The sequence below is a fragment of the Dipodomys spectabilis genome, unplaced genomic scaffold, assembly GCF_019054845.1.
Source record: "Dipodomys spectabilis isolate Male_0828 unplaced genomic scaffold, ASM1905484v1 ptg000197l, whole genome shotgun sequence".
Lineage (NCBI taxonomy): Eukaryota > Metazoa > Chordata > Mammalia > Rodentia > Heteromyidae > Dipodomys > Dipodomys spectabilis.
Genome location: NW_024870874.1, coordinates 16,765,005 through 16,895,637, shown reverse-complemented (window position 1 = coordinate 16,895,637; position 130,633 = coordinate 16,765,005). Strand labels below are relative to the sequence as shown.

Genomic DNA, 130,633 nt, shown 5'->3' with positions numbered 1-130,633 from the left:
AGACAGAAACCAACAAAATGGTAATACATTGACTGCAGGAATATATAAAAAAAAGCATAATATGTCATGACCAGGTTGAATTTATTCCAAGAAAAAAGATTACATCATTTGAACAATCAATCGATGTAATTCAATATATTCACAGGAATAAAAGAGAACAAAGTAAGGTGGGGGATTTTGTAGGCGTACTCAACATAAAAAGTCTTCCCTTCAGCTAACTAGTGCAATATGGGTTGATATTATATGAGAGGTTTGACTGTCCCTGCTGATTCTCCTCACACCTAATCACTAGCTCTGTTTTGAAAGAATATTGCATTAGCAACACCTCAGGCCCACAGGCATGGGCAGGTGAGAACTGGTGTTCAGAGGATAGCATCCACCTTGCGGCCTCACCTTTTTTATAAGGGTTTACGCTGCTGTGGGAATGTTACTGGATTCTGAATTCATCTGTTCTGTTTTCCCAATGAACAATGTTCAGAAATTCACCCCAGACATGTGCATATTCAGATATTTGCCTTTTTCTGGTGTTTCTCATCTCCAAAAAAAAAAAAAAAGGTACTGAAAGGAGCTGTCTTCCCTCAGCCCAGAGGACCAAGGAAAACCTCTTGATTATAGACAGAATGTGCATTTAACAACTACTTTGAACCCTGAGAGTTTGATCTCAGCTTTGGTCATCAGGACTCAGTTTCCATCTAGCCATCCTCATCACTTATCTGTGCTCTTAGCTGAAGTGAATCTCCTTCCTTCTACCTTCAGAGTAGCATCGGCCAAGCTACAGTCACCCAAGTACCAGCAACAGCACCTCCATCCAGCAGAGAATGCAACACCACAATTCTCAAGCCATATTTGGGCCCAAGGAGCCCAAAGGGACTATGATACAGCTGCTCTACCAACGATAACCCGAGTCTGGAGGTGGGCTGGTTTCTGTGGGCCAGAGCAGGTAGGTGTCAGATGTAGTGGTCACCTAAAACTGCCCCTACATGGAAACTACAAAGATACCAGAAAACTATGAGGGACACCTCTATGCTTTTACTGGGGGCCATGGTCAGGCCTTTTAGCTGTTCATCCTGTGTCTGTTCCTGGTACCAGAGTGGCTCCATGTAGTGTTCCATGCTTTTTGTCGTTTCTAAACTATGGAGACCTGTCCCATCACCTGCTATGGGTAAGAACCAAATGGTCATAAAAGCATCATCTAAATTGAGACTCTTTTGCCGGGCGCCAGTGGGTCACGCCTGTAATCCTAGCTACTTAGGAGTCTGAGATCTGAGGATCTCGGTTCAAAGCCAGCCTGGGCAGGAAAGTCCGTGAGACACTGATCTCCAATAAAACCACTAGAAAACTGGAAGTGGCTCTGTGGCTCAAGCAGTAGAGTGCTTGCCTTGAGCTGAAGAACACAGGGACAGCACCCAATCCCAGAGTTCACGCCCCATGACTGACAAAAAAGAAAAGAAAAGAAATCAATAAATTGAGACTCTTTTGAGAGTGAAAAGTGGGGGCTATACATTACATTGTAATAAAAATGCATAAACTGTGAATGTCCCAGAAAAAAACAAGAATATACTCACCCAAACAATTATTTCTCTAGCCCCAGGAGCTCTCTCCCTCAGAACTAACTGGAAAGCCAGTTATCACACTGCTCTTTTGCAAGCATCAGACAACCTTTTCACTTTAAAGGCTTTATTTCTAGATATGAGAGGTAGAGTGACAGTGAGAGCTGAAATAACCAATAAGGGAAAGAAAACAAAATGTTACGAGTTCCTGATTCCCTGGTCCAAACAGCCAAATTCACTGCAAGATGGCATCTGAAGTTTCATGGGTTTCAATTTAGATTTTTTTCCTCCTCATATTTATATGGAAATAACCAGTCATTTTTTATAATATACAATACATATGTATTGTAGGGAAAATACAAAAACCAATACTACAAAATAAAATATCACATGACCGTCAACCAAGAAATTGCTATTGCTGAATGATGGTTGCAAAGATTACTGAACCAAGAACCTCAACATCTGCTCCTTCATAAAAGCGGTGATAAAATTTGTAAAAAATAAATAAATAAATAAAATAAAATGATCAGACACAACTTTCTCAGAACTCTGGAAATTAACCAAAAGATCAATTATTGAAGAAAAGCTTAAGGAATCTCAGTAAACCCATGAGTTTTGTGATTGCTTGCCCTGTTCCCATGCCCCTCTTTCCAGTCCACAGTAGCCTTGAGAACAAAGAGTCTGCAATGACAATGAAAACCAGCAGCCTGGCAGCCACAGAGAGGGCAGTACCCCCTTAACCCCTGCCCAGCTTTGAAGGAGTTGGTGGATCTTAAAAGGCTCATTCATAAAGAATTGTCATTATTTTACCTATCTGGTGTTTCCCTGGAGACCCTACTTGCAAGACTTGTTTTATTTGATTAGAGTTCATCAGGGCAAACAACCCCATTTTTCCTTGGGATGTTTGTCAAAACAATTAGAGCTAATTGTTTAACTTCATGGCTGCTTGAGTCTGTGAATAATGGTTGTGATAAATAATAGACTAACCAAAGAAGCTTAAAAGAAAAATTTGGGAGTGCAACGTCCAAAGGGGTTTCAAAAAGATCTGTGGATTCTTGGGATTCTGGAAGGCTCTGAGTATGCTTAATTGTATGTTTCTGCTCAGGACAAGGCATATGATCAGGAAAGCCCTAAGGCTTCTCTTGTACTGACACAGAAGAAATGTTAAGACATAAAATGACAACTGTGAGACATTGTTGAAATAAAGGAAAGAAGATCTAAATAAATGGAAATCCATTGTGTTTCTTCTTTTTCTTTTTTTTTAACCTTGCACATAGAGATATATTGATGAACACGAGAAACTTTTTTTGCTGATAGTTCATAATGTCACCTTAGAATTGAATCTTATAATCTCTATATTCTGCTGAAAATGATTATGTTGCTTTTTATTTCACATTTGTAAAATGATGTAATTGCATTTCTTGATAAGCAAAACTCCTCTATAAAATTTATATGAAGTTAGCACTTATTAAAGATTATGAAGTTACCCAAGCACTGGTAGCTTACACCTATGGTTCTAGCTACTCAGAGGCTGAGATCTGAGGATAGTGGTTGTAAGCTGGCTTGGGCAGGAAAGTCTGTAAGACTCATATTTCCAATTAATCAGTAAAAAAAAAAATGTGTAAGTGGAGTTGTAGCTCCAGTAATGGAGTGCCAGTCTTGAGTGAAAAGAGAAGAGACAGTGCCTAGACTCTGAGTCACAACCCCAGGGCTAGCACAGAAAATACGAAGTTAAATATATTAAAACTAAATCTTTTTCTTAGAACTAAAAGATTTCTGCTGTTACTTATCAAGAAAAGAAAAGAATAAATGATACAGAATCCATTCTGTTTCTTACTTGGAAGATTTTGTTGTTGATGATGATGATGTTAAGATGGCAAAACTCCCCTATTAGAGTCAATGTAAACGCTAGGAAAGTCCTAAATGCATTTTCTTTGCATAAATTGTCAAGTTGGTCCTAAATTCAAATGGAAATGCAAACGGTTACAGAGGAGCCCAGGAATCTTGATAACATTGGAGGACTCATATCTCCACCTTCCAATTTCAGGACTTTTGAAAGCCACAGTATCCAGGAAGGATAAACACATGATTATAATAGGTTTGAAAATTTAGAAAGAAACCCATACATTTAAGGTCAATTGAATGTGTTGTGTGTTTTGTGTGTGTGTGTGTGTGTGTGTGTGTGTGTGTGTGTGTGTACTGGTCTTGAACTCAGGGCCTGGGTGCTGTCCCGAGCTTTTTTTTTTTTTTTTGGCTCAAAGCTGGTTTTTTTTTTTTTTTTTTGCTCAAAGCTCTACTGTTTGAGCCATAGCTTGACATCCTGCTTTTTGGTGGGTAACTGCAGATAAGGGTCTCACAGATTTTCCTAGCTAGGCTGGCTTTGAATCGAGATCCTCAGATCTCAGATCCCTAGTAGCTAGGATACAGGTGTGAGCCACCAGCACCCAGCAGATCAATTGATTTTTGACAAGGTGCCCAAAACACCCAATAGCTTGGATTCTCCTTATAACAAATGTTCCTGGGACAACTAGATATCTTCACTTAAAATAATGAAGTTATACTCCATGTTATACTAACATACAAAAATCAACTCAAGTGTTTTCTTCACACATAATCGAAAATTGGAAAAATATAGAAAAGGGCCCTTCAAAAATTTGTGAAGATTTCCATATTTTTTAAAAAAATCTCAAACTGAACCAAAGACCTAACTTAACTGTAATAACTAAAACTATAAAACTTTTAGAAGAAAAGTATCAGCAAATCCTCTTCATAAATTTAAGTCTAAAATGGTTTCTTAGATGTGACACCAAAGACACAAGAAAAAATAGATAAATTGGATTTTATTAAAATTTAAAACATGTTGTACTTCAAAAGATAGTCATGAGAATGAGAAAAAAGAGAAAATATTTGCAAATTGTCTTATCTAGTAAATTTTGTATCTACAACTATATAAAATAGTCTAGCTATAAAAAAGAATAATCTAGTTTTGAAATTGACAAAGGGCTTGAATAATTTAACTGTTTTCAAAGAAGACATAAAAATAGCCAATTAGTGCATGAAAAGTTGCTTAACATCATTACCCATAAGAAAAAAGAATAGCATGGGGGGGGGTGGGGGCGGCTGGGAAGGGATGGGAAGGGGAAACAAAGGAGGAGGCTACAATGCTTGATAAGAAATGTACTCATTATCTTGCCCATGTAATTGTAACCCCTCTGTACAGTATTTTCACAATAAGAAAAAAGAAAAAAGAATAGCAAAATCACAAAAAGATGTCCTTGCATACGTAATAAGGTGGGTTTCTATAAAATGAATGAATTAATTACATTTTAAAAAAACAAAAAAGCTGGATGCTAGTGGCTCAATGCTGTAATCTTAGCTACTCAGAAAGCAGACATCTGAAAATCACAGTTTGAAGCAGTGAGGGCAGGAAAAAGTCCATGCGATTTTTATCTTCAATTAACCACCAGAAAAGCAGAAGTGGAGCTGTGGCCCGAAGTGATAGAATGCTAGGCTTGAGCAAAAAAGCTCAGGGACAGTGTACAGACCCTGAGTTCAAGTCCTATGACCAACAAAAAGAAAAAGAAAAACCAAGATGTAAGATGTCGCTTCATACATTGTAATGTGGGGTTTTATAAAATAATTAATTAAATTAAAAACAAAAACAAAAACAGAAATCAGCAAGTGCTAGCTTTGGAAAGCAGTTTAGCATTTCCTCAGAAGTTAGTCTGGTCAAGAATGGTAGTCCATGTCTGTAATCCCAGTTACTCAGAAGGATCAGGGTTTAAGGCCAGCTCTCGCCAAAATCAAGACCTTATCTGGAAAAATAACTAAAGCAGCAAAGAGCATGGTTCAAGTGGTACATCTCCTGCCTAGCAAGCATAAAGCCCTGAGTTTAAACCCTAGCACCACCAAAAAAAAAATACTACTCTATGACAATTTTGTTCTTAAGCATATACCCAGGATAAATGAAAATGTATAGTTATACAAAATCCTATGTGGATGTGCATGGCAGCCTTATTCACAATAGTCAAAGGGTCAAAATATTCCAAGTATTCATCAGCTGATGAAAAGCTAAACAAAATGTGCTACTCTGTACAATGGGGTATTATGCAGTTAGGGAAATGATTAAAATAGTGATAGAATAGTTTGGAAGCATTACACTATTAGTGAAAGAAGCCAGACACAAAAGACCATATATCATATGGTTCCATATACTAAAATATCTATAATAAGCAACTAAAACATAGAAAGAGTAGATTGTTACTTACCAGGCCTGGGAAAGGAGGGAGATGAAGGGTGACTACTAATGAATTTTGAAACTGCTTTTTGGGATGATAAAAAATGTTTAGGAATTATATAGTAGCAATGACAACCTTGCCAATATATGAACTCCTCTGAATTGTTTACCCTATAAGTGTATGATTTCATATGATATACATTTTATATTATATGAATCATCATAATAAAAAGAATGTTATGTCAGACTCACATCAATATATTTTAGTCCTTCTGTACATTTATATGTAATACTTTATATATTATTAAATGTACTCTTTAAAACAAATTCTCGGGGCTGGGAAGGTGGCTCAATGGTAGAGCACTTGCCTTGCAATTCCTCAGCACCACATAAGCAAAAAGAAAAAAGATGGAAGTGTGCTGTGGCTGAAGTGGTAGAGCGCTAGCCTTGAGCTGAAGAGCTGACGGACAGGGCCCAGGCCCAGAGGTCAGGCCCCACGACCGCACCCAAAAAACAAAAAAAACAAAAAAACAAATTCTCCAGCTGGGAAGGTGGCTCAGTGGTCGAGCGCTTGCCTTGTATGCATGAGGCCCTGGGTTCGATTCCTCACCACCACATAAGCAAAAAGAAAAAAGCTGGAAGTGTGCTGGTAGAGCACTAGCCTTGGGCTGAAGAGCTGAGGGACAGCGCCCAGGCCCAGAGTTCAGGCCCACGACTGGACCCAAAAACAAAAAAAATTCTCAGTGGTTTTCTTATTTCTTTAAGTTTTTATTTTGTCTAATACTCAACCCATATTCAAATTTCCCTGTTGGCTAAAAATATGTTATTTATAATTTGTACAAATTGATGTCTGATCCAGGACTAACCATTTCACCTTCTTTGATGTTCCTTTTAGTCTTTTGAGCATAGCATTGTCCTTTTCCCATGACTTCTATTAGTGGTGGTGGGGCTCAAATGTGTGTGTGTGCGTGCATGTGTGTGTGTGTGCGCGTGCGTGTGTGTGTGTGTGTGTGTGTGTGTGTGTGTGTGTGTGTGTGTGTGTAGCAGTACAATAGCTGGAATTTAGAGCCTTGAATTCTTCCTTGCCCTTTGTGCTCATGGCTGGTGCTCTACCACTTGAACCACACCTTGAGAGTTGGACTTTTTGAGGAAGCCAGATCACTTATTTTACAGAATCTCCCACCTTCTCCATTTGTCTAGTTGCTTCTTCAAGGAGCCCTCCAGCTTTTTCCTTCATGTCCTTTTTTTAAAATAAAAGTTATATTTAAACTACTAAGGGGAGCATACTATAAATTGCATATTCCACCGAGGACCATCAGATCTTATTGACACAATACTTTATTGACTATTTCCTTGCTCTAAAATCAGTCCTATTCGAAAGAAAAGATAAATGCTTGCTTGCTTTCATTTAATTACCAGTTAGCCAGGTTTTATTTCACTTACACATCAACTAAATGTATCCAAAACCCTCTTGCCTCTCTAACTTAACTCCTAAACGTTTTTTAAGATTCAAAGCAGAACTGAGACCAAGCACTCCACAAACAAAATAACAAACAACCCCCAGGCCTACCAAACACATTCGTGGAGGCCCATAGGGCCCACAGAAATTGTCCAAGCACATGTGTCAAACTTGAGACCTCTTCCCTCTTCCACCTTCCATTCCCACTGCCTAAGCCCTTGACAGAGTGACCCCTCTTCAGCAGACTGGTCTCAGTTCTAACCACGCCCTCTAGAAATAGTTCCCACACTCCCCAATCTTTGAAAGCGGTTGCTAACGCGAGTGAAAGTATTACCAAGAAACCGTGAATGAACATTTTACCAAGGAAACGACGGTATGGGAAATGAGAGCAGAATCAGGAACTGAGACCAGAGTTCTAAAGAGGAGGGAGGGCCTTGGGGTATCTTGCCCACGTGCATTACAAGTGGCCCAGAGCCCTTCCTCTAGGGGCAAGTGGTAAGCCCTAAGCAAGATGGGTTTGACCTGTCCCAGAAGAGCTGGGGCTGACTTGTCACACACTCAGTCCTCTATCCAGGCCAAGTGTGTGTATGGACGGAGCAGGGAAGGGGGCAGGCAGGGGAGGGGGGGCAGAGCAGGCGGGGGTGGGGGTTGGGGGGGAAGGGCCTAAGGGATCAGGGCGTTATTGGCAGGCTTAGCTGAGCTGGGAGAATGAGCACCTCTGCAACCCCTGGAGTGTATAACTGACTGATGTATAAACCAGAACACCAATGCATTCATATACAAAGAGAAGGCGTCTTGCCAAATGGACCAGATGTTCATGTTTGCTGGTCAGCGCATTCTCTCCTGTTGGAAAATCTAGTTGGGGGAGCCAAATTATAATCAGGAGTTGTTTGTGAGCATGAAATCAGAACAAAGGGAGGGAGTTGGCTGAGCTCAGTGGCACCCATAGGGATATAGGGTGGACAGCATATTTGTGTCTAATGGTCAAAAGGCAATGCCTTCCCTTGACAGGACTGGAGACATAATGACAAATGTTTGTTCCTTGGCTCCACTGTCAGCACTCCCTGAAGACCCTTTCTGCTCTCCTATTCCTGCTTCAGCTGTTAAGGCCATTGATTAGGTTATAGCTTTCTTTCACATTCTGTCATGCCTTGATTCGATTTCCAGGCACTGGTGTGTCCTGTTTCTTAGGAAGACATTTGCAGACATTTATTCACACGTGTTGTGTGTGTGGATCTCACTGGTTTAACAAAGAGATGCTACTTGGAATACTTTGCCCTTATATCTTATGTAGTGATACACTAGACAGGAGAAAAACAAGTTAAAAATTATTAGGGCCAGAAAGGGAGAGAATTACCATATTTTGATTTCCCAACTGCCCTCATGAGCACAGTCATAGAAATTCCTTGTTGGCAAATATTTATTGTCTGCTTTATGATAGGTACCACATCAAGGGAAGTAAGGCATGAACTCTGGTGGGGTATTAAGTCGCTAGTGAGATAACGAAGGAGACAGCAACGAATCGTAATACAAGCCTCTTCTTTTAGGCCTAGGTTAGAGCCATTTGAAAACATCACCTCCCAAAGTCTAGGTTGAGGGTAAGGGATAGTCAAGGAAGGCTCCCAGGAAGAGGCAATTCCTCTTTATTCTAAAGGACAAGAAGACATCCAGCTGAAGTGTTGAAGGATGGAAGAGAAGATACGAGGGACAAGATGGCATGTTGGATGAGTTCTAGCTCAAAATGGCTAGAGCCCTCAATATGGAAAGAGACTGACTGGTGGAAAAGTGGCCAGAGAGCAGCATCTCAAAGACCTCGTCATGGGCAATCACTGAGGGGGTGCTAAAGCCTGGAGAGGTACAGTTTCAATGTGGCACCCCAAAGGCCAGGTGTTGGAAACTTACTGTTCAAGTTTGTATGCTAATGATACATGGAAAAGAGGCCTGCAGGAGTTAGTTAGGATTGGAGGAGATCATGAGGGTGTGGCCCAACAACAGCAAAATTAGTGGCTTGATAAGAAACAGAGCGTTGGTGTGTTTGCATTGTCTCTGTATAGGTGATGCCCTCTGCAAGCACGTCCTCCAGGGGCTGAGCCCAAGCTGGCATTACCCTCTTAGATCTCCCAGCCTTTAGCACTCTATTCTTTACAACTAACTGGTCTCAGGTATTTTTTAATAGCAACAGAAAACATACTAAGACAAAACTCTTTCATCCATGTGAAGTTTCTATATGGCATAGGTAAGGGTCCAGCTTCAATCTTTTGCATATGAGTATTCAGTTTTTCCAGTAGCATTTTTAATTTAAATTTTTATTGTTATTATAAAGGCGATATACAAAGCGGTTACCAGTTACATAAGTCAGGTAAAGAGTGTATTTCTTTTTGGACAATGGCATCCCTTCTCTCACTCTCTCCCAGCTTTTCCCTCCTGTCCCCACCCCCAAGTTGTACAGTATCCAGGAAACACCATTGCTGTATTTGTTCACTCTTTGTCTGTCCATTTCTGTGCCCTTCCTCACCCTCCCAAAGACAGATAAACAAACAAGACAAAGAGAAACGAAAACAAAAACTGCAACAAATTTAAAAAGCCTCTTCTTTCCTGGAGCTCATTTCAATAAATATTATTTTATATGATCAGATGCACATAGGCATTGAGCCTTTGTGTTCTTCTCCTAAGAATACCCTCCTTTGGTCCCATGTGTGTGAAAGAGTCCTGTATGATTTATCATGTTTCCATGTGCTTTAGGTATAGCATCTACATATGAGGGAAAACATGTGCCACCCTTTAGTCTCTCTGAGCTTGGCTTACCTCACTTAACATGATTTGTTCTAGGTACATCCATTTCCCTGCAACCAGTAGCACTTTTTGAAGTTTTTTTTCCTCTAGTCCAGCTTGCTTGCTTGCTTGCTTCCTTTCTTCCTTTCTTCCTTCCTTCCTTCCTTTCTTTCTGTCATAGAGCTTGAACTCTGGACCTGGGTGCTGTCCCTCAGGCTAGCACTCTACCGCTTGAGCCACAGTGCCACTTCTGGTTTTCTGGTGGTGTATTGGAGATAAGAGTTTCACGAACTTTCCTGCCTGGCTGGCTTTGAACCATGATCCTCAGATCTCAGCCTCCTGAATAGCTAGGATTACAGGCGTGAGCCACCGGCACCCTGCTCTAGTACAGCTTTCTTTTGGTTAGTATTTACATTAAAAACATTTTCTGTTAATTTACCTGTAATCAATATGTACCTACACTTTTAATGAGTATTTCTTAAACATAATATAGGCATAATTTTCTTTATCCGGTCTGGTGAACATTATCTTTTATACCATGAGTTGACAAGCTTTTTCGGTAAAGTGCCAGATAGTAAATATTTTTGATTTAGCAAGTCATCTAGCCTCTGTTGTAAGTCCTCAACTATGTCACTGTTGTAAGAAAGAAGACATCGGCAGGACATAAATCAATGGATATATTCCAATAAAACTTCTCTTACAACAGACAGCAGGCTAGATTTGAACCTACCTCTGGTTTAGACCATTTGTCATTGCTTTCTCAAGTTGGTTGGATTTAAACTTCTTGCTATTTGTTTTTACTTGCTTCAGTGGACTTCTTTTTCTCTCTTGCCACGTTTTTACATATTTTTATTAATTTATTTTATCTCCACTTTTGCCTAATTAGTCATGCCTTTTTGAAAACTGGTTGCTTGAAGGTTTAGAATGTGCCTGTTAAAGTTATTAGAGTTCACATTTAAATAACGTATCACCTCATGTTTAGTTTAAGGTTCTCTCAACAGCCACAGTCCCTCCCAATCTGTGAACGATGGGGTCATATGTTTCAATGCTAAGTGTTATAAATCCTGTAACACTTCGTCACTTTGCACTTTTCTTTCAAATTAAATCTTTAGTGAATTTTTGTTTAAGGAGAATAAAAAATTGGACAAGAAGATGTGTTTCATATTTACCCTCATTTTATCATTTCCATTTCTCTCTACTTGTTTGTGTATTCCAAAAATTTTCACTGCCAAAGAACTTTAACATTTTGTGCAATACAAGTCTATTGGCAATGATTTTCTCAATTTTGTCTGGAAACGATCTGTTTTCTCTCTGTCTCTGTCTCTCTTTGTCTGTCTGTCTCTCTGTCCCTCTGTCTCTCTCTGTGTCTCTTTGACTCTTGCCAGTACTAGCATTTGAACCCAGGGTCTTGAGCTGACTAGGGAGCTCTACAGTTGAGGCCATGTCTCTAGCCTTTGTTTTTCTTTTAGATACTTGTGCTGAGCCCTGGTGGTTCACACCTGTAATCCCAGCCACTCGGGAAGCTAGGATGTGAGCATCACAGTTCCAAGCCAGCCCAAGGAAGACAAATCTAAGAAATTCTTATCTCTAATTAACTACCAAAAAGCCAAGAGTAAAGCTGTGGCTCTAATGGTAGAGTGCCAGCCTTGAATGAAAGACTAAGGGACAGCAGTGTCCAAGCTTGAGTTCAAGCCCCAGCACAAAAAAATTTTTAATACAAAATACAAAGATTTTGACCTGCTATTCTAAAGTGGAACTGCTCCTCTACATCCTTCTGCCATAATGGACTGAATAGCCTGAAACTATGAACCAAAATAAATCCCCTCAACCCAAAAAAGACATTTACCCTAATTATGGCAACCAAGATTGACTTATATTTTATTTCTGCACTTAAAAGATGTCCCTCCATAGTCTTCTGCTTTGTTTAGTTACTCATAGAAGTGTGCTGTGATTTTATCTTTGTTCTTCTGTATATAGTATTTCTTTATTTTCCCTCTGGGTGTCTTTGAGATTTTCTCTGTGTCTCTGGCTTTCAGCAATGTGTCTGTACTGGGTATATTTGATTTTGATCTTGATCTTGGTTTTGTTTGATCTTGGTTTTTCATTCATGCTTGTTGAGTTTTAGATCCATAGCTTGCCTTCCATTACTTCTGGAAAATTCTTCCCTGCTATTTCTTTTTTCTTCTGCCTGATTATCTTCTCAGGTCTTATCATCATTTAATGGTCCATTCTCATCTTCCTTTCCTGACTTCCTACTCTTTGTGTTTCATTTTAGATCATTTCTATTGTCCCATTTTCAGGTCATTCATTCTTACATCAGATGTGTCTGAATTGCTAGTGCCATTAAAAGAATCTTTCATTTTTGATACTATATTCTTTCATTGCTTGTATTTCCTTTTCTTAATTTGTATCTATTTTCCAAAATTCTCCATGTGTTCATAGACATACAGTCTACCTTTTCCTAAAAGCTGCCACCGCTGCTGCCCCTCCTCCTCCTCCTCCTCCTCCTCCTCCTCCTCCTCCTCCTTCTTCTTCCTCTTCGTATTGGGGTTTAAATTTAGGGCTAGACAAGAGCCATCACTTGAGCCAAATCTCCAGTGCTTTTTTGCTTTATTTTTCTGAATAGAAATCTTGAGCTTTATTCTCTGGACTAGCCTCAAAGTTCAGGCCTCTAAGCTCTGCCTTTAGCACAGCTGGGGTTATAGGAGTATCCCACCATGGCTGGCTCCATTAGAACTTTTAATCTATTACTCAGTTATTTTAAAATCCGTGTCTGCTGGCTCCTTATTGCTGAGTCTGGTTCCGTTAATTGCTTTATATTCTGACCATAAGCTCCTTTCTTGGTTTCCTTTCCTTTTGAGGGGTCCTAATTCAAAATTGGATACTAGGCACTCTATATATAATTGAAACTGAGGTCAATTGTGTTTACACTTGGAAATGGCCAGGCTTTTGCTTCTGTTAGGCTATTATTGTGGGAGTTAAATTAACCAACCAGTAGTTGAGCCGCTTTGAATCAGAATCTTGCCATCATTACTTTCAGGGCACCAGGCAGGGCCACAGCCTTGTGCTTGATGTGGGAAGGGCTACTGGAGGGATTCTCAGTATGCCCAGGTTCCCCACAGTTCTGCAGTATGTGCACAACTGCATCATCCATCATGGTTTTCTCCTTTTCTCCAAAGAGCTACCCCCCCCCCTTTATAATAGATGAGCCCTGCCTGCAGGAGAGGACACCAAACATCTTTTCTACCAGAACCAGGCATTCCATGTGTGCCACTGTGATGGTTTAAATGTGTCCCCAAATTTCATGTGTTGGAAACTTAATCCTCAGATACATATGTTGATGAAAACTGGAGATGGGGAGATAGGCTCTTTGGTAGGTAAAGGACTTCCAAAGCCTCTGTCCTCATGAGTGACCTAATCCATTCATGGATTCGTGAGCTAATGGATGAATGGGTTGGTTATCTTGAAGAGTGGTTTTGTTGTAAAATTGAGCTCTCTCTGGCAAGCATATTGTGTCTTGTGATGCCTTCCACCTGGTCAGAATGCAGCAAGAGGGCTCTCACCGGCTGCCAAACAGATGCCAGTGCCATGCTCTAAATAAACCTTTAGTCTTTGTCAGTGACTAGGTCTGAGGTATTTTGTTTTGCTACTGAAAATGGGCTAAGGCACTTGCCTTAGATGGCTTCTGAGCCATCAACCCCCTCAGAATAGCAAACTGTCAATTATATACATTTCTTTGTTTCACCAAGAAGAAGCTGAATCTATGAGGTGGCTGTTACTCCCTTGTGAGGGATTGAAGGGACGCTGGAGGTCATTAGCCCAGTTTGAGCTCTTCAACTAAAGTCTAAGTCAGAGGCAAACAAGCAGCAGATGAGTTCTTCCTTTGGATGCTTCCTACCACCAGGAGAATGATATCAAAACCTTCACTACCAAACCAGGTACCTCATCAAAGGGTACAGATTCACTGCTTCAGCCGCAGTTCCATTTCTTAAAGTCCAGGAAAGCGTCCCAGGACTGGACTGGATTGGGCAACATTGCTTCCTTCAACATCTGGAATTGTATGTCATTTAGGAAGTGAGGGTAAATGAAGCCAAGGAAGAGAGCCCAGGACTCTATCCAAGAAGTAACATCATAAGACAGGTTTGGTGGGGGGAAAGGGGGAGAGGAGGACTAGGCAGGGACTAGGCTTTAATCAGGAAACCAGGCTGGACACCCCAGGGTGAAGAGATGGAGAGCTAATTGGATGGAGTCTGTGAGGCCGAATGAGCAGAGGGATTCAGGATGGAGGAGCATTCAGTGGGGGTTGAAGATGGGAGTCTGCTTGGCACCAAAATGCCATCTAATTCTGAGGAGGTGAGTCTGGAGAGTGTACAGGCACAGAAGCATCTAAAATACAAACTAGCCTTTCATCAGGCACATTGACCTACCTGGGACTCCTTGTCCCCTCACCCCCGCCATTCTGCAGAAACTAAAAGCTTTTTGGAACTCATACAGGGTTAAAAAGAAGACATCAAACAAATGGAAGTTCACAAGAGCACTTCTAACTTCAGGAAAAATAAGATTAATCAGTGGAAGTAGGAACTTTTAAAGAAAAGAATCAGAACTTCTTCTCTTACAAACAAAGCTTGAACCTCTTAGCAATCACGACTGATTGCAAGGATCTTACTCAAGTGCCTGGAGAGTCTTTTACTGCCAAGAACCGCAGCACTTCACATAGAGGAATTACTCAGAATTCAGCTCTGCTCTAAATCAGCTCAGACAAAAGCCATAGACAGGCTGAAGTCTGCATTGGGATTTTTGTTTCTTAGAGGGAGAGTATGATTTTTAAAGTGTAGAATAAATCCATAGTTACTAAAGAAAATCTGTGAGCTGCATAAAAGGTACAAAAAATACAACAAATATCTATATTCTATAATCCAAAGATGATTTACATTAAAACATTTTTCTACTTTTTCCCCATAGACACTGTATTTTTTTCTTCATACAAGTCAGGATTATATTAAATAAGTTATTCCATGCTCCTTTTCATTTATGATAGCAAGAATAGCTCTTGCTCTGTTGCATTCATTATACCTTGACACATACTTTCTAATGGTTCCATCAGATTACCCTTTATTGATATAGATCATATATATTTTTTGGTCATGGGGCTTGAATGCTGGGTCTGGGAACTGTCCCTCAGTTCTTCAGCTCAAGGCTAGCACTCTACCACTTGAGCCACTGCGCCACTTCCGGTTTTCTGAGTGGTTTATTGGGGATAAGAGTCTCACGGACTTTCCTGCCTGGGCTGGCTTTGAACCCCGATCCTTAGATCTCAGCCTCCTGAGTAGCTAGGATTACAGGCATGAGCCACCGGCGCCTGGCCTCATTTTTTTAACTTGGTGACCAGTTAAACTGTTTCAGGTTTTCATTATTTTCAGAAAGACTCTAGTAAACATTTGTGGGCGTAATCTTTGTACAGCACTGTGATTATTTCCCTAGAAGAAATTCTTACACTATTAAGATTTAAAGACTCCTCAATATCCACTCTTCGATGACCCTTCAAATGATCACATGCTTTTATTTCACATCTGTAGTGTGTGAGGGACTTTATTTCATGAGTCATTAGTCAACATAGAATTATTAAGAGAGAAAAATAACCCTTGTCCATCTATTAGTTGAAAAATAGGGCTTAGCTATTCTGTTTTGTGGTTCATTACTATAAAATACATGATTATTGAGTGTTTTCCTTCTATGGATGATCATTTTGTATAATTTACCTATGCTTCATATCGAAAAAGCACATACCTTTAATTTTTATCTAGTTTTGGCACAGCTAGATTCAGAAAGGATTATGATGCCAAAAGCCTTTTGGTTTACATTTTTAAACTTTCCAAAATTCTACTGAGGCATGATGAAAAGGTTTATTATATGCTTATGCATCCTTTATGGGTAGCTCTCCAGGAACAGTCTTTCAGAGTATGGCCCTTAGACACTCCTGTATCAGACTTCAAGTGGAGGGTGTGTGGTTAAATTGTTTTACTCCAGGTACAGTCAGCATCAGATTCAAGAACCCATGTTTCCATAATCTCTCCAGATGTTTTACATATGGCCCCCATTTGTGTGTGTGTGTGTGTGTGTGTGTGTCTGTGTGTGTGTGTGTGTGTGTGTGTCTGTGTGTGTGTGTTGGTCTAAGGGCATGAACTTTGGAACTGGTCCTGAGTACTTTTGCTCAAAGCTAGCTTTCTACCACTTGAGCCACAGTTCCACTTTCAGCTTTTAGGTGGTTGGATCTCAACCTCCTGAGTAGCTAGGGTTACAGGTGTGAGCTACCCAGCTATACAGTCCAAATTTCACAACCACAGTGACTGCTGAGGTCAATTGACCTGATGTTTCCACATTCTCTGGAACAAAAGAACAACTATTAAAGAAGTAAACTAAATCATTAAAGAATGGAAGTTGCATAGGCTATTGTATTTTACACTTTCTGTTCTTTGGTTGTTTGACCATCTGTAACGTGATGAATGCAGTTACCCATTGACTCAATCCTCCAAGTTAAAAAAATTAGTCATCCTTGATGCTTTCCTGTTCCTTGTCCCTTCATCTCTTCTCATGTATGTAACTATTAGTTTACCTACGTATATCTTAAGATCTTTATTTCTTCTCCAAATCTCCTCATAGTTTAGTCTCTTACCTCTCTCCTTTCTCTTATTTATTCACAATCTCCATGATCATCTATCCACAAGCTATAGCAGATAAGCATACATTCCAAACAGTAATGTGTTCGAAGCTTCTGCTTGCTATGCTAAGAACAGCACTGGGTGGGTTGCTGAAGGCCTAGGGAGTGAGAGACCATGTTATTGAATAGGTCATCTGTACAGACCCTGAAGTAACTCAGATGGATGCTATTAGTCAAGAGAGGCAGTGCATATGAACAACCCAGGGTAACCTTTCTCCATTCCTGGAAAAACAACTTAGAGCAAAGGACAAAGGGTTACTGTGTTGTTCCTTCCCTGTAAAAGGATATAATTTTGATGGATTTGGTGGGACATTTAGGAGCCAAGTCAAACTGTGTGTGTAATTGTTTTGTAAAGGTGCTAGGATTTAATTTTCAGATCTGGAATGAGAACAGGTGGTGGCTGGTGGCAGGAGTCACAATGGTTTCCATGACAACGGGATTGGGTTATAGTCATCTTTCCATCCTCCACAAATCCACTGCAGCTTTTCTCATAAGGTGCTTATTAAATACTTGTTAAATGAATGATGAACCACTGAACGGTGTGTGTGCTTGGCAATTAAGGCTGCCGTGGTTTAGCTAGACTAAAAGCTTTTAAAGCAACAATAATTACTGTATTTACACATGCTAGTTTGCATAATTTGCATAATAACTTAACCTGAAAATAAGAAACTATATATTCTCATTGCTGCTGATCAACCGTGGCCCATATGGTATCCTCTATTGTGAAAAAGGTAGCTCTGGTGTTTGGCTAGAATGGCCTTAAATGGAGATTGAGGGAAGGGAAGGGTTACCTATGCAGTATTTGTGCTATTACCTTGGTTATTTGTCCTCCCAGCCCTTCCCCCTTTCCTGAGTTCTGCGCAGGCGCAAGACCCCCCACTCCCACCCCCGCCGTCCTCTCCTCTTCCCGCGCGGAGGCTGGAGCCAGCCGCCCAGGCCCAGAGCACAAAAGGCAAAGCTAGCGGGCGTCCCGCATTGCCCTTGGTAACCATTGACCGGCGTCTCGTTCTCCTCGAACCCTGCGCTAAGACAGTAAACGAGCTCCCCATTGGCTGGCTAGAGAGAACTGGCCAATCGGAAAAGAGATCATAAGGAGGCGGTTGAGCTAGATTGTGGTGGTTAGGAAGCTAGGGTTAGAGGCAACTCGTGAGGCTAGAAACCCGAGCGTGGTCGGTTGGAGCAAATATGTCTGTCCGGAGGCACATTGGGAATCCTGAGGTGAGGGCCAGGTCCGGACCCGAGAGGTGGAGGGGGAGCGGGCGCACCGGAACAGGCGCCACGTGGGCAGGGACGAGCCGCCAGCAACTTCCGCCACCCGGAAGGCGGGAAGTGGCCGGCGTGGGGAGGGGTCCGAGGCAGGGCCCGGGTCGGGCCCGGCCGGGGCTCCGGGCAGCTCCGCGTCCCGCCTCCGCCGGTGGCCGGCCGGCTTTCCTCAGGGAAGGACCCGAAGCCGGTTTTGTCGCTGGGAGGAGCTTCACAGTGGAGCAGTGACAGTTGAGAAACAACAACAAAAAGGAACCTCTGAACACCAATGGAAAGGAAAAAGGGAGCTGTCAGTTTTGAGGGTGGGGAGATCCAGAAGAGAACAACAAGCAGACCAAGTGAATTGGAAAGGGGGTAAAATGGGACGCTAGAGTTAGTGGCTTTCCATGGGACCTCTGAACAGATCTCCTCACCCATAGCCCCCTGCAAAGCCCTCCGCCCTGTGGGAAGTTCAGCCTAGTGAGGGAGACCTCCAAGTAGGTTTGAATACAGTAGTGCTAGGGAAACCTAGGACCCTACCCAGAGCGTGAGAGAAGGCTCCTGGACATGGCAAGGCCGTGCATTAGTCAGGTGCACAAGCATCTCAGGTAGAAGAGCTGGAGCTAAGATGTGCGAACGCTGCAGACTTCCCAACTGAGAAAGAAGAGTTGCGAGAGAACTTAGCTTTTTGTACCAAACATCAGCTGTACCTGCCCCATTTCCTGTTGGATGCTTTGTTGAGAAAGTTGTAAGACTGAGGGTTGCCTGGGCAGGAAAGCACCATGATCGATTAGCCAGGCCTAAACACTCCATCATCTCACTTTTAAGTCCAGTTCATAGACATACAGGATCGAATGATAGGCACCTGATGCTGGGATGGCAGAGGGAAGCAATAAGAAGATGTCAGTCAAAGGGGACAAAGTTTCCGTTACGACTAAATGTTTTTGGAGAGGATCCAGTGCTTAGGGCTAGCATTCTACCCTCTGAGCCACATATCCAACACTTTTTTGTTTTAGTTATTTTTCAAGTCATGTCTCACATTTGGACTACTATCCCACAACAGGGCTTGGACTACAATCCTACAACCTAAACCTTCCAAGCAGGTGGGATTGCAGGCATCATCCACTGTGCTTAGTGCTTGGACAACTAAAATTCTTAGATCTATTGTACAACAGGATGGTTCCAGTTAATATTTTGTATATTCCAGAACATCCGAGTACATTTCAAATTCTTCATCATAAAAAGTGGGTTGATAGAATCTTAATTAGTTTTAATCATTCCACATTTTGTATGTGTATTACATTGTGTCTTATAAATACAATTTTGGATTGTTAAGTAAAATGATGTTAAAGATTTATGAGAGTTGGATAGATAGGTGTAAAGTGACTAAATCTTAAAAATAACCCGTGCCAAAGAGAGCCAGAGATGTGGCTTGGTGGTAGAGCACTACCCTAGCATGAGTCCCTGAGTTCAACCCTCCCCCAAATATTCAGGAAGGTTATTTATTTATTTATTTATTTTTGGGTCCAGTGATGGGGCCTGAACTCTGGGCCTGGGCACTGTCCCTAGCTCTTCAGCTTAAGGCTAGCACTCTATCACTTGAGCCACAGCGCCACTTCTGGCTTTTTTCTTTTTGCTTATATGGTGCTGAGGAATCGAACTCAGGGCCTTATGCATGCAAGGCAAGTGCTCTATCACTGAGCCACCTTCCCAGCCCCAGGACGGTTTCATTTTGGTACTAGGAACTCAAGACCTCACACTTGCTAGACACTTGGTTAGCCACTTTAGTTGAGCCATATTCCCAGCCCCTATCCTCTTTTTGATGACTTACTGACTTTTCCCAGCTAGTATCAAACTCCAGATCCTCCTGCCTTCCAAATAGTTGGGATTACATGTGTGTGCCACCATGCTCTGCTAGAGTTCAAGACAATTTTGAAGAGTTTAAGTGAAGGAGAGAACAGTTCTAGATTTGCATTTTAGGTATAATTGGAGCCAGATTGTGGTGGATGGATTTGGGAAAGCTGGGGTTAGAGATTGGGAGATTAGTTAGGTGATTACTTTGACACCAAGATCATGGAACCAGGAACAGACTTGAGAAGAAATATTTGGGGTGTGAAGCAAGACCATTATTAGCTTTGAGATATGACTGTGATGGATTATGTTTCCTATTTGGACTATTTAATGAGATTGAGAATATGTGCAAAAGAGGATAAAGAACTGCCAGAAATATAGGACAAGAAATGATATCCTTGTGTGTTTGGTTATACATTGTGTTCTAGACAGAGAGATGCTTGGTTTAGTCTATGTTTAAGTGGAGCATAATTTCTTGGGAAAGAGCACATAAGAAGTATATTTAAAAATATATGCTTAAAATGCTAGTCATACCTAAAATGTTATAATTCCAACTTCACATTATTTTTTGCCTCTGAGTTTGGCCCAGTGTGCAATTTTTGGTTGTAAATCATCAGCATCTTGGAACCGTCGCTCTGTGGTTTTGTAGTAGCCAGTGTTGTTATGGAGAAAGAAGTCCAAAGCCCTTCTGTTGGATTGTGACTGGTAGAATCAAGGAAGCTTATAGAATATTTTTATTTCCATTGTTAGCATATTTCACAAAGGTATTCCTTGGTGTAATCAGTGGATACCAGAAACTGGATCTTTAGTCTGTAAAATTTTCTGGAGTTACTTAGTTGTTGATTTTCCTCCTCCCATTTTCTCCATCCACTGTTTTTTGTTTGTTTTTGGTTGTAATAGGGTTTGAACTTAGGACGTTGCCCTTACTAGGCAAGTGCCAATCTCCCATTTAAGCTACACCCCCAGTTCTTTAAGTTCCTTATTTATACATCTATATAACTTGTTCTCTTATTTTCTTCAATATTACCTTTTATTTTTCATTGTCTTTTTGCTGTCTTTGGCTTTGTTTTCTAATCCATTTATTGTTTCAATTTTCTGCCATCATAATTGTAATTTTTAAGAGCTGTTTTTGTTCATATCTTTTTTTAAAAACTTTATTTTAAGGTAAGTATAGATTTGCAAGAGGTGGCAAAAATAATACAGAGGTCCTGTGTGTCCAGCCAGTTTTTCCCAGTGATTATATTTTTATCTAAAGTACAATATGACAACTAGAAAATTGAAGTTTGTACAAAGTGTGCATAATTCTAGGCCATTTTATCACTGATATAGGTCATATGATCAAAGGTTTGCATATTTGTAGATCTGCACACATAGTACCTACTCCACTATAACATATATCTCCTTCCTTAGGCTAGCCTTCCTAGTCACACCTAGTCACACTTTCTTCCCTCTTACCAGCCTGACCTCTGGCAACCACAAATGTGTTCTCCATCTCTCTAATTTTGTCACTTAAAAAATGTTGCATAAATTGAATCATCCATTATATGACTTTTTTTTTTTTTTTGTCGGTTGTGGGGCTTGAACTCTGGGCTTGGGTGCTGTCCCTGTGCTCTTCAGCTCAAGGTGAGCACTCTACCTCTTGAGCCACAGCACCACTTCCAGTTTTCTAGTTGTTTATTGGCAGAGTCTCACAGTTTCCTGCATGGGCTGGCTTTGAACCGTGATCCTCAGATCTCAGCCTCCTGAGTAGCTAGGATTACAGGCGTGAGCCACAGGCACCTGGCGACTTTTTTTTTTAACTCACCCTGGGGCTTGAACTTTGGGCCTGAACACTGTCTGTGAGCTTTTGTGCTCAAGTGTAGCGTTCCACCACTTGAACTACAACTCCCCTTTTGGCTTTTTGGGTAGTTTTTAGTGGAGATAAGTGTCTCATGGACTTTCCTGCCTGTGTTGGATTCAAACCATGAACCTCAGATCTCAGTATCCTGAGTAGCTAGGATTAAAGGCGTGAGCCATCAGTGCCCAGTTTGAGAATGGCTTTTTTCCTAATCAGAATAATATCCTTGAGACACAGCCAAGTTGTTGAGAGTAGTGCTAATCCATTGATTCTTACTGCTGATTGGTATTCTGTTGTGTGGATGTACTAGTTTATTTGTGCATTCCCTGTTACAGGACACTTTGGTTGCTTTCAGTTTGAGATATTACAAATATAGATTAAAAACACTTAGGTACAGCTTTTCATGTGGGCTTTGGTTTTATTTCTATGGGATTGACACTGTGAGTGCAGAGGATTTCCATCTACCTTTACTGTAGACTTTATGAATAGTTCAGACTTTTTTTCCATAGCACTATTTGTAATTTTTCCAGTTACCTTAAAAAAACTTTATATATTGCATGGAGAAATATGTGCATGTGTCTATGCATGGGTAGAGAGAGAAAAAATTATATAACAGTTTTGTCTTACATAAATGTTAAATGTAACAATGTTATGTATCTGTGTTTGGCTTGCTTGTTTACACTTGTTTACACTTGCTTGTATGTCTTAAGAGATTTTTCCATGTCAGAGAGATAAAGCTCAGCTAAATTATATTCTTTTGACTATTACCTGAGTCCTTGGTATGGTTATATTACAGTTGTGTTCTTTGCTTGTGTGTCTATGTGCCAGTCCTGGGGCATTTTTGCTCAAGTCTAGCACTCAAGTTAGTACACTCAGGCTAGCACAGAGCTCTGCTTCTGGCTTATTGGTGGTTAATTGGAGATAAGAGGCTCACAGACTTTCCTGCTTGAGCTGGCTTTGAACTATGATTCTCAGATCAGTCTGCTGAATAGCTAGGATTATAGGTGTGAGCCACCAGCGACTAGGTACATGTTATTTTTTTATTTTCTAGCTATATTAGACTTCAGCTGTACAAATGAATTGATATGATTGAGTTATTCATAATTTGTAGTTCAAGGCAGTTTTGGTTCTTATGGATTTTAGCCTCAGTCTTGTCTCTGCACCATAGTTATCACCCCATATTTAATGTAGATATTTCTAAGTAAGTGATATATATATATATATATATATATATATATATATATATATATATAGTTGGTCGTGGGGCTTGAACTCTGGGCTTGGGCACTGTCCCTCAGCTCTTCAGTTCAAGGCAAGTGCTCTTAGATATTACCTTGTGTGTTGAAACATTTTAGAAAAATACTATCATGCTGTATGTCATTACCATTAGCTTTTAACATTCAAATGACGCATGAGATCCATCCACAGCAGTAGATATGTCTAGTTGAAACTTTTAAACTGTAGTAATGCAGCATATGAGTACTCCATAATTTATCTGTCTCTTTGTGGTGGTTATATAGCTTTTTTTATGTGTGTGTGTGCCAGTCTTGGTGTTTGAACTCAGGGCCTATATGCTGTCCTTGAGCTTTTTTTGCTAAAGGTTAGTGCTGTACCACATGATCCACTCCTGAATATTACATATGTGAACCAATGGTACCTGGTTCTAGCTTGTGTTTTTTTTGTTTTGTTTTGTTGTTTTTGTTTTTTGTTTTGCCAGTCCTGGGGCTTGAACCCAGGGCCTGGACACTGTCCTTGAGCTGCTTTTGCTCAAGTCTAGCACTCTACCACTTAAGCCACAGTGCTACTTCTGGCTTTTTGTGTTTATGTGGTACTGAGGAATTGAACCGAGGGCTTCATGCATGCTAGGCAAGCAGTCTACCACAAAGTCACATTCCCAGCCTCTAGCTTGTTTTTGACTGTTTGCTATTATAAACACTAATGCAGTGAACATACTTTTTTCAAGAGTTTTGAAAGCGCTTTGTGTATTTGATATACTAGGTCTTTGTTGGATCTGTGGTTTGCAAAAATTCCTTCTTGTCTGTAGCTTGTCTTTCCATCCTATTAACACAGTCTTTATAGAGGAAAATATCTAATTCTTTTCTTTTCTTTTTGAATTTTATTGGTAACAGCTTTATTGATACATAATTCATGTACCATAAATTCACCCATTTAAAGCATACAATTAAATGGTTTCAGAATTGTCATAGAGTTGTATGTCATTATTACAATTTTAGCATGTTGTCATTACCCCCAGAAAGAAACCCTACAACCTCCAGTCTTGGCAGCCATGAATCTATTCTCTGACTCTAGATTTAATTTTTTTGGGTACATTTCATAAAGGAGTCATGCAATATATGTGTGTGTGTGGGGGGGGGTATTTTGTGCCTTCTTTAAGTTTAGATAATGTGTTAAAGGCTCATCTGAGTTTTTGTTTATTTGGTTTTTGTTGTTTGCTGGTGTTGGAGCTTAAACTCCAGGCCTCTGAATTTCACTCTGCCTTTCTGCTCATGACTGTTACCCTACCATTTGTGCCATGTCTCCTCTTCTAGCTTTTTGCTGGTTACTTGGGAATAACCAGGTTGGCTTCAAACTGCCATTCTAAATCTCAGCCTCCTGAGTAGCTAGGATTACAGGCTCATCTGTTTTTATCATGTATCAGTACTTTACTCCTCTTATTGTGGAGTAATACTCCAACATCAACATATGAATATGTGTCTTTTATTTATCCATTCTTCTATTGGACATTTGGGTTATCTCTATATTGAGGCTATTATGAATAATGCTACTAAGAATATTCATAAGCAGGTTTTTTTTCCCTAATGGTGCCAAGACCCAGGAATGAAACAATGAATGATAGTTATTGAAAATGTTTTTTTCAGCTTCCACCAAATGTTTGTTTTTCTTTTTGTTGTGCTGGAGATGATATATTAGTTAGCTTAGACTATCTTAACAAAATACCACAAACTGGGAGGCCTAAGCAACAAAAAATGTATTTTTTATAACGCTGGAGGCTGAAAGTCCAGAAGCTGCTGCTTCCGTTTTAGGTGGGGAACTCTAGTGAGGCATGAAGGGAGAGACAGTGCAGGGTGTCTCTTCTTAATAAGGACATTAATCCTATTTGATAGGGATAAGGCTCTCAGACTTGTAATCCTTAGTTGTTGATTTGTGAAGGTTTTTGTTTTGTTTTTGTTTTGACAATACTGGTGTTTGAACTCAGGGCCTGGGGCTTGCTATGTAGACACTCTGCCACTCAAGCCACACTCCTTTATTGATGTAATTATTTTTCAAATAAGGTGTTGCATTTGCCCAGGGCTCACTTCTGACTGAGATTCTTCCATTTATGTACCCTACTTGGCTTATTGATTGAGATAGAAGTCTCACTTTTTGTCCATGCTCGCCTTGAACCACGATCTTCACTCTCCACTTCTCAAGATAATATACACTTTTAGTGAAGTCGTATTGAGGTTTTGAGAGGGGCAAAATTTGATGTGTTTGTTCAGTCACCTGTAATTATTGTTTTACTTGTTTGTTTTCTGGCAAACTGAGAAGAACATACCAGAAACCTCATCTGTATTGCCCATTCCTGATACATAGTATTTATTGAATGATCAAGTGGATATGTGTCTAAAGCTAGCTGGGAGGAGTAGTCAAGGTTAAATGTTGAATATTTGAAAATCAGAAGCCTATAAATGAAAATAAGCCCATGTATGCCCAAGAGAACCTATTGGTTGAGAAGGTGGAATTCTGGGGGGAACATAGTCATCAAGGGGCTGCCAGAGAAATGAGCCATGTATCTAAAGGATTCTAACAAACAGACATCACTGAAGCCAGGCAAGTGGAATCCTAAGACAATGAAGAAAGATGAAATAAGTGAGGGACTGACAAGTGTCTATTATATTCTGTGAATAGGGGATCTTCAGTGTTTTGGGAAGCTGTGACAGGAACTTTCGTAGTATGGTGGGGGGACAGTAATCCTTGCACTGGATTCATGAGTAAGGTATAGATGTGCAGTGTAGATTTTTTTTCTGTTATTGTTGATGTTGTTCCTAAAGAAAAAAGGTAGGATGGTGTTCCAATTCCATACTGATTTGTAATAAGTCACTACCACAGTTAGTGGCTTAAAACAACAGAAATCTTCATTTGATTATTATCTCTCATGGTTCTAAACTCAGCTCAGTAAGATTCTCACATGGAATCTATCCATCTGTGGCTGGGGCTAACTGCCTCCTACAAATGGCCTTTTCCGTGTGACTTGGCCTTTCTCATATGCCATGCCTGAGTTCTAGCAGCAACTATCCCAAGAAAAGCAGGTAAAGGCCATACTGCCTTTAACCACCTAGCCTTAGAAGTCCTACAGGGTCACTTGTGCCACAGTCCAGGCCCACCTGATTCTGGAGAGGTACACCATCGTACCCTTGTTGGGAGGAATGAAATGCCACAGATGGGACATTTTCTTGTGGCCATCTTGAAAAATATGGCTCTGCATGTAAAATGCGTATTTGCCATTAATGAAACAGGGCTGAATTAAAACTCATTGAAGAAAAGAAAAGGGCCCCTTTAAAATACTTACTATTAAATATAAGATTCCTTAAAACTGACATCCATTCCCTTTATTTATAGACTTTCTCTTTGGCAGTAAAGGAGATAAAAAGAGGGATTCTGAACCAAATATATAGTAAATTAAATATCTTTTGACTGTGTGTTATCATCACATATTGCAGTAGAAATACAATCTTGTGAATCTTATTTTGAAAGAGGTGGGAAGTCAGAAAAACCATTCATTTTGAATGATCTGTGATTTCAGACAATCTCTCTCTCTCTCTCTCTCTCTCTCTCTCTTTCTTTTTTTTGTGATCTTCCTTCAAAAAAAAAAAATCCCATCCTGGACTTCCCCATCTTTCTCCTTCTCTACCATCCATGCACTCTATCAATATACAAATTAGTGATGTGTCCAATGCTATCGTGATTGTGACCCCCAGCTCAGTATTTTTAGTCCTTGCTACTGCTAAAGTGTAGTCTAGGCCCCTCAGACCATATTCAGGCTTCTCCAGTTGAAGCCCTCTCTCCATTTAGTCTTACTGTACAAGCTTCCAGGTATACAAGTGGTTCTTAAGGTTTCAGGGATTTGGGCTGGGAAGATGGCTCAGTGGTAGAGTGCTTCCCTTGCATGCCTTGAGGCCCTGGGTTCGATTCCTTAGCACCACATTAGCAAAAAGAAAAAAGCCGGAAGTGGCGCTGTGGCTCAAGTGGTAGAGCGCTAGCCTTGAGCTGAAGAGCTGAGGGACAGTGCCCAGGCCCAGAGTTCAGGCCCCACAACTGGACCCCCCCCCCCCAAAAAAAAAAAGGTTTCAAGGATTTGAAAATGTGGTGAAAGCCAAGAGCCCATTGCAGAGAAAAATGTATATCTAAATTTACTTGTAGTTCTATGGGTCTCAAGAACCTCCTGAAATCCATCAGTGAAGCCCATATGAAGAACTGGGGGTGCAATATACAATGTTTATGGGTTATGTTGATGTTGATGTCTGTGCTGCCCCAGTGGCACCAGCATGAGCTGTACAGTTTGCTTGGGTCTTCTTTTTGTCTTCTTTCTTCTTCTGCCTTCGCAGAGTTGCTTAGGCTGGCCTTAGACTCACAGTCCTCCTAATGCTTCAGAGTAGCTGGGTTTACAGGCATGAGCCTGGCTTCAGATCTTTCTTTGGCAGTAGTATGGTTGAATCTGGGACAAGACTTCATAACAGTTATACAGATGTACAGGGCACAGCTCTGTCCCAAGAACAGGGAGTGAGAAGTTCTAATGGTACAAGGAGTGGTAAAATGCAGACAGGGAAGAGATATTTATCTAGTTAGGGACTTCAGAGGAGGTTTCCCAAAAGATAAGTTTGTGTTGAGCTTGGAAGTCAGTACAAGTTGAATAGTTGGACTAGGAAGGGTATATAGGGAGGATATTATCTCTGGGGCCTCCCTAGAGGATATAGTCTTCTAAGGGCTATTGACATTTCTGGTTCTCACAGAGCCTGTAATAATGCACAAATGAGAATTTTCTCAACTTCCTTATTATGAGTACCTTCTTGATTTTTAAGTATTTATCCAAATTCCCCCCTCCCTAAAAAAAAATCTGGGCTCTGGGGAATGTCCGGCACATGGGCCATATAAGGCCCATAAAATCATTTGGTACATGATAGGATAAAAACATCTGCTTCTAGTTGGCTTTACATGCCCTTCTACAGTCCGTCTGCTTATATTAACAATTTTGTATAGTCCTTGAATATTATTATAAATACCCAAATGGCCCTTGGCAGAATAAAAGTTTCCCTGCCCCTCCAAGAATCTCAATATCTCTCTTGTCCCCTCTAATTCCTTCCCCTCTCTTCTCTTCCCCTCCCCTCGCTTCCCCTTCCTTCTTTTCTCCTATCTTCCCGCTCTCCAAACAAAACAGACAATAGAGAGTCCCTCAGCAACTGCCTGAAAGGAAAACCGCAATGAGGGTCAGCCTTCTTACAATCCTGTTCTTTTCTTCCTTCCTCCCTTCTCTTGCACACAACCTGCTGTTTTTTTGCTTCTGTCCTTGTCCATTTCCTCTAACTGCTTCCATCCTGGCCATCAACAATGCCCTGCTTTGCTAAATCCAAATACACTTTCCTGTTCTCTTACTTGACCTGCATTCCTGTTTGCCTGTCCATTCTTGACCTCTTGTTCTCAGACATGACAGCATTGTTCCCTGTTGACTGCTGCCTTCTTCCTGCAGTTTTTCTCAGATTTTCTGACCCACTTTTTTGAGGCTTCTTCTGAGTCTCTACCCAGGTGCCTCTTCTTCACCTGATCTACAGTGTTGAGGCTTTTCATCTCCGTCTACATTGTATCCTGGAGTATTGTGGTCATTCCCATAGCATTATCTCTCTTTGTCCCCCCCAGGCCAGCTCTTTCTTGAGTTCCAGGTCCGTATAGCCAGCTGGACACTTGCATTTTAGATAAACCACCCAACCTGTTTTGTACTTGATGTGCCCTGAATTATATGTATCACTTTTTCCTCATATGCTTTCTCTTTCAGTTTTTTTTTGGGGGGGCATGGTGCCACTTTTACAGTCATCTGTGGATAATTATATTGATTTCACACTTTACATTGGTTTCTGCAAACTGTCTTTTCTGCTTCCTCTCTCCTGCCACTTAGTACTTCAGATCCTCTTCATGCCACAGCCTTTTATCTGGCTTTATTTCCTCCTTTCTTGAATGTGATCATATTGCTGCCAGAGTAATCTTCCTAAAACAGAAATATAATGTCATCATTCATGCCTAAACCTTTAATGGGGGTTTCTCAACTTCAGCATTATTCACATTCAGGCTGTTTCTTTGTTGAAGGGGTCTGTCCTGCATCCCATGTCTCTAGCTACAAGATGCTAGTAGCAACCTCCACCCTACAGTTGTGATAACCCCAAATGTCTACAGACTTTGACAAATGTCTTATAGGCTTAAAGTTGGCAATATTGTATCATGCTTGAGATCCACTCATCAATAGGACAAAATGGAAGTGGTCTGAGCATGGCCACAAGGCCCTTTGTGACCTGTCTGCCTCTCCAGCATCATTCATGCCTACCTTGCCCCACACCAGCGCTATCCATATACCAGTTACTGCCAGATTCCTTGAAGTTGTCTATGCTTTCTCTAGTCTCCAGGCTTTTTCTATATTTTTCTCTCTGCCGGACTCTGTATCGCCCAATCATGTCTCTTGACTTTCAAAAATCTCAATGGCCTTCAGAACTGAGCTCATCAGACACCTTTAGAAAACAGTTCTTGCTACTCAGTGTGCATTTGGTACCAGTCTTCAGTTCCCACCACAGCCCTACTTCCTTGTCCATGTTTATCTTGCAGTCTGCCATCTGATTTTTAACTCTTCTCCCACAGGAACCAACTCCTAGTAGGTCCTCAGTAATAAACATCAACTGAGTGGTGGTTGGTGTTCAATACATCTTCATTGAACAAATGAATAATCTTCCTTGAAACAGCTCCTTTTCCCAGTCCCTTTACTCTCCACCATTCCCCTCTGTTTATGTCATTGAAAGCAAGCCAGCCAGTCATTAGGTCAAGAGGCAATCACCTCAACAGCAAGAATTTAAGAAGGAAGTGTAGTCCTTCCATAAAACCCATGGTGCTCTGCTGGCGGTGGAACACAAACAGCTTTCCATTGTGGTTGGTCCCAGAAAGTCTGGAGTAAGAAATTGAACTGAAATGGGAACAAGCCAGAGAAACACTACATTTTTCTCCCGCACCATATGGATTTCTCATTAGTCCATGTAAGGGAAAAGCGGGGGCGGGAGGGCTCAGGCGCGCAGCTGTCCACACCCTCTCCCCTCATCATTCTGCCGCCACCACACCTGGTCCCCAGAGACACCCTCACTTCTTAGCTATTTTGGCTTAGGTAAGGACAAATCCCCTTGGTTCAGCAGAGACTAGCCTGGAATTTTTCAAAAGAGGCTTTGCTAGGGAACTGGCGGGAAAACCAAAACAAAAGCTTGAAAACAGGAAATAGGGTATAGAAATGATAAAAAATACAGTGTGCCAAAAAAAGAAAATCTGTCAGCTTCAGATAACTGAATCTAGTATCACTTTTCTTTGATTCAGTTTACTGTTCGTTTCATTTTACCTTGCTATTGTCTTACCCTACAATCTGCCTTTGCAGTTTTTGTATATTTTTCTTCTCTCACTTCAGAATCATCTCCAACCTCTGGAGAAGGATTAAGATTAATTTTGTAGTCATTTTCTCTTACAGACAGCAGGTTAGTGATCAGAATGGGAAGTGCCATTTCCATCTTTTTTCAAACATAAAACACAATTGAAGAACCAGTGCTAAGTGGTCATAAGAAACGTTTTATCTTCCTGGTGTGAAGTGAAATTTTCAGGCAACAAATTAAAATTCAGTGTTTTAATAACAGCATAAAGAACTGACCTTTCTACGTAGGTTCCCCCCCCCCCCCTGTTTTACCTTTTAGATATTAAGGTAGCAGATGGTGGGATTAGGGCAAAGCCCAATAGTAGAACATTTGCCTAGCATGTGTGAGGCCCTCAATTTGATCTCCACCGCTGCCCCCTCCAAAAACAAAAACGTAGCAGATGGTTTATGTTCTTATGTAGTAGGTAAAAAAAAAAAAATACAAACTTCATCCTGGACAAAATTCTTTTTTTAAAAAAATAGCAGATGTTAATTGTGAGGTTTGACTTTGTGTTTTTTTCTTCTTTCCATCCTTGGCAAAATTAAAAGTTGATAACTCTGTAGGTGTAAAACATAGAAGAATTCTAGGCTATTTTTATACTTTATAGATCATTTGAAGAGGTATTTTGATATGTAATTTTTTTTTGCAGTCCTCCCAAGAGGGCAATTACTATTTTCCAAGGCAAGTGTTGTACTTTTTGGTTAAGTTTGGAGCTATCGCCTAAGGAACCAAATAATTGTAGTATAATTCCAATTTTTTCATTTGTAGACTAATTAGCAATAAATATACTTAGCATATAGTAGGTCCATGTTGAATACAAATCTAAGAAAGTCATTATTTCTCCCTTTTAAGAAAATTCTCCACCAGGAACAAAGATCTAGAAGTAGAAACAGGATAGACAGGGAGCCCAGGGAGAAAATGTACCTGATTCTACAGAAGAAATATTTTGTCCAAGTTGAGAAAAAGTATTCTAGGCAGGCATCTGGAAAAACTGGACATATTATAGAGGGACATTCTGTGCCACTTCAACATGGGAACGTGTGCAGAAGATAAAATTGGAAAGGGAGTACCCAGTTTTCATCTTGTATTCCATAGCTACCAGTACTTAACATATATGATTTTTATATTTGTAAGTCAGAAAAAAAAGCAAGAAAGCTATATGTTACAATGCCTTTGTGCTTATAGCCTTTCCTCCCTTAATGGATTTTACATTCACCATAAGAATTTACTGTCTTGTGATTGGATTCAGAGACTCAACTTGCCTTAAGCTGGAGATGAGCCTCAGCTGCCACAAGAGCAGATGCCACAGCAGTGACATCTGTAGAGCTCAATGTGAGAGCCTGCCAGGCTCAACATCTGTAGCATCTGGGCCTGCCTGCCATGTTTTTAGGAGAGCTATAGATAAAATCTGGAAGTGTCCTGAGGAGATGGTCTAGAAGCTCATTAAGATCATGATTAAAAAGAGAGATAGGACAACATCCTTTTTTGTTTTAATAAATTTCTTTATGTTGGGTTGCAGTGGTAGACTGGAAAAACTGGAGGGAGATCAATTTTAAATTCGTAGTGAGAGATCATTTTTTAAAGAATTTTTTTTCCTTATCACATATTGCTCTGAGATTTTGATTTTTAAAAAAAGTATTTTGACAGAAACTAGGTAACTGTCTTCCTGTAAGGAAGTGCCATTGTGAAGAGTCATGATCTAAAGGACAGCTGGCTCTCTAGCACTCATCTTTTCAGTTTGTGATAATTTAGCATTTGTTGCCTTTTTTTTAAAGTATCTGATACTCACCTGACTGCCACCCTTACCTTATATTAACCTGTTTAATTTTGAATTTTCTCATTTTGTAGTATCTGACCAAAAGGATACCACAGAATCCAAAATATCAGCATGTCAAATCAAGACTGGACACTGGTGAGTAAAGTTAGAAGATTTAAAAAATTGTCCAAAAGCTTATTACTGACGAGGAGTAGACTATCAAGCTTGATACAAAACACAGATAGCGTTTTCTTATTATCTTGCCCAGTCTCTCAGGGCTCAAATTCATCTTCAGACGTCATTTTTCATGCCAGGGGCTGGTGACTCATGCCTATAATCCTAGCTACTCTGAAGGCTGAGATCTGAGGATCGCAGTTCAAAGCCAGCCTAAGTAGGAAAGTCCGTAAGACTCATCTCCAATTACCTACCAGAAAACCAGAAGTGGTACTGTGGTTTAAAGTGGTAGCGTGCTAGCCTTGAACAAAAGAGCTCAAGGACAGCATCTAGACCCCTAGTTCAAGCCCCATGACTGACAAAAAAAAAAAAAAAGTTTTCAGATTATCAGTAAAAAAAATTTGTATTCACATAATTTAGATTATTCCTAAATAATCAAAATATAGAAATAATAGAAATTAAAGAAATGAAATCCCAAGAATTGAAACCATTACTCTCTAAGTGAAGGGCTGATTCTAAAGAAATATCAGGTCATTTATTTTGGATACCTCAAATATATTCCTTCAGAGTGACTGTAGTAGATTACACAAGGGCCTGTTTGTTCAGTTCACTGTGGATTGTGGCTTTTACAATTAAAGATCTTCAGTTCAAGTGGATGCAGACTGACTTGACTGAGTAACTACAGTGCCAGACAAAATTTAATTAGTGCTTCAGTCAGGTGAAAGCCAGTTCCCATGCTATTCACATCTCTCAGTGTGGCCATAAGGACGCTGTCCAGATCCTAGTAGATTTGCAGTCTCGTGAAGTTTGGATTGTTTGTTTTGTTTTTTTTTTTTTTTTAGTCTTTTAAAGGCTTCTGTGCAAAATCAATCTGGCTAAGATGGTTTTGCTGGTGTATTGAGGGACTCTCTGTTTTACAGTACTGAACTTTCCACCAGTGCTTCAAGACAGAGGAAAGGAAAGGAGAGTGTTGCCTTTGTTTTAATCATAATATTTATTTTCTCTTTCTGTTTTTCCAGTCTCCTTCAAAGGCATTGTTTTCCATCAATAACATAGACAAATTGAATGTATCACTTTTGCAGATAGTATTTCTTGATATCTTCCTTTAAAACCTTTTCCTGCCATACAGATATTTATCCTTGCAAATATCCTGTTTGATGGGCAGATGAAAATATTATCAGTGTTTTAGAGGAAGAGGAAATTGTAGCCAGGAGATTTTGTGATTTAGTTGAGTTCAATAAAGGAGATAAAACTAGGATTGCTTTCAGGGTGAGGAATTAATCCTGAAGAGCAGGTGCAGCTCAGTGTACTGTCTCTTAGTCTGTTCTGCCCTGTCTTTCCCCTCATCTTTCTTTATTCTGCCACAACTATCAGCAACTCCATCTGCACCCAGATCCCTCTTAATTGCGACCTTTGAAAGATGTGATTCTGGGAAGTACACAGCTCAACTTAAAGTTCCAAAGTCTATATATGATTTTTAAAGGGAACCATAAAAGTGAATTTCATTTGCAACCTTTACACCTCCTTGCAGTGACACATTTTAAGTCTTTAAATGCTTGGGATATATATCTTCATGGTGGAGTACTTGCCTAGTATGTGTGGGGCCTGGGTTTGATACCTAACATTACAAAAATAATGAAAGGAATTCTAGGTAGTCTTTGCCTGGTTTCCCACAATGGCAACCTCTTATAAAACTATACTGCCCCAGTCAAAATTGTGATATTGACATTGATACATAGTTCATAGTATAGAACACTTTGGTAACCACAAGGATTCCTTATGCTGTCTTTTGCTAGTCATGTCTGTTTTCTTTCTCTAACCTCCAGAATCTTTTATGTTCTCACTTCTATCACTGTCATTTCACAAATTGTATGTATAAGGAATCATACAGTGTATATCCTTTGAGATTGGTTTGTGTGTTTGTTTTGCTTCTGCAGGTGGAACCTACAGCATATCACTAGTTTGTTTCTTTGTATTACTGGCTAGTGTTCCCTGTATTAGGGAATTCCAGATCTTTCAACTGTTACCCATTTACCTGTTGAATGATATTATCTTATTTCCACTTTGGGCTATTACAAATAGAAGCGATATAAAAATTCATGTAAATATCTTTGTGTGCACATGAATCTTTCATTTCTCTGGAGCACAGTCCCTGGATCAAATGGCAGTTTGGTTATATAGTTGTTGTTGTTTTAAAGAAACTGCCCAATTATTTTCCACAGTGGCTGTACTATTTTACATTGCCATCAGCAATGGATGGCATCTACCATTTCTTTGCATCCTTTGTGAATTTGGGGTTATCATCTTTTTTGTTGTTGTTGTTGTTGTTATTTTTAGCCATTCAGATAGAGATATAGTGATAGATCACTGAAGTTTTAAACTTCCCTCATGGCAGCTCATGAACATCTTCATATGTGATTTGTTTTCTGTTCTGCCTTCTTTGGAGAAATGACTATTCATGTATTTGCCTATTGTAATTGAATTGTTTACCTTTTTACTGTTGAATTTTGACAGTTTCTTATATTTATTTGCTATTAGCTAATTACTGAGATATGTAGTGTGCAAGTATTTCAATAAATACTTGAATAAAAGAGATAAGTCATCTTCTCTAAGAGGATCTTTTCAAGAACCAAAGTTTTCATTTTTATCAGTACTTCCTTTTAGGGATCATGATTCTATTTTTAATTTTAAAAACTAATTCCCTACCCTATGTCTCAATGATATTTTTCTGTAATAACTTTTTTCTTTCTTTTTTCCCTTTAACTCAGGGCTTCATGTTTTCTTTTTTTTTTTTTTGGGTCTGGTCGTGGGGTCTGAACTCTGGACCTGGGTGCTGTTCCTCAGCTCTTCAGCTCAAGGCTAGCACTCTACCACTTGAGCCACAGCGCCACTTCTGGCTTTTTTCTTTTTGCTTATGTGGTGCTGAGGAGTCGAACCCAGGGCCTCAGGCATGCAAGGCAAGCGCTCTACCACTGAGCCACCTTCCCAGCCCCAGAGCTTCATGTTTTCTATGCTACCACCTGACCCATTTCTCCTTTGTGGTCTGGTTTTTGAGGTAGGATCTTTCTTTTTGTCCTGGCTGGCCTGTGCTGAAATCCTCCTATTTATGCTTCCTGCTGTATCTGGGATGACAAGTGCATATTACCACGCCTGGCCTTTTTTCTGTTGAGAGGAGATCTTGTAAACTTTTTTTCCTGGATTGTCTTGGAACCATGGTCTTCTTTATTTCAGTCTCCCACATAGGTGGGATAGTGGAAATGTACCACTGTACCTAGCTAGGGGTTGAGATAGAATCGCAGGAACTTTTTGCCTATGCAAATAACAATAATAATAGTAATAATAATTCTTCTCACTTTTTCTTTACAAAAGTACTTTAGCTATTCTAATTCATTTTCTTTACCTAATAACAGAATATTCTTACTTAGATTTACAGATCTTGCTATGATTTTGATAGGAGTCATTTATCATTCTGGGAAGAATTGACATCTTTACTATGCTAAGAACTATTCATCTGTTTTCTGTCTCTGTGGACCTGCCTATCGTGGGCAATCATATAAGTGGACTCATACAATAGATAGCCTTTGTACCTACTCCTTTTACTTAATGTACTGCTTCCAGTGTTCATCTACATTGTAGCTTGCATCTGTTATTCATTCCTTTTTATTGCCAAATAATATTCTGTTTTCAAAATCTTCCATATTTTGTTTGTGTACTCATGAGTTGACGGACATTTGGATTGTTTACACTTTCTGACCATAGTACTTCTGAGAGCATCAGTATATACAAGTCTTCCATGTGAACATGTGTTTTTAGTTGCCTTGGGTATATACTGAGGAGCTGAGTTGCTGGTCATATGGTATTCCATGTTTAATTTTTTGAGAAGCTGCCAAACCATTTTCCAAAATAGCCACACTACTTTACATTCCCATCAGCAGTGTGGGAGAGCTCTCTTCCCCCACATCCTTGCTAATGGTGGCTGTTGTCTGTCATTTTGATCCTAGTCACCATTGTGGGTGTGAAATAGTGTCTTATTATGATTTTGATCAGCATGTTCCTAATGACTATTGATGTCAAGCACCTTTTAATGTGCTTCCCAGCATTAATCTCTGTGGAGAAATGTCCATTCAGATCTTTTGCTTATTCTTAACTTGGGCTATTTTTATTGTAAGCATTTTGTATTTTATTGTGGATACTAGACCCTTATCAGAAATATGATTTGTGAGCATTTTCTCCCATTTTGTGGGTTGTTCAAGGTTTTTGTTGTACTTAACTGGAGCAGTAAAGTACATCTATCTATCTTCCCCAGAAGTGAAAGTCTCCCCTAACAAATTTTGTAATAGCTTTTGGAAGGGTGAAGCGTATCTTGCTGCTTTAAAGCCCAAAAGTATTTTAAAGTCAGCGTGCAAGAGAAATCTCATTCTAGTGTTTGCTTTTTTGTGTATGTTTCAAATTTAGAGCAAGATCTTCTTGTCATATTGCGTTCCCACACAATTTTGTGACTTACTTGGTGTAAAGCACCTTTGGTTGATACGCTAAGATAACAGAGCACATCAGCCTTTAGGGACCAACAGGGCCTGGGGCAACCTGGACCGAGTGCTTTTTCTAGATGTTATCATTGCCATGTGTACCACAGGGGGAAAAGTTTGAGGGATCGTGGTTAAGAAAACCCACAAGAGACCTCAGAATCCAAGTGCTACAGAGAGGTTCTCTCTCCTGCAGGTTTCAAAGCTATGTGGTCAGAGCAGTAGAAATGGATGCAGAAATCTGTGTGCGGTTCCCATTTCTTTTCTTTTTTGGGGGGGTCCGGTCGTGGGGCCTGAACTCTGGGCCTGGGCGCTGTCCCTCAACTCTTCAGCTCAAGGCTAGTGTCTACCATTTGAGTCACAGCACCACTTCCGGCTTTTTTCTTATGTGGTGCTGAGGAATCGAACCCAGGGCCTCATGCATGCAAGGCAAGTGCTCTACCACTGAGCCACCTTCCCAGCCCCCTTTCGTTCCCATTTCTAAGCTAAATACATTAATCTTTTCCTACCAAACCAACCTTTCTCTGAGCTATTCAGAGTTAAACACAAAAATTCATGAATTCCATGATAGTGCATCTGCATCCAACTCACCTTCTACTGAATTCTACAAAGACTGATACCCTGCTGCTACATAAAGATTATTGTTTGTTTCCATACTTCTGATTCTACTTCTCATGCTGTAACTAATGCTGTGACTAAATTCCAGCATTACTTTAAATTACTTTGAACTTGTAGCATTTCTTTTGTTCTATATTCCTGAACACACCTTACAAACATCTACAGTTGCCAGACTGTGCCAGGAGTGCATTATGCTTCTGGTATTATGCTGGCATTCAGTCAGCCACCACTACTGGTTCTTGTATATTCTCCAGGTTTTCCAGCACTCTCTGGGGTTCTAGGCTGGCACTCTACCGCATTATCGTGTGTGTGTGTGTGTGTGTGTGTGTGTGTGTGTGTGTGTGTGTGTGTGTGTGTGTGTGTCCATACTGGAGCTCTCAGGACCTCATTGTTCTTGCTTTTTTGTTGTTGTTGTTGGGTTTTTTTTTCCCCTCAAAACTGGTGTATGCCATTTGAGCCATACCTCCACTTACGGCTTTTTTCCCCCCTGTTTAATCAGAGATAAGACTCTTACACATTTGTATACCTGTATATCCTCAGATCTCAGCCTCCTGAGTAGTAGGCATGATCCAACAGTACCCATCTTCACATGATCTTCTAATCTTTTTTCTTTTTGGTGGTACTAGGATTTGAACTTAGGTACTCATGCTTACTAGGCTGGCACTTGAGCCACAACCCAGCCCTCTGTGGGTTTCTGTTCTTCCACACTGAGCTTCACTGCAGGATGGTTAAAACCAAACCACAAGCCACTTCCTTATTAGTCCCTTCTATTCTTGTTGGCCATATTACACTCTCACTTGGTCTGTAGTAAGTCCAGTTTTACATTTCTTTAACTTCTCAAATTCTTCCCAATGACTTGTACTTAGTCTTTTCTAGCCTATTGTAATTTTTGTAGAAATCGACTTCCTTTTGTTATCTCTGTACAAACTAATCATTTCCATTTTTCTTCCTTTATCTTCTCCTGAGTATTTTCTAATAGCTCAACTTATTTGCTTTTATTTGGTATTTATTTCTGTCTCTTACGTCAAAGGAAGAAATATATGGAAAAGGCTTTGACAAACCAGAAAGCACTGCACACACGTATAACTTATTAAGGTTAACAAAGGACCACTATGTCTCTTCTCACTCTTTCTGCTGCTTCTGAGCCAAAGAACTTTGCTGTAGAGGAGGGAAATATTGAAGAAAAAATAAAGCCATGAAGTTGTCTCTTAGCAACTGAGTTCGTGCCTTATAAATCTTACACAGTCTAGATTGCTGTTCTCAGACTCACTTGCTTTTCTTACAGATTCAGTGCAAATAATGTTATTAGAGAAACACTGGGAAAAAAAAATCTAATGAATGAGTTACTCAGTGAATCGATTGTACTCTACCTTTGCACAGGACTATTGATGTAGTTGTGTTGTTTCTTTCTCTTGATTCTAATTGTAAGACTTTTGTTCCACAGCTTTCATTGTAACTTAAGTGGTAAACAAGCTAGAAGATAAATATCACTTTATACATGTCTAGATTGCCTGAGTCAATACGGGTGGTATGGGTATACCATTATATAATGTTATGTAATTAACATATGTGCAAGCAGTGCACATTTTGAAGAAACTCAGGTGTGGAAAATCTCAAGCCAAGTTTGGGCGTGATGACTTATATTATAAAATAACTTGCTATGAGGAGTTTTCAAATGGTAGATCCGGATGGTAGATTTCACTCAGCAAATTGTTTTGCAGGGTCTCCTCTACCAGACAATGGGAGAGATAAAGATTGTGTGTGCGTGCGTGTGTGTGTGTGTGTGTGTGTGTGTGTGAGTGTGTGTGTGTGTGTGTACGCACACATGTGTATGGACACAGATAAATAATCTTGGGCTTTCCGTCAAATGAGGTAGATAAGGCAGCCCAGTCAAGGCCCGTGATGAATGCCTTGTGAGTGGCAAGCAGAATGCTGGAGGAGTTAAGAAAAGAAAAAGGTCACTTCCAGCAGGAAGAGCTTAACAAAGTGATGTGTTAGAGAACCTGAGACTCACAGACTGTTTGTCAGGTTTAATAATTAAGGCCAGAGTGAAGAGGCATTTAGGTTGTTGCCATCTTCAGTACTTGGGCAAGAAATTAAAACTAGGCATCAAGCAATGAGGCGCTGTTGACTTGTTTTTCTTATCTAGAAAACTTGGGCAGTACTATACAATTTAGGATTTAAAAAAATTAGTTATCTGCTATGTTAAGAGCTTCTTTTATATAAAAGACATGTTTATAAATTGTGAAGTTGATATATTTCCAGTCTTTGCAAAAGGTGTTCAGAAACTATTTCCTGATAGGATTAGGTACAGTAAGATAAGACATTTTGTATAAAATAAAGTAAAATTCTACTTTTCATACTTCCTAAAATCATTTTTAGGGATTGCAGGCATCCAACCATCTTATTTCTCCAGTGGAAGCAATGTGGGAATTGTCTGTTCTCTTTTCTCCCCCATATTTGGAGAGAATGAATGTCTACAATGAAAAGAGTTCCTTATTAATTAGCCTCCTTAGATTTGTGGGTTCTTTTGTCAAATATTTGCATAACTTTGCAAGAGATTTTGTTTTTCTGCCTTCTTCTTTAGTAGGAAAAACAAATGATGAGCAGGACAGCTTACATCAGAGCATTGTGACAGTCACAGTTAATTTTAGACACTTTTTAAAAAGTCAAACTGCTATTGATTGGTAATGCAGTATTTTAACAATAAAGATGACATGAAGAGGGTTTGCTGTTGTTTTCCATCCTTAGGGAATTTATAACATCAAATGGTCCTCATCCATTGTGATGAAGGATGTAGCAATTCCTACAAATTTACCTTATAATCCTGCTTTTAAAGCAAGGGCTGCGGGTGTAGCTTAGGATGGAGTGCTTGCCTAAAATATATAAGGCCTAGGGATTACTCTCCAGCAATGCAAATAATAATAATAGTAGTAGTAATAAAGACAGCAAGATAATAACTGGAAAAGCCAGGTGTTTTGTGAACCATATGAGAAACAAGGAGGCTGGGAAGTCACTGGACAGATTGGTAAGCCTAGTTGATTAAAGTTTTCTGACTGGACTTCCTGAAGCATCCCTCACCCAATCAGATAAGTGCCACGTCCTCAACTGGGAGAACTCAAGAACATAGACCTATTCTGTCATATATGCTAAAAATAAGATAAGGAGAAGCTGGACAGCATGCTGACAGCATTCTGACTTGCCATCTTCTACCCTTATTGTGTCAAACAGGCAAGTCTAGGCCTAGCTGCAGTGTTGCATAGGAGAAGAGGGATGTCCCGTAGTTCTGGTCACTTCTCAGGTCAGCTGTGAGCTAAGAACCTAGAAAAAAGATCACATTTGGTTCTAATCCTATTCTTTGGTGGCTGGGGCCTTCTTTTGACATACTTATTGTCCCTCGAGAAAGCCTCAGGCCTAAGCTGCCCCGACTGACTGAATGTCTCTGGGAGCTTCTGAAGGACACAGCTGGGTCTAGGATTGCCCGATTATCCTCCTTTCCAGTCCTCGTACAGGCTGTGTATGGCTAAAGATGAACAAAACAAAACAAGAACTAGATTTTTATTCCCTAATGAATTCATGGTAAAAAAAAATTAATAATAAGGTGTTTTCTTTTAAAAAAATGTATATTGTGTTTTAGAGCAAGGATTTTCTTCCTCTGCTTCTCACCCAAACACAAAGAGTTGTCAAAAGTAGTCCTTCTAGGTATCAATTAATGCCATTAATTGGAAGCATTTATTTGGTCTAAAATTGGGTCAGTCTATCTAAATCCTCTCAAGACTTAAAAAGTTAGGAGCATGATTTTAGAAATGAGGAATTATTTTGAATGTTTTTCTTTTGCCATATTTTCAGGTGCCAGATACAGCTTGGTATATTGAATTGAATCAAATCATAGCATGCACAATTTTTTAAAAAAAATAATAGCTTCTGGCTTGAGAGCTAGAATTGAATTCATTCAGAAACCAGAATGATCCTGGAGCAGTTATAAAGTATGAAAGCTCTCCAAACCACTTTGGCTAGAACCTCTTATTGTAGAACCAGACCATAAAACATAAGGGCGGGGTCCTCCACACAGTGGTGGGAATCTGCTGTTATTTCTTAGCAAATCAAGTTCATGGTGAATAGAACATCCAGACTGTGTGGTCTGGTTGAGGCTGCAACATCAGCATGAATAGCAGAACATCAATTTCAGGGAGAGGAGGTGACCATGGTGACAAAATGGAGGGGAAAGGGTTGCTTGGGTAGCCTCAAGGGCACTTTTTGCACAGCCAAAGAACATTGCCTCTTTCTTGCTCCTTCTTTTTTTCACACACACACACACACACATACACACACACACATTATGGGGAGATATAGGAAGGAGGAAAAGCCTTGATTCCTAAAAGAAAAAAGATTCAAAGATAGATATAAAATATCATCAGTGTTTCTTGAGACTGATAAATGTTTGGCAGGATGTACCCCACCTTAAACATATTCAACCAAAACATTTCCCCTTTGCTTTCACATATTTGAATGATGTTGTGTCATCCAAAAGACAGCTTATTGTGTGTGTGGCCCATTTGTCTCCTGTCCAAAGTCCCAAAGGAATAGGACAGGCAAGCTGGGGGAGAGGAGGTACTTGCTCTTCACTTGATTTTCACAGCTGTACTCATTGTCTTTCATTTAAAGCTTTCCTAAAATTCTTATTTTCTTTTTAGGTAACAGTATGACAAAATACATTGAGAAGCTAGAAGAGATCAAAAAAAGTGAGTAACCCCATTGATGGCTTGGGGAAATGGAACGCTGTAGTTGTCTCTAAGCTGGTCATCCACTAAGCACTATGCTCTGCAGCTGACGTGTGGCGAGCTGTGGGAGTCAGGTGAGCCTGGCAGGTCTGGAAGGATGTGGGAGACACTGGGAACCCTCTTGGCCAGCTCCTAAGCCTAGCCTATGGTCTGAGCTCTGCCCAACTTACATCCCATAGGGAGTACAAATGTGGGAATGTGAAATGAACTCTGAAGCAATCAGTACCCTGGCTGTTAGTTTCACTGTGCTACAGTTTTCATGGCCTTTTGAGAGTACTTAGTCTTCTCTCTCTTCTTTTGGTCTGCCTGAGCCAGGGTAATAATATCTCTCTTCATAGTAACATTCTTATGAGTATAACTTAGACAGTATTCATGAAAGACTAAGAGGTCTGAAAAAGAAAGAGTTTGTTCTTCCTCTTCTACATTATCCATTCATTGCAGCCTGTTTTCCTTTCACTAAAAGTCATATTTCATGCACATCCTTTTCAAAAGCTAATCTAAAAAATAACTAATATTTTGTGGAGTTATCTTGCTAGTCACTGAATGCATTGCCCTTGTACAAAAATCATATTTTTCTTCAATGTGTCCAAAACTGATGGATAATGTACACAGCAAGGCCAGAATTAAAGTAGTCAAATCATCTCTGATTCTAAGACTGGTTTGCTCATATCTTAAGTAGAGAACCCAATGCTAGAGGACCAGCTAGCTAATGGTAGTAAAGAGGTGTTTGGATCCCAGTTTGGAACTTGCCTGTGATAGTAGATCCTTCTTGGAAGAAAAAATCTGAAATCTAGAATCCTCCAGAATTTTCCTTCTAAACACACTAGACCTTTTTATTTAAAATGATAATGTTCCTTTTGAATTGCTGCAGTATGGGAAAACCTGAGACAGTAGATATGGACTCAAGATCAGCTTTCTGCTTAATACCTTTACTTGTCTTATTGAGCTAGAAGAGCTGGCTGGCATTATTAGATACTTTTTAAAATTTATGCCAACAGGATCCTTCTCAGACATTTCACATTATTATAGAAGTATAGATGAAACATGTCAAATCTCCAAATTATGAAAAGAACCTTATGTACTCACCTCCACTTCATGGCTGCCATCCTTAAGTTATCTAAGGCAGGCCTTAGGAACAGCCAGCCGGTTCCTATTTGGGTTTGTGGTCTCTTTGACTCCCTTCCACTTGTAGCTGAATGTGAACCCACATGTCTTCAGCAGAAATTTGTCCCGTCAAAATGCCTTGTTCCGCCCAGATTGACAAAAGCTTTGCTTAAATCATTTATTTAAAAGTCCAGTGTGATTTCTTGAAAACCTAAACCTACATGGAGATCATCTCCCAAAAGAAATAATCTTGGAACAGAGCCCTTGAAAAAAAATGCTTCCTTCCTTCTAAAGAAGTTCTGGGCTTCCGTTCCTTTCACTTTGATCACACACGTTGGGCTCATTCGGACAGAATTCTGTTAGGTCTGTTTGGGAGCTATCTTCTTCTCTTCCTCTGTTTTTAGTTTTGTGTGTTCTCTTGGGTCAGAAGGGAGGAGAACATTGCCTTGTTTTCTGACACCCTAGACCCATCCCTGTGCTTGCCTTACCTCAGTTGCCACGTCCATCTGAAATTGCAAACCTATTCTGTTACTTCCTTTGATTGGCCTTCTACTTCAAGTCCAACTTCCTTTTCTTTGCTAATAACGCATTTTAACAGCACCCTGAAAACGCAGAAATCCTTTGTAATCTGAACATTCTTTCAACTATGCCTAGGGAAAATAGATGCTCTGTGTCTATTGACTGTTTTACAAAGCCTATTCTTGGGGCCTAGTGGTTAAATGATACTGTTGGACTCAGTGTGAAACATCCTAGATAGTCAAGTCTCTGTCCTTCCAGTAACTCGAGAGAGGCCAACTCAGACCCTGCACTTACTAGAGAAGCAAACCTTGATAGTGTCTCTGAGCTGGGATTATCTGTCTCTAACACAGAGTTTGAGAGAAGCCCCGCTGCAGAAGCTCCATTCTTAAAGCTCTGTTCGCTCTTGGGAGGACAGACTGACAGAACCTTCCACGGCATCCTTTATATAAATTTATATATAATTTAAAACTTAACTTTAAGACGTCTAGTTTGATCTTTTATCTCTGCAAAATAATGTCAGAAAGTCCTACTGATGGCTGTCCTTCCAAACCAGAACCAGGTATGTACGCTCATTATGCAAGGGGCTGCCAGTATTGGTGCTAAGGACCACAGGATTACCAACCACAGGAGATAGCAAAGTCTGGGGTTTGCTTAGTGTAATCTGTGTTTATTCGGAGGGGATTTGAAAGTGTACATTTTATGCTTAGAAGTATTTCAAACTATGTAACCATACAGAAAGAATATTAATGGATAAATGTCAAACTACAAACTACTTGAAAGCTATTGACAGTTTCTCCCAATTGATTTATTGCTGTTTTGATTCTAATAAGTGAATTCACACAAGTTGGTGGCATTTGAGGAAAAAGTCTGGGTATTTACTGGTACTTTTTGAGAGTCTGTTCAGCTTTTTGGATCTGTACCCTGGCAGACTTGGGCAGTTTTATTGTCCCTGGGTTTGTTACCTTGTTGTATTCGAAAGAGACTGCTCTAAGAATATTCTAGGAGTAATCATCTCTTTTCCAAATTTCTCTATGACATTTTAGGACAGAAGGCTATTATTTAAGGTAGTATCATTTCCTGATTAATAAATATTAAGGTATTTGGTAAACCAACCTTATATTACCTATCTTCCATCCAGTGTGGGCTGGTTTTTGGCAAATTCATGGTACTCATTAGTGATACCAGGTAAATGATCTTACATATATGTCATCCTTTCCTTGGTTGCTAGGAATCTTGGTTTATGAGATATATAGGAAAGGCCATAGCAGTTATCCAGCCAAGCTTTAGTACTTCTTTAATAGTGAAGCTGTATTTAAAGAGCTAGAGATACCCAAATAAAAAACCTAGCAGAAGGAGGGATTTTCAGAGTACAGTGCTGAAAACTCTTCACTATTACTAGTTGTCTTCAAAGAAGTTTAAGGAAGCTAACTTCTAACCTGCGTCTATAAGTAGATACTAGATACAGTGAGATCAGCTCAATTTTTACAGTTTAATATGATAGAAAGAATTATCAACACAAGTATAAAAAATGTCCCCATTTGGGTTATATCTCAAAAGTATAAGTGTAGTACTGATTAAATATTGATTGGCTGGTTTTTAGTTTATTTTAATTGTGGCAAATACACAACACATAAATTTACCATTTAAATCATTTATTGGTTTTAAATATATTCTCATTGTTGTCAACAAAGATCTAGAATTTTCTCAGCTTGCCAAACTGAGTAGTTTAATTTGAGAGAGAGAAACAGATTGACTGACTGACAATAATATGAGATTGTCAGGACCAATCACATCCTGTGCCCTGCACATATATACAAGTGTTGTTCTATGTGTCCAGCAGAGCTGGCAGCCACAGGAAAATTACTGCTGTCTTTTGAAGCCAGTCAGAATAGTAGGGTATAAATGCCTAGCCAGCTGTTTGGCCCAGGGCAACTCAGCTTCTCTGGGTCTCTGTCCTTATTTGTAGGTGTTTATTCCCTGCTTTGTTCTCAAAAGGGATTGGATGCGGTTTACAAAAACTCATAGCTACAGTAGGAGCTCAGTAAAAAGAAAATTCTTTCTGACTTATGAACAGAAAAAAGCAGGAAAATGAAAAAATGATACTATAACCTTTCCACCTCATTTTAACGTGATATGTGTGTATATCATATATATATATATTATCAGCTTGTTAGAGAATTGAAAGATAGGGGCTGGGAAGGTGGCTCAGTGGTAGAGAGCTTGCCTTGCATGCTCGAGGCCCTGGGTTCGATTCCTCAGCACCACATAAGAAAAAAGCCAGAAGTGGCGCTGTGGCTCAAGTGGTAGAGTGCTAGCCTTGAGCTGAAGAGCTGAGGGACAGAGTTCAGGCCCAGAGTTCAGGCCCCACGACCGGACTCCCCCCCCCCCCCCAAAAAAAGAGAGAATTGAAAGATAGAACTCCATGACTAGAAAGCATTAATAGCTCTAAGAAAGGAAAATCAATCTGTTTTATCCTGCTTTTCAGATTATAGATATAAAAAAGATGAACTTTTCAAGAGACTGAAAGTTACCACTTTTGCCCAGCTGGTAAGTGTCGTTCCTGTTGAGTAAAGACTAATCTGTGTTGCTCTACATGGCATTTCTAAATGTAGCTCTAGGACTTTTTATAGTGGGGTTGCTTCTGATTCTTGCATTTCACCTGGGAATGGGTAAGTTGGTTTGTAGTGTGTATGTTCTTTCATGAGGATGGTGGAATTTTTTTTCTGTAAGAATTCTGTAAAGAAGGTATGTTCTGTTCATCAGATTTATGGTTTCAACTTTATTTTTCATTATACATTTAACTTGATATTTAGAATCTATAATTTTGGGTTCAGGGTTGTTTGGATATATTTTCCTATGGAAATCAAGTGATTTCCCCTTTCTTATGACTCTTCTAAATTGTTCTTCTATGAGTTGTTACTTTGGGCAAGTTATTTTCTTCTTTCATTGGAAAATTATGGACAAAGTATTTCAGCAGCCCCAAATAAGAGTGGTGTTTGTATGATTCAACTTGGATTTGGGACCATATGAACTATGTTCTGAGATTTGTTTTAAAAATGAATGGTATGGAGCTGGGAAGATGGCTCAGTGGTAGAGTGCGTGCCTTGCATGCCTGAGGCCCTGGGTTCGATTCCTCAGCACCACATAAGCAAAAAGAAAAAAGCCGGAAGTGGCGCTGTGGCTCAAGTGGTAGAGCACTAGCCTTGAGCTGAAGAGCTGAGGGACAGCGCCCAGGCCCAGAGTTCAGGCCCCATGACCGGACCCAAAAAAAACAAAACAAAGCAAAAACTCTAAAAATGAATGGTATGGCCCGGCACTGGTGGCTCATGCCTGTAATCTTAGCTACTCAGGGGACTGAGATCTGAGGATCCAGGTTTGAAGCCAGCCTGGGCAGGAAAGTCCATAAGACTCTTATCTCCAATAACCTACTCAGAAAAAGCCATAAATGGCGCTTTGGCTCAAGTGGCAGAGAAGCTCAGGGACAGAGCCTAGGGCCCTGAGTTCAAACCCCAGGACCAGCAAAAAAAAAAAAAAAGAACAATGTGTTAAAGTATAAAATACTTAAATCAGTATATACATAATTACATTTATTTCTTCATTATATAGAGAATTATCATTATCATTTACTCTATTATAGGTCAGTAATTATATTTTCAAGAAATGACATTCAAAGGCAAGAATAAATACAGATGCAATTTTAAAAGGTCTAATTCGTGTATCTTGTCCTAAATTATCGTTTAGATCTTAATCCTTAAGTGTAATGTTTTAAACAAATCTTTTCTTCTGGAATCTTCATCTATGGTGTGAGTACCACTTTAAAAAGTAAAAAGACCTGAAATTCGGACTCCAGTTGAGGATACTAATAGATTCCTAAATAAGATATTTTTGATGTTTAGTTTCCCTGTTTTGGTAAAAGATAGACTTGTTTCTGTTTAAAACAAAGCACCCACACGTCTGTACCTTTTATTCTTTCTCTACCAGGTTATCCAGGTAGCTTCCCTATCTGATCAAACACTGGAAGTGACAGCTGAGGAGATTCAGAGGCTCGAAGGTAATGAGAAATGAGGATGTGGAAGAAATGACAAATTGACCATTTGACTACAATACTTACTATATACCTTTCCTGGTGTGTTCACAGGCACTCTGGACTTGGAGGTGTCTACTTGGAATTAGATAGTTTCTCTCAGAGAAATGCTGTCTGGTGCTTGAATCATTAAGTCTTAACTTATCCAAGAAAGCCATCTGGTTTTCTGGCTTTAACACATATACCTTTCAATGTTTCAGATGTGATTAATATATTATTTATTTTATTTCAGTAAAATTTTAGTACCTCTATATGCATATGGTCACAGAATTCAGTGCTCAGAAACTATAGAAATGACAAAACAGCTCCTGATTGTATGGAATGCATAGTCATGAGTATACACATAAGTATATGTACCTGTGGTGGGGTGAGGGAAGATTGATAACTACATAAAATTACTAATGTGGCAGAATTTAACGAAAGAATAGAAAGCAATAATCATTTGTTGCGTATGCATCACTAGGCACTTCACATGAGTTTTCTTATTTAAACTCTTTGACAATTCTCAAAGAAGGGCATACTTCATAAACAGAAGCCTAGGATTTAAAGATTAAGTCACTTGCCCAAGGTAGTAAAGCTTGTAATGAATGGATCTGGGATGTTGATGTATCTCTGGTAGTGACCATTATCATCTCACTTCATCATTAAGGATTCTGGAAAGTTCTTGGGAACGATGCACGTTGCTGTGGGTGTTCTGAGGAAGGACAGGTCTTTCCAGTTAGAAGACCAAGGCAGGCTTCCTTGAAGTATTTGAACTAAGCCTTGGAGGGTTGCGAGTTAGAGATGAGAAGTTATAAGCCAAGGGGCATCCTAAGAAGGCACAGAGGGGAAAGGACGGGCAAGCATGCAGGCAGTGGAACAGACCGGTCTGGCTGTGGTCTAAGGGAGGATTGGGCACTGGGGGAGAGGGAAAGCTGGAAAGATAAGCAGGCTCCAGGTTTCCTTTCTTAAATACCAAGTGGAAAATAAAACCTCTGTAGTTGTACTCTCACAGAAAGAATACACAGACTTCAGGTCTTGATTTTATCCTGAAGTACTCTGCAATCAATGCGTGCCTGTTTACTGAAGGGGAATGTGTTTGTTAAAGTTGATGTAGGTCAGGAATTTGACTTCTGATTTCAAAGACAAGTTTCTCAGGAAGTCTGAACACTGGTTTTGTGGGACTCAGCTGTCATTTCCCTGGGCTGGTTTTTGTTAGGCAGAATAAAGAGAATCTGAAAACGACAGGAATTTATCTTTAACAGATGCCTCTTCCACGGCAAAGAAGTAAGGGCTCTTTGTAACAGAGATAATTTAGTCTTCTCATACAAGTACTCTGAATTTTAACCAGGTTATATAAGCACCTACATTTTGTCCTTTAATTCATTGTTGAAATTGCAGCACCAGAACATATGGGCACAAGCAATTTTCTCCACTGAGATGAATTTGTACAGCAAAATAGGCTCTGGTAAAGTAGGACTCCATAATGTGAGAGTAATATTAGTGTTTTTCTAGTGCTCTACACAGATAATAGCTCACTCAGAAGTGCCTGTAGAACAGATTGTATCTATATACATGTTTTGTTACCTTTGAAGAATATAAAAATCTTCTTTTATAAATACTTAATGCTTTTTCCTGACTTAAAAATGTATTTCTAATAAATGTAAAAACTGGCAAAAAATACATAAAGATAATTACAACAAATATTCACCATTGAGATTATTTTGGTCTACTTTTTCCCACCTAGTTTCTTACCCCTACCAAATCCATACTCCCTGAGTAGAGTTATTATGTTTTGCTACTTTTAATGAACTTTTTTTTATATGTCATTAAATAGACTTCAACAGCATGACTGTGTAGTTATATAACATCTGTCTTTGGGAATATACCATAATTTAATTATTCTCCCATTTGGGGCAGTTCTTTTCGGTTTTTCACATGCTACATTGTGTGTGTGTGTGTGTGTGTGTACTTTTATATTGTGTGTGTGTGTGTACTTTTATAACTCTCATTGTTCCCTAAAGATAAATTTCAGATCATCAAAGGTAGAACCATTGCCTCACTGTCACAGTGTGGCTATACCAGACTGTGTTACTATCAGGAGTGAAGGGTAATACCATGTCTCCCTGTCCCAGCCACTGCTGAGTAATTACCGTTTAAAAAAATAACTGTTAGTTCAATGGATGAAAATGGTATGTAATAATTTTATTTTTAATTTATTTGATAATATTGAGCTATGTATACATACATGTATGCACATGTACACATGCATGCACATATTACTGTTTGTATATATTTCTTTTAAGGACTTTTGAACTAGTTAATTTTTGTGCCTATGCTGACGCTTGAACTTAGGGCTTGTGCACTGTCCCTTAGTTCTGTTTGTTTTTTTTTTCACTCATGGCTGACACTACAACTTGAGCTACAACTCTACTTCAGGTTTTTTGGTGAACCATTGGAGTTAAGAGTCTCATGGACTTTCCTGCCTGAACAGGCTTAGAACTGAGATCCTCAGATCTTATCCAGTTGAATAGCTAGGATTATAGATGTGCCACCAGTGCCCATCTCTCTTTTAAGGACTTTACATGCCCTTTCCCACTTTTTTCTTACTAGGATGTTTATCTATTTTTTTTGGGGGGGGGCAGTCTTAGGGCTTGAACTCAGGGCCTGAGTACTGTCCCTGAGCTTCTTTTGCTCAAGGCTAGCACTCTGCCACATGAACCACAACACCACTTCTGGCTTTTTCTGTTTATGTGGTACTGAGGAATCAAACCTGGGGCTTCATGCATGCCAGGCAAGCTCTCTACCCCTAAGCCACATTCCCAGCCCTATTTATCTATTTTTTTAAAAATGATCTGTAAGAGCAATAATAATAATTGATATCTCTATACAGTAGAAGAAATACTAGGTTGGAACAAAGGAGAAATATCTTTACTTGATTACTTGTAATCAAGTAAAATGAATGCAACAGCAAAACAAAACCCCAAAGCATAGAACAGTATGGATGGAATTCTCAAGGACATATGAAAAAAGAGTGGGAAGTAAAATATATGCAAAAGGACATAGCATTTTATTTCTGGAAAGAGAGTATAGAAAGTAGTTCCATTGCAGGAATTGCCTCAGGGCTTCCAGGTTTGCCATAAGAGGAAAACCTCCTTTCCATATTAAACATTGTATATTGTTTGTAATTTACTCTGAGCAGATGACCCTTTGTTAACTAAAGAACTAATTTTTTAAAAATGCAAATTAAGTATATTAATCTTTGTTACAGATTTTTTTTACAATTTGTTATTTATCTTTAATTTTCTTTGTGTTGGTTTTTGACATGCATTTTTACCTACTCTCCCTTACTGGGTTTTCTTTTATTGCTTTAGATTTATGATATCCAAAATAAGATAAAATAACTATTTTCTTTTATTGGTATATTTAGTTCATCTTTTTTGTTGTTGCTTTTTTATATTTAAACCATCTGTTCTATATTTTGATATGTGATGTAAAGTGATTATGTAAATTTGATTTTTCCAGATAATTGAGAAATTTACAACCTTGTTTATTCAGTAGTTTTTTGGGGTTTTTTTTGTTTTTGTTTTTGTTTTATTTGTCAGTCATGGGCCTTGAACTCTGGACCTGGGTTCTGTCCCTTGCTCTTCTGCTCAAGGCTAGCACTCTGTCACTTGAGCCAAAGAGCCACTTCCGGTTTTCTGGTAGTTAATTGGAGGTAAGAGTCTCACAGATGCTCCTGCCCGGTCTGGCTTTGAACCATGATCCTCAAATCTCAGCCTCCTGAGTAGCTAGGATTGATTACAGGCATGAGCCACTGGTGCCCAGCTTATTCGGTAGTTATTTTAACCACTGATTTGTTATGTGGATGAATTAACTTTTTATGTCTATTCCAGGATTTATTTCTGTGTCCTCTATCATGTTCTGTTGTGCTGATTATAGTTCTGCACTGTATTGGTCATTTGCCTTTCCCCACCAGTTTCTATCTGATAAAGCAGGTTCTCCAAAATTACCCCTAATTTTATTTTATTTTTTTGTTGTTGTTTTTTGTTTGGGGGTTTTTTTTGGGTCTGGTCGTGGGGCCTGAACTCTGGGCCTGGGCGCTGTCCCTCAGCTCTTCAGCTCAAGGCTAGCGCTCTACCACTTGAGCCACAGCACCACTTCTGGCTTTTTTCTTTTTTTTTTTTCTTTTTTTTTTTTTTTTGTCTTTTCTTTTTTGGTACTGGGGATCGAACCCAGGACGTTGCACTTGCTAGGCAAGCGCTTTGCCACTGAGCTACATCCCAGCCCTCTGGCTTTTTTCTTTTTGCTTATGTGGTGCTGAGGAATCGAACCCAGGGCCTCATGCATGCAAGGCAAGCGCTCTACCGCTGAGCCACCTTCCCAGCCCCCTAATTTTATTTATATGTGCTTGTTGTTGAAATTCTTTTTATTTTGCTCTTGTGCCAATACTGTTGCTTGAACTCAGGGCCTTGCACTCTTGCTCAGCTATTTTGCCCAAGGTTAATGCTGTATTACTTGGCCCAGGCTTCCACTTCTGGTTTTTTACTGGTTAGGGATACAAGTCTCATGGTTTTATCTGCCTACGTTGACTTCAAACCTCATTTCTCAGATCTCAGCCTCCTGAATAGCTAGGGTATAGGTGTGAGCCATTGGTATCTGGCTTATCCTTAAAATTCTTTACGTTTTTAATCAGAATTACCATTAAGGTAACATTACCATTAAGGGTAACACTTAAATTTGGGAAGGATCAACCTTGTTTCACTTTCAGTCACTAATCAGGAATACATATTTTGTATTCTCTTCATTGAGGTCTTCTTTAAGGCCCCTAAGAAGAAGAATTATAAATTCTCTAAAGGACTTAAAAGTTTTGTATAGGTCTTTTATAGTTGTTTTAGTTTTATTCATGGTAGAGTCTCCCTTATAGCTCTAGTTATTGTAAGTGAAATGTTTTTCATGTTGTTTTTTAATCAGTTTATAGGGAAAATGTTGCTTGTTGATTTGCAGATTTAAAAAAAAATTATTGCTCTTAATCTTACAGCATTCTCTTAAAGTTTCTAGCAACCATATGAAAATTAAATTTACTATCTGCTTAATACTAAAGCTTTTTATTTCTATTTCTTCTCACATTATATTGTTTAGAACAGCAAGTTTCTAAACTTTTTTATCTTAGTCTTCCTTTCTAAAAGTTACTGAGGATCTCGAAGAGCTTTGGTTTATATAGATTTTAGCTATTAAAATTTAATGTGTTAACATTTTAAACTGAGCCAGGTGCCAATGGCTATTTAGGAGGCTGAGATCTGGAAGATAGAGGTTTGAGAGGTTGGAAGCTAGCTAAGGTATAAGGGTCTGAGAGAATCCCTCTCCAAAATAACCAGCAAAAAGCTGGGCTGGAGGCATGGCTCCAGCCATGATAGAGAACCAGCCAAGCAAGCATGAGTCCCTGAGGTCAAAATCAGATACTAGCAAAAAATAAAAAAAATTAACAAACCTAAGCAAACTTAAACAATGTTTATTTCACAAGCTAGCCTCATAAACATAAAACCTTTTTATGTGGTACTAGGGAACAAATCCAGGGCCTCATGCATACTAAGCATGTGTTGTAAAACTAAGCTGCAGCCCTGGTCCCTAAAATACATTTTTGTGAAAGATAAAACAATTTTCAAAACAAAATTTTTGAGGCATTGCTTTACAAAGTTTGCAAATCTCTTTGATGTCGGCTTTTATAGAAGGTGGCTGGTCTGCTATCTGTATCTACACAAGTCTGTTAAGTCTGCTGTTGGGCTGACATATCTGAAGAAAATGTGACTCACACAGTAGTGTACTTGAAAGAGGGAGGAATATTTTAGTAGGCCTTTCACATAACTGGGGTATTTTCCTTTGGCACTACACTAAAACTTGACAACTAGTTGTTTCTGCAAACTTAGCTCCAGTGGAGAATCTGAGATCATTATCAATGAACTTTTCATACTCAGTTCATTTGAAGTCCATTGATCTGTCTTGGACTTTGAATGAATCTTTTACCCAGACATGTTTTTATCCTATGCACTGGTGGTTTGGAAAGGCATCTTTTCACTAACCTGTGAAGATCTGAAACAAGTATGGGGACGCAGCTTCTCATACTTCAGCTCCTGATAACAAATACAAGTTCCAAAATTCTGATTTTTGCTCAAAATCTCATCAACAGATATAATCAGCTGCTTTTTGTTTCGTTTTGGGGTTTGTTTTTTGTTTTGTTTTGTCAGTCATGGGGCTTGAACTGAGAGCCTGTGAACTGTTTCTGAGCTCTTTTGTTCAATACTACTGCTCTACCACTTTGAGCCACAGCTCCACTTCCAGTTTTTGAGTGGTTATTTGGAGATGAGAGTCTCTAGGGAATTTTTCTACCCAGGCTGGTTTCGCACTGCAGTCCTCAGATCTTAACCTCCTGAGTAGCTAGGATTACAGGTATGAGCCCCTGGCACCTAACACCATCAGATGTTTTTCTTGAAATGACAGACTTATTAATTCACTTTTGAGAAAATGTCTGTCAAATACTCAAGTCGAAGTAAGCAGAGTTTCCTGTCAGTTTTCTTACCAAGACAAAGTATTTATGGCAAAAATGGCTGGCTCAGCTGCAACCCAGCAAGTGCTTTGACATTTTTCCTTAAGATAACTACAGTGCTTAGGTACATAACAAACCCAATTATACATGGACTCACATTTCATCACTCAGAACACTGTACTTCAGGGTCAAACTTAATAAAATGATTAATCATGGCTTTATCAAGGACATCTTTAGTATTTATTTACTGTGAGAGCATGCTGTTGTGAAAATAGGATTGCTGATAAAATTTGGTGCCACTGCATTAATGCTTGCTAAGGTGCTAGCAGTTTTATCCAATTGTTATTTCATACCATCAGTGTAGATATCAACATCATGAAAAAGACATCTGATGAAGATACTTTCACTTTGGATACCTCCCACAGTTCTTGAGGATTCCTGGGTATCCCAAGTCCTAACTCTCAAACACCGGAGTGTTTTAAAAACTTCTAGAACAACTTAATAATGCTATTAATATTCCTTTTTCTTGACTTGATTTTAATGGAATTACCTGAAGTTACATTTGAATTATTTCTTCATTTGCACAATTTAGACAATGATTCTGCAAACTCAGAGCCAGATGCGGAAATCTCTACTGGAACCAATGGGAAAGGGAGCCCGGGAGAGCAGTCACCCAGCCCTGTCCAGTTCATCAACAGCACAGGAGTGGGGGAATCCAGTCGCTCTACTCTTCAGAGGTGCTCTTGTCTGATTCGTTTGTTCACCACATTTTACCTTCACATTAATCTATTGATGTAACTTTAAAAACAGAAATGGGGGCTGGGAAGGTGGCTCAGTGGTAGAGCGCTTGCCTTGCATGCCTGAGGCCCTGGGTTCAATTCCTCAGCACCACATAAGCAAAAAGAAAAAAGCCGGAAGTGGTGCTGTGACTCAGTGGTAGAGCGCTAGCCTTGAGCTGAAGAGCTGAGGGACAGCGCCCAGGCCCAGAGTTCAGGCCCCACAACCGGACCCAAAAAAAAAAAACACAGAAATGGCAGTAGTGACATTCCAAATGTTAGTACCAGCCTTTCCATTCCTCTTTGTATAAATGCTACCTCCTAAATCTGTTTCACAACATTCTTAACTGAGTCAGTATAATACTACATTAATAAGAGTATTAATTTTCACTCCCTGGTTCCATTCTTCTCAGCCTTTCTACAGGTAAGTTCATTATTAGAACTTACATTTCCAAGTAGTTTTTTTTTTTGATTCACAGTGTAAATTTTATTCTCTTTTCTGTCTGCTGTAATTCATAATTGCCCTGTCTAGATTCAGAAAAACACAGTGCCTCCCAGAACACTCTGGTACAGAATAGGTGCAGAGAATACCAGAAGACTGGTATTGCTTCTAAAACTGCATGTGGTTTGTCCTTCTTACTCCATGGACTTCATTCCATGTGGCACTTTTTCACACATATAAACTTTTAATTGTAAATCTGGGGCTAGCTTTCAGTACAAATCTATTCCTTCTACTAGTAAAATAATTCTACAGAGAAACTACATTCTACTAGAGAAAGAATTGCTCTATCAATCAATACCACTGTGGGCTTTTCCTCCTTACTTTTGTGAAGGAACTCATAAAAATGTATTCAAGAAGAGATAGGCTAACAAAGCTTCCGTTGAGGATACAGTTCCGTATCAAATAGATTTTCTTCTTGGGTTCAATGAAATAGGCACCTTTTTGGCATAGAGTTTGTGTTTTGGGAAGTAAATGTAGAATATGTGTGTTAACATGTCCTAGGAAAATGGCCATCTCCTTACTCCACATTACTTGCCATTTTGTTCACAGCTCTTGGTTTTTTTCAGTCCCTGGATAATTTTCATATTTTCTTTATAGTATGATGGTGACGACTGTTAGTAGTTTAATGACATTAGAAACAAAACTATCCTTTATTTTAACCAAAGCCTTCATCATTACATGAATGCCACTAAATATAAAAAGCCTTTCCAACTTCAACATTATAACATGTAAATGGAAGTAAGTGCAGAATACCATTGAAAGTGTTGAAGTTCAGTGCCCAGATTGAATAGGTCATTGTGTAAGTACTGTCATGCATCCCTTAATGATGAGACATTCTGAGAAATGTATCATTAGGTAATTTAGGAACATCACAGAAAGTACTCACACAAACTAAGATGACTACAATATCACTAAGCATTATTTTATAAATTAGCACCATGTATACATTGACAGGAAAATCATTATATGACACATGACTGTGTATGAAACACTATTGTCACTGTATATTATGTTTCATATACATATAAACATCTTTGGGTTTTTTTTTTCATGTCTTGTCAACCTTATTCTTTTTCTTGCTTTATTTTTTTATTCTTTGTTCTGCTTTCTTACACCCCTTGAAATTCTCTTGGATCAATTTTATTCCTCTCTGAGTGCTGACCTTTGCTGGCGGGCAACATGTGTCTATATTCTACCCTCTTGGCTTGGTAGGTAGTTAACCTAGCTTCACATTGTCTTAAGGTAAGTGTGGACACTCAGGTCCCCTCCCGGGTAGGAATCCTAGGATTCTGCATTCAGCAGAACTCAGAACTGAGACACTGTAACTATTTACCTTTTTCCTTTGAGTTGCCTTTTTTTTTTTTTTTTTAAAGACATTGAGCACTCATCTCCCCATTCTGAAGAAATGCATTTGACCTTTAAGCCACTCTCCCCTGACTAGTTTCTGCTGACTTTTTCCCTTTTAGTGTTATCAGTGGTGTTGGGGAACTGGATCTAGACAAAGGTCTAGTGAAGAAAGCAGAGCCAAACACCAAAGACAGGCCTTATCCTGACTGCCCCTTCCTGCTGCTAGATGTACGTGATAGAGATTCCTACCAGCAGTGCCACATCATTGGAGGTAAGGGAACAAGGGCTTTAAGTGAGTGCCTCCTGGGAGCAGAGCCTGGCCTAGCATTCAAGTAAGCTTAACCCCAGCCCAGAGACAGCAGATAGGGAAGATGTGTGTGTGCCAGATCCATCCTAGAAATCCTGGAGTTGCCTTCAGCATGAACTCTAGAGAGCCTGCAGATATCCTCCAGCAGGTCAGGGGCCCAGCATGACATGTGAACAATGACGTGGACCTTCATGCTTTGTTCAGAGTGCCCAGTTTCCTTTCATTCACTGAACTATTTAGGTTTATGGCTACCGATTTTGAAAGTATATTGACCTTAGATTTTAAGCCAGCTAGGAACAAGGGCCAAGTTGTACTGAAAATGACAGCCTTCCTAATAAACTTTTCTTCTCTTTGTAGCCTACAGTTACCCAATTGCAACTCTCTCTAGAACGATGAATCCTTATTCAAATGATATTCTTGAATATGTATCCTTCGTTGTATTTTAAGGAGTTGGATGGTATAAGAACTGTAAAAGGCAAACTTACTGTGATTCCTGCCCTGGTAAGAAAACTGTGAGAGGCCTTTGACGCCAATCAGGTTAGCCTGTTTGAGACTAAATTCCCAGCAACTGCTAAGAATCTTGTTAAGGCAGATGCTTCCAAACATACTGCCTGGGGCCAAAACACATTAGGTTAAGGGCTGTGATCTGTTGAGAGTCAGTCCTGAGACTTTTCTTCCTCTAGAAAGCTTAGAATCTAAGAAGCAAATGTTTTCTATTTTATTTTTTGCTTCTTCTTAAAATGTTAATTTTTTCCATTCATAGAAAAACCATACAAGGGGCTGGGAAGGTGGCTCATTGGTAGAGTTGCTTGCCTTGCATGCACGAAGCCTTGGGTTCCATTCCTCAGCACCACATAAGCAGAAAAAAACGGAAGTGGCTTAAGTGGCTCAAGTGGTAGAGCACTAGCCTTGAGCTGAAGAGCAGAGCTGAGGGACAGCGCCCAGGCCAAGAGTTCAGGCCCCACGACCGACAAAAAACAAACAAAATAAAACATACAAGTAGAAGATAATTTAAATACTGAAAAATAAGGGGCTGGAGATGTGATTCTAATGGTAGCACCATCCTAGCAAGTGCAAAGCTCTGAGTTCTAACCCCAGTACTTCCAAAAAGAAAAAAAAAATTAAAACTGAAAAATATAAAAAAGAAAAAGGAAATCCCTCATTACACAAGTCCTATTATGTCATTGGCACATTTTATTCCAGACTAATTTCTGTGTGTATGGATATTTTTCTCTTGCAAAGTTGAAGTCTTATTATATATTTAATGCCTTGATATTTTTCCACGCTTCCCCATGCTCTTTATAAATTTCATTTTTGATGCTTTGTAGTAATTCATCTTCAGATTTACTATAATTTATTTCGGATGTTTTGGTGGTTTTGCCTTTTTTTACTATTGTAAAGAAGGCTTTTAGTGGTACATGGGACATAGAAGTTTTTTTATTTACTTATTTATTTATTTTTAATTTTTTTTTTATCAGTTTCGGGGCTTAAACTCTGGGCCTGGGCACTGTCCCTCAGCTCTTCAGCTCAAGGTGAGCGCTCTACCACTTGAGCCACAGCGTCACTTCTGGTTTTCTCGTGGTTAATTGGAGATGTGTCTCATAGACTTTCTTGCCTGGACTGACTTCAAACCTGGATCCTCAGATGTCAGCCTTCTGAAAGGCTGGGATTCCAGGCATGAACCTAGTCTCACAGACGTTCCTGCCCGGGCTGGCTTTGAACCATGATCCTCAGATCTCAGCCTCCTGAGTAGTTAGGATTACGGGCATGACCACCGGTGCCGGCTTATTTATTTTTAAAGTGGATTTTATAGTATTTACTTTTCAGGATGGGAAGGATGGAAGAATTAAAGAGGAAAAAGTATGTAACTAGTGCTATTTTAGACTGTGTTAATTCTAGTTCATTAACAAAAGAACACCAGCTTGTATGGTTTCCACTACCAAAGAACCCCAGTGGCTGCCAGTATGATGGGGCAGAATGAGCTCCTTGAATTTCCTGTCCTCGTGTGCATGAGCCAGATAGGTCTATGTCCCTGGGGCTGGTGGGGGGGAGGGGTGTGGGAAGGGGGCCGTGTCTTATAATCTAGAAGCATTAGCTCAGTGTTTAGAACCTTAACTCATCCCTTAGAAAAACGCCCACGGCAAGATTATCATTCTGTACGATGACGATGAGAGGCTGGCCAGCCAGGCAGCCACCACCATGTGCGAGCGCGGGTTTGAAAACCTGTTCATGCTTTCCGGAGGTGAGCAAGACAGCATTCTGCATAGGACTTCCCAAATGAGTCTTTGAGCTCACAGCCTTTCAAGCCACCCCATCAGCTTCCTCTGCCCCGTGCTCTAAATGTAGTGCTCAGCAAAGAGAGAAAGCCATACTGGCTGCAAGTAGCCAGTTATGTGAAGTGTCTGTTAGTTCTAGCAGCATATGCTGTGAGGTGGTTTTTTTTCTGACTGTGGCAGTTTTATTTTTGTTTTGTATTTTATCTTTTGGTGGCACCTAAGTTTGAACTTAGGTCCTTGCCTTGATATGCAAGTGCTCTGCTTCACGAGTCACATCCCTATGCCTTTTGCTTTTATTAGGCTTTTTTGTTTGCTTTTGTTTTTGTTTCTGCCTGTCTTAGGACTTGAACTCAGGGCCTGGGTGCTGTCCCTTAGTTTTTTTGCTCAAGACTAGAACTCTACCACTTAAACCACAGCTCAACTTCTGGCTTTTGGGTGGTTAATTAGAGATGTGTCTCACAGACTTTCTTGCCTGGACTGACTTCAAACCTGGATCCTCCAGTGTCAGCCTTCTGAAAGGCTAGGATTACAGGCATGAACCTAGCTACTTTAATTTGTTTTTCAGGTAGGATCTTGAACTTTTGCCCAGACCAACCTCAGATCATGATCCTCCTACCTTTACCTCCTGAGTAACTAGGATTTTAAGTGTGTACCATGTAAAATTTTGTTGTGTTTATTTTGTTTTGCGGGTTTTTTTTTTTTAGTTTTTGTTTTTGTTTTTTGAGAAAGAGCTTTGCTAGCTTGGTCTAGTCTCTAGTCTCAAACCTATAATACTCTTCCTTCAGCCTCCTGAGTGCTCAAATTATAGGCATGTCCCACTATGCTTAGCTAGAACATGTTTTTAATTCCTAAATTAACTATATTGCTTCAGGGCTCTATAAGAATAGTAAAGACTTGAGCAAAAGGAATTCTCAGAATCCCATGTAACAATCCACACTCTCTGATGTAATTTGTTTTATGGTGAAACAGGATTTCATGGCCTTGTTGGCTCAATTTGATGACCAAAGATTAGGAGATACACAGGCCAAGTAGGGCACCAGTGGCTCACACTTGTGATCCTAGCTACTTGGGAGGCTGAGATCAGGAGTATCACAGTTCAAGGCCATCCTGGGTATATGCAGGGGATCCCTTCTGAGCCAATAGCTGTGCACAGTGGCTTGCAAGTATCATTCTGGACATGTGAGAGGTTAAGATGGGGAGGATTACAGTTCCCAGCCAGCATGGCTCAATGAAAGAAGTTGGGCATGGTATTTGTACCTGTCATCCCAGCTATGAGAGGAAACCTAAAAAAGTAGATTGTGATCCAGGCATATGTGCAGGCAGGAAATAAGATCCTTTTTCAAAAATAACCAGCATAAGCTGGGTCCCAGTGGCTCACACCTATAAACCTAGCTACTCAAAGTCAGGCTGGGCAGGAAATTCCATGAGACTCTTATCTCCAGTGAATCACCAGAAAACTAGAAGTGGAGCTGTGGCTCAAGTGATAAAGTGCTAGCCTTGAGCAAAAGAGCTCAGAGACAGCACCCAGGCCCCATATTCAAGCCCCAGGACTGGCACAAAACAAACTAACAAACCAGCAATTTGAGTGACAGTGACTCATGACTGTGATTCTAGCTACTCAGGAGGCTGGTATCTGGAAGACTGACACTCAGAGCCAGCCCAGGCAGAAAAGTCCAAAATAACCAGCATAAAGCTAAGTTGGAGGTGTGGTTCAAGTGGTAGAGCACCAACCATGAGCAAGAAAGCCAAGTGAGAGTGTAAAGGTCCTGGTTTAGGCCCTGGTACTGGCACAATATATACTATATAACTACATCTCTCTCTATATATATATAGCTCTCTCCCCCACACACACACACATGTAAAACTAGCACCAACCAAAAGGCTGGAGGCATGGTTCAACAGTAGAATGCCTGCCTAGAAATACAAGGCTCTAAGGCCCTGAGTTCAACCCTTAATACTGCATTAAATAAAAGACACAGACTTGTTCTACGTCTGGTGTGGCCCCACTATGTTAATCCTACTTTTTGTGGTAATCTGTTTCCAGGTCTGAAAGTCTTAGCTCAGAAATTCCCAGAAGGACTAGTTACTGGTTCCCTGCCAGCCTGTTGCCAGCAGGCTCTTCCTCTTGGTTCTACCCGGAAACGATCCAGCCCCAAAGTGCCGACCTTACCAGCTGAAAACAAATGGCGATTCACCCCAGAAGACTTAAAAAAGATAGAATATTATCTGGAAGAGAACCAGGGTCCTGCAGACACCTCTAGTAAGATATTTTGCCCTTTATTTCCTGTGAAGCCTGAGAGTTGCAGCTTTGACCATCACCTTATACGAAAAGCTTCATCTTTACATTCAGGTTCTGAAAATATCAGAGGCTGTTGAATGTGATGCAGGTGCTGGGGCCTGGTGTTTCTCATAATGACAAGAATTAGGCAGTGAACACAGACATGGAAGAGAGGGTCTTGCGGTCAAAGTGTGTATCTTAAACAGAAGCAAGGAACAGAGCATCAGGGTTGACTCCTTGGAGTTCCTTTCTTTCTGCTGCTTTGGGTAGATTTTAGCCACTTCCTAGAGCCTTCCTTTGTCTTTTTATTTTCCCTATGGCTTTTCTGCTTTCTCTGCTAGTCACCCTCATCCTGTCTGTCTCTTTCTATTAAGGAAGGAGTGAAAGACTGCCCAGGTTAGTGGGGGATAAGGGAAAGGAAGAAAGAACAGCTATCTGGGCTCCCCTCCATCCCTGCTCCATCCCCCAACTTCAGATTGATCTCAGGGATGAGGAGTAGATAATCATTGGCCCAAAGTAGATGCTGCACCGACTTCATTAGCTTAAAAGTGGTTGTGGACTTCATTAGCTTAAAAGTGTACTTGGCTGATCATGCCTGGAACCACTCTTGCATCTCTGCTCCCCATCTTGTTCCCTTCAGGCCGACTGAACCAGAGTAACTCCCAGGGAAGAGACTCCAAGGTGCCTGCTTCCCGCACCAGTCAGAGCCTGCCAGCCGGGACCCCTGCCAGCCACTCCAACCCTCGCACACTCAGCAGTGGACACATCCAGGGCAAACCCTGGAAGTAGACTTTGTCTCACGTAGTCAAATAAATGTTTCCCCTCCTCTCAGAACCCTGAGCTTCCCATGTTGGTCATTTTGTGCAGTAGAGGAAAGACGGTGGTATGGGATAGGCCCTCCTCCCTCTCTCTGTCTCCACCTCTTCCTTCAGCCAGCTGGGAAGGGACTTTGACAGATGACCACAAAAGCCAGAGGTGTAACAGGCTCTAGAGTCCTCCCTGTGTTTACAGAATAGTTAAGCCTTTTGAGTCTGGATAAGGAAAAAGGACACCTCCACCCCTTAAAAAAAGAAACATATATATATAAAAATAAGGTTCAGCTTGTTTGGTCTATACCCAGTGGTGTTTTGTAAATACTTCAGTCACATCTGCTGGTGTGTTCCTCCCAACCAGTTTTTTTTCATTCACTATTGAATTCCTGGAAGATTCTCCAGGTGGGCTTGGCGCAGGCCCCTGTCCCCCAGGGCCGCACAGGCCCCACACCAAGCACAGGCGCTGGCTGAGGCTTGTTCAGCCCGGCATGCTGCAGGCTCCATTGGGAGTTCAGAAGCCGCTCGTTGCCTGTGAGCTGGACTCAGTTTTGCAATTTTGTCGAAAAGCTCTGCACTTAACTGAATGTTCTCTCCAGTTTCAGTTGATTCCCGGGGCCATCAAGGGGTAGGTTCGGCTGCCCTCACACCAGAAGGATCCCATAGGATGGCCTGGCCATGGTACAAGCCTGTACTGAGAGCCCCTAGAAGCCACCACAACCACTGAGGGCTGTGTGTTGCTATCTCAGTTGTAAATTTCCATCACCTGATTTGGGTCCATCCATATGAGATGGGTGGAAATCACAGCCACTTGCAAAAGACAGCTTTGCTCAGGCAATTGGGAAACACAATAGGTGAGGGGGACTTTAGAGTCCTTTGTCAGGGCTGACAACCCCCATAAGCCCTTGCTTAAAAATACAGTATTAGTCTAATTGAGTAATTAGTGCAATTTCCTGCTTGCTTTTCATTCTCATGGCTGAGCTGTGATTAGGAGGTTGTGATTATAGATTCTGGTTTGGGCCGGAATTTTGAATCAGCATTAATTGAATTGCTAGATGACTGACATTCATTCTATTTAATTGGGGGAACAAAAGACCTCAGGTAAGGATGAGGAACTCGGAAATCACATGGAAAAGGAAAAAAGCCTTGTTAATTTTTATGGTCTGTGATTGTAGCTGTGATAAGAGACTAAGGAATAAATTGTGCTCTTTGTCATGGCAACCAGCTTCTGAAAAGCCAACTGAAAATTGCCCATCCTTAGGTGGTTCCTGCTGCTGGGTAAGATTTGCCTTAACAGTACTATTTTCTCATCACCAAAAAGAAAAAGAAAAAGCACACCACAGTATTTCTAGCATGAGGACTGTGTTTGTAAGAGAAATAAACATAATAAATATCTCTTGGAGACATATGGAAAAATAACTCCGATTCAGTCGAGCTCTGTTTCAGAATGTGTTTATTCTTCTCTACTTGATTTCCAAAGTGCAACATTTTCCGAAGCTTTAGAAATCAAACAAACCAGGGACATTGTTCAGATGTCAAGCCGTGCCCAATTTTCCACAAGATTCAAGAATCTTGTATAAAATTCAGCCAATGTACACATAGCTTTAATGAGGAGCTTGTCATGTTTCCCCATAAATTTATTGCCTGAGAACTTAGTTCAGCCTTTTGCAAATGCCAAAATGCTCTCTGGCTTTTTATTTTCTTTACAGCACAGATAGGAAAATGCAAGTGTTTCCACACTCAGCTTTCCCCTAGCATGGACAAGATTTTCAGCCATCTTTGACACGTATAGGTTTTTAAAGAGAAGTGTTTTTCTCTGTAACAAAGTTGTGGGTATGCCATTTTCAAGTTGGCTAGTCAGGAGATTAGATTTCCCTACCAATTCTGTTTTGGAAATAACAGATAGTTAGTTCCCCTTCGTCCCTCTTCAAGCTGTTAATGATAGAAACTGTTGGATATATGTGGAAAGCCACTTTAACTACCTTTTTATAGCTGCGGTGAATTTACCTAGAGCAAGCTAGCAGGATGGATATATTTATGTATGTTTTCTCCTTAGCACTTTGCCCTGTTGGTTAAAGTTTAAATCTTCAAAAGGCCTGTTGTGCTTCTATGTGTTGTGTGCTCAGCAATACTTACAGATGTTTTTTACATGCTCCAGATAAGTCCCTCTAACGTTCTGCTTTACTAGTTTTTTCATTAGGTTATTTGACATGTGTTATTTAAATGATCAGTGATACTTTGTGCGATTATGAATGTTGAAGATTAAAGAAACATAGTTACTAATTTGTCGTTTGCTATTAATGCGCTGAAACCTGCCAACGTCTCTCTTCCTCTCTGTCAGGATGATTTGGGATGTCCCTGGAGAATGGTGTGATTTGAAAGTATGCCTCTTTGTATAAATGAATCAGGAAATCATTGCAGTTAGAGCAAAACACTTTAGCGCTCTAGTTAGAAGGATGGGGTCTGGAGAGAGCTCAGGCAGGGACCAATGGCCACTTTGAACAGATTGTAAAATTGTTTTCTTGCCAGCATTTCAGAGACTGACAAGCCGCTTTCCCTGGGGACTCATAACCTCTGGGAAAGAAGGTGCTTTATGGATATACAATAGCTTTGCCCAGCAACAGTGATAGCAACTGTTTAATAACATGCTAAATGCCTCAAAGAGGTATGTATGTTAAAAAAAAAAAAGGAATAAGGGGAGGAAGGAAACAAGGAAGAAGAGAGGCAAAGGAGGGGAGAGGGAGGAAGAAGCCACAGCACTTGTTGGAAAACAATGAGAATATCCTGAGCTATAATAATGTCAAATTCAATCTACTGAAAACTGTGGACAGTCAGTCACATCCCTACAAACGATTTTCATTTTTCACTGTAGTAGAAAGTCAGGGCCAGCACTATCGTATTGGACTTGGTGTAGACTGGAATAAAAGAGAGTAAATAATGTTCATTAGTTGCTTAGATTTTTTTTCCTGGTGTTATTTAAACTAACAAAAATATCTTAAGACTTTAAGCTATTCACCAAGTAAACAGAACAAAACAAAATTCTTCTCTTAATTCCCCCATGGGATATAAGTGAAATTAGAGTCCTAGGCTTAAGGAAATGTGTTGGTGATATTTCTTAGGTTGGCTTTAGTTGCTGCCATGTTGTTTGTGGGTTATAGAGACTGTCTTCTGTGTTATCTGACATTTAAATCCCTGTCTGCCTTCTTGCCCAACCCTGAAGATAATCATTAAGAACCAGTTCCAGAATGTTCTCAATGTCTTTACTGGGCAGCAGTTTTGTTTTTTTCACACATCTTTCAAAGATGATATCTTACAATATTTTTCTCATGAAATCAGAAATGTGGATTCTAAGCATCCACTTAAGGGCATGTTGCAACAGTACTTTATGCATTTTGATTACTTTTTTGAGAAATACCCATTTGTTCATAAAAAAAGCAATAAATAAGACTGTTTCAAAGGGTTCAGAGTACATTTAAGTAGCAATACTTTTCTAGATTTGTAGTGATTATTATTACAGCATCCTTAAATTGGCATCTGGTCAGTTATAAGAAAATCTAATGGCGCGAATTTGAGGCGATGGTGGTACTGGAGTTTGAACTAGGCAGTACTTTACAACTTGAACCATGCCTTTCAGACCTTTTTGCTTTAATTATTTTTTAGATAGTGTCTTGGGCTCCTTTGTCTGAGGCTGGCTTGGAGATCCTCCCACCTATCTATGCTTCCTGCTTAGCTAGGATTACAGTCATTACCACCAATCCTTGTTTGTTTGTTGAGGTCCAATTTTTGCTCAGGCTGACTTCAAACTGCAGTCATCTGCCTCCTGAATAGCTGGGTTACAGGCATGCATGTGCACGTACACATACATGTGTGCGCATGCATGCACGCGAGCGCACACACATCTGGTCCTAAGGGTGGCATTATTTTTGTCTTGAATTTTGACAGAGCAGGGTTCAGTGAATGAGTTTCTGTATTTGTCACCTTGAGACCCCTCCCCCTGCCATAGGGTCACTGTCTGGTGCTGATCACCTTTGTTCTGATTGTAGAAGCAAATTTTCCTCATCTGTGTAACATATTGAGCCACCTGATAAAACATGACAAGTGGAAAGCACTTACTGACTGATGGGCCACATGTTTACAAAGAGTATCAATATGTCTTCCCTTTTGAATTTAGTCTATAATCTTCCAGACAGTGCAGATTCCCTACGCAGAGCCAGAGGCCCTTGTAGAGGTGTTTGTCAATAAATGACTGACCCTGTCAAGACCAGTGGGCACTGTCCTGGCTATCATGGTGGCCGCTGATTCTCACCTGCTGCTCTGGAAGTGCAGAGCCTTTCTCTCCCGTCCTCTTGTAAATCTTGCTTTGGTACATGAAGCACCCACAGCCCTGAGGTTTTTGGATCTCTGGGAGGTACAGAGAGCTGGGAGTTAGGATTACTGGGCTTGGCTGCCACCTCCCAGGCATTTTCAACGTCCCTTCAGTAGCCTTCAGAACTCATCAAATGGAGATGGGCTATTGTTACCACCTGAGAGAGGGTTGTTTTTCAAAGCTTGAAGGTTCCAGCTAAAAACACTAGCACATACTTACAGGGAGCTCACTGTGTATTCAACAGGACTCCCAAACGCCACCTAGTACTTTGTGGCTCAACTGATACTCCCAGTGATCCTACAAGGCAAGTACCCTGTTTTCAGATGAGACTGAGGCTGGGGTGGAAGGGAGGCAGCTCATCCCTCACTGAATAGGTAATAAGAATCAAGGATCCAGGCCCAAAAATGGTAGCCTCTGAGCATGTTCCCATATGTATGAGCATGTTCCCATATGTACTCTGGACAGCCACAGCCTTAATCATCCCTGAGCCATGGATGCCTCTGTTTGCCAATGCAAACATAACTTCCTTGGCTTTTGCCTTCCCTTCTATCCTCATCACCAAGATTCTCCATCACCGATCCTCCTCCTGGGAGGAGGATCACTGGGAGTCCAGGAATGAAACACTAGTTCTTGAGACTATATATTTCCACCTTTGTGTCATCTGTCTGCTGTCCTGTCTTAAAGACAGTTGTTGTTGAGGGACACCTCATGAGCTTCCACTCAAGGAAAGGGAGTCACAAACTTTTAACTAGGTTGGGGGTTAGAGAAGGCTATTTTCCTAATAGGTAAAAACACTCAATCAATAACCCGTGTCGATTTGATTTGTGTCTGATCTCTTCTTTCTTTTGTGGTGCAACATGAACTGGGAGAACCAGGCTGTGGCAACAAGCCTGGGTTTCGTGGGGAAACAGGTGAAACCTCTCCTGCACACAGCCTGTTCCAGCGGAGCCCCGCTCCACTGCGTTCTGCTCAAAATGCAGCTCACAACACTGCTGCGGTTAAGCAGCGACTTCACATTTTCTCCTTTTACTTTGGCAATAAACACTTGGTGATCTCAGTCTCTGGGGTTGTTAGATGATGTTCATAGTTGGAGTTGCCAAATTAATGCGGATCCTGAAAGCTTCGGGGAAGAATTCATTTTTACCCTTTGATGGGTTTTCAGATTTGATGGGTACTCCTTGCTTTTCTCTGAGCTCTTCCTGGGTTTGGCCACTGCAAATGTTACAGTAGGTCACCTCCTTTCCTCTAGGTAACATCTGGATCTTGGCTTGTTTACAGGATGATGTTTGTATCATCATCCAAGCAAGAGCCCCTGTTCAGTGTCAAGTCTACCAGGTCCCACTTGCCCTTGCAGAACTGTGGCCAGGATGATGAATAGCTCTGCACTGGATGAGGGACTGGTGAGGTCATCTCTGGATTGTAGTCAATGACATTTCAATTTAACTTCAGGCCAAAACCAGAGAGCTAGGTATGTGTATCAATATTAAGTCCAGAGACCACCTGGAGGATTCCCATGGGCCACCCGTGGTTCCCAGGCCACATTGAGAACCACCTGTAAGAATCTAAAAAGTCAAAACGGGTTCGCTTAAAGGTCTTTGAGGGGGCCTAGAGAATAGGCATCAGCATAAGCAATTCCAAGCTGGCAATGGGAACCGGATATGAGCAGACTGGGCTCCTGGGAACTTCATGACAGAGTGCTGGAGAACGGCCTCCATGGAGGACCTGAGAAATCTTGCCCGGGTGACACTGCTGCTCCCGCCATCTGGAGTGTGGAGATAAAGAGCTGCAGTGCAGTGTTTCGGGAGAGTCAGAGAAGACGCGGGCTTCAACAAATTGTGAAAAGGAGTCTGAGCAAAGATTAAGATGGCTATTTAGATGTTTGTTGTTGAAAATAAGTTAGGGAATGACACTCACTGAGGATTTGCCAGCTGGGGTGTTTCAACACACACATCCACTCAGAATTGATTATGAAAGTAAATTGGAAGAAATTCTGGAAGGTGTAAATTTAACACTACCCAACGTACCCACAATTGTTATGGGAGGATATGCCCTTCTGGGCTGTGGTGTGTGTGTGTGTGTGTGTGTGTGTGTGTGTGTGTGTGTGTATGTGTGTGTGTGTGTGTGTGTGTGTGTGTGTGTGTGTGTGTGTGTGTGTGTGTGAGAGAGAGAGATGAAATTCATACTCAACATAGTATTTTGTAGCCAATTTCTTTTTTAAAAAATTATGTGTAAATTACATACCATCTAGTTCTCTCATTTTGAGTGCAATGATTTTATTAAATTTACAGAATTGCACGATTATCACCATAACCCACTTTTAGAATATTTCCTTCTCATAGCGAGCTGCTTTCACTTCAAGTGCTGTACCATTTTCCCATATCAACATGGACCTTAAATGACATCACAATGTTCTGTCCTATGAATGTGTCTGTCATGTGGGCATCAATGCTGACCATTATTTAACATTCCTTTTTCTTTGCTTTTTACTACTCCATTCTCATGTATTTTTTTTTTGAGATGGCCGAGTTTTTCTTTTATGTAAGCTGATAGCAGCACCACTTAAGAATGCCATGAGGATTTTCTTGAATAATACATATTTTAACTTGCTCAAATATTTTTATAAAATTAGTTTTTCCAAGTGGATTTTCTGGGCAGAAAATGTACTTAAAATGTTGTATGGAAATTGTCAAATTTGCAGAAAGGTGGCACAAATATATCCTCCCATCTTTCTGTCATTTTTTCCAGGTGCTTTATACCACAGAGTACTCAGTCTTATTTTTATGACAGATGATGAGAGAAAAATGGTGTGTTTTTCTTCAACAGGCAAGGCATTTCTGAGAATCAGTATCTTTCATTCATTTCTTGGCCTCTTCTGTTTCTTTGGGGAATGAATTATTTGTATTTTGAGATTTGAATTTACCCCTGAATTTGAATTTAATCTTGTGTACTTATTTTTATCCTAAACTCCTCAAAGTTAGTAAGACATTTCTGTAGAAGCTGCAATATTTTATAAAATTATTTTTAGATCTACACTTTTATAGCTTTAAATTTTTTACCTATCAGTTGGAAAAAATTTGCAGCTAAAAAATTAAATTATGCACTGCCATGTCTCCATTGAATGGAAATGTACTATTATTGATCTTAACGTTGTTAGTGAATGGCGCACATTGGCTGAGTGGTGAGGGCGGAGAGGAAAACAGAAACATAGTCCCCCACCTGTGGAACCTGCATTGCTCCAGAACTTTGCAACTTCCGAAAGCCTCTATCTTGCTTCAGCCTTGCTTTCTAAAGTACAGCTCTGAGAATGCAGAAAATATCCAGTTATATAAGATGTGTCATCATGCTAATTTTTTTCTTTCAGCACTTATTAAACAAAAGGTGATTAGCTTTCTACTTGGCCAAATTCAGTGGTCAAAATGGGTTTTACCTTGTCTATAATTCTTTAATGCAGGAATTGAAGGGAAGTGCTTTTCAGAAGATAATATAAAGAGAATTACCTTTCTGTAAAGACTGAAGCACTTTCTCCTTAAGTACCAGGCCTAAAACTATCCTCCTGCTCAGACTCCTAAGTGCTGAGATTACAGTTTCTATACTGCCATGTCTAGAGCTAGAAACACCTTTTTACCTTGTGTCACAAGTTTATACAGAAGCTTATGTCTAGTGAGCCTCATTCTTTTTATTTTTTAGAATGTTTGATAAGGGCCTGGAGGTATGGCTCAAGTGGTAGAGCACTTGTCTAGCAAGTACAACCCCAGTACCACCACCACCAAAAAAAAAAAAAGAAAATGAAAGAATATTAGAACATTTGGTAGGAAAAGCAATATTAAGTTTCTAAGATGAAAACCAATATCCCTTTTTCTAAAAAAGAAAAGCTATTTTATGTGAAGAAAGAGAAGACTCAAGTCAATAGAGCTGGAGACATCCTACTACCTAGCTTTAACCCCCAGTCCATATTCACAGGAGAAGATATGGAAGAAACAAAGGTCGATCCTAACTTAAAAGCTGGGATACTCTATGTATTGCGCTTACCACTAAGTGTACTATCATGGGCCTTGGCATAACCAAGCCAAGGAAGAGAACTCAACTCTAAAGAGCTGTAGGAAGGAGTAGAATGATAGAAACAAGAACACACAGGGATGCATTGGAGTCCTGTCAGGAAGGACATAGCAAATGAAAAGTAAACCACTTCTACCCCTAAAGGCAAAGCCTTTGTGATTCACTACAATTAATAAAATACCCCAGGATCAAAAGTTATTCTTTATCTTCAGTGAATGATTTCATTTCACTCAATTGCCTTCTCCCAATGTAATTCGGGAGTAGAAGACCACATTTTGCTTTAAATCTGTTTTACTTGGCTTAAAACATCTATTTCAGACAGCAGTGGCCACCAGGATTATTATATTTCACATCCAGATTATTGCTTTTATAGATGAATGGATACAACCAGCTAGACTATCGCACGTGCTGAATTCCTTGCACCACAGGGTACCAGGCGTTTGGTTAGCAGCTGTAGCTACTGCTTGCTATAGAGATAGGAACAAATCACCCCACTGGCAAGCTAAGCTCCGGGTGGTCTAGCTAGAACAGATGCCTCTAAGTACAACTTCACAGCACCCTGGAATGTGGGGGAATTTAGGGGTCATCTAGTTCAACCACCCACATATTTCCATCAAGACCTGCAGGAATTCAATCATTTCTGTCCCCTGCTTGACAAGGTGGCCACACTATGTGCATTCCACACACAAACCCCCAAGATCTTGCTCCTTATACAGTCAAACTTTATTTGGTTGCCTGGGTGGGGGAGCCACAGGGTTGGTTCAGTAGGGGTGATTCAGAGTATGCTCCATGATGGTCAGAAGTGCCAGCCATGTCTCCTGGGCTGTGGGGATGATCTGTGAGGCTGGCAGCAGGAAGCCATAGCGCCCCGTGTCTCGAAGCTCAAAGGTGAAGGAGTATTTAATGCCCTGGCTATAGGTCCAGTCAACAGTGCTCCCGCTGGCTTGATCTGGGACAAAAGCAGGAGCAGAAAGGAGCAAGGGTCAGTTACTTTGGAAATTTCACAAACCTGGTTAGTGACCCAAAGCCCAGAGCTACATACATGGCCAAGTGGAGTTTGGGTCTACCGGAGTCTACTGTAGACAAACAGCCTAGCTTCCAGGGATCTCCAGCTGGCACTAAGCCCAAGGCCCAAAGTGGAGCCCAGTAATGTTGCCCTATTTATCCTCTGGGGAATGCCAGAAAAGCGATGTGATTACAAAAGCCTGTCTGAAAACTCTCCACCCAACTGTCACCCACGATGACACCTCTTGAGAAATTAGATTTGCTCTCCCCCTAACCCCTGGTGGTCTGGTCTGTAGGAGAAAGTGCAGATTCAGACTCAAAGCAAAATTGTCCCCTATCTTCTAGAAGGAAGTTTGTCCAAGTTTGCAGTAAATAATAGGTCATGAAGGCACTCTCCTTGGATTGGGCTGCATAGCAGGAGTGAGCAGCATGTTGGGTTTTTGTTGAATGAGTAGCGCCAATTAGTGTACCAAAAGGACTCATTGTGATATTCCCACACATGCAAGTTAGACGTTTAGCTCAACACTGCTGCAAGTTTGAAACAGCTGACCCAGGGTTGAAAGAGTTTCTAAAGAAAGCCTGGGATCCAAAGAGGTCAGCCTTGGGTAGGATGACAACTTGCTTGTCCCCTAAAACTTGGTCACAATCACTAAAAAACAAAGTCAGTTCTAGCCCTCCCGTGCCCCCCTCCCACCACCCCCACCTTCGAAGGCATCACACTGATCTACTTGGCTAGGCCCCAAACACTCCAGCCAGATCACACAGCGCCAGCTTTGCTCTAGAACGTTCCCCTGCTTGGAAGGCTATTTCTTAGATAGCCTCTTTACTCCCCCTCACTTCAGGGTTGGCTCAAATTCCCCTGTGTCAATGGGGCCTGCCTCTGGCCCCAGTATTCAACCTCTACCCTAATTGTCCTGATTCACCCCGTCCTGCTCCAGAGGGAGCACTAACACTAGTGTCACCTAACACTAAGCTCATTGTCAGTGTCACCTAATGCTAAACTGCTTGTCGTGTAACTTTCCTGATCTTTGCTTGTTTTCTTCACCCTGACACACATAGCAGGACCTGGTACAGAGAAGGTGCTCAGTAAACACTTGCCAACTGAATTTCATTTGGTGTAGCAATGCCTTTCCCTGGGGCATCACATGTATGGTGGAAGTCAGTGGGGAAAAGACTGAATAGATTCCCTAAGTAAAGGGCAATGGAAGAGAAGTGGTTTTTGGTTTTTTTGTAAAGCAGAATTGCCTGGTGATGTACAAAGCCATCTATTCACAAGGCTGGACTTAAACACCAGGTTCAGGGGACAAGAGGGCTCAGAAGAAACTCAAGTCAGAGTTCATGACCACCCTTCCAGATGGCCCAGACGAAAACCATTCACAGGGGCCCTCATCCCCACCCCCTATGTTCCCAGACCTGGGTACCTTGGGCAGAAAGAGCCACTTGATAGCCACTTACAAATTGCCTTGATGATGCTGCCATACTTAAACTTGGTCCCATACAGAGAAGCCAGGGCTGTTACAGCAGACTTGGACAGCTGATCCTGGAGAAAATAGGTAGGGCCTCCTATCAGGACCAGGTCAGCCTGGGGGCTGACAGAATGGTCCAGGAACAGGCAGCAGCAGAAGCATGTCCCTGGCAAGGAGCCTTCTTAGCCATGAAGGTCAGCCCTGGAGTTGACAGCACCTCTCTTCCTGCAAGATGGCTGTCTGGCACTTCCCTGTCTTTTGATGCCCTTGCGGCTCCAGGTGTAGTGCTGCAAGTTCAAAGTCTAGCTCTGCCTGCCTTCCTCATATGATAGAGATGACTCAGCCAAGCCAGGGACTGGTAATCCTAGCTACTCAGGAGGCTGAGATCTGAGGATCACAGTCCAGAGCCAGCCAGAGCGGGAAAGTCTGTGAAGCTCTTATTTCCAATTAACCACCAAAAAGCTCGAAGTAGAGCTATGGCCAAGTGATAGAGCCCTAGCCCTGAGCAATAAAGCTAAGGGACAGCATCTAGACCCTGAGTTCAAGCCCTAGGGCCAGCACAAAAAAAAAAACAAAAAAGAAATGACTTCGGTCACTCAGAAAAAGCTGAGCACCCTGAAGACTCTCAGCCCTCCAGAGTTCTGATGGGTGGAAATCCAAGCCCATAGGACAAAGACAAGTCTGCACCTACCAGCTCTTCCTCATCAGGGGCTGGTTGTGATGTGTAGCCATAGGGGTAAAGGAGCAGCTGGGAGTAGCTGTGGATGGAGATAAAGGCCTTGATGTTCCCATGGGCCTTCACAAAGTCCACAATGGATCTGACTTCCACTTCAGAGTTGGCAAACTTGCCACGGTATGTGTCTGAGCATGGGTTGCTGCTGGCTCCGGGTTCTGTGGGCAGACCAAGAGCATAATTGGCATGTGGTGGCGCTTCTATGCTTCCAGGCCTCCCAGTTTTTTGCATGACGTTGAAGGAAAGAGGAGGTGTTCGGTCCCATTCCTAGATTAAGGAAAGGCCAATCTGGGGCTCTGCCTCCCTCCACAGCCAGGTTTGGGCAGAGGCTGGAAGAGGAAGGGGCAAGTTCCTTCTGAATGGAAGGAAGTTAAGCTAGCAACCCTGGAGACAGGCTTTCAGATCTTCCTTCCATTCAGAAGGAACCTGCTTTTTAGAGACAAGGGCCCAAATCTCTGAGTACTGCCTGGAACCCTGAGCAGGACTGACAGCCCACCCCCCACCCCACGTCCCCGGGCAGAAAAGAAGTGAGGTATTTAAAGGTAGGGTGAGCAGCTAGTTGGGGTTTTCCCATCACTGCCTCCTAGATCACTGTGAGCCTTACTCCCAAAGCCGGCGTCCCAATTCCTGTTGGGGTCCACCCCAACACAGATGGAGCCTGCTGTTTTGGACCGAGTCTTGCGCCACATACGATTCTGAGGAAGGAGAAGGGTTAATCAATCCACAGCCCACGTGGGACCACTGGACACAGCATTTGCAGGAAAGGCTGGGGCAGGACCTCTCAACTGAGGACCATCTTGACCTCTGATCAAGACATTTCATGGTGTCTGAAGATGGTTTGAGTTATGACTGGGAGTGGAGTTTCAACTAGCCTCTAGTAGGTTGAAGGTCAAGACATTGCTAGGCATGCACAGGACAGCTGCCCACAACAAAGACCCAACCACCCAAAATGCCAGTGAGTGCCAACATTGAGTGTCCCCAGTCCAGAAGGACAGCTCTACTAGGCCCTCCTGAGATTAAATGTTGGCTTATGGGTCTCAGAGGTGGATTCTGCTTTTCCTGAGAAGAGGCAGCCCGTACCGAGCTGTGGGTGAAGGCAAAACCATCAGGATTGGTGACGATCTCCAGGAAGATGTCCATGCTGTCGAGAATGGCGGTGAGAGTTGGGTCCTGGCCATAGTCTTGGGTGATCTGGTGGGAATAGGAGGCGAGAAGGCAACATGTCTGGCATGTTAGAGCAACAGACGCATTCCCTGGACTCCCTCTGTGGTCGATGCTTCTAGAAGGGAAGGGGGAGATCCAGGCTCCTGGGAGCCTTGGACACCAATGGCCCACCAGATGAGCACTCTCCATTCCCCCCAGCCTTACCTTCTTTGCAAACCAGACCCCACTGGCCTGAGTGACCCACTCCCTGGAATGGATGCCAGTGTCGATCCAGATGGCTGGACGGTTGTCACCCCCAGTGCTGAACTGCAGGATGCAGGAAAATGGTAGAGGGGACAATTCATAACTGTGACCTTGTCCCAGGCCCGTGAAAGAGAACCCATTTGGACCAGAGGCCACTTGCTCTGTATATCTAAGGTGAAAGTTCTGTTTGTGGGGCCATCCTTCAGGTGAGGATGGGGCTGGGGCCCGGACAGGGATCCCACAGATCTTGGCCTCCTGCCTTCAGTCCAATAGGAACCAGCCTGACTTCTAGGCCTGCCCCTGTTCTGCTGCCCAGATCATTCTCTGTGGAAGGTCACCAACAAAATGGTTTCTCTGGACTTCCCAGACCATGACACTTTCCATACTGATTGGAAACACTTGAGTCACATCGAAGTTGAAGTTGTATACATACTTCTGGGCCAGCATGGAAACTTAGATGTTCTCAGCGTTTATGCAGGAAATGTATGTCACGGTGTTTTCCCTGACACTTCCCAAAGGAGCCCACGCAGGAAGACAGGCGCATCCTTGCAAATGTGTCTTTGTACATCAATAGTTGGGCATGCATGCATTACCTTTAGTATGTAAATGGGACGACCTTCATAGCTGTTACCAATCTGGATCTTGCTGGCAAGCTGTGGGTTCTCAGCTACCAGTAGGTCCATGAAGTTGTAGATCTGAGATGAAAAGGAAAAGAAGGGTCTTCATGGCTTTCCTGGGTACCCTGATTCGCCCCTCTGCAGCCCTGACCCAGACAATGCTGGCTGCATGGAAAGAGCAGGGACCACCCACACCCAAGCCTGCCTGGCTCTCTCTGGCCCACATTGCACCTTGATGAAGAGCATGTTGCTTGTGGGGAGTGCCCACCAGGATGCCCTCACCTCCTCCAGGGTGTGGTAGGTGGCATAGTTAAAGGTGTCGGTAGATTGGGCCCGGGCCTGGAAGGAGGACATCTGCCTCTTTTCCTTATCCAGCAGTGACTGCACATCTTCAATCATGATCGTGTAGCTGATGCCATGCGATTCCAAGAAGATTTTGACAGCCTGAAGACTGGAGAAGGGCACTCGGACATCGATGGGGGTGCCAGGTCGGGATGGGTCCCGCCAGAAGTCCAACTGGAGAGGAGAGGAACAAGCACTATCACAGTGCGCTGGTGACACCAACTAGGACAGCAGACTAGGACACGCCCAGCCTGGAAGGGGTGTGGACACCAGAACTCCTGCAGAATGGGGGCTGGGGTATGCATGAAAGGAACAGAGAGAAGGGGAAACCTGGGAGACTGGAAGAATGTCTAGTGTGGACAGGAAATGGCCAGAGTGGTGAGGGTAGGGTGGGGAGGGGGGAGAGAAAGAGGGAGAAGGAGAGAGGAAAAGGAGAGAGAGAGAGAAATGGAAAGGGGGTTCTGACACTTGGTCAGATGCTCAAGGGCAGAAAGATCAGAAACTGGAGGAAAGGAGTTGAAGTTTACTCCCTAACAGTGATCATCCCAAGCACCAGGTGGCTACAGAAGGCAGCGGAGCTCCGGGGTGGGCTCAGGTGTTCTGGAAGGTTTCCTTGGGCCTCAAGGAGGCCTCCTCCTTGCCTCTGACCTGCAGATGCTCCAGATCCTCCAGTTCCTTCACCATCTGTACCTGGGCCTCATTGGCTGCTGAGACTCGGAGCACCTGGTGCCTGGGCAGAGTGGGTTCACTGAGTACATGAAGATGCCCCTGTCCCAGCCATCAGCCACCCCATGTAGGCTGAGAACGGTGGCCTGAGTCGCCAGGCTGGACATAGAATGTTTGAACCAGACAAGTGCAAACATGAATGTTCTTAGCAATGAGAGGGAGGTGGGGGGCCTGGGCTCCCTCATCTCTTTTCTCTTTGTCTTTAGACATTTCTAGACTTTGGTTCTGCCCTCATCCTAGATTAGACTATTTTTTCACTCTCCCCAAGCCAACCAGGCCTCCTCCGCCTTCCTCCTCTTCAGAAAACTACTCCTCAGAACTCAGCAATCTTCAAGGCTCAGGAGATTTCCCTAACCGCCTGATCCTTCCCAGCCCTGCCCTCCCTCAGTAGTCTACTGTGCCAGGGTGGCACCCATCTATACTCTCTGGCTGTGCTCCCATGTCTGTCTGTCTGTCTGTCTCCTCCACACATTGACTCGGGATAAATCCTCTCATCATCCCTCGGGGAATCCCCTCTTCTTCTCTACACTCTTACCCCACAAAGTCTTCAGTGCTGAAGACAGCCCCCAGGAGCACACTCAAAATCAGCAGCCCTTGCATTCTGAAGCTAGCTGAGGTCAGGCTGAGGCCTGGGGCCTTTTAAACCCAGGGCAGAGGTCTCCTAGCTGTGCCTGAGAACTGTTCCTCCCTTTGCACCTGGATCAGATCTCTGGGGAAGGAAGGATGGGAGTTCTGAGCACTGGCACCTTTTCACCCTCCCTGATAAAATGGCTGGGAACAAGGCAGCTGGAAAGATAACCTTAGCCTGAGGGTCAACTGACTGAAGGCCTACCAGTGGGGACTCACCTGCTCCCATAGCCTTAAGGACTTTGTTATGAGTGGGCTCTATCAGAAATATAAGCAGATATGTTTATATTCTTTTATTCCGATCTTACTAACATTAATTTTATTTATTTATTTATTTATGTTGGTCATGGGGCTTGAACTCTGGGCCTGGACACTGTCCCTGAGCTCTTCAGCTTAAGGCTAGTGCTCTACCACTTGAGCCACAGCGCCACTTTCTTCATTGCTAATATTTACTCCCAGTCACACATTACTCTTAATGATACAACAGGTTACAGAAGGGGTTCAAGTGGTGCAGGGTTCAAAGAGGCCTTGCTGAAGGCAAAAGCTGATGCAAATAGAGTCCCTACAGGTGGTTAGATAAGATATTAACATAAGGAGTCCAGTCCTTGAGCTGCCAAAGCACAAGCTGGGTCAAGGTGCTAAGCTGGGTCCAGCTACTGGCTCTATACAAATGACCATGAGGAGGCCAGGTGAAGCAGACTGACATTATGCTGAGCTGAAGCCCCAAGAACAGAAGCTGAAGTTCATCACCTGTCACTAGCCATATATGCATTGGATGGTCTGATGATAAGCGAGTAGATGCCGCTGTACCTCAGTGTCGATGCCCCTTCTTTAATATGATCCAAGTTCAGCAGTTGCATCATTCATTGGTCAAATGAACTTGATAAGCTCTTAGGCTTTTTGTTTGGTTTTTGTTTTTATCTGATATGGTTTTGGTACACCCATGTAGACATGTGTTCCTGATTTAATTTCACAAGTTCATAACAGCTAATATATTTTTTTTGCAAGAATAAATTACCTTATTAGTCTGTCGCATGGTTTGAGCTGGCCAGATGGTGGTTGTTTACTTGCACAAACAAGATGCATCGTCATTGGCAGCAGGATTCATGCACAAAACGAAACAAACTGCTGTTTTATCCAATGGAGTCACTCAAGGTAAAGAACAGCTTGAAAGCCACTGTTCTGTGTAACATGAAATAACTTAGGTCATAGCCTCACCATTACCACACGTACAACTGGACTGTTGTCCTGCTTGCTGACAGGGCAGTACACATGTGCCAGGATGCCAAGAGGCCACACCAGAGCAAGCTGGGGCCTCGGTGCCCATCCAGCTCCTGTATCTTCTTGGATCCTCTGCCCTGCTCTGTGAAGAATACATCCATTTCTGGGCACCAGGCTATGGAAGGGGACTCCTCGTCTCCACTTCTACTGCCAAAGTGATTCTGTGGGGTTTACGCCACAGTAGCAGCAGCTGGGCTGAAATCCAGCTCTCCTCAGTGTCGCCTCCACCTCACCATGCGTCCCATGGTTCCTTGGTGAGAAATGGACCCAAATATCCTCTGAATAAAAAAGGTAGTGGGAAGGTGGCTCAGTGGTAGAGCGCTTGTCTTACAAGCATGAGGCCCTGGGTGCAATTCCTTAGCACCACATAAGCAAAAAGAAAAAAGCCAGAAGTGGCACTGTGGCTCAAGTGGTAGAGCGCTAGCCTTGAGCTGAAGAGCTGAGGGACAGCGCCCAGGCCCAGAGTTCAGGCCCCACGACCGGACATCCCCCCCCAAAAAAAAAAAATTTTTTTTAAGGTGGTGGGAGACAGCACCAGATCTGTGCTGGAACTAACAGCATGCAGGAAAAATGGGGACTCGTCAAGACAATGTTGGGCTCTAGCTCTCATCACAGACAGGTGTAACCCCAATCTGACCAAATCCACAGGGGCTGCCTGGGACCGCGTGTGAGCTCCACCCTGTCAGGGCCTCAAGGCTTGGGTACCAATGACAATCCAGGTAGCTTTGTTTAGTTTCCCTCTGTTCCCTCTGCCTCCCCATCCCAAGCCCTACCTGGCCAGTCTTCCTGTCCATTCCAAGTGACAGTGACCTCCAAATATATACCCATACCCCTGCCCATGTCTAACTCAGCCCTCAGGTGACGTGGCAAGTCCACGCAGCTCTGGCCTCTGAAGCCTGCCTGTGCTTGGAGAAGCTGCAGTAGCCAGAAGTCTCCAAGCCTGGGGACAGTGCAGGAGGCTGGGAAGACAAGGTCCTTGAGAGGCCTCCTTGGATTCTGCCTTTATAACAGAGTGCCAAGGAGACACTTGGTCGTTGGCTGGGAAGCCGCAGAGCTGTCGCTGTCAAGTGCTGTGGTGGTTCTCCCCAGAAGAGGAGGCCAAACTTGTGTCTGGAAGAAGAAAATGCCACTCCACGGCCCAACTCTCAGAATAGATGCCTGTGGCAGAGGGAACCTAGTAAGGGTTCATACCCCACTAAGTGGGAAGTGAGGGTGCTTCTGCTAACTTTGGGAAAAGAAGTGGGGGTGTACACTCCAGGAGAGGGAAATGGGTTACCCCCAGAAATGTGGGGACTGGCAGAGGAAGAGCAAAGATCGGCTGAGGTTACCCCATGAGTGAGCCACCGACTCCAACACCAAGACATCTTCAGTTCCCTATTTTCTGTCTTCCTTCTGCATCTCCAGCACAGTTCTATGAAATACCCCCGCTCCCGTCCTGTGGTCTCAGCTTTGCTCTGGGGAGTACTGCGAGGTGGGCTGAAGGGAAGGGGATGAAAGCCACAGAGCTTAGTGAATCTGGGCAGGAGAAGGCAGGAGGAGGCAGGGGGGGCACACATCGACCTTCAGGACCAGGCCAGAGAGGGTCAAGAGCGGTGAGATGGGCTTGGGAAGATGTTCACATCTCTAAGGGAGGAGACCCTTGGAAGCCCACACCATCTGGGGTTGTCCTTCAGGATGGGAAGAACATTATCCGCTCCCCCACCCCAAACTTGAGATGGGACAAGTCTGGCCCACTAAGGCAGGCCGCTGTGGGGACAGGGCAGGAGGAGTGTGGCAGTCCAGCTGTTGCCTCCGAGGCCCACAGCAAGCGGACAGTCAGCACTGACTGTCAACAGGAAATGCCAGGAAATGGACTTGTTGCTGGGAATATCCTGCAAAGCCCATCCTTGACACCCCCCCCCCCCACACACACACACACATGACCATGCTGGCAGTGGCAGCGCCCAGCTCTGTCGTCAACCAACGGACAGATAATGTTTTTCTGGGGAGGGGGGGTGGGAAGGGCAGGCCCTGAAGGACAAACAGGACAGCTGTTCACCCTTTGAGGCTCACAGAGCCCGAGTGTTTGGAACAATCCCTGGAAATAATGACACACATTCTGCAAGGCCATCCTGTTGGACTTGCCCCTAGCTGAGCTCTGGCCCCTGGTCTGCCGCAGCCCCTTCCTCTCCCCTCATCTGAAGTGCTTCGGGCCCTGAGTCCCTGGAATTCTCTCATGGCCCACACCAACTCATGGTCCGGATGGGCCTTGTAGTTTTCATTTAAATTTTTGCAGTTAAGTCATTTTTGTCTCTGTCTCTATCAGAGTGGCCAGAGGGGAGGTGGAGGGGGGCTGCGGGAAGCAGAGGGGACCTCGCTGGACACTTGGATGGCAGCCATTGACCTATCACCCTGGGCCTCTGCCACTAGCCTGCCTCACACAGGACGCTCACATTCCAAGCTGGCTGCCTGGTTTGTTTTCTTAAGAACGCAGTAACCACACCAGTTCACTGCCGTTCTTTATGGCCTTCCATATGTATAATCGCTCTTTTCTCCCTTCAGTTTTTCCAATGTTTTTTTTTCTTTTAAATAAATGCTCATAAATTTTACTGGTGAACAGGATGAAAAAACATACCTAAAAAAGAGCAATTTTGTTGGGGAAAAAAAGCACACACATACACATAGAATGTAGAAAAACTGAGCTTCTGTTGAGAATAATATATTTAGTAGGAAAAATAGCCTCCGTTTTATGTAAGGAAAAAAAAAAAGATTCTTTGGTAATTCTTCAGTCGTTTCTCTAACACTTACCTAAGTCGAGCTCTTGCTTGCTACACTGAATTATCAGCCATCATCTCTCTGAGTTTGCTGAGCCCCTAGTGGTAGATAGTCTGTCCTGGAGAATCAGCAGAGTGCTAGGCCTAGATTAATGGATACTATTAGTGGTCTCTCAGTCATTAGGGTATAAATCTTATGCATGTCTCAGGATCCAGAAGCCCCAATATTTATAGGTACAAAACGAGGGGGTTGGGTTACATCTGGAAAGTTCTATGGTTTTATGATTACCTAGACTAGAGCAAGAAACTGAATTGAGGCCCTTTAGGTCTTCTCTGCCCCTCACAGAAGCTGAGGCAGCTCATCACCTTCTCAATATTCATTCTTCCCTTTCTTCCTGTAAACAGAACTCCATCTTTTGTTGTTGCTGCTGCTGGTGGTGGTCATGGGGCTTAAACTCAGGGCCTGGGTGCTGTCCCTGAGTTTTTTCACTCAAGGCTAGTGCTCTACCACTTCAGAGCAACAGTGTCACTTTTGGTTGTCTGGTCATCAATTAGAGATGAGTCTCACAGACTTTCCTGCCTTTGCTGGCTTCAAACCATGATCCTCAGATCTTAGCTTCCTAAATAGCTAGGATTACAGGTGTGAGCCACCAGTGCCCAACCAGAACTCCATTTTTATTTGGGGTAGCAATGTGCCCAGCTACAAAGCAATTTCCCAGACTCAGTTCCAACCACTAAGGTATAGTTCTTATTTGAAGTAATCAAACACAGGGCTTTTGCACATGCTAGGCAAGTGCTGTACCACTGATCTACATCCACAGCCCTTTCAACCAGTAAGATATATACTTAAGTCCAGGGACTAGCCAACTCATCTGGCTTGTTTATACCCTTTGCTCTTCCTGACTGTAATTCAGTGATATAATGAAGTCTAGTATAGCAGCCATTTTGAAAACAAGTCAAAATACAGTCTTATTCCACATGATGTTTAGTCAGTCACCAGTGTTGGTGGTTGCATAAGGTTATAATGGAGCTGACTATTTCCCATCATCCAGTGCCCTGGAAACCACCATAAAGTCACTGCAGTGCAACTCACTACTTGGATACTTGTAGTGATAGTGGTGCAAGTCAACTCACTGTGCTGCCATTCATCTAAAAGTATAGTGCACACAATTCCATATACTACAAATAATTGATAATGATAGTAAATGACTATACTGCCAGTTGCTGTAATTACTATATGATTATTATTTATTCTTATTATTTTGTCGGTACTGGAGTTTGAGATCAGGTAGCCAAGCATTCTACCACTTGAGCATGGTAAGTAAGGGCATGTTTCCAGCCCTTACTTTATGATACTCTTTTAACTGCTGAATAACTTTTTAACTGAACTCCTACTTATAAAGAATGTTTACTGTAGAACTGTGTAATGTGGTACTCCACAGGGTCTGGTCCTAAGCACTCATAAGCCCAACCAATGCTCATTGTACTACCATAGCCATGGCCTTTTGTCTTCTTGCTAAAGACCCTGGGGCTTCTCGCCTGCCTACCCCCTCCACCTTTGCTCAGATGCACCACTGTGGTTTACTGGGCCTATGTGGCTGCTGCTGACACCTGCCCAGTCCCTTCCTCAACAATTCATTGATTTGCTTCTTGCTTGAGCACCATAGTGGGTAGCCTAGGATTTGAGCATCTCCGATTGCCTCCTCCTACCAGCTTCTCCTTTACAAGTTGCTCTCTTCCTTGTCTCTGTGACCTCTGGGGGCTGACTCATGCATATCCCCAACTCACCCGCCCCTTTCTCACACACACAACACATATAAAGCTTGGCTCTTAAACTAGTAGTTCTGCCACCCATTCAGTTATTAATTACTTTCTTGTTCTAGGAGGTATCTGAAGACAGAGCAGCGATTCCACTGTCCCCATACAATTAGTCTGTGGTAAAGAGGGGTGAAAGACAGAAGGAAGGCTGAGATGAGGGAGGATGCTTCATTAGGGTCTCAAAATAGCCTCCCTATATAACTCTCTTGACATATATATGTATATATATATATTCTTTAAATATATATATATATATATATATATATACACACATATATCTGCTCAATGATCACAAACCAATGACTTATTCACAGTCAGTATGGGGCTAATGGGGCCCACTGAGATGTACCCCCCTCCTCATCCTGGAAAATGTATCACCTGTCAGGCTCTCTGTCTAGACCCATCTTTTCCCCCCAAGGTGCTATAAAAAAAAATCTGACAATTGGAGATCTTGTCCTTTAGGTAACTTTGTCCCTTTGAAGGTCATGTTAAAATGTGCTGTGATCAGAGGTGAGGCTTCTCTTCTGGCCTGGAGAACACAGGAAGGAAGGAATGGCCCAGCCTTCAGGCCCCTCATGTTCCTGCAGGTAGCACTTAACACTGACCCAGAGGGATGGCAGCCGACACAAGAGGCAGCAAAGCCTGTTCAAACTTGCATCTATTTCCTAAGGGTCCTACGGGGGTGCAGGGAGGGGATGAATATCCTTGGCTTCAGGAGGAGCCCCACGTCTTGAAGAAGGAGTGAGAGCCCAGCCTGCTCTGGCTAGTAGGGATTATTCAAGGTGTGCTTCATGATGGTCCGTATTGCCATCCACATCTCCTGGGCGGTGGGGATGATCTGTGAAGCTGGCAGCAGGAAGCCATAGCGCCCTGTGTCCCGGAGCTCGAAGCTGAAGGCATATTTAATGCCACTGTCATAAGCCCAGTCCACGGTGATTCCACTGGCCACATCTAAAACCAAAAGGCCCCCAAAGAGAAAGAAAAGGTGTGGTCAGAGGGTAGAGGGTAAAGAGGCACTCTAGAGCCAACCACCCTCCCTCCAGCCCAACAATCCCAGGCCACTCCCTCTCCCCCTGCCCATCTCTCCCCCCTGGAGACCATCAGCTTGGGCATGTTTCCTTTCAGGAGACATTGTCCCAAGCCAGACATCAAGAGATGTGCACTGAGGTTACAAAGGAGCAACTTCCTGGGTACCAGTGTCCACCCCTCTGGGCAGAGGTGGAAACAGATTTGGCCCAGCCTGGCTAGATCTGAGGTCCTGCTCTATGTCTAGCCAAGCCTACCAGGCAGCTCAAGCTTCACCTGCCTGAGCTCAGGGGGATGTGGCTTACTCACAGAGGGTGGTGCTGATACTGCCAAAAAGGTACTCGATTCCGTTCACTTCGAACAAGGCCTTGGCGGCATCCTTGGCAAGATTATACTGCAAATGATAGCCAGAGGTAGAGGCCAGGCCCCAAAGGAGCTCTCCAGCACCCCTGCACCCTCAGCCGGGGGTGGGGGTGGGGGGAAACATGGAAGCCAATTGTGCAGATAGCACTTGTGAGAAGAGAGCTCAGCACCTGCCAGGGCTTCTTGTTTCGCTTTTTTTTGGTGCTGATCCTGCGGCTTGAACTTAGCGCCTGGGTGCTGTCCCTGAACTTCTGTGTTCAAGGGAAGCATGCTGCTACCCCATGAGCCACAGCTCTGCTTTTGGCTTTTTACTGGTTAGTTGGAGATAAGAGTCCCAGGGACTTTCATGCCCAGGTTGGCTTTGAGCCGAAATCCTCAGATTTCAGTACCCAGCAGCACCTCCAGTTTCAAACTTGATCAAAAGTAGCTATGGACCCATTGGTCCAGACCCTCTTTGGGGGAGTGATATAACCCTCTGATTATGTGCCAAATGTGGGGTTTCCTGGGGAGTGGCCTCCTTCTCCCCCTAAGCCCTGAGCAGCCAATCTTACCAGCTCTTCCTGGTTTGAAACAGGCTCCAGAGAGTGGCCATAAGGGTACATGAGCATCTGAGAGTAGCTGTGGATGGAAATCAGAGCCTTGAAGTTCCCATGGCCTGTGATGAAGTCCACAATGGCAGCCACTTCTGGCTCTGACTGAGGTGAGGGCCCACGGTAAGTCTCTGAGCAGGGATTTTTGTTGGAACCATTTCCTGGAAGTAAAATGAAGTCCCGTCAAAGGGATGGAATTCAGAGATGTGACAAAGACAGTTAGAGCTCACCCTCCTCCTTGTCCCCGCAAAAACAACCCCCCCCATGTCTCCCAGCTTCCTTTACAATTTAGTTGAGGTCATATGATAGCTTTTGACCAATGAAAATATGAGCAGAAATGATATGTCACTTCTGGTTTAGGGCTATTAAGCATAAAGATGACCTCCATATTAGCTTTGTCTGTGGTGGCTGAAAGCAAAACATTCTTAATAAAAGCAGCATTCCTCTGTCATCACTGGAAAAGAGCTTCCAAGAGTCACCTGCCCACACTGGTCTTTAGTATGCATGCCAAATAAACTTACAGTGTTAAGCCACTGAAATTTAGAGGGGTATTGTTTTTTAATTTATTTGTGTACCAGTACCAAAGTTCAAACTAAGGATCTGGGCTCTTGTCTGTTAGCTTTCTTTGTTTTTGTCAGTCATGGGGCTTGAGCTCAGGGCTTGGGCACTGTCCCTGACCTTTTTCATTTAAGGCTAGCACTCTACCACTTTGAGCCACAGCTCTACTTCCGGTTTTCTGGTGGTTGATTGAAAACAAGAATCTCATAGATTTTCCTGCCCCAGCTGGCTTCAATCCATGAGCCTCAGATCTCAGCTTCCTGAGTAGTAGTAATAGTAGTAGTAGTATTTGTGGGAGGTTTTGTTTGTTTGTTTGCTCAAGACTGACACTCTTACCATTTGAGCCACAGCTCCACGTCTGACTTTTTGGTAGGTAAGAGTTTCACAGACTTTCCTCCCTGGGCTAGCTTTAAAACACAATCCTTAGATCTCAGCTTCTTGAGTAATTAGGATTATAGGCATGAGCTATTGGTACCTGGCTTGGAGAAGTATTTTGTTATTGCTGCATAACTTGGTCTCATACATCAAAAGAGTGTAGCCACACCATGATTCAGCAACAGCATAGCCCTATGGAGAGCCCTGATGCTTCATCCTTTTGGTAAGTTCTGATTGCATTTCTATTAGAAAACAGGCCTGGAGAGGAAATCCTAGGACTCTGTCTCAATCCCAGCCTCCTGTTTGGAGCAGCAATCCTTAGGCTGACCCTTTCTGGATTTGCTGCTAGTTGAGTGCTCAAGCTTTGTTGCAGGAGCTCCATGGACTTGGGGAGCTAAGATCCCCACAGTCCATTGAAGCTAGCCTAGGGAACCACAGATGCGGGAGGCCTTTGATAATTCTTCCTGGGGAATCCTACTTGGAGGAGAGGGCAACGAGGAGTCATGCTTCTATTTTTTTGACAAGTTGAACTTTTCCTGTCTCCTATTCTTTGTTTCTCCTTCCTTCTGCCACTCACGTTGGGCTGTCTTCCCTTCGTTAAAGGCCCTGTTGCAGAGGGTTAAGACAGACTGGTCAAGATTTGTGGATTATGTGGACATGAGAAAGGATTTTCCCAGTTCTTCTTCCTCCTCTCTAAAATGGAGGGAGCACCCAAGCCCAGTTCAGAGGCCAGGGAACTCTCGACTTCTTTTGAGGATGCCAGAGCACTTCTCTTGCCTTTAGGGACAGGAAGCTAGATCAAAATGGTCCTCACACCAAGAGCACAGATGAGGTGGGCACAGCGAGGGATTGTCTGCAGACAACTCATGATGCAATCAAGTTCAAGGCAATAAGAAAACCATACACAAAATCTGTCTACCCGAGTTACCAACCCAGGCACTTGCTATTTCTGGTCATAGGCAGCCTAGATGCCATTCTATCACCAGGGTACACATCCCATCTTGGTTGAACAATCCTTATGTGGGGTGGTAGACACTGATGAGAAGGGAACATGCCTACAGAGCAAAGTGGTGAGCAGCAGCCCTCTAATATGGCATGGGTCCTGCTAACAATGGCCCTGTTTGTTGTGTCTGCCAGGAGCTTCTGCACCTGCTCCACTTGATTAATGACAAAAAGCAACAGATGAGCAGAGCAGAGGATGCTGAAAGCTTTGTCTGTGTGCAGCCCACGCAAGCAAAGCAGTTCCCCTGCCAACAACCAGGTGGCTTTGCCCAAATATGGAGAAACACTCCGGGCCATTAGTTCTGGTTGGAGCTAAGCAGAATAAACTAATCTTCCTCGGACCAAGTGGGAATTAGCTGCCTGTCTCTCCAACACTCACAGTCAAGGTCCTCGGAGCCTGCATGTTTCACAAGTACTTGCTAATGGATTCATTAGCTATTTATTTTCCCTTCTCTAAAAATGTAATTTACAGCAAAGGGAAATCTCTGAAAGGACATGGTAAATTATTAAAAGCCGTCATCTTTGGGTAGTGAGATTATGGGAGCTCTTTTGGTCCCATCAGGCTTTTTTTTTTTGATAATTGTTTTTTACATTGTATACATACAGATTTTCTTTCTCTCTCTGGAGAAACCTGCGAAAGTTATTTTCTTCAAGAAATAATTTGTCTTTCTACTTGGCTGGGCTAAGCATGTGAGCACTGACTGCAGTCTGAAAGGCCCATATCAGTGTTCACTCAGACAAACCAGGTCCCTTCGGAGGTAGAAACATGTAATTTTATTTAGTCATATTTCCACCTGCAGCCCAGACATACTCTTGGGTATCCCCACCATGTGGGCTGGGGGGCCTTGCTCCCCAGGGCTTTGGAACGGTCTTAATTTTTCAATGTAAACCAACTCCAAGAAACCAGATTTTCAGAGCCATGGACGATCCAAATCTACAGCGTTCGGTTACTTTGGTCATCAGCCTATGGCACTGCTCCCTGTGGAGCCAAACTCCGTCCCCAACATACAATGTTATTCTCATCTGGAAGCCGAGGGACTTTGCTTCTGAGACTTTGTCCTAGAGATTTTGTCTTGGCTAAAACCAGCCTTCCACCCATCAAACTACTGCAGGCCTGAGGTTCACAGGTTCCATCTCAGGGCTCTCTGGAGTTCTCAGCTTCCCTATCTAATTCCTGTGTTCCTCGCATGTGAAGGAGAGAGAGAATCAGAGAAGAACACTGAGGAACTTCAGGAGAAAGCTGCCCAGCCAGCAATGTTATCATACAGCCTATAAGTATGTATCACCAACTCAACAACCCACCAGCCCAGAATCACAAAGCAATGAAGTCAGGACAAAACAAAAACAAAAATAGAGCTGGGCACAGGTGGCGTATAATCCTAGCTCCTCAGGAGGCCAAGATCTGAGGATCACAGTTTAAAGTCAGCCTGGGAAGACAAATCCAAGAGACACTTATTTCCAATTAACCAGCAAAAAGCTGGAAATGGATGTGTAGCTCGAGAGACAGAGCACCAGCTTTGAGCAGAAAAGCTGGACATTCAAGCCCTGGTACTGGCACAAAAATAAACCAACAAACAAAGCTCTCCAGTCGCAGGGAATGAACCATTTCCTTAGGCTATGCTTCCTTTCCAGAGGGTCTAGGGACCCTGTGGAGAAACTGTAAACTCTGACTTTTGAACAAGTAGTAAGACTATTTTGTACTTCTGTGGGCCTCTCTTTGACCTGTTTAGAGTTGGAGCCCTTGCAGTTTGTCCCCATTGGGGGAGCCTAGGGCTCCTATTTGTGTGTCCCATTTGACACACATGCAACCTTTCGCCATATCTCCCAGTCAGTCTTGGTCTTAGCATATGCTTGCCTGGTGGGGGGCCATGACTCATGTTAGCTAATGATGTTGTCCTTGCCTCCCAGATTCTGAGTCAGTGCAATCTGACAGTGTGGGAGAACCTGCTAGGGACCATCCAGCCCTACCCCACAACCACAGAGTGCCATACCTCCAAAGCCTGACTTCCAGTTCCTGTTGAGGTCCACACCAATGCAGAAGATGCCTGGTCTGCTTGACCTGTTCTTCCGCCACAAGCGGTTCTGAGAAAGTCCAGGTCAGGTGACCTCATTCACTGGGCCCACTCCCAGGGATAGGAGCGCTGACATCCTGACCCATGAACAGGGGTCTGGTGGGGCAGAAAGGAGCAAAGGGAAGGAACCTCTAGGACAGGATGGGGCTGAGCCTGCTGAGACTGTAGATCAGATATTGATTGGGAGATTGAAGCCGGGCCTTGGGGAGAGAGAGGCCTGAGCACAGATCTTCCCTGAGCAGCAGGCAGGAGGTTGCAGGGCACAAGGCCACAGCCCTTGGAGGCCCTCCAGTCCTCAGCCAGGCTCTCTGCAGGAAGCCCCTAAAGGGGCCAGCTTCAGAGACCATGGTAACCTAGCCCTCACCCCAAGCTAATTCCCCAGGTGCCCTCACCATGGTGTGGGTAAAAGCAAACCCATCTGGGTTGGTGACAAGTTCTATGAAGATATCCATGTCTTTCAGTGTATTTGTCAGAACAGGATCTTTGCCGTATGCGCTGGCAATCTGCAAAAAGGACAGATAAGAGGCCTTGCTGGGCCACTCAGAGGTGGCACAGGACATTTGCACAGCCAGTAATACAGGAAGAGTGGTGTCAGGCCATCTGAATATCCCCGCATGCAGAAACAAAGATTTAGGTTGGAAATAACTGAAAGACAGAGAAGAGACGTAGACCCTGTACTTGCATAAAGTCACAGCATGTGGTGGCTTAGCCTGAAGGTCCAGCATTTAGAGGAACTGAGTCTGATTTTTTGACTGCAGTGTGAGCAGCCCCTCCCCACTAGCCCCATCCCCCTGGTGGCTGCCTCTCAGCTGCAGCTCCCTGCTGACCTTCTTGGCAGTCCAGATGCCAGTGGCGTGGGTGATCCACTCCCGAGAGTGGATCCCAGTGTCAATCCAGATGGCTGGGCGCTGAGACCCTCCAGTGCTGAACTGGAGGAGGGGAAGAAACAGACCCCCAGACAGAGGTATGTCCAGAGACAGTGATGCTGCTGCCCCTAGGTTTCCTAGAAGGAGGCCCCAGAAACACTCTCACCACCTAGGAAGGATGCATGTGTCCTTTGCTTTTAGCCCAGGTGAGGGGGTGCATACAGGTACCTGTGTGTAGGCCCAGGAAGTGCACACATGGAGGGAACTCTGGCTTGTGGTGGTATACTTGCAGTGATCCACCCAGAAGCACAAAGTTGAGAGTGTTGGAAATGTCATAAGACTAGTGCTTCTCAAACTCTCATGGGCCCAGGTATGCCCCAGAGAACTGAGGAGGGGTCTAAGGGTCAGCACTCCTGACACACATGCTCCCTTGCCGTGCAAGGTCTTAGCTTTAGAGAGACTACAATAGCGTTTGGTCCAGGATGGAAGCAGAAACAGATGAAAGGCTGAGTTAGGCAAAGCCATGTGGCTCTTTGGGAACATCCACTGGAGCCTTGGCAAGATCAGCAGCACCTGTGTACCCTGGGACTTGACATCAAGTGTCCCACACGGTCCACACTCCTGGCTTCCCTTCAGGGCATGCATTAAGGATTGTTTCCCAGTGGGATCTGCATGCATCCACCTGCTTCCTTCGTGGCCAAGGGCACTGCAGTTGCCACATTTGCTCAAGTTCTGTCCCAGTGGCCTGTGAAGGGCTGCGTGGTTTCCCTGGAGGCTCAGTCCTATCTGTGGAACTCCCTGAGCCAGATGACCTCAGTCATTGTCAAATGAAGCCTCTGCATACTTCTTTTCCTAGTTAATAGATAAGCAACCAAACGAACAGGAAGAACACTGACTCACCCATTCACCCCAAGTCCAAGGTGACAACTGCCTGTCTGCTGCTCCATCTCCTGAGCAACCCTCCCACTACTTCCTGGCACCACTGCATCATCACCTGGCCACACCTACAAGGGTGTGTCTCTAAATGACACATCTCAAAGTTCATGGGTCATCTGGGGGCAGTAGTATGCAACATCTTTCCTCTGCCCCAAACTCCCACCCTGCCACTCCCCATGAGCCCGGCCTTCTGCCAGAGGCTCTCGCTATTGAGTTTCTATTTAAACTATTACCTTTGCTGAGCTTTTACCTTTAGGACAAAAATGGACCGATTTTCAAAGCTGTTGCCAATGTAAATTTTGGAGACGAGATCTGAATGCTCAGTTCTAAAGTTGTCCATCCAGTTATATATCTAAAAGCAAGGGAGTCTATCAGATTAGCAATTGAGTAGGTAGAGAAGAGAACCTCAAACATCTCTGAATTTTCTCATTCCCCATTTCACCCTCTTCCTTGCTGCTCCACTTTCCCTAAGAGTCTAAAAGAACCCAAATCAAGAATTGCAAAATTCAGGTGGCTGCCAGTAGTTCACACTTGTAATCCTAGCTAGTGGATCTCAAAAGAAGTCCACAAGACCCCTTTCTCAACCCATAGTAAGGCATAAGGTGCACACCTGTCATCCCAAACTATGTGGGAGACCCAGGTTGGGAGATTGGGAGGACTGAATTTTCAGGCCAGCAGGGCAGAAAAGTCAGCAAGATTCCATCTCCATGGCAGCTAGCTGGATGCAATGGCATGCACTTGTGATTCCAGCAGCAATGGTTAGTCTATGCATGTGATTCCAGCTCAGGCACAAGCCCAGGTGGGAATCAAGAGCCTGTCTCGGGCTGGGAAGGTGGCTCAGTGGTAAAGCGCTTGCCTTGCATGCATGGGGCCCTGGGTTCCATCCCTCAGCACCACATAAACAAAAAACGCCAGAAGTGGCACTGTGGCTCAAGTGGTAGAGCACTAGCCTTGAGCTGAAGAGCTGAAGGACAGTGCCCAGGCCCAGAGTTCCAGCCCCATGACTAACATTAAAAAAAAAAAAAAAAGGAAAAAAAGAGCCTGTCTCAAAAGTGGCCAGCAATAATCCCAGGGTGGTGTCAAGTGGTAGAGTGCCAGTCTACCCAGAAATTGCAAGTCCCTGTGTCCAAACCTTCCTCCAAAAAGAAGGAAAAAGAGGAAGAGGAAGAGGAGCAAGAGAAGAAGAAGTAAAAAGAAGGAGTAGGAAGAGTAGAAGAGGAAGGGGAGGAAAAGGAAGAGGAGGAAGAAGAAGAAGTGGTAAGCTAGAGGCAGGTGGTGAAGGAAGAGGAATAGGAATAAAATCTTAACAGGTCCTCAGAGCTCAGAGCAGTGAGCCCAGCAGGGAGTCTGGCATTTGCAAGTGCAGTTATGACTTTGCCTGGAAGAACAACATTGGCTGAGCCTTTTCAAATCTCCAGAAATGGTTCTCTGGTAGAAATTCTCTCTGCCTTCATTCTTTGGCCATCCAATCCATTTAAAGATCTCTCACAAACCCTTTTAGACTCTCGGTCCATTGAACGTAAAAATTATGCTTTATCTCTGTCATCAATAAGTGAAAGACTACATTAATTCATTCTTTTGTCCTTTCAATATACATAACTGAATCAAGAAATAGATGAATCTCAAATGGATCCTGTACTATAGGTCTTACAAAATGAGAAAACATACTTATAAACAGAGTGGATGGTATCAATGATGTCATGTCCTTTATAGGAAATAATGGAACCAGTGTCTTGAGTTCTTTCTGGGGTGGACATCCCTGTGTCCTCCTTGTGTATTGTCCCTTATAAACAAGTCACCATTGGTCATAATTGCTCTAACTGTTATCATCTCTGTAAGTGAAGGCAACTCTTGCTGATTCTGCTAGAATGGCTCTCCAATGTGCCTGACTTCCCACCCCTCACACCTTAAGTACTCACCGATGGGGTGAGCACCAGGACTGGTCGCAGAAGGGGTCAATGGATCACTGGGCAGAGGATGGGATATGAACGGAGAGCCTCTGCCTACTCTGCCTGTGATGGATTTCTACTTTAGTGTGCCTAGATCCTTTTCTCAGCTTGGTACCTGCTTAGGGCTGTTCTGCTGAACTTTGATCTCTTCTTTTTGACTCCTGGCTTCTAGACCTCTTTTTTCCTTCCTCCGGAGTTTTTGTTATTGTTATTATTATCTTTGAGTGGTTGTACAAAAGATTTGCCATTCAACTAAGTAGTTTATTAATACAGCACATCTATAGCTCTTTCTAAAGCTGCCTGTCTGCCTACTTGACATTTACTTAATCTCTTCTCTGCACTCATCAAGTTGGCAGTCTCCAATAGACCCCAGCATTCTTCGCTGGTTTCTGTCTGAGTCTGGGGACTCAGAGGCACAAGAAAGCCTAGACTTTGCCCAGACTGACCTACCTCATCCAGCGTGTGGTAAGAGGAGTAGCTGAAGCTACTGGTGCTGCGTTCCAGCCGGCGAGATTTCGCCATGGCTTCTCTCTCCTCATCCAGCAGCACCTAGGAGACAGGAACATACATTGGGAGACAGGAGAGAGTTGAGCTACCTGGCCTTTTCTGAGCCCTGCCTCTGCCAGCTGTATTAAGATAGTACTAACACAGGGGAATAAGCCACCAGGAGTGTGAGCCACACAACTGGAAATGTGGTTGCTAGATGATTCTCCTGATGAAACACTGATATCCATGCTGCCATATCTCAGATGAACACAGGACAGGATATCTGAAGAGCTGGGTTCTAAGTCTGTTTCTTCTACCAACTATCTTTCTCTCTTTCTTTTTTTCTTTCTTTCTTTCCTTTCTTTCCTTCCTTCTTTGTTTCTTTCCTTCTTTTTCTTTCTTTGTCGTTTGTGGGGCTTCAACTCTGGGCCTGGACGCTGTCCCTGAGCTCTTCAGCTCAAGGCTTTGAGGCACAGCAACACTTTGGGTTTTCTAGTGGTTAATTGGAGATTAGAGTTTCAGGGGCTTTCCTGCCCAAGCTGGCTTTGAACTGTGATCCTCAAATCTCAGCCTCCTGAGTAGCTAGGATTATAGGCATGAGCCACCAGCGCCTGGCTTCTGCTACCAACTGTGTATGGAACATACTGTAACCTTAGTTTCTCACCAGCTAGAGCAAATATGGTCAGTAATGACTTGTTTATAGGGAAAAATATAGCAGGAGGACCCAGATCTTTCTGTGGATACAAGATCTTTTTTTTTTTTTTTTTTGGTCCAATTGTGGGGCCTGAACTCTGGGCCTGGGCACTGTCCCTCAGCTCTTCAGCTCAAGGCTAGCGCTCTACCACTTGAGCCACAGCGCCACTTCCGGCTTTTTTCCTTTTTTGTTTATGTGGTGCTGAGGAATCGAACCCAGGGCCTCATGCATGCAAGGCAAGCGTTCTACCACTGAGCCACCTTCCTAGCCCCAGATATAAGATCTTTCACAGGACACTTCTTTCTGTCCACTCCAGAAGTGCTCAAAACACTTGTCTCATTTTTCCTGTAAAGGACATTGATATCATCTACTCTATTATTATCTTTATCTTCCTCATTTTATAATGAGACAGTCATTATAGGTCATACTACCTCATAGGGTGAAATGTAACATTGGATATGAAGATGTTTTGGAAAGGATCGGCATTGTCTACTCTCAACATTGCCTTCACTCTTTATAAATATTCCATTGCTTATGACCTACGCTGACCTATGGACACTGATCTCCTGCTGGGAATAGAAGGTTTCTCAGACTGCCAACATCGCCCCTCCCCCAAAATAGCCTAGACAACTGGTTTCCAAGCCATTCTGAGAGCTGGGTATGGACAAAACAGTCAAAATCATGGTGGATATGCCAATGGTCTTTAACCCACTGTCTTAACTGCCTCCTAAACACAGCTTGGATGAATCTAGGGCAATGCCCTTAAGACCAACTTGTTTGTGGCCCTTCCCGCTGGCCATAGAGAAGGCAATCAAGTACATAGGTTAGGTTCACTACTCACTGCTCACTCACACTGTCTTAGGACACTTTGGACAGCTTGGGTCACAGTGAGATGGACAGGTGCTTTTCACCTAAGTTTATGCCCTTACCTTGGCAGTGGGGGGCTGAGGTACTCTAGGATTCAGCACGGACTCTCCAGTATGGGGAGTACCTGGGCCCTCAGCCCCAGAGAATGCTTATCACCACAGTCTTACCAACCCATAGATGCTTCTTATCTGCAGCTCTAGGTCACAAGTCTGGAAAATGCTCTGCAGTATTTCAAACCAGTGCCTTTTGAGTTACTAAGCATATTTATCCCCAGGATATCAGTTGAGCTGGTCAGATTCCAGGACATCTCTTATATCTTAATTCTTAGTGTTTTAGAGATAAAGCAGACTGGAGAGGTGGCAGGACTTAATAGCAAAGCTCACAAGTATTCAAGATAAGGTAAGAACCAGATATCCTAGACTTTGATTTCTTAAGCCCAGCTACCAAAATTAAAGGCCAACAACATAGTATATACATAGATAAGCAGACAGATAAATATAATTCTATGTTTGTATGTATAAATATATAGAGAGACAGAAAGGGGAGGAGAGAACACAAATATGCAAAAAAGTTAACATCTGAGAAATCCATCACACTGTTATTTTTTTTAAATTTTAAATTGCCATATGGGAATTGACCTCAGGGGCTCAAGTGCTCTACCAATTGAGCCACACCCTCCGTCCTTTTGCTGTTAGTTTGTTTTTCAGGTAGGATCTCGTATCCTCCTACCTCGACCTCCAAAGTAACCTGGATTACAGACAGGAAAAGAACAACTCCCAGCCCTATCATACTATTCTTACAATTAAAAATTTGTAGTTAAAAAAATCAAAGCTCAAGTACCTCCAAACACAGAAAAATAAGACACTAAAATACCAAAAATGTACACTAAACTGCCACAAACACCTGTTAGGATAGCAAGCAATTTTCCCCTCTATTTTTTATCTTTGCAATGTGCTTATACTTCTTCAGTGATTAAGGACTCTTAAATAAGCAAACATAACCCAAACCCAATGTTCTAATGGCTAATGTGAAGTCACAGCTGTGAGATCTGCAATCCAGGGGTTGGAAGGGGGGGTGCACCCTGATTACAGATGAGGCTGCTGCTGGCCAGTGACTCCTTCATCCCTGAGGATCTGGTCCCCTTACTTACAACTCTCAAATTCACACATTTCAACATGGGACTGGAAACCAATGTCTGAGGCTCAGTTATAATTGCATTCTTTCCTTCGCTGGGTTGGCCAGGCTAGGGGTTCCCACTTGGGCACAGCTGGGATTACTGGTTAAGTGAGACATGGTTGATGAAGTCCTGATTCTCACCAGCCATTCACAGGCATGACTCTGGGAAGGTCTAACTAAAGGAATGTGTCTCCTCCCCAGGAAATCCCAGGATTTCCCAGGAAATCACAGAGGCCCACTGTGACCAATGTGTGTCTGCCACGGTGGGCCGGTGCAGCCAGCTGTGGAGAACAGCTGTAGAAAGAAAGCAGTTAGCAAGGGCTGGTCTATTCCTGCTAAGGCCTCCCTAGAATGATGTTTTGGGGTTCCTTGCTCAATGTCCTAGGGCAGAGTAAGGGTCTGAGATGGGGTAGAGAAATTGGAAAGAAAGGACCCAGAGGACCCAGTTCTTCCCACATAACCAGGGATCCCCACAGGAAGAGAGTCCCTAAGGGGCTATGCGTTGTTCCACAAAGCAGCTTGGAGGCAAATGAGAGATCTGGATCAAACTGCAAACAACTTTGCAAACTCCCTCCTAGCCTTGGGAATATGCTCAGCCCTCACAGCTGGGCCCAGATTCCAGGAACATTAATCTACCCAGGCCTGAAAACTGCACAAAATGTTTGATCCCTTTCCATGGTGAGGCCATGGATTTAGGATATCTAAGACAGCCCTGTCAGTCTCCTCAGGAAATGAGAATGAGAGGAGATCAAGACACTCTGAAATAAGCCTACCATTACCTCCCTAGAAACCATACCAGACAGGAGCAGTGATACCTTGGTTACATTCATTTATGACAGGGGTGAGAAAGAGTATGGGCATTAAGCAAGGAACAGCACCCCTAGGGATGGGAAGGGAAGACACTGAGTCTGAAAGTTGAACAGAGGCCTGACCTCTCTACAACTGAGTTCCAATTCAGACACGCATGCATGCAAATCAAGGAAACATGTGGAGTCCTTGGGTTGGCAGCAGGTATGTCCCTTTCTCTTCCAGGCTGACCTTTGCTACGGAGGCACCATAAGTGGAGGGAGGCTACAGATCTGGTGCTAGAATGGAGTCTCTCAGTGGTCAAAATGGAAGCCCTGGCTTCACTGCCCAAAGTCAAGTTGAAACACCACACAAGCAACCATCACGAAGGCTAAGAAGGCAGGTGGTAATAGAACAGAGTTTGGTTGCAGAGCCAGGCTGTCTCCACTGACAGTATCACTAACTCAAGTAAATTACTAACTTCTCTGGGCCTCAGTTTCCCCTCATGAAATGTGGATCACATAATCACATCCTTTGCCACATACTTTCAAGTGTTCTCCTGAAGATTAGGATTCATCCCAGGTTGCCTGGCTTGTAGTTGCTAGCAAGTGTTAGCAATGATGACAACCAGCACAGTGACCTGGACGGCAGGGTGACACTAGGACTCCGTGATAGATCATAATCAGCATGACTAAAACAATCGGGATTCCTTCACAGGAAACATGGCAGCTGTTGGAGATGATAACTTGGATGTTAACCAGCCACCTGTCCCTCATGTGGCCCCAAAACAGGGGACTGGTCCTCTCCTGCCCCTGCCCTCCAGATCCAGCCAGACTACTTCTACCTTGGGGCCTTGCCAATGACTGCTCCCTTCCTGTTGTCTTTCCCTGCAGTGCTCTTGACTGTCCTCCTCTCATCTTTCCAGCTGCCACCCACACCACACCACACCTGGCAATGGCCCTTCTGCTCTTTAAAAACCCTTTTGTTGGGCAAACATTTGTTGAGTGCACACCACATACTGGGCACAAAGAAGATGGAAAGCTACAAAGAAGCTCTGTCTCTTCCTGGAGCTTCTGGGAAGGCAGATCAACAAGGAAAGCTGTTGATGATGGAGGACAGGGAAGTAGTAAATGCCAAGAGAATCTGGGGAGATGGGAGAGAAGAAGGGTCTAATTTAAATTAAGGTGAAGCGAGCCAGGTACCAGTGGCTCATGCCTGTAATCCTAGCAACTCAGGAAACTGAGATCTAAAGATCATGGTTCAGGGGCTGGGAAGGTGGCTCAGTGGTACAGCGCTTGCCTTGCATGCCTGAGACCCTGGGTTCGATTCCTCAGCACCACATAAGCAAAAAAGAAAAAAGCCGGAAGTGGCGCTGTGGCTCAAGTGGTAGAGCGCTAGCCTTGAGCTGAAGAGCTGAGGGATAGCGCCCAGGCCCAGAGTTCAGGCCCCACGACCGGACCCCAAAAAAAAAAATTAAAAAATTAAAAAAAAAAAAAAAAAAAGATCATGGTTCAAAGCTGGCCAGGGCAGGAAGAGCCATGAGATTTCTATTTCCAATTAACCACCAAAAAGAATGGAGCTGTGGCTCGAGTGGTAGAACATCAGCCTTGAGTGAAAAAGCTAAGGGAGAGTGACTGGTACTAAGTACCAATACACACACACACACACACACACACACACACAAGTAAAGCTGGGCATGGTGGTACATGCCTGTAATCCTAGCACTTGAGAAGGCTAATAAGGCAGGAGGATTCTAGGTTTAAGGCAGATCTGGGCTATATAACAATCCAACAAGGGCTAGGAAGGTGGCTCAGTGGTAAAGCGCTTGCCTTGCATGCCTGAGGCCCTGGGTTCGATTCCTCAGCACCACATAAGCAAAAAGAAAAAAGCCAGAAGTGGCGCTGTGGCTCAAGTGGTAGAGCGCTAGCCTTGAGCTGAAGAGCTGAGGGACAGCGCCCAGACCCAGAGTTCAGGCCCCACGACTGGACCCAAAAAAAGAAAAAACAATCCAACAAGATTGAAAGCAGTGAGCAAATGAGTCCATGCAGTTATGAGCAGGAATTGCATTCTAGGGATAGGGACTGGTCAAGGCCCCTAAAGCAAGAATAGGTCAAGCAAGTTCGAGGAATATCAAGGAAGTCTACAAGAGCCAGGGACAGAATGGTCAGTGACATGGAACAGAGCCTAGAGAACTGATGCCTCATGACCCCTTTAAGGACTGTGGCTTTTTCTTTGAAAGTGTTGGGAAGAGGCCACTGAAGGGTCTTCAGCTGGGGAGGGACACAATTAGCCTTGTGTGTAGTGTGTGTGTGTGTGGGGGGGGGGTGTATTCATGTATGCTGATACTGGGGCTTAAACCCAATACCTGGAAGTTGTCCCTTAGCTTTTCACTCTAGGCTGGCACTCTACTACTTGAGCCATAGCTCTTCTACCAGCATCTTGGTGGTTAATTTGAGGTAAGATTCTCTTGGACTTTCCTGGTAAGGCTAATGTCAAACTGTGATCCTCCGCTCTCAGCCTCCTAAGTAGCTAGGATTACAGGTGGGAGCCACTGGTGCCTAACTTAGATTTGTGTGTTTTTAAAGGACCCCTCTGGCTGCTGAGAGGCAGAGTAAGCAAGGGTGAGACTGGAGAGAGCAGTCAGACATCTACTGGGCTAATTTGGCGGTGGCTCGATGGCATGCTAGCGTAGAGTGGTAGTATGGGATGTGCAGAGAAAGACTGAGAACAGCCCAGAGGAGTTGCTGGTAGGTTAGCTGTGGGCTATGAAAGAGAGTGAAGAATGATTTCAGATTTCTTGCTCTGGGTGTCTGGAAGAGTCCACCACAGTTTCCTGAACTGAGGAAAGCCCAAGGGAGGAGATGGGAGTGGGGAGGCTCAGTTTGGACCTATAAGATTTGTGATGCCCATCAGACACCCAGTGGAAATGGAGAAGGTGGTCGGCATTCAGTAGAAGGGATTTAGCATCTATACCTGGATGGGAGTATGGAGGAGTGAAGTCTAAAGACAGAGCTGGGAAAAGGAAAACTATTATGGCAATGGATCAGCAAGACGAGAATGAGCCAGGACAGTTCAGTGTCTTGGCTGCCCAGAGTTCACACCTGATTCGGGAAGACACAAGACCAGCTGAGCCCGTCAAAAATAGACACTGACAGCTGACCCCTGAGTTGGACCTAGAGTGTCATGTGCCATTATTAATTAAAGGACTCTCTGGTAAGTCAAGGGGCAGACAGATTGGCCAAGACAATGGGTGGTCACAGCAAAAATGTGAAAAGCCAGTGTTTCCTGGAGTTTTGATCTACAGGAAAAAACGTTGTGGGCCCAGAGCAGGGAAGGAAAGGGATCAAGAGGGGTTTTGAAGATGGGACAAATAACTGTCAGTTTGTATGCTGATGGGAACAATCCAGTGGAGAGGGAGAAGCTGGACATGCAATATTTACACTGAATGGTAATTGACTATAGATGACCAGGGCACGGGTGACTTGTTTTCTTCTATTTTTCCAATCATCTAACATGAATATTTATTAATTTTTGTAATCAGAAAATAAAAGCCATTAAAACCCACAGCACTGATTGCTGGTGTGTAGCTTTTCCATGGTGACTCATCCTAGAGAGAAAACAACAACAAAAAAAAAAAACACCAAAGGGCTGTAAAGAACAAACGAGAAGGTGAAGCAAAATTAAATGCAAATAGAGCTCTCTTGGAATCAGATCATTTCTTGCTTGGCCCACTGCAATTTCCTTACCACCTTCCTGCCTGTCAAGTCTCTCCCTGGCCCTGGCCCTCGCTCAACGCTGTCACTGTCAGAGAACAAATGCAAATCGGATCATCTCAAAGCGTCCAGGGCTTGAGGATAAAATCCTAGTGTCTGCAGAGGGTGGAGGATGGCCTTTTTGCAATGGGATCCAGCTCATCACCAATTGGGTTGAGAGCCCCCTGCCCCTCCCCCTCTCCTCCTTCCCAGCTCTTCAGTCACACCGTAATTACCTCCTTTCTCCACACCGGGACTAGCGGAGCCTCTCTCACATTGGCTCCCATAGCAACCTGTTCTCAGCCACTCTATTGTAATCACCCATTCACTCCCCTCCATCCCATCCCCCACACCCTCCAAGATCCCTGCATACAGCTCGGAGGGGAGGGGGAGTGCTCTTTTTTAATCTTAGTGTTTCTAGTACCTTGCTCAAAATCCAGCACACAGTAGGCATCTCTGTGTTTGTATGTGGACTGAATAATGCTCCTGCCTCATCTTCTCAAGCAGCAGCTAAGCCCCGAGCCAGGGAGGAGAGGAAGTATTTTCCTTCTCAAGAAGGTTTACGAGCCAGGGTGCCTGTGGCTCATGCCTGTAATCCTAGCCACTCAGGAGGCTGAGACCTGAGGATCACAGGTGAAAGCCAGCCTGAAGAGGATTCATATTTCCAGCTAACCAGCAAAAAGCTGGAAGTGGAGTTATGGTTCAAGTGGTAGAGTAATTTGCCACACTCCCCTCAGCCCTAGCCATCAAACATCTTTTTCCTTTCCTCTTTCTTTCGCACACCCATTAATTCGACTAACAGTTAGTAAACCCCAACTAAGCCTCAGCAACAGGAATGTAAAGATGACAAGAATAATATTACTGAGCCTTGGTTGGGGAAGGAGAGGCAGCCAAGGAGACAAAGGTGGACCTATGAATGAGGACCCTCTGCACATGCGTGTTCTAATCTTCTAAACCTGTTCTAACATGTTTAGAGCATGTTCCTGAGAAGGACAACAAAGCCCCAGAGAAATTCAGGGGAGACATCTGTAGAGGACAGGCAGATGACAACTCCCGAGGGACCACTGGGGGCCTCTGGAACTGTCCCTGATATACAGAAATCAAGAAACCTTTCCACGGTCAGTGCATATGTGTTTGTCAAATGCTGAATGCCTCCCCACCCCTTTTCAGGGCATAGCAGAAGCAGGGAAATATGAACTTCAAAATAGAAGAGCAGGCTGAAAATGAGAAGTGAAGTTCTATTTCCTTTTGATGTGGCGGCCTCCTTTGTCTGGGGCAGTTTCTCCATTTTTGTTTGCAGGGCATTTAATTAGAGAAACATCCCACCCTTACATGTTGGGCGGGAAACAGATGTGCCTGATGAAGGATAGAGGACTTTGAATGGATGTGAGTGTCACAGCCCTGCAATCGCCTGGGAAAGGAATGCTGCCTAATGCGTTTATCCCTCGGCATGCGGTGTCAAGTGTATGTGCTCTGGGAGGCTCCATGTTCCCACACTTAGAGCCCTTAGAAGAGATCATTGCTGAGCCACACGTTTGGGAATGAGTCTCAGTGGATACAATTCCACAGGTACAAGGCCAGCCACAGCATCTGTACAAGGAGGCAGCTGAGCAGGATTACACTGAGTGGTACCCCCCCAAAACTTGTTCTGGTAGGAATCTGTGCAGTCAGTACATATCAGAGGGTCTTTGGGGTATCCTTGGAGATAGAACAGATGAGCTGGAGTTTCATGGTGTTCAGGAAAGACATTAGCAGGTGCAGTGTCAAGTGGGGGGCAGAGAGGTTGGGGTGCCAGCATAGGCTTCCCTTCCTCCTCCTCTGCAGCCAATCTCCCAGACCTACATGCAGTGGGAGGCAAAGCACGGCAGGGCTTCCACTGGGCTTGTTTTCCTATGGACTACCTCCACCTCACGCCCGTGTCCTGCATAGCTGAGACACAATGGGAATAGGACATGAAAGCAAAGGAAGCCATCAGAAGCTAGGAAAGACTCAAGCACTTTCCTCCTGTATCCATCTTCCCCATCTCCGGCTTTGCTGCTAGCTACAGTCCTCCACAGGAGAACTCATTCAGAGAGTCCTTCCTGGTGCCCTGCTAAGAGTTCCCCCCACCCTTAGGAACTCTGTCCTAGGTTTAAAGTTTCTCTGAGATCTGCACAACTTAATTCCTCCCCTCGTGTGTCCATTTACATGTAGAGATTCAAAAGCAAATGGCAGCTTTTAGCCCATTTTTCCATCACGATGGGCCTTCATCCGAAGAAGAATGTGAAGGGCAAGACCCTCACCACAACACCAGATGGGACCTCACCTGAATGTCCTTTATCATGACACTGTAGGCCAGGCCGTGCGACTCCAGATAAGCTTTGACATCGCTCAGTTCAGAGAAGGGAACTCTCATGTCCACAGGGAGGCTGGGTCTGGCTGGGCCACGCCAGAAGTCCACCTGGGTCACCGAGAAAAGAAAAACACTTGTGTTTATTCCTTTTTCCCTGCACAAATCTTATAGGCACCCTGGAGAGCCAGAGGGTTTCCTCTCTGATATTTAATAGCGCTCCAGTTCCATAATGAAAGCTCTATGGTGAGCAGGAAGACAGAGACAAACAAGCACACTCTCCAAGTGGCTAAAGTCACTTTCTCTACTTCTATGCACCTCTCTCTTTCTCTTTCTCTCTCTCTCTCCCCCCCATTTTCTCCCTCCTTCCTTCCCTCCCTCCCTCTCTCTGTCTCTCTCTCCCTCTCTCTATCCCACTGCGGCTTCGCCTGGATCCACAGAGCACTGGAGAGTTCTTAAAGGTGAGACTGTTCATCACTGGCACATTAACATAGACAAAGACTTCAGTAGAAAGCAGGAGGCTGCCATTGCTCCTGGAAAAGCAGAAAAGGCCTAAGCGGAGATCAGGTTCTGTGCTTGGTTTTTAATTTATAAACTGTAGACACTTAGAAAATGTCTCATGACAAGGACACACATACAAATAGAAGCAAGGGCTTTGGGCTACTTTCCTAAACAGCCAGTCGTTTCTCCAGCTCTCAAACAAAACCCTTCTATTATCATGGTAGAAACTGTTTTCCACTATGAAAACTGGTGGAGACAAATGTTCCGAAAAACAAACACTCCAGCTGACAAGGAGCCCAAATAAAACACAGGCTTGCTAAGCTAAGTGATTGCAGTCAGGAGGTAGTTCTGCCCAGTCCCAGTGCTTCATAGCACCCCACCAGGGACATCGGTGCTTCCTGTGTGGGTTTAGGACATTCCAGCTGTTTCCAGGATGCATTCAGCAACTGCCCCCTACATCTGTGACAGAGGGGAGGGCGAAAAAGACCACCCAGGTTTGTAAGCGAATGTTAAGGTAGAGAAACCACATGTGACTTTCCCACAATTTAGTGATCATTGGTGGGTTTCTAGGTGGGCAAATTCGGGGTGTGGAGAGCTGGACAAGGAGCTGAGGTGTACCTGCTGGAGGTGAGGGAGAGCTGGCCCCAAGCCCTGGGCAGTCCTCACCTTTTGGGGCTTCAGGCCCTCGAGATCCCTGAGAAGTGATAGCTGCTTCTCATCTTTGGCCAGGACTCGAAGAACCTGGTCCCTGGAAAGACATAGAGAAGACAGAAGAAGCTGCAGAGGGTGCCTCCCGGAAGTCTAGAGCACTTGAAAGAGGCAGAGTGGAGAAGAGGGTCAGTGTGGAGATCTGGCAGGAAGGACTCAGAGTTCTAAGAGCCAGGCAATCCTTTAGCTTAGAACTGGTGGTCACTCCAAACCCAAGCCTATCAGGGAAGGAAGGGAGAGAAAGGACCCTGTGTATGCACACACATGGGAATAGAGGGAAGAAAGGGAAGAGGGGAGAAAAGCAAAGAGTACAAGGGCTCAGGGGACCCGTAATGGCCCTGAGACTGAACCCTTCTCTAGGCTGTGTCTCCTCTTCTCTGAGAACATCTATACGTCATGGTCACAGAGGTCCTGGTATATACTAGAGCTTACTATTATTTGAAGGACATCAGGGATACATCTATTGGAGTAGGAGTACATAGCCTTATAGAGATCACTATAGTCTTCAAGAAACAGGAAAGCTATGTACCCTTCACTCCCAAAGAAGTACCTATGCAAAAACTGTGACACATGATTTTGGAGAATTCCTGGGGCTCTAAAAACAATTCTGAACCCTAGACTAAGTACTCCAGATTTAGGGAGGGATAATGTCAGGTTGAGACTAGGGAAACTCAAGTGGGTTTTGGATAGCAATTCTAACTTCACCTCGGTCACCTAGCAGGATGACCACACCACACACACACACACACACACACACGCACCCCAGATCTGGATCTTCTCATTTCCAGCTGGTCTTCCTTCCCACTGAACGAACAACTCACCCTGTGAAATTCATCTGGCCCCAAGCTGATGCCAAGATAAAGCTGTAGACCAAGAGTATCAGTCCACAGGAGACAGGCCAGGCCCTTCCCGGGGGAATACCCTGCATGCTTCTTCCTCCAGGCAAGCTTCAAGGGCTTTCCTCGTGCCCAAGCATGGTGCAAGCTCTGGACAGACAGTACAACACATAAAGGCCAGCAGACCTGGCCTGAGAATGGGTATTAGGCTCTGTGGGGACCCAGCATGTGGTTCCCTGAGGTCAGACCTCTCCCTACCCACTGCTGGGAGAAGGGGGAAAAAAAGGAAAAGAAAACCATATCCTCATCTTTTCTTTCCCCTCAGGGATGGGAAAAAGGTTGGCTAGGCCAGTTCCCTCCTGAACATCAAATCTTCCATCTCCAGACAAAGAGGGGTAGTTAGTAGCCCTGGGCTGTTACTCCTTTCTTCCCTCCCCTAAAAAAATTGCTCTTTTCCATCCCTTGTCCCTCCCCATCCACTCACACTGTCCCTGGGCCATATCTTCCTTACACAGAAAGGCATGGACGTCATTGACAGACCACTGGGCTCAGAGACAGAGAACGGGGTGCTCAGGATCTGGGACCTCTGGCCTAATCTAGTCACAGTTAACTAACTCTCTAGTTAAGTGGGGTCAATAATATCTCCCCTCCCTACCTCACAGGGGCTTTGGGGCATTAGATGAGACAGCCTGAGTGAATAAACTTGGCGAAGCCTACAAAATATAATGTATTATAATTTCAAAGGCATTGACCCTGAGTCGCAGCTGCAGTCTGTATTAGGTCTGTATTCCAGTTGCAACCAAGGGACAAGAGGGGAGAACAGAGAAGAGAATAGGGAGGGGAGCTAAATAAGTATATACTGTATAGGGGAAAAAATCCAACCAAGATGTTTTGTCTCTCTCTTCAGGGTGCCACCAGTCTGCTGGGACAGGCAGGACATGGAGACCACAATAGTCATGAGTACAATTCTCCATGTACAGTTCATTTCTCAGTCCTGCAGAAGCCCTTCCCCCCCCCACCCCCCCCCCCCCACTCCTAATTATGGCCTGGGAATAGTAGGAGAAAACAATGCAGTCATACTGGAAAAAAGAGGCCTGAGTGACAAATTTAACAGAAAATCTACAAGAGGTAAGAAAAGACAGAGATGAAATCCACCCAAGTTGTTACACACAGGCTGCCAACAGAAGGCCACTTAACTGTCACCAGAAGTTTTCAGAAGCCCCCCTCTTCAGCCATACTATCCCAGAATGCCCAATTAACTGGCCATGTGCAGAGAAAGAGCTCTTCTGTTGCTAGAATGCCCTGGTCCTGGCCTTTCCTGCCCTACTCCATTACTTCATGGGTCAGCTGATCAGATGCCCCAGGCTCTCCTAGAGCCCCGACCTTGGTGATTCTCAGACAGTAGCATCAGCAAAGAGTTTAAGGAAACTAGAAAGGAAAGCAATTATGCAAGCAACATGCAGCTTTAGCAGCAATGGGAATAAAAGAATGGGCTGGTGAACAACAAATAGCTCAGAATGAAGAGGGGAAAAAAAGTGAGAATGGTACTAGTCACCAAAAGCTCCCAGCATCTTCTTGTTCAAAAGCATCTTTTTAAGTCAGTCACAATGAGACAACTATTCCTGGGCTTTGGTTTAGGAATGAGAGAGACAGAAAGAATGAAAGTGAGAGCAAAAGAGAGAGAAGCAGAGAGGAACAGTTCGGAATTCTTGGAAATTCTACAGCAGCACTTCCATAGAACTTTCTGTGATAATGGAAACGTTCTACATCCATGTTGTCCAGTAGAGTAGTCATTAGCTACTTGACATGTGGTGCATGTGACTGAGGGCTTGCGTTCTTTATTATAATCAAATAAAATTTCAGTAGCCCCAAGGCTACCATGTTGGACGGCAGAGTACATGGGAAGCCACCAATTCTAAAAGCATTACTTTCATGGGGTGAATTTGAAGCTCTGCTTGGCCATTTTAATACTTCTCAGTGGTTTCTCACTCATAACTAATTATCCATTAATCCTTTGCTTAGTAAATAGGTATGGAACATTTATAGACACTTGCTGACGTCTAAGGAGTAAAATGGAGACTGACACAGCTCTGGTCCTGACATTTCTAATGGGGTAAGTAGACAATAAACTTAAAAAAGCATACAGGTAATGGAAAGATAGACCATTGTGTATTGCTGTCTCAGGAGAGTACATTGTACTCTAGGACTGCTAACATAGACTCCCTAAAATTTTCCCTTAAGAAATTTTGTCAGAGCACTTTTCTTTCCTGGAGATGGGCAGATTAGATACCTACACAATTCAGCCTCAAACAACTGAAATGTGATATACAATACTTGATTAATAACCTTTCTAACATATCACTGGGTTGGCACAAAAAGAATTTACAGATGCTAAATAGTTGTAGAAAGAGGTGTTTACCTGAGAGGTAAACACGCTTTCCGTGCAGATTTCTGGAAACACTGGAGCTCTGCATCTTCCTCCTAAAAGATGTCCCTATGTCGAAGGTCACTTTTTTTTTTTTGATTGAAGTCTCTCTTTTCCAACTTTCCTTGAGCAGAAGTTTCTTTGTATTCATTTGAAAATTATTTGAAAGAGTTTTAATGGGCATAAATTCTAGATTGATTATTGTGTTTCTGCCAACATACTGAGAAAAAAAAATTACCCAACAATCTTCTGGCTTCTAGTTCAGATGTTTAATCAGTTGGTCTACTTCATGTTTGCTTAGGATGGGATTTTTTTCCCTATTCCCCATTGCTTTGAAGATCTCTTTGCTTTTGATGTTCTATAATTTTATTATCATATATTCTTCAGATACACCATTATACATCTAGGTACAGATTTCTTTTGTTCTCTCCTGGCTTGAGGACCATTTGGTTTCCTGTAGTTGAATACCACTCTTTTCCCACTGTTTGCAGTTCTTTCAGCGATTGTATTTTCTATTCTCTCTTACCTGCATCTAGAGCTTTGGAGTCGCTTCTTAGGCCTTCTCATGTTATCCTTCAAGACCTTGAACCATTCTGTTGTATTTTAATTTCATTGTCTTTCTGGGCTACATTTTAGAAAATGTATTTGTATCAAACATTTGTTTCTTTATTCCAGTTAACTGATTTTCTCATTGACTGAATTTAATATGTGATTTAATCGATCTGCTAAGTTTCAATTTTCAATTACTTATAGTATGCTGATTCTGAAACATTTTTCCTCTGCATTTTAACACCTCTGAAATCAAGATGCTTCACACAATTGGTGACATATTGTAGTGATAAGTGGCAGTGTTTGATGGCACATAAAATTATGGTACATCTATAATCATTTCTGTTTTATAGTCAACACAATATGGTATTCACTTTTTCACTTTTAGAAGTTCTATTTAATATTTTTAGCTCAAGTTATCCAAATTCCTTATCTATTTTAGAACTTCTTTGCTTCTTTAAACATACAAAAATGTATATACTATGTGAGATCATTACAATTCTTGAAGGCTCTGTCCTTTTTCTGCTGGTTCTTACTCATGGTTCATCATTTGTGTATATGGCTGTGAACTGATCATCTGCTTTGATCGTGTATCTTTAGAAATCCTTTGAGGTCTACAGAAACACAACAAATCAAAGAAAGGTTGGACAAATGGAATTGCAAGAAACTGCAGAGCTTCTGCATGGCAAAGGACATAGCTAGCAAGATCAATAGAAAGCCCGTAGACCGGAAGATCTTCACTAGCCATACAACAGACAAGTGTCTCATATCTAAAATATACCTGGAACTCAAAAAATTAAATTCCCCAACACCAATTCCTCAAAGAAACAACTGCCTGATAAATAAGTGGGCTAAATACTTAAAGAGAAACTTCTCTGAAGAGGAAATAAGAATGGACAATAGACATATGAAGAAATGCTCAACCTCTCTAGCCATAAAAGAAATGCAAATCAAAACATTGAGATTCCACCTCACCCCAGTTAGAATGGCTATAGTCAAGAACTCTAATAACAACAGATGCTGGAGGGGATGTGGTCAGAAGGGAACCCTACTGCATTGTTGGTGGGAGTGTAAACTTGTTCAACCACTTTGGAAAGCAGTATGGAGGTCCCTCAAAAGACTCTACATAGAGCTCCCCTATGACCCAGCAATCCCACTTTTGGGCATTTACCCAAATGATCACAAACAAGATCATACTAAAGCTACCAGCACAACTATGTTTATTGCAGCATTATTTACCATAGCTAAGATATGGACCCAACCCAGATGCCCCTCAGTAGATGAATGGATCAAGAAAATGTGTATGTGTGTGCATATATATATATATATATATACACACACACACACACACACACACACACACACACACACACACACACACACACAATTGAATTCTATGTCTCCATCAGAAAGAATGACACTGCCCCATTTGTTAGGAAATGTAAAGATTTGGAAAAATTATATTAAGTGAAGTAAGCCAGACCCAAAGAAACATAGGTCCCATGGTTTCCCTTATTTGCAATAACTAGTATATGTCTAGGATAATCTTACCAGACAAGCAGAAAAGGTCAAAAGCTATGTACATATGACCATATAAGATGATGCTAAGCAAAATGAACCCCAATATAGGGACACAGAGGTTTTATCTTTGTTGTTGTTGTTTTTAATGTACTATGTGATTTTTTGGTTTCTTTTGTATGTTCTTCCCCCATGGTATAACCCCTGTTTTCACTGTATTTGATTCCGGTGTCCTACATCTTGTATATACATTTTTCTAATTTGGGGAGGGGAAGGGAAATAACAAAATGCTGAACCAAGGATACAGGTTGACCCATTGTAACAATGAGATGTACAAGACTATGTTGAAAACGAACTTTACAATTTGGGTGGGGGGGAGGTGGCAGAGGAGTTGGGGAGGGAAAGGATGGTAGGGGAAAACCAAAGGAGGGTGTAACAATGCTCCATAGGAAATGTACTCATTACCTTGCTCATATAACTGTAACCCCTTTGTAACTTTAACCCCCCTTTACAAATATATATATGTACATATATATATATATATATATATATATATATGAGAAATCCTTTGAGGTCTATATTCTTGAATAAGAAAATGAAATGTCATAAAATTATCCTTACTCCCAACAGTCAGTGTAATCCACCCAGAAAGCCCAACGGTTATACAAAACTTACAAACTGATTTAAATGTATATGAAAAATCAAAGATCCTAAGAAGCATCGAGAGAATCCTGAAGAAGAAGGAAGTAGGGGAATTGTCTACACCAAATATTAAAAGGCATTAAAAAGCTATAAATATCGAGACAATTTAATATTGTAGAGAGACAAATAGATCATTTGATGCCCAGAAACAAACCCAAGCATATTTGGAAACTCATCTTTTCAAATCTACTTGATAGTAGATCAATGTGAAACAGAGGGACTACATAATAAATGTTCCCAGGATGACTATAGATGCACATGAGGAAACGAAATGAAATCTCATCCATACCACATACAAAAATCAATTCCAGGCAGATTTAAATTCTTAAATATAAAGGAAAAACTACAAGACACTAAGAAGACAATGTAGGGGATCTTTTTGTGATACTGGGGTAGGAAATCGTGTAAATAAGACACAAAAGTCAAGAAAATAAAATAAATAAAAAATTCCCATAAAGAGAAAAACAGATTAAAAATCAACTACATTAAAATGAAGAACTTGTTGGGTAGGTTGGGCATGAGCTACTTGGAAGGTTGAAGCCGAAGGATCCCTTGAGCCCAAGAGTTTGAGGCCAGCCTAAACAACATAATGAGCCACTATGTCTTTAATAGTAATAATAATAATAAGTAGTAGTAGTAGTAGTAGTAGTGGTGGTGGTGGTGGTAGCAGTAGTAGTAGTAGTAGTAGCAATGAGCTGCCTGGTGTGGTGGCACAAACCTGTAATTCCGGCCTTGACTGACTAAAGCAGGAGGAATATGAGTCTGAGGCAGGCTGCAAGTTTCAGGCACTGGAGACCTGTCTCAAAAAGATTTTCAAATATAAACACAATTAAGATTTTCTTTCTTACTATTGTTTTTAACGTTTCGTAATGTACTATGTGGTTGTTGTGTTTCTATGGCATGTTCATCCCCCTGTTTTCACTGTATTTGATTCTGGTGCCCTGCGTCTTGTATATACATCTTTCTAATTTGGGAAGGAGAAGGGAAATAACAAAACGCTGAAACAAGGATACAGGAAGACCCATTGTAACAATGAGATATACAAGACACTATGTTGAAAACAAACTTTACAACTTTGGCCCGGGGGAGGGGAAGGGAGCGGGTGGTACAGCAGAGAGTAGTTTTGGAGGTGGGGAGGGAAGAGATGGTAGGGGAAAAACAAAAGAGGACATGACAATGCTCTATAAAAAAAAGTCCTCATTACCTTACTCACATAACTGTAACCCCTCTGTACAGTATTTTTACAATAAAAAAGTATTTAAAAAACAAAAAAATGGAAAAATTAAAATACTGGGGAAATTAGCAAAATGTGACAGAGTCACAAAGTGAACACATGTACTTGGACAGAGTTTGCTGCTAGACTTGCTTGATGCAGGATGTCATAAAGCTTCACTTTAAAAAATGCAACATCTGTATACCTCAATAAAAGAAAGCACAGTAAAATAAAAAAATTAAGAATTTCTAAAATGAGTGAAGTAGCACATGTCTATAATCCCAGCCACTCAGATAACTTAGGCAGGAAGCTAAAATTTTAATGCTAACCTGAGCAACTTAGCAAGACTCTATCTAAAAGGGGAAAAAAACATTCCTAAAACTTTTGATTGAGAGCAGAAGACATCTCAAATTGAAATGATATATATATAACAGAAAAAAAACAGTAAAGAATTCATATCCAGCATATATAAGGCACGTCTGTAAGGGAAGGGCTAGACAAATGAAGAGGAGAAGTTGGGGAAATGCAGTCATAATACTCAATGAACCTAAATTGAGGGGAGGGGTTGGAATGGGAGGGATGGGGAGAATGATGGCAAGAGTAACATCCATCAAGATACACTGGGTACTCATAAATTGATTTGGTGAATGGTAATCCCTTGGTACAACTACTTAAAGATAATTTTAAAAATAACTTTAAAAAAGAACATCTGTGACTCTTTGGGGGTTTTGTTTGTTTGGGTTTTTTTTGAGTTTTTGTTGTTGTTGTTGTTTTATTTGTTTGGTCCTAGAGCTTGATCTCAGAGCCTGGGCACTGTCTTTGAGCTTTTGTGCTCAAGGGTAGTGCTCTACCACATGAACCACAGCTCCACTACATCTTTATGCTCTTTAATTGGAGATAGCCTCATGGACTTTTCTGACTAGGCTAGCATCCAACCACAATCCTCATATCTCAGCCTCTTGAGTAGCTAGGATTACCTGCATGAACCATTGGTGCCCAATATATGAATCAATTATTAATGGTCAAAAAAACATGAAAGGTTATTTCATAGAAGATTCACAAATTAACAAAAAAAAATATAATCAGGGGAATGCAAATGCTCTGGCATACCACCTAATTGGTGAAAGAAAGAAGAAAAGAAGAAAAAGAAATAAAAAGAGAGAGAGAGGAAGGAAGGGAGGGAAGGAGGGAGGGAAGGAGGGAGGAAGGAAGGAAGAAAACCTGTCAATACTAACCACTAATAAGTATGTGGCAATACCACTCATGAAGCTCTAAATGGGAGAAGGCACTAGTAGGAAATTGTTAGAATTGGGGATGAGGATCTCATTCAGTGGTAGAGCACTTGTCTAGCATGCACAAAGTTCTGGGTTCAATTTCTAGCACTGAAAGTAAAATTGTTGGAGTGACTTTACCTAGTACAGTGGAAAAAATACTGTGCATTATATGCCTAACAAATCTACCCCTACTCACCCTAAAGAAACTCTTACACAGAAAAAAATGCACAAGATTGAATAAATGAAGCTGCCATCAAAAGGCTCCAGCAGAGCAGAGAAGACAGATCAACTACAGGTTTATGTACCCACATGGATGAATTCAAAATATAATGTTAAGTGAAAAAGCCAAATGAGACCACGCACTGTATGATTCCATTTATACAAATCCACAAAACAAGATATTGCTTAATATATGTGTGCTTGATAGTTGTAAGGAAATAAATAGACACAGAGCAATGAGTTTTTCTGGGGAAAGAAAAGGAGTGTATCTGAGGATTATGTGAAGGTTACTCAAGTAGTGTTATGTTCTTGTTCTTAAGATGAATGGTGGGTAAGCATTAATTTCAGTTTTACCACAACATGGAAGCTTTACAGGCTCTTGTATTATATACTTCGGAATGAATGAATGAATGAATAAATATTTAAAGGGAATTTGGAAAAGTTAAATTTTTAGTTTTCATGGTAAAAAAAAATCAATAGAAAATGTCTAAAACAGGGAAAGCTGAAGTAAAACTCTTCCTCTGCAGATGGCATGATCTTGTATTTTTTATTATTTTTTTATTGTGAAAATACTGTACAGAGGGGTTACAATTACATGGGCAAGATAATGAGTACATTTTTATCAAACATTGTAGCCTCCTCCTTTGTTTCCCCTTCCCATCCCTTCCCATCCTCCCTCCACCCCCCCACCTAACCCTCCCTGTTCCCCCCCCCCAAAGTTGTAAAGTTCGTTTTCGACATAACGACTTATACATCTCATTGTTGCAATGGGTCCACCTGTATCCCTATTTAAATGATTTGTTTTTCCCCTTCCCCTCCACAAATTATACTGACATCAAATACAGTGAAAGCAGGGGTTATACTGTGGGGGAGGGACATACAAAGCAACAAATAAATAATCTTATAAATGTGTTAGAAATAATCGCATGAAAGAAAAAAAACATTTGAGTACATATCTTAAGGATGATCTTGTATTTAAAGAATCCCACAGACTCCACTCCCAAATTACTTGAGCTGATTCAAAACTTTGGCAAAGTAGCAGGGTATAAAATTAACCCTCAAAAATTCTGTATGCCAACAATGAGCGTGGCTAAAATCAGGGAAGCAACTCCTTTTATAATAGCCCCATAAAAAATAAAATACCTAGAAATTAACTTAACTAAAGAAGTGAAGTATCTCTAGGATGAAAATTTTAAAAACCTGAAAAAGGAAATCAAAGCAGAACTTAGGAAGTGGCAAAAACTCATGCTCCTGGATTGGAAAGATCAACATTGTGAAAATGCCATACTTCCCAAGGCTATCTACAAATTCGATGCAATACCTATCAATATTCCAACCTCATTCGTCAATGAAATAGAAGCAGCGATCAAAAAATTCATATGGAACAATAAAAGACCCCAAATAGCAAAAACAATCCTTAACAGAAAGGATAGTGCTGGAGGAATATCAATACCAAATTTCAAACTCTACTACAAAGCCATAGTAATCAAAACAGCTTGGTACTGGCACAAGCACAGACCTCAGGACCAATGGAATAGAATTGAAAACCCAGAAATGAACCCACAGACCTATAGTGACCTAATCTTCCATAAGTGAGCTAAAAAAAAATAGAATGGAACAAAGACAGCCTCATCAGTAAATGGTGTGGCAAAATTGGTTAATCACCTGTAGAAAAAGCTAGATCCTTACATATCACCCTGCACCAGAATCAACTCCAAATGGATCAAAGACCTCAGAGTCAAAGCAGACACCCTGAAGACATTACAGAAAGGAATAAGAGAAACCCTAGGTCTCCTTGGCACAGGCTGAAATTTTCTTAATAGAGACCCAGAAACACAACAAATCAAAGAAAGCTTGGACAAATGGGATTGCATGAAATTGCAGAGCTTCTGCATGGCAAAGGACATAGCTAGCAAGATCAATAGAAAGCCCATGGATTGGGAGATCTTCACTAGCCATACAATGGACAAGTGTCTCATATCTAAAATATACCTGGAACTCAAAAAATTAAATCCCCCAACAACAAATCCTCAAAGAAAAAACTGCCTGATAAATAAGTGAGCTAAAGACTTAAAGAGAAACTTCTCTGAAGAGGAAATAAGAATGGACAATAGACATATGAAGAAATGCTCAACCTCTCTAGCCATAAAAGAAATGCAAATCAAAACATTGAGATTCCACCTCACCCCAGTTAGAATGGCTATAGTCAAGAACTCTAATAACAACAGATGCTGGAGGGGATGTGGTCAGAAGGGAACCCTACTGCATTGTTGGTAGGAGTGTAAACTTGTTCAACCACTTTGGAAAGCAGTATGGAGGTTCCTCAAAAGACTCCACATAGAGCTCCCCTATAACCCAGCAATCCCACTTCTGGGAATTTACCCAAATGATCACAAACAAGATCATACTAAAGCTACCAGCACAACTATGTTTATTGCAGCATTATTTACCATAGCTAAGATATGGACCCAACCCAGATGCCCCTCAGTAAATGAATGGATCAAGAAAATGTGGTATATACACACAATGAAATTCTATGCCTCCGTCAGAAAGAATGGCATTGCCCCATTTGTTAGGAAATGGTAAGACTTGGAAAAATTCTGTTAAGTGAAGTAAGCCAGGCCCAAAAAAGCATGGTTTCCCTTATTTGCAATAACTAGTATATGTCTGGGACAAGCAGAAGAGGTCAAATGCTATGTACATATGACCAGATAAGATGATGTTAAGCGAAATGAACCCCAAGATAGGGACACAAGTGGTTTTCTTTCTTTCTTGCTCTTGTTTCTAACATATTTATAATGTACCATGTGATTTTTTTTTGTTTCTTTGTATGTTCCTCCCCCACAGTATAACCCCTGTTTTACTGTATTAGATGTCAGTGCTCTGCATCTTGTATACACACTTCTCTAATTTGAGGAGGGGAAAGGAAAAAACAAAATGCTTAAATAGGAATACAGGTTGACACATTGTAACAACGAGATGAACAGCACACTATGTTGAAAAAGGAACTTTACAATTTAGGCAGGGGGGTGGGGAGGAGTGTAGTTGTGGAGGTGGGAGGGAAAGGATGGTAGGGGACAAACAAAGGAGGAGGTAACAATGCTTGATAGGAAATGTACTCATTACCTTGCTCATGTAACTGTAACCCCTCTGTACAGTATTTTTACAATAAAAAAGTATAAAAAAAAGAAAATGTCTAAAACAGCTGGGTGCCAGTGGTTCACACCTAGTATCCTCTCAGGAGGCTGAGATCTGTCTGAGAATTGCAGCTGGAAGCCAGCCTTGGCAGGAAAGTCTGTGTGACTCTTAACCTCCAATAAACTATTCAGAAAAGGCTAGAAGTGGTGCTGTGGCTCAAGTGGTAGAGCACTATCCTTGAGCACAAAGAGGCTCAGGGATAGCACCAGGCTCTGAGTTTAAGCCCAAGGACTGGCATAAAAAGAAAGAAAAAAGAAAATGCTAAAATTTAAAAAGAATTAAGGAGTAAAATGTAGGGCCCAGCATAGTAGTATGTTCCTATACTCCTAGCTACTCCAAAAGCATAAAAGGAGGATCATTGTCCAGGCCCCAGTATGGACAAAATCCACAAGACCGTATCCAAAAAGTAACTAAACTAGGAAAGAGCTGAAATGTGTCTCAGGTGTTGAGTGCCTGCCTGTCAAGTATAATGTCCTGAGTTCTAACCCCAGTGAAACCAAAATAATAGCAGCAATATGTAGGTTTATGAATATGAACACCAGGACTAAAAGAAATCATTGTGGTTCCTGCCAGAGGGAAGGACAGGGGAGCTAGAGCCTGCTGCCTGTAGAAGGGTTTGACTTTGCAGACAATGTGCTGAGCAACTGATTAAACTAAGTGTAACTTAAGACGAAGTCTTGGGTACCTGGAGTAAATCACATTTGTAGAGAGAAAGCAGAATGGCCTGTGCCCAGGGAAGGGTGAACAGGAGCGGGGAGGGGGAGTTGCTTAAAAGGGTAGAATTTCAGTTTAGCAAATCTAAAAGCCCTGGAGAAACCTGATTCTGGTCCTTTTGAATCCCTTTCTCATTAAAGATATTAATTCCCACTGCTGGTGGGGGACCACCCTGAGGGGCTCCAGAGATTATGAGATGCTCCACCATTCACAAATAAAACTCCTAGACTAAATGATGTTTAATCTCCACAAGTCCCCTTTGGGTGCTTTATGGAAATTAAGATACCAAAAGTAATCTTTAAAACAACAGAAAAATGGGAGTGCCATCCTTTATACTGAATTCTTTGAATAACAAGAGGATTTGCTCCCCTGCCCCCTCAACTCTTAAACTAGCTGCTCCCCCAGGACACTCCAAATGTGATTGAATTCACTAAAACACAGGCTTAGCTCACCTTCCAGAAGTATACCAAAGAGGTGCTTTCAGATGAAATTGAGTATTGAAAACCCCAGAAAACAATAACCCATCAAGAGGTGGGCTAACAGGCCAGAGATTTGAGATTGGAAGTCTACTTCCTCATTGCAAATCTCACACAGGATTTCCCACCCCCTAGCCAAACCCCCTCACCCAATTCAGCTAGTCATGTCTTGGCCTATTCTCACACAGCACAGACTAATGCTTTCCAGGCTGTCCCCAGTATGCAGCAAACTCCTCATGGGCTGGCGCCGTGTCATTCATCCAAGTGACCCTAGGAACCCTGTACAGGGCCCAGGCCACTGCCTGGAACTGATCTATTGCTTCATCTGTCTGTCAATTTACTTATTGGCATGACTTGAAAGCCCAGTGCTTCAGGGAACAAATCTCACTTCCTAGGTTTTTGTTCTTGCCTCTATGTCCAACTCTGTAATCATTGCCTTAGAAACCCCAAATCTTTGACCTGCTTCCTATTTTCAATTACTGAGTTCTCTCTCTGGACTGGGGGGGGGGGAGGGGGGGGAGGAGGCTGGTACTCAGTCTCTCAGCTCCTGCCACGTTTTGCCTGGTGGTCTGGCCCCTCAGGATCTAGCTAATGAACACCATATAGGGGGTAAACTGCAGGTAGAAGCCCTGATATCCCAGCAAGACAAGAGAAATCATTTCTTATTCTGAGAAGGAAGCACAGTACAGGCTAAACACTGCAGCCCCTGGGGTGCACGGGCCTCCTACGCAGGCCTGAGAGGAACAGAGGAAACACAAGGGTGGCCCCTGACTAGGGCCCACCAAACCGTTTCTAGAAAGAGCCAAAAAGGAAATGGTATACAACAGGATAGAACAACTGCTGTCACCAAGGAGTCTTTTGGACATTTAAATAAAAAGTAAAAACCATTCTTAACTGTAGGACAACAGGCAGAGGGTAGATTTAACAATGTACAGGCTGGAAGGGGTGCGGATCGGGTAGGGAGGTTTCTGAATGTTTAGCTCTCTGATCATATAAGGCCCTCAAAATCATTTGGTGTATGATAGATAGACACATCGGCTTCCTATCTGTTGTCTGCAACTGTCTGCCTGTATTGATAATTTTGTATGGCCCTCAAAAGATGTTATAAATATCTAAATGGCCCTTTGACAGCAAGAGGAGGTGCCCCCCCCCCAATTGAAGAGCATCCATTCATTTCAGAGACTATTCAAACCTATTAGAGGGAGCGGGTGAGTCAGACGCAAGGGCAGTGCGTTGGATTGCTAATCAGGAAGTGAGAGTCATTCCTCCCCCAGGGTGAGGGGGGTGGAGGGAAGATTAAGGCTTCTATTTTTAATCTCAATTTTTGTGTTTCATAAAATACAAAATATGAGTACATGGTATTTTGCAGAATTTGTAAGTAATATAATTACAGAGGTTGGATGTGACAGGCTAATTTTTTTTTAATTATAAGGGTACAAGATGAAAAAAAAAAAATTCTGAAGAAAGCTGGCCTAATCTTACTTCAATTAATTTTGAAAAGCTTCACGCCGCTGTGTCTATAAGCTTCCTTCTCTTCCATAGCCTTGGGTGACAAAAATCTTGATTTTTTAAAATTAAAATCTAGTTAACTAAAGGTTGGTAGCTATTGGAGACTTTTTCTATCAGTGCAATTAATGTATGGGGGGAGGTGGGGGGGGGGAATACTAGGCATTGCTGTGAGCAAGGTTGTTTCCTCTGAAGCTGGTGCTGGTGGGGATTTTGAAGCTTTATGACTACCACCCCAGGCAGGGATTTGAGACCAGTCCTTTTCAAACTTACTGTTGGGGTCATGTTGACTTCGGGGCTGGTCTTCGCTTCCACAAATTACATAGCAACATTGCTCCAATGTGCTGAATTCTATCTCCTGTGCAAAGCCTGTTTGGGGGCAAGCATAGAAGGACAGCAAGTTGGGTAGAGGAAGCTCAGCTTGCCGGTTCATTTTTTTCCTCTTCCTTTGCTTTCCTCTAAACAGCAGCAATTGTGAACATTCCATAAAACTTCAGGGGCTGGGAAGATGGCTCAGTGGTAGAGCGCTTGCCTTGCATGCCTGAGGCCCTGGGTTCGATTCCTCAGCACCACATAAGCAAAATGAAAAAGCCGGAAGTGGCGCTGTGGCTCAAGTAGTAGAGTGCTAGCCTTGAGCTGAAGAGCTGAAGGACAGCGCCCATGCCCAGAGTTCAGGCCCCACGACTGGACCCAAAAAACAAACAAACAAAAACAAACAAAAAAACTTCCTGGAAAATGGAACGCTGATATGATTACTGTCAGTGGTTAACTAGTTGAGATAAATTTGACATGATTGGCCTGGCGCTAGTGGCTCACGCCTTGTAATCCTAACTACTCAGGAGGCTGAGATTTGAGGATCTCCATTCTAAGCCGGCCCAGACAAAAAAGTCCATGAGACTCTTATCTCCAAATAACCAGCAAAAAGCTGGAAGTGGAACTGCTTGACTGGAGCGAAAGTGGTAGAGCGCCAATCTTAAGTGAAAAAGCCCGGTGAGAGGACAAGGCCCTGAGTTCAAGTCCCAGTGCATGACAGCAGGGGGAAGTGTTGGGGAGAGGAAGACTTGATGTGAGACCAAAAGAACTAAACACAATGTAGGCAAATTATTGGCCTTACTCACCATGGATCAGATTAATCCAGATATGTAGGAGTTGGTTTAGATAGGAAAAAATAAAGCTGTAAGAGATAGTCAAGAATTGCAAAAGGTTTGGAGATTTTTGCTTTATTTATATAAGCTAAAAAGTTAAATGCCTCTTGAAAGTTTGTAGATACTGGCAGAAGATACTCAAATCTTGGTTCTGAGACCAAGAACTTTATCCCTTGTGGCAATGTCAGCATTTATGCCTGTTCTTTGAACCCTATTTTTTCACAGAGAGGTCCAGGTGACACCTGCAAAGCCAGTGGATTGAATTACAGGACATGAATCGTAAGCATAGAGAACCGTGCATGATTTCTATTCTTTGAAATTTGCTGATCTTTTTTATGGCCCCACAGTATGGTCTATCTTTGTGAATGTTCCATGTGATCTTGAGAAGAATGTGTATTCTATGGCTGTTGGATAGATTATCCCATAAATGTCGATTAGATCAAGCTGATTGATGCTACTATTCAACTCAACTATATTCTTACTGATTTTCTGCCCACTTCGCCTATAAATCTCTGAAAGAATAGGTCTGATGTCTACAACTGTAATGGTGAATTTATTTTCGTCCTCTTGTATGGTAACACTTTTATCCTAGTAGTTTCCCTATAGTTTGCAATATAATTCTAACTAATCTATGTCCACCTTCAAATAATATTCTACTATGTTAAATGTAAGACACCTTGTAACACATATTCCCAATTCCTTCCTTGAATCCCTTATGTCAATACTAAGGCGTATGTCATTTACTCATATGCTGTCATCATGCAATATCTCATCACCATAATTACTTTAAACCACTGATCAGATCAGTGAAGAGTGAGAAAAACATTCGATTTTACCATCATTTAGTCCTTTCTCCTTCTGTTTCTACATGTACACTTGAATTTCTGACTTATCTCTTTCCTCCTCCCAGAGGCATTTTCAATATTGCTTGCAGAGCAAGCTGCTGGTGATGAATGCCCTCAGATTTTGCTTGACTGAGACAGTATTGATCTTTTGCTCTTGAAGGATAATCTCACTGGATATAAAGTTCTAGACTGGTGGGTCTTTCTTCCAACACTGTCTTCCACTACTCTTTTCTTATTTGCATAGTTTCTGACAAGAAGTCCACAAAAATCTTATTCTTGATTCTGTGTGGGAAAGTGGGGGCAGGCTTCCCCTCTGGTGCTCTGTGTGTGTGTGTGTCTGTATGTCTGTCTGTCTGTCTGTCTGTCCTGGGGCTTGAACTCAGGGCCTGGGGGCTGTCCCTGAGTTTATTTGGAGATAAGAGTCTCGTGGCCAGGTGCCGGTGGCTCATGCTGTAATCCTAGCTACTCAGGAGGCTGAGATCTGAGGATCATGGTTCAAAGCTAGTCTGGGCAGGAAAGTCTATGAGACTCTTATCTCCAATAAACCACCAGAAAACCAGAAGTGGCACTGTGGCTCAAGCGGTAGAGCACTCGCCTTGAGCTGAAGAGCGCAGAAACAGCACCAGAGTTCGCCCAGAGTTCAAGCCCAGAGTTCAAGCCCCATGACTAACCAAAAAAAAAAAAAAGCCTCATGAACTTTTCTGGCTACCAACTATGATCCTCAGATCTCAGCCTCCTCAGTAGCTGGGATTATAGACATGAACCACACAGGTGCCTAGAAATCCCCTCTGGCCTATAACTTTACGTTTCCATTGTTTGATTATATATGTCTAGGTATAGTATATAGCCTGCTTCGTGTTCTCTAAATTTCCTAGATAACCAGTTTGGTAGCGATTAATTTTGGAAAAGTCTCAGCCATAGTATTTCAAATATATTTTTCTGCTCTGGTCTTTTTCCTTCTGATATTTCAATTACATGTCTGCCACATCTTTTAAAATTGTTTTGCAGTTCTTTGATGCTCTGTCCTGTCTTTATTTTGTTTCATTCTTTTTCTCTTGCATTTAATTTGAGGAATCTCTGCTGAACATAGCTTCAATCTCACTGATTCTTTCTCTGGCCTTTTCCAGTCTACCACTAATGAGCCATCAAAGGAATTCTTCAATTCTATTACAGTGTTTCTGATTCTTAACACTTCCTTGAGAGAGAGAGAGAGAGAGAGAGAGAGAGAGAGAGAGAGAGAGAGAATGTGTGTATATGTTGCTGGGGATCAAACCCTAAGCCTTGCAGATTCTAGGCAAGCACCCTACTACTATGCTACATTCCCTTTAGTTTTCATCTTTCTGCTGTTGACATTGCCCGTCTGCTCTGGCATTATTTTCTCCATTAGCGCTTTCAACGTACCAATTTTTTTAAAAAAAATTTCCTGGTATGGCAATTCAAATGTAAGTGTAAGATCTGCCTGGATAGGCCCCTGTGTGAGTCTTGTTTAAGTCTCTGCCCAGTACCTGTGATACTATGTGACCTTTTCTGATACTGGATTACTCCAATCAGGCCTCCTTTGGACCATGTATCATCGCCTAATATGGAACTTTATATTTCAATACTATTTTCCAATTAGATACAATATGTACAAAAAAAGCTAAAAAAAACCCAAAATGGTCTGAGATTCCTCAAATTTGTTCAGTTTGGACTTGTAATTCAGTGCCAGCCAGTCTACATGTAATTCTTGTTCTCCCTATTTTAACACCAAATGGGAAACATTGGCTTGCAAAAAAATGTGTCTATGGGTTATTACCTTACATTAAGAAAAAAAATTATCATTTGAGTTCAAAACTGAGAGTTAATTCAAAATGCAATTTAAAAAATCAGTAAGGAGATAAGGAAATGTAATGAGAGAGAAAAATTAGTGAAGAAAGCCTCGGAAAAGGGAATTGAAAAAAAAAATGGTTTCTTTGGATAAGAAAGGATTTGGGAAGTAGGAATTGTCTTAAATGTATGTTCCAAAATGGAAAAAGGTAGAAATTAAAACAAACCCCAAGAGACTCTAGAAGGTAGCAGATGGTATGAGTATGCCTTGAATTTTTATAAGATAAAGCTTATTATAAAATATTAGTAAAATTGGTATATAATTAAGTTGGCTATAATTTAAATAAGGTCAAGATTAGTACATTGATGTAAAATCAGTATCTCATTCTTTATGTCTATCTATGAAAGTAATTAAGGAAGTTAGCTGTGATTTTTATATAAAATCAGCTTCTCATTCTTTATGTCCATCTATAAAAGTAATTATGTAACTAAGTTAGCTGTGATTTTGCTGTAAAATCAGCATCTCATTCTTTATATCCATTTATGAACGTAATTATGTAACTAAATTAACTGTGATTTTGATGTAAAAATCAACATCTTGTTCTTTATGTCCTATGAAAGTAATTGTGCGCTATTAAGTTTGTCAAGTTTTAATATGTGCTTTCCAGGTATGCAAGCCTGGATACAAAGCTGACAATGGCTTCAATCTTAAGTGCTATATTCAGTTAATCAGTTGCTGTTTGAAAACTCTCATCACTCTACTAAGGTCGGTCATTACAGAGTGCAGATTTCACCCTCTGCAGTATTTTAGCCTGACTCACAGAAAAAATAGTTCTGGCAAGTATTTGTTGGTCAGTTCTTGATAAGGCGCAGGTAAGCTCTACTTATTATTTCTATTGGTCTCCTTGTTGCTTTAGATGGAAATAAAAAGGGTTTTTGTAGCAAAGACTCATTCAATCTAATGATTGCAGTTCAAGGCCAGCCCAGACAGAAAAATCCCTCAAAGACTCCCTCTCCCAAGTACCAGCAAGGAGCCAGGCAGGATGCATAGCTCAAGACCCTGAGGCTTGAACTCAGGGTCTGGGTACTGTCCCTGAGCTTCTTTTACTCAAGGCTAGCACTCTACCACTTGGGCCACAGTGCCACTTCTGGCTTTTTCTGTTTATGTCGTACTGAGGAATCAAACCCAGGGCTTCATGCATGCTAGGAAACCACTCTGCCACTAAGCCACATTCCCAGCCCCTTAAGAGACTCTTATCTCTAACCAGTCAAACATTGGAAGTGGCAATGTGACTCAAAGTGGTAGAGCACTAGCCTTGAGCAGAAGTGCTCAGGGACAGTGCCCAGCACTTGAGTTCAAACTCCACAAATGCCAGATGGGACAAGCTATCCCAGCAATGACCACCTAGACCCCCAGGACCCAGCCAGTCTGGGGAACGAGGGACCATGGAGAGGAATAAGAGGAGATGGTGTCACATCCTATATGGAGCCACTCCACATTCATCCTTCCAAAATTAATCAAAGCCAGGAGATGAAGAGAAATGTTTAATAAGCTTGCCCATCTAATGTCCATACCTGTCTACCTTCTAACAGGACAGAAACTTACATTCTTGCCTTTGCTACCTGCTATTTGTATTTATAGTGAGTCTTAGACTCAGGGCTGTTGGCTTTGGCAGCTTCCTGGGTCTCAAATGCATACTCTATAATCCAGACATCTACCAAGGTCTTCCATCAGGCCCTTAACCACTCCAACCCAGCCCCAGATCCTGACTGCTTACAAGTCTAGCACGCTCTTCCCTACCTAGTTGCCAGATGTCAAAAGTAATAGGGTCATTTTCTGCCAACTCCAGGACAGCCTGGAATGCAGGAGATAGGAACTAGCCAAATTATTCAATCTTTTATTTTCTGCCCAGAACCCTTCCTTTTGCTCTTTGTGTGCTCTCTAATATTTTTCTTATTGCTCAGCCCTTGCCTTGTAAGATTTCTTTCAGATTTCATCCTATGATCCATACTCATGTTCACCACCAAGTTACTGCTGCCTTCTCCCAGATCGGACCAGACATCGCTTCCTCTTACCCCTAATGTGGATGCCACTTGCCATCAGGAAGTAACCATAGAGTCTGCATCCTTTTCATAATTATCAAAAAAGCCTGGAACGTAAGATCTGCCCCTGAAAGGCCCCTGCAAAAGTCTTCTTTTAAGTCTCTGTCCAGTACCTGTGTTACCTCAGTAACTGGCACACCTGGAGGCAGCTACCTTCCCCTTCTCTGAGATCACTTCCTGGACCAGCCTTGGGAGGTTCCCAGGTTCTGAGGTCGTGGTGGCATCTGGCATGGCCACACCTTCTCCCCACCCAGCCATACCTTTCCCCACCTGGCCAAACCTTCTCCTTGCCCCTTCCTTAGTTAAACCTGGGTGGAGGAGCTGCTTGCTCTTTGGCCCTGTGCATCTCCAACCTGTGCTAAGGGCCAGCGGTTCGCAATAAACTTCTCTTACCTGCCCGAAGGCTGCATGATCGTCTCCTTTCAGTAACCCAATTAAAATCTAACAGTATGGGGCATGGAAATTAGATGTTCTATAATCTTTGATTCAATATCTTTTGGTGTGTCTCTGAGTTGTAATCTTTGCAAATGATTTTTGACTTCTTTTCTCTTTTGGGGGAGAGAGGAAAATCAAAATGAGGTACATTTGGTGACTTTCATTCCCTCAAGTCAGGTAAGTCTCATTCTGCCATGCCCTGCTAGTAGTACACACTTATAACCCTAACTATTCATGAGCTCTGAGGATTGAGGTACAAAGGCAGCCAAGGCAGGAAAGTTCATGAGATCCTTATCTTCAATTAGCCAGCAAAATGCCAGACTAGAGGTGTGGCTCAACTGTTAGAGCGCTAGCCTTGAAGTGAAGAGCTGAGGGACAGTGCCCAGACCCAGAGATCAGGCCCCACAACCAAAAAAAAAAGACGAGTTCAAGCCCTAGCACCAGCCATCCTCTCCAAACAAAAAGTCACTTGTAGTCTTCACTCAGCAGACTAGGCTTTAAAAAAAAAAGGCACATAATAAAATATCGCCTTACAAGTGTGTAGCCTTGGGTTCAAACCCCAGTACTGCCGAAAAAACAAAAACTTCTATCCACTGTAAATAGGCCTTTCTTATGGAGAATGATCTGGATATATTTCTCCCAAATGGTTAACTTTCTTCTCCCCCTGCAAATACACCAGAGGATTTTGTAACTAGGGGACTGTGTTAGGCTCTAACTGGTAAGATCCACCGAAGTATGGAAAGCCTGGGTTTTAAGTGGTTCACGCCTGTAATCCTAGCTACTCAGGAGGCTGAGATCTGAGGATCATGGTTTGAAGCCAGTCCAGGCAGAGAAGTCCATGAGACTCTGATCTCCAATAAACCACCAGAAAACCAGAAGTGGTGCTGTGGCTCAAGAGGTAGAGCACTCGCCTTGAGCTGAAGAGTGCAGGGACAGCGCCCAGGCCCAGAGTTCAAGCCCCACAACCAACAAAAAAAAAAAAAGAAAAAGAAAAAGTAAAGTCATTGATTTTCAGTTTGTTCAGCTTTTTATTTGTTAAGAAAGCAGGAGTGACAAGTTTTCAAGCTCTTTATGTGTCAGAGTTGTCATCAGATGTCCCTGAACTTTTATAATAGGCAATGAACCCAGTCCTTTGCTCCTCCTTTGCAAGAAACATTATATTTATGATGCTGGACACTAAATATGCCCATAACTCCAAAGAGAAAAATTATGTACATTTTTCCTAAGGCTGTTTACTGTTCTAACATCCTTGATACAATAGTGGATGTGCAGAAACCTAAGAGATCCATGGATCTCCCCACTGATCTATAAGACATTGGAAAAAGGGCCTGAAAACTTGGTTTTAAAATGTGCTCCTTTGTAGATGCTGGTGGCTCACACCTGTAACCCTAGCTACTCAGGAGGCTGAGCAATCAGGATGGCTGGTGAAACTCCTATCTCCACTTCACTACCCAGCACTGGATGTGGAGCTGTGGTTCAAGTGGTAGAGTGCTAGTCTTGGAACAAAAATGCTAAAAGACAATGCCTAGGCCCTGAGTTCAAGCCCCAGTACTCACACGCACGCACGCATACACACACACACACACACACACACACACACACACGTAGTATTCAACTTTGCATCCAGTAGCATGAGATTTTGATAAAACTGGTTCAGAGGCTCTGTTTTTATGATGTGGTACAGAGGCTCAAGCATGAGTAGTTTGCAAGAACACCCACATGAGTCTAATGTAAAGCGTGAATAAAGATCACCTGTCATGTTGTGAGGTGTAATTAGCGATATTTTTCTTTTGCTCAGTGCTTCCCAAATGTTGCTGTGTATTTTAATTACCTGAGAATTACGCTCACTGAAGATTCTGATCGATGAGTAGAGCCAGAGATTCTGCTTCTGACAAGCTCTCTGCTGTTGGCATTCCATTTTGAGCACAAGGATTTGGCTCATCATCGTAATCTGTCTCCTGCTAGACTTTCTTACTCCAGGCTTTAAAATCCATGTTCAGGAACTGGTTGTGAACAAAAGGAGAAAGTAGTGTGACCCTGGAAAATGGTACTTATAATAAGAGTGAGGCCAGGCCAAGCTGAGAAAGATATTATTATATGTATTCCCTCATATATGAAAAAAATAAGAATATGACCTGATTGTTAAGGAGAGATGGTTAGCTGGGGAGAACAGCTGAGAGTGGGGGAAGGGAAAGCAAAGGGCTATGGCATGAATATGATTAAAATACATACAAAGGCTGGGTGCTAGTGGCTCATGCTTGTAATCTCAGGAGGCTAAGATCTGAGTATTACTGTTCAAATATAGCCCGAGCAGGAAAGCCCGTGAGACTCTTATCTCCAATTAACCAATCAAAAACCAGAAATGGCGCTGTGGCTCAAGTGGTAGAGCACTAACCTTGTGCTGAAGAGCTGAGAGAGACAGCCCAGGCCCAGAGTTCAAGCCCCACGACCGACCAAAAAACAACAAAAATAAAAATATATATAAAGCATGAAAATATTATGAAACTAGCCTGATGAAACCCATTAAAAACTACTCAAAAGCAATCATGTTGAGAGTAACATAGATGGGATAAGTTTGATCAGATATGTGTGTGGGTAAGTATCACAGTGAAGCACCTTTGAACAATTTAAAAAGAAAGAGAATGAGGCTTATCCAGCTGGGCATGATGCCACAGGCTGTAATCCGGGGAGACTGAGGCAGAAAAATCACTTCAAGGCCAGCCTGAGCAATTTAGTGAGACCCTATCTCAAAACAAATTTAAAACAAAAAGAATAGGGAGGCTGGCGATATAGTTCCTATAGCTCCAGGGAGACCACTAGCCTAGCATAGTATGAGAGCCTACAAAAAGAAAATTAAAGTGAGGCCTTTCCCGGGACCACAGAAATACCTTAGGTATTAGACTCACGAGACAATTTGAGATATTCCTGAGGATATGGGGGGGGAGGGGATTTTGAACACAGGACATTAAGTCTCAACCAACACCTTCACTCTGAGCCTTACCTGGCTTAAGTGTTAATGGTAGCTGCTCAAAATTTGATTAACTGGAAAAAAACTCTACCTCCTCCTCCTCCTCCTCCTCCTCCCCCTCCCCCCCTCTTCCCACCCCCCTCCCCCGCCCCCTCCCCCGCCCCCGCCCCCTCCCCCTGCTCCTCCTCCTCCTCCTCCCCCCCCCCCCAGACTCCTGGCTTGAATTCCACAGGTGATGACATCACTGGCAATTTGAAAGCTGGCATCTGGACCCTTGCTCTGTAGCACTGGCAAGGAGTAGGAGAGAAAATCTTGTTCCAGGACTAGGGTTGTTTCTACATGGGCCTTCCCCAGCTCAGGGTTCTGCCTCCCTTTCCAACTCTAACAGATTTCTGGCTACTGAGTAAACTGAAGAATTCTAAACAAGAGTCAGATTCCAGGGAGTCCTGAAGCTCTACAGAGACACACCTGCTAGATGTTGATCCTCTTGATGGCCCTGGGGTAGCAAGGAGCAGGGAAGGTCTAGAACCTTCTTCTTTGCCATCTTAACCAAGTTAAAACCTATTCTCTGGGAACATCTTGGAAAAACCATTTCACAATGATGAGATGAGTCATCCCTCCCCCCCCCCCCCCCCCCCCCACCGGGCCTGGTTTCTCTGAGGTCTGCTGACATTGAAACAGACTCTTTGCTTTCCCTGTCCTCTGTTTCTCACATCCATCAGAAAAGAACAATACCATGATATACTCAGGAAGAACACTGTAGCCATTTAGCTAAGTGGAAGGAAGACACTTGGCTCCTACTGCCCTACCTGTGAGATGGATCCTACTACAGGTGTAGATTGACTGTATCTCTATGATGGATGCTCCGTTGTGTGTGCAGGTGCTAGAGATCCAAACTAAATAAAACCTTGGCTCTGCCCATGAAAGGCTTACCTGGGTTAATGCATTTCCAGGCAAAATTATTCAAATATTTACACAGAATGTATCTATTTGGCTTGTTGAGAGAAGTAGATGCTTTATTGTCCAAGGTTGAAAGAGGCTACTAGATGGGGTAGGTGCCTCTGAAGACTGTCCTTACAGGAAGCATAATGTCCCTCCCTAAACAGTGGAACTAGTCTTCAGCCCATTCCCAATGTTTGCTATTACAACATTACCCATAGTTCCCCTGTGGAAGGTAATCTCATGTGCAGGACCTATAGGAACAGCCATCAGTGGTACTCTCCACCAGCAATGGCAGCCTGCAAGTGAGACCTGGCTCCAGTGTTCTCCTGAAAATTCAAGAAGCCAGACTGATAGTGGTGGGCTGTGTGACCAGCAGGACTGCAGGAATTTAAAGCTACTCTCATCATAAATTCCAAATCTTGTGTGCTGTCTCAGCAATAATCTAGAACTAGTCTTGAAAACTAACGGCCCAGGGAAAAAACAAATTGTTTAAATAGGGATACAGATGGACCCATTGCAACAATGAGATGTACAAGACATTATGTCAAAAAAACGAACTTTACAACTTTGGCCGAGGGGGAGCAGAGGGGGAAAGGGGGCAGCTGGGGTGGGGGTTGAGGGAGCTGAGGGAAGGGATGGGAAGGGGAAACAAAGGAGGAGGCAACAATGCTTGATAAGAAATGTACTCATTACCTTGCCCATGTAATTGTAACCCCTCTGTATGGTATTTTCACAATAAAAAAAAGAAAAGAAAACTAACGACCCATGTACATTTGGG

The 130,633-nt window shown here is 42.4% G+C and overlaps 3 protein-coding genes across 8 annotated transcripts; 1 reads left to right on the top strand and 2 right to left on the bottom strand.

Moving 5' to 3' along the window:
• The first annotated feature begins 17,846 nt into the window (after positions 1–17,846).
• Positions 17,847–65,031, top strand: Cep41 (centrosomal protein 41). 4 transcript variants are annotated; one of them, XM_042696068.1, is made up of 11 exons: positions 17,847–17,954; positions 32,220–32,283; positions 42,137–42,184; positions 46,332–46,393; positions 47,828–47,897; positions 55,046–55,190; positions 57,198–57,349; positions 57,743–57,810; positions 59,513–59,627; positions 61,706–61,921; positions 62,580–65,031. In XM_042696068.1, exons 1-11 carry the CDS (start codon positions 17,922–17,924, stop codon positions 62,726–62,728), a joined length of 1,122 nt encoding a protein of 373 aa, XP_042552002.1. In that variant the 5' UTR covers positions 17,847–17,921; the 3' UTR covers positions 62,729–65,031. The 4 variants fall into 4 exon arrangements, with proteins under 4 accessions (XP_042552002.1, XP_042552005.1, XP_042552004.1 ...); XM_042696071.1 differs by lacking the exon at positions 61,706–61,921; XM_042696070.1 differs by lacking the exon at positions 32,220–32,283 and having other exon boundaries at positions 17,901–17,954.
• A 6,844-nt stretch (positions 65,032–71,875) lies between these two features.
• Cpa1 (carboxypeptidase A1) lies at positions 71,876–78,087 on the bottom strand. 2 transcript variants are annotated; one of them, XM_042696047.1, is made up of 10 exons: positions 78,002–78,087; positions 77,389–77,470; positions 76,681–76,914; positions 76,375–76,476; positions 75,743–75,844; positions 75,455–75,565; positions 74,979–75,069; positions 74,333–74,532; positions 73,631–73,715; positions 71,876–72,119 (listed from the first exon to the last, which is right to left on the bottom strand). In XM_042696047.1, exons 1-10 carry the CDS (start codon positions 78,064–78,066, stop codon positions 71,932–71,934), a joined length of 1,260 nt encoding a protein of 419 aa, XP_042551981.1. In that variant the 5' UTR covers positions 78,067–78,087; the 3' UTR covers positions 71,876–71,931. The 2 variants fall into 2 exon arrangements, with proteins under 2 accessions (XP_042551981.1, XP_042551982.1); XM_042696048.1 differs by having other exon boundaries at positions 74,979–75,072; positions 75,458–75,565.
• Positions 78,088–84,565: 6,478 nt separating this feature from the next.
• Cpa5 (carboxypeptidase A5) lies at positions 84,566–105,949 on the bottom strand. 2 transcript variants are annotated; one of them, XM_042696045.1, is made up of 11 exons: positions 105,803–105,949; positions 104,940–105,021; positions 103,749–103,883; positions 94,133–94,231; positions 91,984–92,085; positions 90,759–90,860; positions 90,324–90,434; positions 89,851–89,941; positions 85,886–86,085; positions 85,281–85,365; positions 84,566–84,896 (listed from the first exon to the last, which is right to left on the bottom strand). In XM_042696045.1, exons 1-11 carry the CDS (start codon positions 105,907–105,909, stop codon positions 84,709–84,711), a joined length of 1,302 nt encoding a protein of 433 aa, XP_042551979.1. In that variant the 5' UTR covers positions 105,910–105,949; the 3' UTR covers positions 84,566–84,708. The 2 variants fall into 2 exon arrangements, with proteins under 2 accessions (XP_042551979.1, XP_042551980.1); XM_042696046.1 differs by lacking the exon at positions 85,281–85,365.
• Positions 105,950–130,633: the final 24,684 nt, after the last annotated feature.

Excerpts from the sequence above, each read along its gene's own strand:
- Cep41 (XM_042696068.1), top strand. The coding sequence starts at position 17,922 with ATGTCTGTCCGGAGGCACATTGGGAATCCTGAG. Across the intron at positions 46,394-47,827 it reads TTACCACTTTTGCCCAGCTG|GTTATCCAGGTAGCTTCCCT; the intron begins GTAAGTGTCGTT and ends TTTCTCTACCAG. Across the intron at positions 57,811-59,512 it reads CAAATGATATTCTTGAATAT|AAAAACGCCCACGGCAAGAT; the intron begins GTATCCTTCGTT and ends CTCATCCCTTAG.
- Cpa5 (XM_042696045.1), bottom strand. The coding sequence starts at position 105,909 with ATGCAGGGTATTCCCCCGGGAAGGGCCTGGCCTGTCTCCTGTGGACTG. Across the intron at positions 94,232-103,748 it reads TCATGATAAAGGACATTCAG|GTGCTGCTGGATGAGGAGAG; the intron begins GTGAGGTCCCAT and ends CCTGTCTCCTAG. Across the intron at positions 90,435-90,758 it reads GCATCTGGACTGCCAAGAAG|ATTGCCAGCGCATACGGCAA; the intron begins GTCAGCAGGGAG and ends TCCTTTTTGCAG.
- Cpa1 (XM_042696047.1), bottom strand. The coding sequence starts at position 78,066 with ATGCAAGGGCTGCTGATTTTGAGTGTGCTCCTGGGGGCTGTCTTCAGC. Across the intron at positions 75,070-75,454 it reads TTGCCTTCACCCACAGCTCG|AATCGTATGTGGCGCAAGAC; the intron begins GTACGGGCTGCC and ends CTCCTTCCTCAG. Across the intron at positions 72,120-73,630 it reads CAGCATCATCAAGGCAATTT|ATCAAGCCAGCGGGAGCACT; the intron begins GTAAGTGGCTAT and ends CTTTTGTCCCAG.